The sequence below is a fragment of the Cnephaeus nilssonii genome (genome assembly GCF_951640355.1).
Source record: "Cnephaeus nilssonii genome assembly, chromosome: 10".
Classification (NCBI taxonomy): Eukaryota; Metazoa; Chordata; class Mammalia; order Chiroptera; family Vespertilionidae; genus Cnephaeus; species Cnephaeus nilssonii.
Window position 1 is genome coordinate 22,393,081 of NC_137081.1, and position 136,512 is coordinate 22,529,592.

General features: G+C 54.0%; 7 protein-coding genes and 1 long non-coding RNA gene across 19 annotated transcripts; 6 read left to right on the forward strand and 2 right to left on the reverse strand.

The window, feature by feature from the left end:
- Positions 1-1,050: 1,050 nt before the first annotated feature.
- On the forward strand, positions 1,051-22,535 carry ASIC4 (acid sensing ion channel subunit family member 4; the record flags this gene model as incomplete). 2 transcript variants are annotated; one of them, XM_079783276.1, is made up of 10 exons in its annotated part: positions 1,051-1,632; positions 16,454-16,598; positions 16,696-16,823; positions 17,012-17,174; positions 17,691-17,747; positions 19,654-19,807; positions 20,966-21,057; positions 21,134-21,213; positions 21,594-21,698; positions 21,883-22,535. In XM_079783276.1, the coding sequence occupies 10 exons, from the start codon at positions 1,051-1,053 to the stop codon at positions 21,994-21,996; spliced, it is 1,620 nt and encodes a 539-aa protein (XP_079639402.1). In that variant the 3' UTR covers positions 21,997-22,535. The 2 variants fall into 2 exon arrangements, with proteins under 2 accessions (XP_079639402.1, XP_079639403.1); XM_079783277.1 differs by lacking the exon at positions 17,691-17,747.
- Positions 22,536-22,897: 362 nt separating this feature from the next.
- CHPF (chondroitin polymerizing factor) lies at positions 22,898-28,216 on the reverse strand. The gene is made up of 4 exons (XM_079783010.1): positions 27,625-28,216; positions 25,564-26,137; positions 24,881-25,060; positions 22,898-24,567 (listed from the first exon to the last, which is right to left on the reverse strand). Exons 1-4 carry the CDS (start codon positions 27,930-27,932, stop codon positions 23,308-23,310), a joined length of 2,322 nt encoding a protein of 773 aa, XP_079639136.1. The 5' UTR covers positions 27,933-28,216; the 3' UTR covers positions 22,898-23,307.
- Positions 27,367-35,295, forward strand: TMEM198 (transmembrane protein 198). Of its 3 annotated transcripts, XM_079783013.1 has the most exons (6): positions 27,367-27,430; positions 28,534-28,762; positions 29,105-29,274; positions 32,242-32,817; positions 34,084-34,286; positions 34,664-35,295. In XM_079783013.1, the coding sequence occupies exons 3-6, from the start codon at positions 29,109-29,111 to the stop codon at positions 34,799-34,801; spliced, it is 1,083 nt and encodes a 360-aa protein (XP_079639139.1). In that variant the 5' UTR covers positions 27,367-27,430; positions 28,534-28,762; positions 29,105-29,108; the 3' UTR covers positions 34,802-35,295. The 3 variants fall into 3 exon arrangements, with proteins under 3 accessions (XP_079639139.1, XP_079639137.1, XP_079639138.1); XM_079783011.1 differs by lacking the exon at positions 27,367-27,430 and having other exon boundaries at positions 28,287-28,762; XM_079783012.1 differs by lacking the exon at positions 27,367-27,430 and having other exon boundaries at positions 28,634-28,762; positions 29,070-29,274.
- A 374-nt stretch (positions 35,296-35,669) lies between these two features.
- On the reverse strand, positions 35,670-54,870 carry OBSL1 (obscurin like cytoskeletal adaptor 1). 6 transcript variants are annotated; one of them, XR_013814131.1, is made up of 22 exons: positions 53,545-54,870; positions 51,870-52,139; positions 51,534-51,785; positions 51,081-51,383; positions 50,619-50,915; positions 49,229-49,501; positions 47,689-47,961; positions 46,860-47,132; positions 43,814-44,086; positions 42,778-43,053; positions 42,418-42,705; positions 41,992-42,267; positions 41,074-41,343; positions 40,638-40,910; positions 39,369-39,635; positions 38,520-38,632; positions 37,833-37,989; positions 37,511-37,672; positions 37,084-37,188; positions 36,698-36,771; positions 36,502-36,593; positions 35,779-35,801 (listed from the first exon to the last, which is right to left on the reverse strand). XR_013814131.1 is itself a non-coding variant. In XM_079783192.1 (21 exons), exons 1-21 carry the CDS (start codon positions 54,554-54,556, stop codon positions 35,794-35,796), a joined length of 5,691 nt encoding a protein of 1,896 aa, XP_079639318.1. In that variant the 5' UTR covers positions 54,557-54,870; the 3' UTR covers positions 35,670-35,793. The 6 variants fall into 6 exon arrangements, 3 of the variants coding, with proteins under 3 accessions (XP_079639318.1, XP_079639319.1, XP_079639320.1); XM_079783192.1 differs by having other exon boundaries at positions 35,670-35,801; positions 36,502-36,771; XM_079783193.1 differs by lacking the exon at positions 39,369-39,635 and having other exon boundaries at positions 35,670-35,801; positions 36,502-36,771.
- Positions 54,871-55,669: 799 nt separating this feature from the next.
- INHA (inhibin subunit alpha) lies at positions 55,670-58,370 on the forward strand (the record flags this gene model as incomplete). Its single annotated transcript, XM_079783120.1, has 2 exons — positions 55,670-55,940; positions 57,538-58,370. 2 exons carry the CDS (start codon positions 55,670-55,672, stop codon positions 58,368-58,370), a joined length of 1,104 nt encoding a protein of 367 aa, XP_079639246.1.
- Positions 58,371-71,825: 13,455 nt separating this feature from the next.
- Positions 71,826-88,379, forward strand: STK11IP (serine/threonine kinase 11 interacting protein). Its single transcript, XM_079782185.1, has 25 exons — positions 71,826-71,942; positions 72,109-72,194; positions 74,247-74,452; positions 74,626-74,700; positions 74,918-75,013; positions 75,402-75,509; positions 75,627-75,698; positions 77,286-77,412; positions 77,697-77,800; positions 77,931-78,026; positions 78,268-78,309; positions 78,503-78,637; positions 78,807-78,891; positions 79,442-79,756; positions 79,897-80,102; positions 80,400-80,516; positions 80,605-80,782; positions 82,610-82,843; positions 82,940-83,043; positions 84,055-84,152; positions 84,253-84,431; positions 84,658-84,739; positions 84,913-84,983; positions 85,449-85,696; positions 86,401-88,379. Exons 2-25 carry the CDS (start codon positions 72,134-72,136, stop codon positions 86,548-86,550), a joined length of 3,189 nt encoding a protein of 1,062 aa, XP_079638311.1. The 5' UTR covers positions 71,826-71,942; positions 72,109-72,133; the 3' UTR covers positions 86,551-88,379.
- Positions 88,380-96,600: 8,221 nt separating this feature from the next.
- Positions 96,601-110,059, forward strand: SLC4A3 (solute carrier family 4 member 3). 4 transcript variants are annotated; one of them, XR_013814134.1, is made up of 24 exons: positions 96,601-96,777; positions 96,927-97,069; positions 97,392-97,557; positions 98,155-98,429; positions 98,537-98,652; positions 99,066-99,265; positions 100,796-100,944; positions 101,083-101,263; positions 101,704-101,839; positions 102,115-102,298; positions 102,742-102,841; positions 103,255-103,439; positions 104,064-104,289; positions 104,475-104,693; positions 105,043-105,191; positions 105,388-105,582; positions 106,022-106,240; positions 106,558-106,647; positions 107,353-107,519; positions 107,949-108,202; positions 108,548-108,717; positions 108,890-109,063; positions 109,192-109,247; positions 109,732-110,059. XR_013814134.1 is itself a non-coding variant. In XM_079783195.1 (23 exons), the coding sequence occupies exons 2-23, from the start codon at positions 97,019-97,021 to the stop codon at positions 109,807-109,809; spliced, it is 3,684 nt and encodes a 1,227-aa protein (XP_079639321.1). In that variant the 5' UTR covers positions 96,604-96,777; positions 96,927-97,018; the 3' UTR covers positions 109,810-110,059. The 4 variants fall into 4 exon arrangements, 3 of the variants coding, with proteins under 3 accessions (XP_079639321.1, XP_079639322.1, XP_079639323.1); XM_079783195.1 differs by lacking the exon at positions 109,192-109,247 and having other exon boundaries at positions 96,604-96,777; XM_079783196.1 differs by lacking the exon at positions 109,192-109,247 and having other exon boundaries at positions 96,604-96,777; positions 105,157-105,191.
- A 15,008-nt stretch (positions 110,060-125,067) lies between these two features.
- Positions 125,068-128,795, forward strand: LOC307106023. Its single transcript, XR_013814085.1, has 3 exons — positions 125,068-127,106; positions 127,667-127,830; positions 128,630-128,795. It is a non-coding gene; the product is annotated as an uncharacterized lncRNA (long non-coding RNA).
- Positions 128,796-136,512: the final 7,717 nt, after the last annotated feature.

A 136,512-nucleotide genomic window follows, 5' to 3' on the forward strand; every position in this document is an offset into this window, starting at 1 on the left:
GTGGCTAGAAATTTGGGGAAGCAAAGTGGCCACAGATGTGCAAGTCAGCCAGGGTGCCCTCTGTCCCAGACATAGGAGTGACTGAGTCGGGGTGGGGTGGGAGAAAGTGGGGGAGGGGTGGCCGGCGTCCCAGAGGGGGCAGGGTATGGTTGGTGTGGAAGTCCGGAGCAAAGCTCTAAGGAAGCCAAGAATCTTGGTGGCCTCATGTTGTCCCCTTGTCTGTCTATCCTGCCCTCCTCTGCCTCTGCCCGCCCCCACCCCCCCTTCAAACAAGTGGCTCTCCCAAGGAGTTTCTAGAAGCCGCCGTGAGCGAGCGGGGTAGGGGGTTCAGGTGGTGGCTGGATGCTGGAGTCAGGAGTCAGGGAGGCCAGGAGCTGGGAGATGGAGTTGGCTGACCCCTCCTGGGGTGTGGCCCAGAAAAGTGGCAGAACGAGCTGAGGACTCCGGGTGCAGCACTCTTCCTTGGGTGGCCTGGGAGTGGGGCCATCAGAGGACCCCGCGAGTGGCTAGGGTGTAGCAAGAGTTGGTGGGGCAGCTCGAGGTCTCAGGCAGAGACCAGGGATCCCTGTCCTGGGCCGGGGGGCTGCCCCCTCCCCTGGCCTGGCTCCTGCCGCCCGTGCCGCCGGTGAAACGCTGTTGACATGTCCTGAATTATTAAGCACGGGGTGGGCTCCGGAGCACATGCTGAGCGGAGCGGCTGGGGCTGCGCGGCGTGGCGGAGCAGCTCACTCGCTTGCTCGCAGGGACACACGCAGGGGCTGACAGCTGTGCTGGTGCTGATAAGGGAAGCCACAAGGAGACGATCGAGGAGAGAGACAAGCGGCGGCAGAGGCAGCAGCGGCAGAGGCAGCACCCGGGCTGCGGAGCTGCTGGGAGTGGGAGTGACTCCCCCACCTCGGGCCCCCACCCTGTCCCCATCCTCCTCCAGCTTGCCCTGAGTTTAGAAGAACAGCCGCTGCCACCACCGGCACTCCGGAGGGCACCGGGGGCTGCTGGCCAGGGAGGGACCGGGGCAGGGAGGCTCTGGCCAGTTCCAGCAGCCGGGGACAGATGCCGATCGAGATTGTGTGCAAAATCAAATTTGCAGAGGAGGATGCGAAACCCAAGGAGAAGGAGGCCGGGGACGAGCAGAGCCTTTTGGGGGCTGCGCGGGGGGCAGCAGCACCCCGGGACCTGGCCACCTTTGCCAGCACAAGCACTCTGCATGGGCTGGGCCGGGCCTGTGGCCCAGGCCCCCACGGACTTCGTAGAACCCTGTGGGCACTGGCTCTGTGCACCTCGCTGACCGCCTTCCTGTACCAGGTGGCAGGCCTGGCCCGGGGCTACCTGAGCTGGCCTCACCTGGTGGCAATGGACCCCGCCGCCCCAGCCCCAGTGGCGGGCTTCCCGGCGGTCACCCTCTGCAACATCAACCGCTTCCGGCATTCGGCACTCAGCGACGCTGACATCTTCCACCTGGCCAATCTGACAGGGCTGCCCCCCAAAGACCGGGACGGGCACCGAGCCGCCGGCCTACGCTACCCGGAGCCCGACATGGTCGACATCCTCAACCGCACTGGCCACCAGCTTGCCGACATGCTCAAGAGCTGCAACTTCAGTGGGCATCACTGCTCCGCCAGCAACTTCTCCGTGGTGAGTCCTGCCAGCTGGCCCGCCTGGCCCGGGGCGGCTGGAGGGTGGTGGTGGTGCGTGGGGGCATCCTCAACGGGGTTTTCCTTCCTTCCGCCACCAGAGGCTGGCCTCGAGTCTCCCCCAAGCCTGGTGTTTCCCTCTGGCTCCCCAGCCATGGAGCTGGGGACACCCAGGGGCTTACCCTGGCGCTGCTGCTGCTCCTCCTCTTGGCTTTGCTGCCACCGCAGTGCCCAGGTCTGGGGCTGGGGGTCCTGGAGGGGCCCAGGGGCCCCAAAGCTGGTCAGCTTGCAGGGAAGGAATGCACCACGCCAAGGCTGGGCCAACTGACCCCACTTTTCTTCTGTGGCTGCTGGGTTCTTCTCCTCACCAAATGAGGGTGAAGGGGAGAGGTTGTGTGGGGGGTTCCAGCAAGGGAGGGCCTCCGACTGCCTCCCAGGGAGCTGGCCCGGCCGGCGGGCTGGATGGAGAGGATCTTCGTGTACACTGGGTGTCAGTGTCTCTTCTGTCTCTGTCTCTCACACACACCCCCTTTCACAGACTCCCTCACACATCCCTCTTTCATGCGGCCCCTCCGGCTTCTCCCGCGTTCCAGTCCCTCCCTCCGTTTCCTGGTTCCTGCTGCTCCCTTGCCCGGCTCTGGCTCTGACACTGAGAATCACTCATTCACTCTTGTGTGCATGGCTCACCCTCACTGCTGCCCAGCACACACACACACACACACACACACACACACACACACACACACACACACCTATGGCTCCAGGACACAGTTTCCTGCACACTCCCTGTCACACACACGCAGTGTCCCTGCCATTACACTCACGTGCACACCTGCACACCCACACAGCTAGAGAGCTACATATCTCTGTGCCCACATCCCAGCTCTTACTTAGCTGCCAAGGATCACGGGGTCATGCTGTGGATGCCATGCCCTCTTGTGATACCCCCCATCTCTCTCAACCCTGCTCCCCATGTGGGGACTGCTGTCACCATCTCTCACCATGTATGTGAGTGTGTGTGTGTGTGGGGGGGGGGCGTCTTGCATGCTGTCTGTATGTCAGTGCTCCATTCACCCAGTCAGGGCTTATCTATTATTCCTGGTGCCTGGGATGCCTGTCCCAGTTCAGTTTACTCCCAGCATTGTGTATGTGAGTGTTTTCATGCGTGTTACCACTGCCCAGATGCATATGCACATATGTGTTGTCGACATGGTACCCACTCCAGCCCAGCCTCCAGGGCCAGCCCAGGAGACGGGGGACTTTCCCTCCTTATGGCCAGGCCACCCCTACCCAGGTTCTCACTCACTCACTGCCTCAGTATCACCAGGAAACATGCTCCCACTGGGTGCCTGCCTCCCACCTGCAGCCTCGGGGTCCTCCTGCCATTGGGTAGGAAGGGGGGAAGGGGCAGAGGGAGAGGGGTGTGCTGGGACAGGAGTCAGGGCACTGACCTGTCATCCTGCTACAAACCCCCTCTTTTATGAAAAAGTCACTGCTCCCAAAGCCAGAGCTTGAGTGTCCCCCAAAAGAGGTGGGGAGTGCAGTGTGAATGTGGACTTTCAGATCCGTGGGTCCTTCTATATGGCATCCTCACCCGTCTGAGGTGGGGGGACAGAGCTCAGTCTTAGCAGGTGCTGTTGGGGCAGAAATCAATGGGCGCTTTGTGTCCCTGAGCTGGAGTTTGTGTCCCTGGCCCTGGCTGGGGTGGGAAGGGAAGGGAAGGGTGATGAAACCCCGGCGGGAGGGAAGGGGAGGCAGAGATAGAGGGATGGGGAAGCAAGGTGAGGGAGGCAGGGGGTTCCTGCCTGGCCTTCAGGAGAGGAGCAGGTGCCAGAGGATATGGGAAGAGGGAGTCCCCTGTGCAAGGCTGGCGAGTCTGAATCCTGGGGATGCCCCAGCGAGAGGAAGGTGGATCTCCCACAGGCCCTTGTGTGCGCTGGGGCTGGGGAGAGGAGGATAGTACAAGTGTGTGGGTCTCAGCTCTGGGGCTGCGGCAGGACGATGAGGGGCAGAGGGGCAAAGCAAGCATCGAGGGGAAGGAATTTCTCTTTGGATAGTGCTCCCCCTCTCCCCGACCCAGCCTAGACCCCATACCCTCTGCCTGCACCCCTTCCCCCATCTGCTGAGTGTAACTCTCTCCGTTGGACCTGGCATTCTAGGGCTGAGGCTGCGGCAAATTCACAGGGTCTGGGATTATGGCTTGTGATGGGGGTCCATGAACTATGGCATTGAGGAAGACGGGGTGTATTGTTGTGGTAGATGGGAGAAGTGGCATGGGGTCCCTGATGAGGGCATGAGGTCCATTATGAACTGTGGTGAGAACATGGAGCCCTGATAGAGATCTGGGATGGATGGTGGGGAGACGGGTACAGGGACCGGTTGGTGGAGAAACGGCCAGGGCGTGAGTGGGGAGATGGCCAGTGACAGAGACACGCTTTGGGTAAGGAAGGGGCTGTTGTGTGTTTTGTGTTGCTTTTCCTGTTTCCTTCTTTCCACTCCCCACTCTGCTGTGACCTTTCCTCCGGAATCCAAGTTAATAAATGTCACATTTTCCAGCCTATTTTTACTCTGGGTAATGCACCCTCCCCCAGTCCCCTAAGCTGCTGCTCTTGCTTCTGTTACCACTGCGATTGCTCCCCACCACTCCCACTCCCACGCTTCCTGATATCCCCTCGCTGACTCCCAATCAGCTACTTACTCAGTTAATCAACATGGTGTTCTGAGCACCACCCTGGGCCAGGCTTCCTGCCAGGTGCTGCAGGGACAACAAAGAAGGGAAGCCCTAGTGCCCAGTCCCTGTCCTCAAGCAACCTACAGTCTTGTGGTGGAATGGGGACAGGGCCACTCAAAAGCTTAACCAACCATGCAAGAGTTAACCAGCCATGCACACCAAGCGGTGTCATGAGGTGCCAGGATTAATTGCCAAACTAGGTACATGGATGGTAAGAGCCTGAGTTCAGAGAGGGAGGCTACTCTGGGCCGAAGAGAACTGGGAAGGTTTAAGGAATGAGCCACGCTGGGCTGGGCGAGGTTTGGAAAGGAGAAAGGGGAGGGGGGAGAGAGAGAGAGAAGATGGCTCCTGGATGGTGAGGGTACTCTGGCCTCTTCGCCCATGATGCCCTCCACCTAGCCTACCCGGCTCTTCTCCTCTTTCCCTTCCCTCTCCTTACTCAGTCTCATACCAAGCCGCTCCCACCTCCACCTCCTAATTTCACCGCCACCTATAGTCTCCCCTTCCTCCCTGATTCCTTCCGCCGTCTGGTACCCCACCCCAGTGCTCCAAGCCCCATCTACGCTTTCCCCTCTGCAGCTTGCTCTCAGCCTGCCCACTTACTTAGAAGGCAGACATCACTGCTTCTTCCTCCGAGGCGTCATCTCTTTAGCTGTAAAATGCAAGGATGACTCTAAGACTCAGCATCTCCTCTCAGCTGGGGATTGCACGGTGTGGCAGTCAAGTGTGTGGGTTCTGGAGCCAGACCATGTGGATTCGAACCTCAGCTCTACCCTTTAAGCTGGGTGCCCTTGGAGGAGTCAAAAAGCTTCCCTAAGCAACAGATTCCGTAGTCATTCAATAGAATATTCGAACCTAAAAAATGTGGGTGGCTGTGAGGATTAAAGAGGTGGCTTAGCCCACTGCCTGGCAGGCTCATAGTGTGCACTCGGGAAGTGTCAGCTGTTAAAATGCCACCACCCCAACTCCTGGCTCTCTTTAACCTGGCTGTTCCCGGCACTGCCTGCCGTGTTCCTACCCAGACACTGGCATCTTCCCTACTCCTTCACCTAACCTTCCCCCTTTCTCACCCTGAGGCCCGCACTCCCCTCTCCCCTATCATGGCATTCCCATGCTTAGCCAACCCTCCCAAATATTCATGCACACGGGCACAGGTGCAGGAGCGTGAGCACACACTTGAGATCACCGCTCTCCCACAGGACATTGTGTGATGACAGAAATGTGCTGCCCCACATGGTAGTCACTAGCCACCCCGGCTATTGAGCATCTGAAATGTGATTAGTGTGACAGAGAAAATGAATGTTCAATTCAAATAGCCTCATGTGGCTCGTGGCTGCCGTATTGGACAGAGTAGCTCTGGTCCTGGGAACGAGGTTCAGACTGCCTGATTGGGTGGGGCTGGGAGCTCCAACTGGTATCAAAGAACGTAAAATGACAGCTGCGGGCTGTGCCTGGCATCCGATCTCTGGGCTGAGGTCCCAGGTTGAGCTGAGGATAGCGCCTGTGTGGGTACATCGAGGCGTTTGGAAACACCACGAGAACAGTACACCTTTCTTCCCAGGTGCAGGATGTGACACCTTGGTCTTTTCTCTTCCATTCTGCTGTCTGGGAAATTGAGGCGCAGGGGAGACGGAGAATCCTCGAGGAGGCAGGGGTAGGACCCTGCCCCTCTCTGTGGGGTCCAGGCAGCCTCTAGAGCGGCAGGTGACCAGGGACCTGTGGGCGCTTCACTGTCTCCATTCCCTCTGGGCTCTGACTTCCCTCCCCCTTCCAACCCTCCTTCTGCACATGCTGGTGACTGCCGAGACTATTAATCACTCGCCCTGTTCTCTTCCTCTCTACTAATCAGGCACAATTAGACAAGGCCTCTTCCAGCTGGGCAGTCCCCCTCCCTGTCCTTCTCCCTCCTCTCCCGGCTCCACCCCAGCTGCCACCAGGACAGCTACGAGGCAAGGGGAGCAACATGCAAGCCCTCTATCATTCTCTGGCTTCCTGGCCCCCAATTCGAGGCCCCTTAGCAAACCCCTGCCTTCTGTCCAAGCTTCCTCCTGAGCCTGTTCCCTTCCCTGGTGTGGTGGGGCCCATATTGACCATCTCTGCCCCCTATCCTTGGTGTGAGAGGGGCCACTTCACACATATCCCACTCCATACTTTGCCACTGGCTCCAAGGGCCTGAAAGGGGAGGGGGGGGAGGTATCTACTGAGGTTGGTTCAGGGCTCTTACTACCTCTAATCCCCACCCCCTAGCCCTCTGTCCTCTCTGGTCTATTTTCTCCTGAGGCATGAAACTTGAGAACATTTAATTCAACATCTAAGTTCAGGGCTGGTCCTGCCTTCAGGAGCCAGGCAGGTCAGGTCGAGAAGGGCATGCAATTGGGAAGGGTGGGGTCTGAGGAGAACTGAAAATCTCTTCCAATTTGTCCAGAGAAGCCCTGAGCCTTGATTATTTTAATAACTTTTTTCCTGATTAAAAAATAAAATAATACTCTGAGGGCTACCTTGAACTCACAGATTGCAGAAACCCAGTGTACTAGCCCTCATCTTCCGCCCTGCTACTTGGCTGCTGCCCCCAGGCCCTCCTGGAGGGGGCGCTCTCAGACTGGCTGCTTCTCATTGGCCAGTGGAGATGGCAGAGAGGGATGTGAGTGGTGTTGGTGGAGCAGCCAAGGACAGGGGCTGTTACTGTTACAGAGGACTGGTCTGCAAGGGCAGCGGGAGGGCTATGAAGGACGCGCCCCACCCGGCCCCACTCAGCAGCCCTGTGGCCTCTTCATTAATCAGGAATCAGCCCCGAGCTGGGCTCATTATCAGCTCAGCGTCTCGCGGCACTGCCGGAAGATGCTGATTAGCATTTGAAGAAATGGCCCCCATGTCCCCCTCTTCTCCCCTACCCGTGCGCCTTTCTGGACTCCCACCACTGCCCTGCTGCTTCCCGGAGGAATCTGCTCCCTCTCGTGGCTGGCGGCGGGGTTGCCTCTGCTCAGCCCAGGCTGGGGCAGGAAGGATCAGGAATGGGGGGCAGGGAGGTGGGAGCACCCGAGGGAGCATCAGAACCTCAGGGTTGCTCAGGTTGAGACCCCTGGGCAGAGGGGAGGGAGTGAATGCCGGGTGCAGACATGGATGGTCAGGAGAGTTGGACAGCCACCCTGGAGGAGGAGGAGGAGGAGGAGAGGGCAGCCTCAGGCTGGTGAGTTATCAGTGTTTCCCTGCCCTGCCAGGCTCCCCCAGCAATGCCACCTCCTTAAAGCAGCTGGGGAGGGGACAGCCAGAACCATGGACAAGAAGCCCGAAGGCGGTGTTTTGGGTTATTATTTTTTTGCAAATCATGGTGCAGGCTTGGGGTCTTGGAACCATCTCAGATGAATGAGGGTGGGAAGGCAGGAGAACAGAGGGGGGTGGGGAGTGGAGGGGAGAAAGGAGGGTTCAGAGGGCTCTGTTTTCCAGAGGGGTAGAGGGTGTCTACACTTCTTACCGTGGCTCCCAGGCCAGAGGCTGGCAGCGCTGAACCCCCCCCCCCCGCACCCCTAAATGTTCACCATGCCCTTGGGACAGCGGTTTGGGTTGGAGGGGGAGCCGTTCCAGCGAGACAGGCTTGGGCTGCAGCAGCCCAGGCAGCAGCGAGAGTTCAGAGAGGAGCCACCGGATGATTAAGGGGAAATGGAGGATTGATTTAGGAGGAAAGATTAAAGGAGCTAAATCCGTGGCGCTTGGCTCAGCGGTGACTAAGCGTGGACAGGATAATAGCTTACAAATGTGTGAAAGGTGTAAATACCAAGCGGGGGGAGGGGCGGCGGCTCGGCGGGCCAGGGGGGCAGGGACGGGGGCTGGGCGGCCCCGCGAGGGCTGGGGACCCTTGGGCGACTGCCCTGTACGGCTGGCCCCTCTCCAGGGGGAGGGAAACGGAGTGTCGGGGAACCCCAGGTTCCAAGGAGGGGTTTCGTTTCTGGGGCGCAGCTTTGCTGGCCAGGCGCTGCCCTCCAAGTCCCATTCCCGCCCGCTGGGGACCCGAGGTGGAGGGTTCAAATCCCTCCCGAGTCCCTCCGCGCCCCTCCGCACCAGGCCTTTCCCGCCGCTCCCAGGCCCGCCAGCCGGACCCGACTCTGCAGCACCCTCTCCCCGGCCCCCGCCCCGCCCGGCCGTCCAGGCTCGCGCCCCTCGCCCCTCCCTGGGCGGGCGGGGGGCGGCGGCGGCTCCCTCCGCAGTGGAAGCCTCTGGCGCCGCTGTGTGCGGAGGTCACTTTGCCGAGGAGCCGGGAGCCGAGGGAATGCAAATGAGGCAAACCCAGGGAGGAGAGCTGAGGAGCCCGAAGGAGACGGGAGGGAGGGCGCTCGGCGCGGTGATGGATGCCTGCCCCGCGGGAGAGAGGAGGGGCGGAGAGGAGCGCGCGGCGCTGGGTGCGGCCCTCTGGGTGCGGCTCTCTGGGCCGGATGGGCCGGGCGGGCCGGGTCTGGACCCCAGGGTGTCTGTGCGGGGTGGGATTGGGGGGCGGTGGGGACAGTGGGGCCCTGAGTGGCGCACACCCTCCCACCCACCGCAGTCGCCACTGCCACTGCCACCTCTCAGTCTTGGCTCCTAAACTCCCGTCGGGCCGGGGGGTGGGGGTGGTGGGGTGGGGGGGACGGGGGCTGGGGGGCGTGTGCTCCACGGTGTAAGCAAAACTCTTAACGCTTAACTTTGCTTCGAGGGGCGGAAATGTCGGGGAAGGACCGTGTTACAAATTAAAAATACTCCCGCCTGGAAAGTTGACTTTTTAGGGTTTAAGGCCTAGGCAACTGTTACCTGGGAATAGGTTTGGCTGTTTACCTGCGCCTGGCGGTCCTGGGCGCTCCTCTCCGGTGGAAACGCGCGCTGGCCTGGGGTCAGGGCTTTCTTCCGCCCGGCCCCAAGCTCTCTGGGGCTCCCAGCTCCAGCTCAGCCGCAGCCTCAAGTCACAGGGCTTAGACCCGGCTCCTACTTTTCTTCCACCACCGCTCCCACGTTTAGATTTGAACAAACCCTGCGCCCATTTCCTCCTAGACCCACAGCACTTCCACCTCAGGGAGGAAGTCGCTGTGAAAAGCACTTGGGTGGCATTGGGGGTGAGGGCGGGGGGACTGTGTTGGCCGTGTGGTAAGGGAGGGGGCCAGGCCTGCTTGGGGAGTGGGTATTCTCCCTCTGACTGGCACGGTCTGATGCCCCTCCTGGGTGGGCAATTGGGCTTGCTCTGAGGAGCTTTACTCTCCCGCCCAGTTGAACCCTGATTCCACTGTCAGAGGACTGGTACCAGCCCCCCATCACAGCACCAGTCACTGCTACTAATGGTCTGTCTGTGCCTGTGCGCTTGGAGTTTTGTTGCCCACTGTTTGCACCTGGCTCAGAGTGTAAGTGCTCAATAAACACCTTCTGAATGAGTGAATGTCTCTGCAGCCCCACAGCAAGCTCCTTCAGGGCAGAGGCTGTCTGTTTTGTTCTCTGAATCATCCCCAGTACCAAGCACAGCACCTGACACACCGCACAGGCTCAAGTGTTGGGCTAATAAGTGTTGTTAGAATCCTCGCCGTTTCTTGAGCACCTACTGTTTGTTGGTGCAAGGCCAGGTGTATCTCATCGCACAGTGGCTGTGAGCACAGACCCAGCGCCAGACTGCTTGGTTGCCTCATTGCCTTGACCTGGCAGCCTCCTTGCCTTCTCTGGGCCTCCTTTCTTGTCTGTAAAGTGCATATGATTAGAGACCTCCAGTTTAGGGTTTTTTTTTGTGAGGATTGAGGAGTTAATAAAGCACTTAGGACTGTGCTTGGCACAGAGGGAGGCTAAATATATGTTAGCTGTGGCTCTTATTTATGTACGTTGTTTCTTTCCTCGCAATACCTCTGAAGGGTGTCTCTTATTACTTCCATTTTACCGGATGAAAAATGGAGGATGCAAGAGGTTAAATGACTAGTCACATCCCACAGACAATAAGGGCAGGGCCCACGTGTGAACCACATTGGGCCTCTGGCCTGTGCCCTGGGTGTTGCTTCCCATCTGGTGGGGGAGCCCGAGCTCAGAGCCTGGGGGGGTCTCGCTCTGGCAGAGCTCTGTCCTCTATGAAAGCGCCGTCTCTCCCCAAATGCAGAGAAAGCCTTTGCCAAGGTGCATGAGGCCCTGTGAGAGGGGGTCCGGTGGGAATCCAAGATCGAAGTGGCTGCACCATTTTGGCAGGAAGTGCGGTTGCCCCAAGGGCTCCCCCTTTTCTTGAGCACGTACTACGTGTTACTCTGAACTGAGCTCTAATCCTTGTGACTATCTTAGGAGGAGGAATCCTATTCCTCTTCTACAGATGAGAAATCCAAGGCTCAGAGAGGTGAAATCACAAGCTAGGCTGTTCGTTCAAGGTTGGTGGCAGTCAGGATTTGAGCCCTGCTTGTCAGGCTTCAAGATTTGTGCCCCTGCCCCTAGGTTATGAGCTTAGGTGGCTCCATTCCTGGCACCGTATCCAATGGTTGATCTCCGCCATAGCTTGGTTCTTATTGGTCTCTACAGCACTCTTATTGTACTGATATTGAGGCATCATGTATATGATTTCGCTTTGCAAATGGCTTTCATATATATCGTCTATTTTGAGACTTACAACCACCCTGTGAAATAAATCAAGCAGGAATTTCTGTCCTCACTTGACAGATGAGGAAACTGAGGTCCAAAGAAGTCAATAAATCACTTTACTAACCAAGCTTCCACAGGCTGTCAGTGGTGGAGCTGGAGCTGGGACCAGGGTCTCCTGATTCCCCGGGGGTGACTGCGGTTAGTGGAGAAAGCTGGGGCCACTGGGTGGGGGGACTGGGTTCTCATTCTGAACTTGCCCCCCTTTTCTCTGCGTGTCCTTAGATATGCACCTTGCGTCTCTGGGCTTCTGTTTTGGCCTTTGTATAGTGAGGATCTGGACTGAGTGACTTCCAAGTTCCCCCTTGCAGACACGCCAGGTTTTTTGAGTTGCTGCCATCTTTCTTCCTCTGCCCCTGGTGAGAATAGAGAAGGAGGCTTCGAACCTGGGCTGGGAGCTCTCGGACCTGGGGGTGCTAGTCACAATCCAGGGTATATGCAGGTGCATCCCCTTCCACTGGACCCCAGGGCACTGCAGGCTGAGGGGCAATGATCCCAGGGGCCTAAGTACTAGTAAGAGACTGGACTGCAGCAGCAAGAGGGCTGATGGAATTTGGGGGGAAATGAAGCTGCCATGGAAAAGTGGGGGGTGTTGTGCCAGGGCCTTGGCAGAGGCAGGGTGCCCAAAAGGCAGCAGAGATAAAGCCCAGGCTGCAGATTAGCTCCGGGATTAGCCCAGCCTCGGCTGCTCCTGGCTGCTTCTTATCTCCTGGAGGCTGGGCCCGCTCCCTCCAAGCTCTGAGCCCTGGACTTGCTAATTGCCTGTTAACCCCATGGTCTCTGTGACTGCAGGGAGGATGAGGGGATGGGGAGGGATGGGAGAAAACACAGCCAAGCCAGCCAGGGGAAATGGGAGCTGTGGATAGATGGAACTCAGGGGGCTGAGAAAAGCCGCCACTTAGATCTCTCCCAACCGTTGATCATGGACTGGGGCAGACCTGGAGAGAGGGCAAGGTGAAGAAGAGGAGCATACCTAGGGAGGGGTTCCTGGCTGGAGGGGGAGCAGCCTCAGGCCCAGGTAAAAGTCTAAGAGGAACACAAGAGGCAGTCACTGGACAGCTAGACTAAGCAACAGACAGAGAAGAAAGGAGGAAAGCAAATAAGGTAGAGATATAGACAGCAAAGGAACAGGGTGCGAGGTAGTGGGGGAGGGGTGGTGGTAGCCAGACCAATGGGAGGGAAAGACAGAGGCCAGGGGGATGGACAGGCCAACAAAAGGCCAGGGGCAGAAAAACAGAGACCAGATGGACTGGAGGCTGAGAACAGACAGGCCAGGAGGAGGGACTTGAGAGACAGACAGATCAGGGGACAGAGGCCAGGGAGACAGACCGACCCAGAGCTGGTTCAGGCTAACACTAAAGGGGGGTGATCCGGGAGTGACAGGTAGAGGCTGGCCAGAAGGAAGGTGGGGGAGGGCCCCAGGGTCTGCATGCAGTGCAGACAGAGTCTCATCAAGCAGCTGTCCAGCCTAGGGCCAGAGGGCTCTGGGAGGCCACGTGCTCAGGCTAGGGCCAGGAGGGTGGACCTGGGGACTAAGGCAGAGAGCAAGGAAGGGCAGAGAAGAGGAGGGCCTTTTGAAGGAGGAGGTGGGGTCTGAGATGGGGACAGGGTCCAGAGGCAGAGGGCTGGTGGTGGGCGATCTGGAGATAGCCCCTGACCCATCGCGTCACATCCTGGCCTGGAACCTGCCCCTTCCCCTGGCTGAGCCCTAGCCTCTCAGCACCTGTGCACATGCTCTCCTTTCAGGCCTGTCCAGGGGGAGAGAGCAGTGGACAGCAGTGGGACCTGAGTGGCCGTGCCGTCTCCATGGAAGAGGCGGTGGCTGTGCTGCCACAAATGTTCTGCCACTTAGGAGCTGGCGGCTCCACCTGCGCTGCCTGCCTGACCCAGGGGCCGTCTCCAGAGCAACGTTCTGCTCTGCGCAGCAGTCGGGCCTGACCCAGGCTGTGCAGGTGGCCTGGCCCTGCCTGTCTGGCCTGTCCATTTCCTGCAAAGTATACCCATCAGACTCAGATTCCTTCTACCCATCTCCCTTTGTCACACCCACTCTGCACAGCCAACTTGAGGCAGGGGTGACAGATAACCACTCCCCTCCAAAGCCATCAGAGCCAAAGCCTCCCCGATGGGCTTGGCCCTGCACAGGGCTGAGCTCAGGGTCATGCAATGTGTGTCTGTGTGTACACGTTGGAGGTACCTGAGTCATTCATTCGCTGAACATACCAGGTGTTTTATAAGCATTCTGTTTTGGCATCGGGCTCAGTTCTGTTTGAATCTCTGCTGTCATTTACTTGCTGTATGTCCTTAGCCAGGTCACTGCCCCTCTCTAAGATTCCTCATCATTAAATGGAGGTAATAATATTTACCTCATGGGGTTGTCTAGGCAGCTCAAAGGAGAAAATAGATCAAAGGCACGTAGCACAGGATCTGGTACTAAGTGGGGCCATTTGATAGTGTTCACTCTGCACTTCTTCCCTCCATCTCATGCCTCCTTCTGCAAATGGCACTGGGCTCCGGGGATGCCAGGATGGTAAAGTGGGGCTCCTGGCCTCAGACAGTCCATAGTCCCACGGATGAGGCTGAGATGTGGGAAGACCACGAGTAGCCAGCAGTCAGGGCTCTGCCGAGGTGGTGCAGCATGCTGGGAGACACGAGTGAGCAGTTTACTACGCTGGTCCCCACGCAGCTCATGCCTTGTTTAGCCTCTCAACTGGAGCGTATACTTAAAACTGGCTGCATCAGCAAAAGCTGATTCCAACATCTTGGCCCGGAATAGGAAGAGGGTGGGTGCTTTAAAATTTGGGGCGAATGTTTATGTATTCCCTTCTGCCTTTCCCACACCACTGGGGGCCCAGATAGCTGGCACCCAGCCCCCTTCAGGATGCCCCTCTCTCTGGGGAGAGTGCTAGTCTAGCAGGTGGTTAGGAATGCAGAATCTCAGTCCTGCCCCCTAACACATTCAACACAATCAGAATCTGCATTTACCGAGATCCCTGGGTACTCTGTGTACACATTGACACATTGACATTTGAGAAGCACTGATCTTGGAGCTTAGGCAGATCAGCTCCCCTCTCCAAGCCTCAGTCTCCTCACCTGTAGGACATAGGGTGGTTGTGAGGATGCAGTTGGAAAGCATATGCTACCCATTTGGCACGGTGCCTGGGCCAGAAAGAGGCTCTGGAGCTGCCAGCGATGTCCACTACTGCCCCACAGATGGACACATGGCAGGCAGTTGGCCGGGGTGACACAGACAGAGTCAACAACTGGAACCCAGAAGACAGTGAGGGTGCAGAAGGAGGAGGGGAGGGACAGGCGAGGGAGTGAAGAATTGAGAGGCAGCAGATCTGGAGAAGAAAGAGTGAGGAGGGTGTAGAGAGTGGAGAAAAGGGGATGGGTGTTGGGTCACATATCAGCGGAATGGGGCAGAAACAAGGGCTGAGAGTAGACTTGGTGGGGGGTCGGACACCCACATCTAGATGAATTACACTCCTCCCACTGATGAGCTGTGTGACCCTTGAGCAAATCCCATCACCTCTCTGAGCTGCGGTTTCCTGTCTGTAATAATCTGGCTAATTCAAGCGGCCTGATACCAGGGTTGCTGAGTGGGTCGAATGGGACAGCAGTGGGTGAGGCCCTGTTGTGTAAACTGCATGGCGCTTGTTTTGTTTTAGGAACCTGAGGCAGAGTATTAGGGTGATGGAAGACTGGTGTGAGAGGGGAGGATCAGGAGGGCGATTCACCTAGTGAGGGATGGGAGACCTAACCCTGTCCCACAACCAGATCCTCATTCCCACTGCTCTCAACCCAACCCCTCTGCCTTCTGCACCCTCCCTCTGAAGCTAGGCATTTAGTGTATCTTTTCCCTTACATGCCTCATGCCTTCTTCCCAGTTTTGCCAGTGTAGAAATGTTCCCAAGGAGAGGGGAGGCGGAGTGAGAGAGAGTGATTGAGTGCGCCGACCCCTGGCCCCCTGGGAAGGTGCTGCCTGTGATGGGTTTGACACGGGGGGGGGGGCGGGGGGGGGCTCTGTGCGGTGAGGCAGGCAGGGAGGGGCGGGGGACTTGCATCCACTGCTCCCTCAATCTCCTCCCCACCCCAGCTGCTGAATACATCTCCACCACAGCTATGTCCCAGCGGAGCCTCGACTTCCATCCCCAGGGCGCTAGTGCCATCTGGTGTCTATGCTGGAGAAGTCTCCGCAGAGTTAGAAGATGGGCTTTGTTCAGCGCTGCAGTAACTGCTTATTAAACAGCTCTTGCCCAGCCCGTGTGGCTAAATGGTTGCAGTGGACTCCAGGAGGTCACGGTTGGATTCCCAGTCAGGACACATGCCTGGGTTGCAGGCTCGGTCCCCAGTGTGGGGCATGCAGGAGGCAGCTGACCAATGATTCTCTCTTATCATTGATGTTTCTGTCTCTCTCCCTCTCCCCTCCTCTCTGAAATCGATAAAAAATATTTTAAAGAAAGAGTCCTTTGTGTGCCCCTCCACCCCCGCAATGGGGCAGGTGCAGTCTCTTGGTGGGGGAGAGATGGACATTGAACTAAGAGACAAACAGATAAACAAGATCATCTCAGGTCTTGATAAGTACTTTGAGCAAACCAACAAACACGTTGATTGACGGGTGGAGGTGGAACTGTGCACGTGTGTGTGTGTGTGTGGGGGGGGGTATATGAGTGTGTAGTGAGGAAAGACGCTTAAAGCTGAGGTTTAAGAGGTGAACAGCTAGCCCTGCCAAAATGGGAGGGGGAGGCATTCCAGGGGAGGGACCCAAGTGAGCAAAGGTCTGAGGAAGGAAGGCGTACCATGAGGTTGAATTTGTCAGAGATCTGGCGGGGAGTGGCAGGAGAGGCAGGCAAGGGTCACGTCACACGCAGACTTTCAGGCGAGGGAAGGAGTCGGGCTTTGTTCTGCAGGAAATGGAAAGCCATTGTTGGGCTTTAAGCTGACAGGCGACTTGGGTGGAAGGAGCACTCTGGCTACTGTGTGAACGGCCTGGAGGCAGAGGCAAGGATGGGCGAGGGGAAAGCAGTTAGAGGCCCACTGCTGTGGCCAGGTGGGCGATGAGGTGAGAGGGGGGACACAATGTGGAAGGAAAGTGGATGAATTCTAACTAGGTTTCAGACGTAGAATTGCCCAAAACAGTTGCTGGTGAGGGAAAGGGAGGTTTCAGGGATTCTGACTTGGGAAATTTGGTAGATAGTGGGGCCCTTCCCTCGGAGGAGGAGAATGGTGGGGCGGGGGCAGGATTTGGGAAGATGTCAAGAGTTCTGCTATTGTTTGTTAAGCTAGAGATGCCTTCAGTCATCTAAGGGTATGTCAGCTGAAAAGATGGAGCTCAGGTGAGAGGCTGGGCTGTAGATTGATTCCTGGAATATGGGATAGGGCTGCCCAGGCAGGGAAGGGGGTGCAGGGAAACCTAAGTCTAAGGAGTGTTAGCCCTCCTTCCATCTCCCCTTCTCTTCTCCTTCACCTGCAGGTCTATACTCGCTATGGGAAGTGTTACACTTTCAATGCAGACCCGCAGAGCTCCCTTCCCAGCCGGGCCGGGGGCATGGGCAGTGGCCTGGAGATCATGCTGGACATCCAGCAGGAGGAGTACCTGCCCATCTGGAGAGAGACAAGTATGCAGGCAGGAAAGGGACAGGGCCACCCTGGGGACTCTGGCCTGGGCCAGCTGCCAGGGATGGCTTTCCAAAGGTCCCCCTCTCCACTGTGCAGATGAGACATCATTTGAGGCTGGCATCCGCGTGCAGATCCATAGCCAGGAGGAGCCACCCTACATCCACCAGCTGGGCTTCGGCGTGTCCCCAGGCTTCCAGACCTTCGTGTCCTGCCAGGAACAGCGGGTGATCACCTCCAGCTGGGCACTGGGTTGGGCCCGGGGCTGGGCCTTTGGGCTTAGAGGGGATGCTGACCAGACCTGCCCTCCTAAGCTCGCAGCCCACCAGTCCACCCAGGGACTTTGCTGGGGCTGTGGGCACTGGAGGGCCAGATGGTACTCCTGGGCATGACCCCATCATGCCCACCTCTGCAGCTGACCTATCTGCCCCAGCCCTGGGGCAACTGCCGGGCGGAGAGCGGGCTCAGGGAGCCTGAGCTTCAGGGCTACTCGGCCTACAGTGTGTCTGCCTGCCGGCTGCGCTGTGAAAAGGAGGCCGTGCTTCAGCGCTGCCACTGCCGAATGGTGCACATGCCAGGTGGGCACCCACCACCCTGCCGACCCTCTGTGCCACCCTGCCAGGCTCCAGAACCTCCCGGGGCAGAGGACTGCTCATGTGCACGGGCAGGTGCATGTGTGCAACATGTGTGCATGTCTATACCCATGTGAGTGTGTGTGTTTAGGATTTTATGCATGTTTTCACACATGCACATAAGCATGATATGTATTTATATGCACACGTGACCATGTACGTCTATACCTGTGTACTTTTGGGGGTTGTGTGCACATGTTTCAACCCATGTATATAAATGTGTGTGCATATGTGTGCACACAGGTGCATATGTTTGTATGTCTATATGCATGTGTAGATTTTCATACTTATATGCTTGAGCATGTATACATTCATGCATGCATGTGTGTGTGCAAACGTGCACATCTTGGGGGCATGTGTGTGCACGTGTGTGTGCATGCACAAGTGTGCCCACATTTGGGAATGGGGTGGGACAGAGGGGATGGAACCGTAGACTCCAGGAATAATCTTCTCTCCTTTCAGGCAATGAGACCATCTGCCCACCAAATATCTACATTGAGTGTGCCGACCACACACTGGGTCCGTGCTGCCTGCTCCCTTTCCTGCCTCTCCATCACCCTCCTCTTCACCTCTCTGTCTGCCCTTCACCTAACAACCTTGGCTCTCCTCCTCCCAGTCTCTTCCTGGGGCTTCCTCCTGGGGGTTGAGCCTTATCCCATACCTCCAGGGGTCTGAAGACCTTTGCAGGTGTGAACATTTGGGTAAGTGGAGGCAGCCGGGTGAGGGGTTGCAGAGAACCCAGGCTTCTAGGTTTGGTTCAGCAAATGAGCTTGCCTCTCTGGGGAAGTGAAATGACTCCTTTCTTGGTGTAAGGAAAAATGCATTGCTGGCTCCCAGTGTGGGTAAGGCAGGCCCCATCTGTCCATAGGTCCTGTCTGATCTGCACTTCATTCATTCATTCATTCATTCATTCATTCATTCTACAGACATTTACAGCCTGTGCTGGTGGTGAGAGTGGGAACAAGAGCCCTGCTCTTGCAGAGCTCACTGCTGGGCAAGGCTGTGGATAGGCATCAAGACACAGTGTGTTAGTCCTTGGGTAGGGGAACCTCAGGGATCCGACAAGGCCCCAGGGAGGGGCATGCACCTGGGAAGGCAGGGAGGCTTCCTAGAGGAAGTGACAGAGACTGAGACTTGAAGGGTACGTCAGAGTCACCCAGGTGGAAAGGGGACATGTTCTAGACAGTAAGAAGAGCACATGCTAAAGACCTTGTAGCCAGAGAGAGCGTATGTCTGGGGCACAGAAAGATCAGTGTGGCTGGAGGGCAAAGCACAGAGGAGGGGGTGGGGAGAGTAGAGGAGGCTCTGGGAAGCCAACAATGGCTTAAGGCAAGGCAAGAATACTATCTGATTTTAGGAAGGTGACTCTGATTAGATGTAGGAAATGGATTGGTGGGGAGTGAGACTAGAAGCAGGGTGAGTCGGAAGAGCATGGCAATAATCCAGATGACGTGGCCAGGGGAGGAGAGAAGTGTTGGGCTTGAGATGCTGAGGCAGTAGAATCACATTGAGGCCTTCCCTATCGCACACACCAACTGTGGCAAGCAAAGAGGTGGGTGAAGCGTGTCTAGTGAGGAAACAGGTGTGTGAGCAGGGATAAGTAAACCACAAGGGATGGTGAGACTTCACAGAACTAGCAACACCAGGAGGCTTTCTTCCCCCAGGCCTGGATGGTGCAGGAGGGGAGACTCCTGGAACTCACAGAGAGAGCTGTGGTTGTCCGAGAGGGCTGATGGGCAGGAGCTGTGGGCACGAGAGGAGGAATGAAGGCTCTGCTAACTATGGCCTGGCAGTAAGGAAGCGGGGAAAGAAATACCCTGGTATCTCTCCCCTCCTGGCCTTCTGACCCTGCTGGGGCCTCCCATTGTCCAGAACCAACCCAAAGCCAGAGGATGAGGGAGTCAGGTGATGCATTTAGCAGAGCTCAGCCTCCTGGGCACAGCTAAAGACAGAGAATGGAGAGTGGATCTGAAGGTGTGAACAGAGAAAACCCAGCTTACTAAGCATACAAATCCTGTCCATCCACTTGTTCTTTTGTCTCTCCATCTGTCCTTCCATCCAACCACCCATTCATCCCAGCTTCCTCTCCAAGTCCTTTGTGTGTCTGAGGCCTCATGTGCTTGATTAGCTCTGACCCATGAGGACCTCCCTCCCTGCTGCCCAGGGGGCTGGGGACAGAGGGCCAAGCCTGTGGGAGGGTGCCGGGAGCATTGTCTTCATCTGCTTTGTTGGGTAGCCTGAAGTTGGTCCAGGAAGGGACCTTCCCCCGACCCCCATCCAGTGTCCTCTAGGCAGTGCCAGTGCTGGCCAGTAAAAGCCCTTAGTGTGGGCATGGCTGCCTCAGGACAGACTCTGCAGCTGGTGGGCCTTTGGGCTACCCACCCCCACCCCCACCCCCACTGCAGTTGGTGCCTCTGTGTTGCAGACTCCCTGGGTGGGGGCTCCGAGGGCCCGTGTTTCTGTCCTACTCCCTGCAACCTGACCCGCTACGGGAAAGAAATCTCCATGGTCAGGATCCCCAACAGGGGTTCAGCCCGGTACCTGGCCAGGAAGTACAACCGCAATGAGACCTACATACGGTATGTGTGTGCATGTGCGTGTGTGTGCGTGCGTGCGTGTGTGTGTGTGTGTGTGTGTGTGTGTGTGGTGGAAGCCACCTTCACAACCGGTGCATGATGGAGACGGGGAGTAGGCTGCATCTTTGTTAATAATGAGTCTTCTGCCAGGAATGCTTTCAATCCTTTTCTTCTAACTAACCCCCACCCATCCTCCAAGTCACATCCTTTGTCTCCACCTCCGGGGAAGTCCTTGTTGGTCCACATGCCTTTCATTTGAGCAGCCACAGCACCCTGTACCTATCTCTGTCATTGCATGCACCCATTGTTTTAGAACCCTCCGTTTATGTGTTTCCTTCCTCAGCAACCTGGGGCTGTTGAATGCATGTTGAGTGAATGCTGTGCTGAGGGAGCGGAATGAGGAGGGGCCACACTAAGCACTGGGTCTGGCACCCGGCAGCCAGTCTACAAATGCTGAGCATCCTCTGGCTGCCAAGCCCAGTGCTGGGTCCTGTGAAGACAGATGATTATGATACAAAACCCATGCCACAATTTGTGGATGAGCCCATGTGTGAGGGTGTGGTATGCTTCTCAGGCCCCAGGAGAGATTAATGTGCATGGGGTAGGGGAAGCAGGGTAGGCATGAGCTGGGCCTCTGAGGACCCTGGGTCTGTGAGAGGAAGAGAAAGGAGGAGAGAGGGGTGGCATCCCAGTTAGAGAACTGTGTGGTGGTGTGGAGATTGGCCTGAGTAGGAGGGGGATGAGAAGCAGGTAAGAAAGCAGATTAATAAGAAGGCACAGTGCAACAGATTGTGGGCAGTCTTGGAAGTCTGGAAGAGGAATTTTGGAGTGGACTGTTGGGCAATAGGGAGCCACTGAAGGTTCTAGAGAGGTATAGGGATGAGGCAACATAAACACTATTTGCTGCTTTGGAGGAGACAGGCGGGAATCTGCAGGCCCAGGCATTCTTGCTCTCCCAGGCCTTTTGATAGATAACCCTCAAAGTGTGAAGCTAACATGTACCTGGAACTGCCTCCCCTCACAGCCTTGGGGAGTCTGAGGGTAGTCACCAGCTTCTCTGCACAAGGGGTCTCAGAGCAGCATCTGCTGGACCTGGGATGTCTCTGCCAGCCACCTCCTTGGAAGGTGGTCCCACATGGACACTGCTTCCTGCCTCCGCAGGGAGAACTTCCTGGTCCTAGATGTCTTTTTTGAAGCACTGACCTCCGAGGCCATGGAACAGCGAGCAGCCTACGGCTTGTCAGCCCTGTTGGGTGAGACCTGGCTCAGATTCCATGGGCATGGGTCAGCTGGGCCTGCTCCCTCTGACCCTGCTTTCATAATCTCCAGGAGACCTCGGGGGACAGATGGGCCTATTCATCGGGGCCAGCATCCTCACTCTACTGGAGATCCTCGACTACATCTATGAGGCAAGGAAGGGGCCTGCCGGGGGCCACCACACAGCTGGTGGAGGATAGGAAGGGCCTGTGGGAAAAGCAGAGGGGCAGTGTGGGCTTCCTGGTGGAGCCGGCTGCCAGGAAGTCAAGCTCTGGGTTCTTTGCCAGGGTCCTCTGACTAGAAGGCCTGAGGGTGCTGAGAAGTCAGGAGAAGGGGGTGGGGGAAGAGGGTCGGGGTGTCCTAGTTGGGGTTTGCTGGGTAGCAAGTGCTATAAGGTGAACCTGGCTAGTCTGTCCTTCTCCTCTACCAATACCAGGGAGAGATGCCAGGATATTTCTTCCCCCGCTTCCTTACTGCCCTTCTCTACCAAGTTTCCCGAGCCCACAACTGTCCCCTCTCCCTGAACCCCAAGGTGTCCTGGGACCGACTGAAGAGGGTGTGGCGTCGTCCCAAGACCCCCCTGCGGACCTCCTCTGGGGGCATCTCCACCCTGGGGCTTCAGGAGCTGAAGGAGCAGGTGAGGATGAGCCCTGAGAGGATGCAGCCAGCGCCTTCTCCCAGGACTGAGCACCCTCATGGTTTCTGTACCAGCCTGAGAGGGGTTCCTGGGCTCCCTTGGAGCCTCTGCCACAGGAGACAGGGAAAGGTTGGCTGTGTGACACTTGGGGGCATGGTTTGAACTCTCCCTTTTCACCTTGCAGAGTCCCTGTCTGAGCCGGGGCCGGGCTGAAGGTGGGGGAGCCAGCAACCTGCTCCCCAACCACCACCACCCACACGGCCCTGCGGGAGGCCTCTTTGAAGACTTCGCTTGCTAGGATGATGCTGTGTCTAAAAGGACCAAGGCATCTGGGACTCCTCCCTGGATCCCCAAAATAGTCTCCTCCTGCTCCCGGGACAGAAGGCCTGTGGGCACCCAAGGCTGACAGGGAGAGGGTGGTGCTCACTGGGAAGACACTCAGTTCCTGTTCTCACCGAACCTGGCGCCAGCTGCTTCGCACAAAGGTCCTTCTTGTCCATACCCCCTCCCGAGGTTGGTGCCTGGGGAGAGCTGGAGAGCAGACCATGGCCCCCCGTGGAGGAGAGAAAGGGAGAAGAGAGGGAGGTGGAGGAAGTGGCCAACCCCAGAAGGGGTGGAACCCTCTGTACATTTGTATATATTTAGGGAGGACAGGGTGGGGGTGGGAGTACAGATATAGAAGGTGGGTGGGGCTATGGGGGTGGGTGATTCAGTGACAGCCAGGGTCCCAGCCCTAGAGTGTCAGCAGGAGAGGGCGGGCTCCCAGGAGTCGGGACTGCTGGGCTTCTCCTACTTCCTGCCCCTCTCCAGGCCCAGCTCCATGGAGGCAGGGGGAGCAGATGGCCCAGCAGGCCTGGCCCAGCTCCCAATTCCCCCTGTCCCATCCCCACCCCCAGAGTCCCCTCCACAAGGAGCAGGCAAACCTTTCAGACCCTGGCTGAGCTTGGGGGTGGGGAAGAAAGTTTTCTCAGGCCTGCGTCTCCAGTCTGGTTTTATAAGTGCTGACGAAATTAGGAATAAAGAGGCATAAAGAATTCTCTGTGTGTACGTGTGACCAGGCTGGGAGCTGGGGCGGGGCTGGGCATATGCATGACTTAGTCCCCAGGAAAAGGAAATCCAGGCCTAGCCAGGACAGCTTCCATCCTCACTGTCAGCTCTCCCTGCCCCCTACCTACCTTTCAAAAACCCAGAATCACCAGTCCACACTCAGCCAGTTTATTAAAGGCAGAGAGCTTCATCGGGGTCCAGAAGGGAGAAGCTGGGAGACACCCCACATTCCTCCTCTCAGCTCCCCCCTTTCCCAACAAGTCATCTACAGCCCAGCCCCTGGACTTAGAGGCAGGCCTGGCGTCAGGCGACTGCACTACATAAATATTGAGGCCACAGCTTGAGTCAGCAGTGTCAGGGGCAGGCAGGGGTGGCTCTGAGGGCACCTCCCGTGGGGCTTCTCCTGAGCCTGAGCACCCACAAAGCCAGAGAGAGGAGGCCAGTGGGCTGTCCTGGAGTCTGAGGCTGTGGCCAGCCAGCCCTGTCCAGGGAGGCTGACAGGTGGCTCCGGGTGGTCGGGGAGAAGCACCCCCAGGCCAGGGTTTTGGGGTACGGGGTGGGTTCAGGTGCTGTTGCCCTGCTCCTGCTCAAAGAGCAGCATGGCGAGCTGGGTGCGGGAGCCCAGGCCCTCCAGCACGCTCTGGCGACAGCGGTGGTAGAGGTCCTCGCTGAGCCGTGCGCTGCACGTCTGGGCCCGGTAGTGCTGCAGCAGCGCCGGCTCCACTGCCCGCAGCACATGCAGGCTGGAGAAGCGGAGGAACAGCTCGTACACGTCCATGCTCTCCAGGAGCTCCTCCTCCTGCTCCGAGGCCGCCGCCAGCCGCCCTCGGGCCGCCACATAGTCAGAGTTATAGAAGCAGGCCTCACTGGCCGCCTGGCGGTCAAAGCGGCCCGTGTCTCGGCCCAGCTCCGGGGGGCCCGGGCCCTGCGGTGGGGCCACAGCTGGGTGGAAGGCCTGGAAGTGCATGGGAAAGAAGGCCTGCCAGCCGGAGATGGCGTGCATGCGGCAACGGTTCAGGAAGTCAGGCGTGAGCACCGTGTCCGGCCCCGCCAGCAGGAACAGCGTGTCCAACGGGTGCTTCTTGGAGAGCAGATCCATGAGGCGCAGTGGTGAGGGGGCGGCGGTCTGCACACTGAGCCAGGGCACTCGGGCACCGGGGAAACGCTGCTCTAGCTCTGCCACATGGGCCTTGACAGGTGCGAAGACATCTGCATGGGCTGCCCGCTGGGCCTGTCGTGGCTCATAGAGCAGCAGCAGGGTCAAAGCTGCCGCAGCATCGCCAGGCTCCAGAGCTGCTGTGGCGAAGGCCTCCAGGAAGCCAGGGGCCAGGTCCCGCTCGGCCGCGGCCAGAGGCAGTAACACGGTGAGACGTGAGGCCTCGGTGACGTAGGGCACAGGCAAGATCTCCACGCGGCTCAGTGGCCGTAGCAGCTGCACCCGGTGAGTGAGGGGCCGGCGGCCACCCTGGGGGGTCAGTGCCTCCAGCTGCAAGTCCAGTGTGTACTCCATACCCCGAGCAGGATCAAAGCGACGGTAGCCATTAATCAGCTGCTGCTTCTGGAGCTGCAGGACTGGGTGGTAGCGGCGGTTGAGTTCCTCCAAGGCTGCCCCCAGAACATCGGCCACATCGGCCTGGTCAGCCCCACGCAGAGGGCAGCGGGGCGAGCCATCGGCACAGGAGAAAGCATGCTGCTCGGTGAAATAGTCCCAGCGCAGCACCTCAAAGCGGGAGGCTGGGCGGGATGGTGCTGGAATGCCCACGGGCCAAGCGGCTGCTCGCTCCCCATCAGCTGCCAGGCGGCTGGTGTTCTGGATCTCCCACTGGGTTGGAGAAACAGACTGTGAGCAAGGCAGAGACCCCAGGGGCCAGCTGGGGGACTGGGCAGACGGCAGGTGCCACGCGGGATGGGTCCTGTCCCCTGCCAACGTCTGCCTTCCCATGCCCCTACCTATCCCTTCCGCAGATGGAGGCAGCCTGAGAGTTAAAAGGGGGGTTTCTGGAGGGGCTTCTCAGAATGGATAGACAGAAACAGGGACAGGAGGTAGATGAGTTCTGATTCCAGTGCTCATAGTTTATTTCCCTGGGATCTAAGACCTCACAGGACCTGCCACCCCACCCCAGCCCAGACCATACCTGCAATTCCTGGATCTCCTGGTATGTGCGTTCCAGCTCAGCTCGGGCAAAAGCCTTGTGCAGCTGGTACATATGCACAGGGTCACGCACAGGGTAGGCGGTCAGGGCACTGCGGAAACGAGGGTCCCCCTCCTGCACGGACTCCCCAGGGCTCAGCTCCAGGTAGCTATAATGTACTCCCTGGGGAGAGAAAGAGTAGGGTTCCATAAAGGGAAGAACGATGGAACAGCCTCTACCCCTCACCTCCTAGTGTGTGTCTCATTTCCCCACCCTATGACCTGTTGTGGACCTGCAATCAGAATTGTGGTTTTAAGTACCTTGGCCATTTGTCAGCTTGTGTAACCTTGGTCAAGCCTCTGCTAGTTCATCTAGAAAATGGGCATGCATCCTATCTCAGAGCTGTCAAGGGGCTCAAATAAAATAATAATTGCCAATATTGAACACCTACTATGTGCAAAGCTCTCTTATTTTTTTCTAATCCTTATAACAACCCTGAGCAATAATTAGTATGGATGAGGATACTGCCACTCAGGAGATTCAGTAATTTACCCAAGGTCACAGGGATAGAAAAGGGCAAAACTGGCATGGAAATCCAGGCCTATATCTCCAACCGCCCCTTGGCCTCTCAGGGGAAGTACACAAGCTCAGATAGGAGGCCCCAGTGGGGCGACTTATCTCCTCACCTCGTGGTCACCAGTGCAGCCCACCCCCGTGGCATCCAGGATGCAGCGTCCCAGCCACTCATCTGGACGTGCACTGACGATGTCGTTGCGGCAGCTTTCCAGATGGGGGCGCAGCTGCTGCAGCAGGGTGCGGGACAACAGTACCCCAAAGCCTCCGTGGCAGTAGCGGCCAGGGGCAGGCTCTCCACCGATGAAGTCCTGGGGCCGGCCCAGATAGAGGTGGGCAGCAGCTGCCAGGCTGAGGTGGCCAGCTAGGCGCACCAGTCCGTGGGCCTCGGTGTAGGTGGTATCAGGTACTAGGAAGAACCAGTCAAAGTCGTTGCCGTGCTGCTCCAGCAGGTGGCGTAGTGCCAGGTGTAGGTGGCCAATAGGCCTCTCCTCGCCCAACGTCACCACAGCCATGCCTGGTGGTGCCCTACGGCCCCGAGAGCCTGTCAGGAACACCACCCGCTCTAGCCGGTGCCCCAGTGTGCGGTTCATGGCCACACCCATAGTGGACAACGTGGCCTGTGAGGTCAGCACTGCCACCAGCAGCCTCTGCCTGATGCCCAGCTCGGTGCTGATGTAGCGGGTCCTGGGGGAGGAGAAGGCACACGATTATCAAAAAAGACAATGGGGCCCTGGTCAGTGTGGCTCAGTGGATGGAGCGTCGGAATGCAGACTGAAGGGTACTGGGTTCGATTCCGGTCAATGGCACATGCCCGGGTTGTGGGCTTGATCCCCAGTAGAGGGCTTGCAGGAGGTAGCCAATCAAGGATTCTCTCTCATCATTGGTGTTTCTATCTCTCTTTCCCTCTCCCTTCCCCTATGAAATCAATAGAAGTATAAAAAAAAATAATAAAGACAATGGGGCCCTGGCCAATGTGGGTCAGTTGTTGGAGCATCGTCCCTACACCAAAAGGTGGTAAGTTCGATTCCCAAATTAGGGCACATAGTCAGGTGGTGGACTCCATCCCCAGTCAGGGCGCATGCAGAAGGTAAACTGATTGACGTTTCTCTCTCTCCCTCTCTTTTCCCTTCCCTCCCTCCCTTCCTCTCTCGAAGATCAATTTTTTAAAAACGTTTAAGGAAGACAGGAGGGAGCATACATAGGCTTCCGCAGGTCATGTCCTCTCTGGGCCTGTTTCCTCACCTATGAATAGGATGAGAATAACATGTCTCTCCCAGGTGTCATGTGGATTTAAGTGAAATGTTAGTCTTACCTACATAGTCCTTTTGGGAGATGGCAATATCCATGCAGATATGAGAGATATATTGTGGGTCTGAGTCCCTGTTTCACTACTTAGTAGTTGTGTCCTTGAGCAAGTTATTTATCGTATCTGAGCCTCAGTAGTCACATCTGAAAAATGGGGTTGACTGTATCTACTTAAAGCACTTAGGCAAATGCTTGACTCTTAGGTAATCTACACACCATGTACACAGTACTTATTTCTATATAAATATGCCATTATACCACAAACACATCACAGAAATGATGTAATGGAATATATGGCTTAGGGGTGTATTGAGTGAGTTTGGGGGAAGGGCAAGTTGGAGCTCAGGAGTTCCAGTAACTTACCTTCCATAACACAGAAGGTAAGTTGCAGAACTGGAATTTGAACTCCGTGTTACCTAGGAGAATTACTTCAACTCCTGGGCAGGGGCATTAGCGGGATGGCTACACCATTTCTCTCCCACAAACCTCAGCACGAGGTGCCCCACCCACGAACAAGAGATACAGGTAAATCCTAGTTTTATCTTTTTTCTTTTCCTCTCTATAAATCCATTTTCATACCAATCATTTCTCTAAACCCAACAGCCAGCCAGGGAGCTCAGAGGAGATTTGGGGGACCAGGGAGTGGAGCCGGTTTAGCACAGAGCCTACAGGGTAGGTTCAGCCCAGAGAGGGCCTCAGACGTGCTCCACGGCCGGGGCAAGCGGGGCCATCGGAAGTTATCCGGCCCAAAGACTTCCTGGCCGGCCAGGCTCTTCCTTCCGGAGCCTGACCCGGCCCCGGCGTCGTCCCGGGAGAGCCCGTCCCGGCCGGTGCCCAGGGGTGGAGCTGGCGGGGCTGCTCCCTACCTGACGGCCTTTTTGGCGGCCTGGCCAGGCTGTGCGGGGTGGTAGGGCAAGACGCGCGGCTCCCAGTCCTCCCCGGCGCCGGCGCCCGGCCTCTCGCGCTCCGCTCCGTGCTGCACTGAGTTGGGTCGGCGCGCCGCGTTGGTGTTGCCTCGCGGCGGCAGCTCAGAGTCCCCGGGTTGGGGCGGCCCTGGGCCGCACGGCTCCTCCACCCAGGTGACGCTGAGCAGGCTCAGCGTGAAGCCCAGGGAGATGCCCACGGCCACGGGCCCTGCGGGCCGCAGCACCGACAGCAGCAGCGATGCCCGCATGGCGCCCGGACCGCGGGCCCCAGCCCGGGAGCAGCCCCAGAGCAGCCGGAGGCTCCGAGGGGGCGGGACCGGGGAGGGGGCGGATCCGGAGGCCCCGGGCCAAGCGGCTGGCCCGCTCCCACCCCGCCGAGCAGAGCTGGCGGCCGAGCCGAACACCCCGGGGCCGCGCTCCAATCCCGCTCCGGCCGCCGTTCGGGATCGCGCAGGGTCTCCGCTTTCGGTACGGAAGCCTCCACCGCCGCCGCCGCTGTCCGACGTGTCACTGCGAGGGCTCCGCCCCCGGGGTGGGGTCTCGGGCTCCGGCTACCGGAGAGGGAGGAGAAGGGGGAGGTGAAAGGGGAAGGACCCCCGGAAGTGCCCCCTCCTCAGTGAGCGAGAGGGAGACGCCGGGGGCGGAGCCCCCTACCTCCCCCCGGCGTGGTTGGTGCGTCCACGATGACGTCAGAGGCAGCCCGCCCCGGCCTGAATGATGCGCCTGCGTGACGTCAGGAGCCGAGGCCGGAGCTGTCCATCAGCACCAAAGGCCGCGGGCGGGCTCGGGGCATGGGGCCGCGGCTCTGGGGCGGCCCGAGCCCTGCTCCTGCGCCTTTCCCTTCCCCAGGCCCAGCCCGAGGCCCCGGACGCCGCGGGACTGGAGTGCCAGGCGGTGCTGGAGGCGGAGCGGCGCCGCCGCGCAGAGACAGGTCCCTCCGGCCCAGCAGCTCCCTTCCCCGCACGACGGACTTTTCCTGGACCCCAGGCAGCTGGGGCCTCTGGCGCCCAGCACCCCTGGACCCTCTGGCCTCTGCACAGCCTCTTTCATTCAAAAGCTCAGGTCGCTTCCAGCCCAGGTAGATTTTGGACAATCCCAGATTTAGCCGCCCACAGAGTCTCCTGGCTGCCTCCTCACTGGCAGCACACTGCCCTCATCTCCCCCCAACCAGTTCCCCTTTTGACTTCTTCATTCTGGCCCCCTCCAGCCAGACACTTTTGTTCCCTTTGTCTTTTGTCCCCCAATTAGGGATGCTTCTGGAGCTGCCTGATGTGGGCACCACTCCTTTGTCCAGCGTGTCCTTGCCTAGGTCTCCCACTCCCATTCTTGCCCCATCCTGGTGGAGACCCAGGACTCCTCCTTGACTCCAGCTTCCTCTCTGTCAGGCTGACCTGGGAGGGTGACTCCCTTTCGTTCCTAGCACTATGCCAGGCACTGTGGCGACACTGCGGTTCCAGCTCCTGCCCCCTGAGCCAGATGATGCCTTCTGGGGTGCACCCTGTGAACAGCCCCTGGAGCGCAGGTACCAGGCACTGCCGGCCCTCGTCTGCATCATGTGCTGTCTGTTTGGAGTCGTCTACTGCTTCTTCGGTGAGACCCCCAATTCATCCCTCACCTGGGCTCCCCATTCTCTCCCTATTTCCCTGATGCACTCCAAATCTCCTCCAGAACTTCACCACCACCCCCACCAAAACTAGCATGGATAACTCCCTTTTCTTACTTTCTTTCATACCACATGTTCCTATATCATCTAGATCAGTGGTCGCCAACCTGTGGTCCACGGACCACTGGTGGTCCGTGAGATCCAAAAGGTTGGCGACCGCTGGTTTAAGGAAACATTTGGAGCAGTGGTTGCTAACCTGTGGTCTGCAGACCACTGGTGGTCTGGGAGGTCCGAAAGGTTGGCGACCACTGATCTAGACTCTAGATCCTAGAAAACACAGATTTTTTGAATTAAGCATGCTTCCATTTGAACCTGGCTTTGTACCTTTCTAATTGTGATGCTTTGGGCATATTAACTTGCCTTAGCTCAGTTTTCTCATCTGAACAGTGGGAACAATATGTTTTTATTGATTTTATGATATTTACCTCACATAGGGTTGTTGTGAGAATTAGTAGGGACTCAATAAATAATAGCTATTGTGGTGAGGATGTGTTTGGGTCACTGTTCTAGCTAGACACTGAAAACATTTAGCAGGGTGATTAAGCATGGTCCCTTCACACAGAATATAATGGGGGAGAGAGATACTTCTGGAGTATTCACACCTTGATACATATTATAGTTTACCCTTGAATAGCACGAGGGTTTGGGTACAGCCGAAAACCCACATATAACTTAAGTTGGCTCTCAGCATGCACAGATTCCCAACCATAGATCCAAAATACTGTTTTCAGTCTGCAATCAGTTGAATCTGTGCATGTAAAACCTGAGGATTTGGAGGACTGTCTGTATATTTACTGGAAATAATAATGTATAAGTGGACCTGTGAAGTTCAAACTTGTGTTGTTCAAAGGTCAACTGCAGAGTAGGCTAGATAGTAGTCATACACATGAAGATCACCTATAAGGTAGGCTCCAATAATCAGGGTGGCTGTGAACAGTTGTACAGGATGGCTACTATACAAGTGAGTTGAGTTAATAGGCAAGTGGGGCCTGAAATCCAGCTCATGCTCCATTTGCCAAACTCTAGGCCTTGGCACAAGGCTGCTGTGCCTAGAGGAAGGCGTATCTTTTTCTTTTTTTCTCTTTTTTTTTTGTTGTTGTTAATATGTTTTACTGACTTTAGAGAGAGAGGAAGGGAGAGGGGGAGAGAGAAAAACATTGATGTGAGAGAGAAATATTGATCAGTTGCCTCCCATATGCATCCCAAACAGGGATTGAACCCACCAGCTGGCATGTCCCCTTACTGGGAATCAAACCAGCAATCTTTTGATGCATGGGACACTCAACCAACTAAGCCACACTGGCCTGGGTGGCACCCCTTTTTCTAATGTGCACAAAGGTGCCTGATAGACTAGTGGAGTAAGTGCCCAGTGACTCTACAGCAAGAGTTGCAGAACTTCAGAGAGGGGAGCAATCTCTATTGGTTGGGGGCCCAAGGAAAGCCTCCAAGAGGAGCATGATCAGTGACTGAAAGAAGTGTAAAGGAAGACTGAAGGTCTGGGTTCCAGGCTTGGCAGAGGTGGGGTGAGACTTGTGTTCTGATGCCTCTACACCTCCCCCTAGCTTGGCTGGGTAGTGGGCAGGAATGGGAGCCAGATGGTCCTTTTCTTTCCACCCCCAAACTCTTGGCTGAACAATTGCAGAGTGGGCAGGAGGCAGTGCCCCTCTGTGGGTTCAGGATACATTCTGGGGCTCCAAGGAGTCTGTGTTACCTCACTCCCTCCCCTACCCATATCCACACCCATACCCAATCCCTCTGCAGTTGCTCAGTACACCCTGAAATTCCCTCTCCTGTGCTTTCCTGCCGCCTCACCCCTCTTGGATGCCCCCACTCCCAGGCTCTTGGACTCTGAACCTTGTGTATTCCCTGCTCTTCTCTCTGACTCCAGAACCTCCTGGATTCTAAGGCTTCCCTTCATTCTCAGAACTGAATCGTTTCTTTGACCTTTCTCGTTGGCTCTCCCTGACCCCTTCACCCCCATCTTCCCAACTGTTCAGGATCAGCAAGTCCCTCACTCTTCTGGTTACCTTAATGGACCCCATGGCCCTATAACCTCCATTTTCCTGGAACTCCACAACCACTATTTCACCCTATAATTCTCCTTGACTCCCTATGACCCCTTGTAAGCCCTAGTGACCGCCCCCTCCTCCAGCTATCTCATCACCTTTTATCCCTCTGACTCAATTTCCTTAGCTATTGCTAGGAACTCATTGCCTGATTGCTCCCCGCCCCCCAAGATCTCAATAACCCCATTTCTCTGGCTTCAATATTACCCTCTCTCTGAAACCCTTTAATACTCCCAATGATTCCATGTCTGTCAATCCCCCTGACCTGCAAAGGCCTCGTCTCCTGGAACCAGTCCCCAATAACCCTGCTTCCCTTTTCTCTACATAACCTTTTAATGATGCCATGTCTCTGAAGCCTTGTGACCCCTCCAAGACCTCATCTCTCAAATTCTTTCTGACTTCCAAATACCTCATCTCTGTGAACAATCCCTCCTCATAGACCCCAATGACTCTATTGCTGATCCCCTTGTGACCCCAGTGACCTATTTCTCTGATCCTCATGACTCCAATGACCCCAATGACCCTATCACTGATACACTCTTGAGTCCAATGACCTATCTCTGACTCCTCTAACCCTCAAAGACCAAATGTTTATCTCAATGTCTGTCTCTCTGTTTTCCAAGTGACTCCTAGTGACCTATCTCTCTGACCTCCCTTGACCCCAGTGGCCCCATCACTGGTGCCCTCAGGACCCTAATGACCCCCAATTTTCTTATCTTAGTATCCTGCCTCTGGTTCCCCTGTGATTTCACGTTCTGACCCCTCCACCCCTTGCCTCCAGCCGGGTGACCTCATGTTGGCCCCTCACTGGCGCCTGTTCCCCTCTAGGTTACCGCTGCTTCAAGGCAGTGCTCTTCCTCACTGGGTTGCTGTTTGGCTCGGTGGTCATCTTCCTGCTGTGCTACCGAGAGCGGGTGCTGGAGACACAGCTGAGTGCCGGGGCGAGTGCGGGCATCGCACTGGGCATCGGGCTGCTGTGCGGGCTGGTGGCCATGCTGGTGCGCAGCGTGGGCCTCTTCCTGGTGGGGCTGCTGCTCGGTCTGCTGCTCGCTGCTGCTGCCCTGCTGGGTTCCACCCCCTACTACCAGCCGGGCTCCGTGTGGAGCCCTTTGGGGCTGCTGCTGGGGGGCGGCCTGCTCTGCGCGCTGCTCACCCTGCGCTGGCCTCGCCCGCTCACCACTCTGGCCACCGCTGTGACTGGCGCTGCGCTCATCGCCACTGCCGCCGACTACTTTGCTGAGCTGCTGCTGCTGGGGCGCTACGCGGTGGAGCGGCTGCGTGCCGCCCCTGTGCCTCCCCTCTGCTGGCGGAGCTGGGCCCTGCTGGCGCTTTGGCCTCTGCTCAGCCTGATGGGCGTCCTGGTGCAGTGGCGGGTGACCGCCGAGGGGGACTCCCACACGGAAGGTGAGAGGGCACGGACCCGGGTGGTCATAAGAGAAGTGGGGGGCGGAGGGGGGCCGGTGGGCGGGTGAGCAATTGGGGAGTGGGGGGAGTAGCTGTGCACACCAGCAGTGGAAGGCCTCAATAGGGTTAGAGAGGTGACTCCATCATGGTCTAGGAAGGAAGATAGGACCTCAGTGGTACTATTCATTCCACAACAATGTACGGAGCAGCAGCTCTGTGCTAAGCCCACTCCAGAACTGGAGATACAACAGAGACAAAAATAGAAGAGGTCCCTCCCTAATAGACATGCAAACAAACAAGATAGTTCCGGTTGTGCAGAGTGATATGAAAGAGATATGCAGGGTAATATGAGTGACCTTCAGAGGCTATTATAGACAGGGTGCTCAAGGAAGGCCACTTGGAAGAGGTGACATTTAAGTAGAGTTCTGCAGAATAGGGGACCAGCCATGCAAAGAGCTAGAGAAAAGGGAATAGCAAGAGTGGGGGCCTGAGAAGGGATGGGCTTGGCTTGCTGAAGAAATGGGGCTGGATTGTAGAGACTGAGGGATGCTGATTATGTGGGCCCTCTGAGCCATGATGAGGACTCTGAATTTTATTTATTTTATTTTATGTTTTATATTTTTATTGATTTCAGAGATGAAGGGAGGGGGAGAGAGAGATAGAAACATCAGTGATGAGAGAGAATCATTGATTGGCTGCCTCCTGCATGCCCCACACTGGGGATTGAGCCCACAACCCGGGCATGTGCCCTGACTGGGAATCGAACCGTGATCTCCTGGTTCAAAGGTCGACGCTCAACCACTAAGCCACGCTGGCCAGGCTGGATTTTTTTTTTAGGAGGGCAATAAGATGCTGCTGGAGGCTTGAAGCAGGGAGGATATGATCTAATTTAGCACTTGGGATGCTCATTCTGGCTGCTGAATGTAGAAAACACTGGGGAAGGCAAGTGTAGAAGGGAAACCAGTGAGGAGGCAGCTGAGGTTGTCCAGTAGAGGGATGATGGCTGGTCTTGGTGAGTCACCTAGAGCTCAGGATTGGGAGAGGGATGACGGCTGGAGAGGGGGTACCTAGAGTCTAGGAATCTTCCATAAAGATCTTCAGAGATAAAGAGCAAGGGAAGTCCCATCTGGGAGGTGGGAGACCAGGAAAGGAAAGGGCAGGGGGGTTACAGATAAGGGGAATCTGGAAGCCCTAGGCCACCAGGTAGGAAGGGTGGAGAGGACACGTGTGGAGCCCTGAGACTCTTCTCTGCCCACCCCTTCACAGTGGTCATCAGCCGGCAGCGACGCCGTGTGCAGCTGATGCGGATACGGCAGCAGGAAGAGCGCAAGGAGAAGCGGCGCAAGAAGAGACCCCCAAGGGCTCCCTCCAGAGGTTCCCGGGCTCCTCCGAGGCCTGGGCCCCCTGACCCTGCTTATCGGCGCAGGCCAGTGCCCATTAAACGCTTCAATGGAGATGTCCTCTCCCCGGTGAGCACTCCGGGCCCCTCCAATCCGAATGGGGTCAAGGGAGTGTGTAAGCTCCGTCCAAGCAGGACTGGGCTTTCCCCAGGGGCTGGGCACTCTCTAGAAGGCCTAGTGTTTGTCCATCCATCATAACCCCTGCACCAGGAGCCTGATGGGCCCAGTGCCGGGATGGGGGGAAAGTGCCTGAGGAAGAATTTTAACTAAGTATGGTATGGGGTAGGGTCTCAGGGCTAGACTATGAGTGTGATGAGGTCCTGGGACTACAGCAGTCTGGGGTGAGTCTCAGGCTTGTGGGGGTGCAGGGAGAGGATGTCTGCCTGAGGTGGCTCTCAGGGCAGGGGTCTGTGGCTGCACTCACATGTGTGTTTATTCTCCCACAGAGCTATATCCAGAGCTTCCGGGACCGGCAGACAGGAAGCTCACTGAGCTCCTTCATGGCCTCACCCACAGACATGGACTATGAATACGGGTCCCGGGGACCACTGACAGCCTGCACAGGGCCCCCTGTGCGGGTATAGCAGTCTAGCTGCTCCCGCCCACCTGGACTCTGTGGTCACCGGCTCTGTTAGCTTGCGGAGGCCTGCTGGGCCACCACCCAGCCCACCTCGCCCTGTAGCCTATGGCTGTTTCTCTACCCTGGAGAGGACTGGCCTGGCTGCTAGAAGGGAGGGCCTGTCTCAGGCTATGCCTGGTCTGGGGGAAAGCCCTCTCCCAAGGAGCTCCTGAGGGATGGGGTGTGAGCCCCTTTGGGGTGTGCTCAGGGTTGTGAGTGTGTCACCTGTGTGTGCGTGTGCATGAAGGGGTGGGGTTGGAGGGAACACTGGGACCCTTGCCTTAGATTTCTGATTGGTAGGGCTGCTGCAAGGTTTGCCCACCTCCTCCCCCACTGCTGGGGTCCCCTGGGCCACTCTCCTGCATGTCTAAGTGGGGGAGGCCTGCCTTCTCCCCCCACTGCTCTGCCTCTCAGCCAGATTCATCCAAGGCTTCTTGTCCTTCTCCACTGCAGCACCCCTCACCCTGGTTCCTTGTCCTCTGCAAAGCCACCATCTGAGGGCAGTGGCAGAGGATGGGGGTGGGGGCTGCTGCTCTGGGCTGGGTTGGGAAGGGGACCTGGGGCTAAGGGGGCTTAAATGCACGATGCATGTCTGGTGTCTGTCATTGCCACCCTGGACACCTCATGCTTCTGTCTCCCTCCGTCCCACCCTGTTTTACATCTTTTATAAATGTGCCAAACTGTGGCTTCTGCCAAGAGTAGTGATCTTCGGTGGCTGGCACATCCACGGGCCAACTTAGAAGCACTGTAGTTCTTGGTCCCCTGTGTCACTCACTACACAGGGTCCTCCAGGCCAGTTCTGTCCTCCTTCATCGTACAGAGAGCCAAGGAAAGGGGCTACACCACTTTTATTGTTTTTCAACACCTCTGGTTCCCCTGCCTCCCATCCCTGCCCAGGGTAAGGGCATGCGCCTTCCAAGCTGTCCGAGGGCACCCGCCTGGCCCGGTTCGGTCCTTCTAGCTACCTGCAGAGGAATAACTCTGCGTGGGGCTGGGGAGAAAGTGGGTACCACCATCCTCCCTGGCAGAACCTGGGCACCCACACAGGAAGAGTGCCCCTCACCCTCTGCCCCACCCTTTCTTGGGCCTCTGTCAGGGCTGTCTGTGTTGCAGGAAAGTGGGGGCTGGATAGGGGTGGGGCAAGGCATCTGAAGGGAATGCAGGAATTTGGGTGGAGAGTGGGGCATCTCCTATGTGGGAGGAAAGAAATGGGACTAGCTCAGGAGCCCTCTGCCCAGGCTGATGTTGAACTCACTGAGATGGGCAGAAGCCAGCAGAGAGCAGGAGGGGGTGAGGGGCCTGTGGGGGCCACAAACCAGGAGCCGGTTATTGGGAGGATAAGAACTTGGGTACCAATGGGGTATTCAGGTGAGACAAACATGGTCCAGGGGCAGGAGGAAGTGAGGCGAGTACTGGACAGGAAGGGGTGTAGAAAGGTGGGAACAGCTGCCCTGAGCCCAGTGGTTTCCGTGGGGAACACAACTCCTTCCTCTTCTCCTCAGCCTAACAGATCCCTGCCTCCCCACTTCCTACCTTCAGTACATCCCAGGACCAACTGGCTACCCCAGGCCCTGAAAAATCTGCGGTGGGTGTGTCTCAGCCCACCAGCTCCCAGGTGACCACTTTTGCCTGGCCAGCCCTCCTGCCCAAGTCAGCTTCACTCACCCTCTACCAGCAGCCGCGTGTGGGCGCTGTCTTGGCCGGCCTGGCAGCAATAGGTGCCCTGGTCCTCAGGTCGCACGTCACGGATGACCAGGCTGTGGGTGGGGCCAAGGCTGCGCAGCTCGTACTTGTCTCCCGGGCACAGCGCGACCCCCTCCCGCAACCAGCACACGTGCCCCCCGGAGCGCGACACAGTCACCTCCAGTACCGCCCGGCGGCCCACCAGAACCGTCTTCTCGCGAGGCGGGCGGCGGCACATCTGGAGAGGCAGTGCTGGGGGTGGAGGACGAGGGCTTAAGTTAATAGGGACACGCAGGACCCCCAGGAAGAGAAATGCATCTTCCCTCCCCTCCACGGCCTCTGCTCCTGGTCTCAGATCTCAATGCCACGGGCCCATTCCCCTGTACCCTCAACCCGCAGTCTCCTCCTCCCCCGGAGACGGCGCGCTGCCCTCTGTGACCCGCCCCGGGAGAGCCCCTCGAGAAAGGGAGGTGGGGGAGGCAGCGTTCCTAGGACAAGCCGCCAGCCTGCCAGTCCCAGGGAAGGTGATGCCCACTCCAGGCCACCCCCGCGGCAGTGGCTTACCCTCCACCTCCAGCTCTGCTGCGGACTGGGCGGGTCCCGCCTGGAAGCGGACCTCACCGGCGTCCTCCGCGCGCAGCTCACTTAGCACCAGAATATGTTTCTTCCCTGAGGGTGAAGGGGGCGCTAGCGAGGCCGGAGCCACCTCTGGGAGGGGATCGGGGATGAGGGTGGTGGGGCGGGAGTAGGTCGCCGGGTCGATTCGGACGCGACAAACGTGCGCTAGGATGGGCGGAACAGGGATGCGGAGGGAGAGGAGGAGCGGGCCAGGACCGAGGTCTCCGACTCCGGGGCTCAGAGAGACAGGCAGACGGCTTAGGGATGTGGGGCGGGGCCCGTTCGAGATGGAGGCGGGGCTAATCCTAATGGGCGGGGTCTGTGCGGGCCGGGGGCGGGGCAGCGAGGAGCCAGGGTAGCAAGTCGGCCAGACCTTCCTGTCGGATGCGGATGCGGCCTCCGGGTCTCAGTGGGCGGCCTCCGAGCTTCCAGCTGCCGGTGGCCTCGACCTCTGATACGGTGCACTCGAACGTAGCGCCGTCGCCTTCGCGGGCGCTCACCGGCCGGAGCTCGGAGAGCACGGACACCACGCGCTCTGGGGCGGAGCCGGGGGCGTGAGGCGGGGCAGGGCGGAGGGTGGCACCCACCCTGCCCCGCCCCTCGTCGGGGAGCACCCGAGTCAGTCCCCGGGAAAGGCTCGTCTGCAGCCCCCGAGCCCACTTCAGTGCCCGGCCCCAGCAGCACCCCGTACCCACCGCGCACGGTCAGGCGGACGGGGCCGGCGCGGGCCGTTCCCGCCACGCAGCTGTAGGTCCCAGCATCCAAGGAGCCACAGCGCCGCAGCTGGAGAAGGCGGCGCGCGCCGAGGGCCTGGAGCCTGAGCCGGGGGCTGGGGATGACCGGGCGCCCGTCCTAGGGGGTGGCAGAGGGTCCGAATGAACTCAGCTGGGCACCGGCGACCGCGGCCCTTGGCGCCCTTTGTTGATGCCAAGCAGTTTCGAGGCGTGTTTATGTTAGTCCGCGTCCCCCCAGTCTGGGGTGGAGCCGTCCTGCGCTTGCGAGCCGCGCTAGGAGCCTCACTGGGAAGGTGTCGCCCTTTAGGGGACATTAGGTTGACAAGGGACTCCACAGGCGCGGGAAGCCCAGGGTCCTGTACCAGCCACATTGGCCATGAGCGTGGATTCTGGAATTAGACAAACCTGGATTCAAATATGGGCTCTGCCCCTTTTGTCCTCCCCTGGGCAATACTTTACCCCACAGAGCCCCAGTCTCCTTGGAGATAACATGGAGATAATAAGACCTACCTGAAAGAGTTGTAAAGATGAAAGGATTAAAGGTACAGCACATCTGAGCACAGTGGCGGGCACATCCACTCAGTATTAGTTTGGGGCATTATTACTATTGTGATGCCGAGGTGGGCTGGGCTGGGGCTGGGCTCTGACCTTCTCCCAGGTGACATCAGCCAAGGCCTGGGAAAGCTCGCACTCGAATGTAGCTGTGTCGCCCTCGGTCACCTCTTGGTCCTGTGGCACCTGCACAAAGGTCACTGGGGCCTCTGGGATGGGAAGAGGAGGACAGTGCAGAGGGAACAGGGTGAGGGCAGGATGGGGGCCCGGCTCCCGGGGACAAGGAGAACACACAAGGGCACAGAGGGTTAGTGGTGGACACATTGAGGCAAGGTGAGCAGTGGAGGTCACCAGTGGGGATGTGTTAGGACAAGCGGACGATGCTGGTTGGTGGAGGACACAGTGGAGTTACAGGGGTTAATGGGGCGGGAGTAGCCAGCTGGTGGTCACACTTTAAGGTGGTCAGTGCGGGACATGCTGGTGCTAGAGGGACATGGGGGGAACCAGAGAAGGGATGCGAGTGGAGTCACCCACAGACAGGCATGGTGTGTGATGAACAGGAGACACTGGACAATGGGGGGTACAATGTATTCAGAGTAGCAATGGGGAGACCCACAGGTGTGGTCAGTGGGGGAATACACTGGGCTAGAAGCAAACATGGGGGACACAGACAGAGGGTCACTGGGATTTGAGTGGTCAGAAGGGCACCCTCAGGTAGGCAGACAGGGACACAGCTGGCAGGTGTGGTCAGTGGGGCCACACTCAGGCAGGGCAGTCGCTGGGGCCACACAGGGCCACAGGGTCGGGGGAGCCACACTCTGGCAGAGAGGTCAGAGGTCAGTGAGGGGCACAGTGGGCCATGGTCAGTGGGGGCCACACAGGCAGTGGGATCAGCAGAGTCACACCCAGGCTGGGCAGCAGGCAGCAGTGTCCCCGAGGCCGCACCTCTCACAGTGAGTCTGGCTGCACAGCGCAGGGCGTCTGCCGTGAAGGAGATGCAGCCTGCGTCGGCCAGGCCCAAGCCACTGAGTGCCAGGTGGTAGGTGCGGCCCTCCGTGTGAATGCGGCACTGGGGCCCCGGGTGCAGCCGGACTCCGCCCCGGGCCCATTCCCCCGTCACACCCTCCTGGGACAGCTCCAGCTGGAAGGTGGCGCTGCCCCCCTCGATGACGGTCACATCCTCCAGAGGCCGCAGCACCCTTAGCTGCCTTGCTGGTGGGGGGAGGTGGGGAGAGAAGGAGGATGAGGGCTCCAGCTCTGGGCTTGGGTTTTGGGGGTCTCACACACCCTTTGGCCCTACCTGCACCACCCCTAACACCCAACCTACGAAGGGCCTATCAAATGAAGCTCAGACCCAGGGTGCAGGGAGAAGGGAGCACAGCCCACCAGACTTAGGGGGAGAGAGGAGCTTATTGGGGTTAGGAGAAGCGGGTGAGGTGTGGTTAGAAGGCTGAGGCGTTTGGGTGAGGGGTGCTGTGACCCTCACTCAGAAGAAGCACAGAATTCTGAGTCAGACATACCAAGATTGGACCCTAGCTCTGCCACATAGTTGTGTACTGTGTGACCTTTGACAAACTGCTTGACCTCTCTGGGCCTTAGTTTCTCCAATTATCCAAGGTGAATAGCATTGAGATATGTGTTTTTTTGTGATGAAATAAATTAGAAAAGAATATGTATCACCAACAAGAACCATTTACCCAGGTTTTTGTGGGCGTTTTTCATGTTATCTCATTGAATATTCCCAAAGACTCTTGAAGCAGGAATCAGCCTCATTTTTAAGACTTGGCTCAGAGTGATTAAGTACTTTGCATGAAGTCACACAATTCCTAGAGGGCTCCAGCTTGGGGGGTGGGAGGTGCTGTTTGCCGGCCACCCCTGCTTCTGAAATGGGCCTGCATATCCTGGGGCCTGTGACTAAAGGATAAACACCGCTAGTCTTTCTGGAGGATAATATTTATGTTTATAGCAAAGCCAACTTGGACATATGAAATGGAATGCAAAATCTGCATGGACTTCTAAAGTAAACAGAAAACTTTAGAAAAAAAAAGTCATGCTTCCAGCAGGCCACTTCAGGTCACGGTCCTGGAGGTCAGCCAGGGCTGACTGGCCTCAGAGGCAAGGGTCACTTTGGGGGGGGTCTGAGGGGCCCTGGGCCAGCCAGGAAAGGCCGTGCCATAGGGCAGGCAATTCGTTAGGAGAGGACAGGGCACTCACGCCTTACGCTGAGCCTGGCCAGGGTGCGATCGTGGTGGCTCTCGCAGCCGTAGGTGCCTTGGTCAGCCAGTACAACACCATGGATGAAGAGGCGGTAGATGTGGCCATCCTGGGCCACAGACAGGCGAGAGTCGTGGGGTAGGGGCTCCCCACCTCGAACCCAGCGCACGGCCCCTGCTGCACCCACTCGGCCCGTCTCCACTTCCAGGCACACATCCTGGCCTTCCTCCACCCGCAGGTCCTGCAGCCGCCGAAGGAACAGCAGCTCGGTTTCTGGGGAGGAAGCGGGAGGGGGCCATGGAGCCTGGGCGTGCCTGGACGTGGACCCCCTGTTCCATCTCACTGGTTTGTCCCTGGGCACAAGGGCAAGGCTGCTAGGTGGGGCAAGGAGGATAGGCAAGGGATAAGACCACTGCGTCCCCCATCGGGACCAAACCTCGAATGTGGAGCCGGGCACTTGTTGCTGTGCCCCCTGCTTGGGCAGTCACGGTCCCTGCGTCCTTCAGCTGGCACCCTCGCACGGTCAGCGTGCGGGTTGACCCGCTCTGGGCCATCTCTAGCCCAGGTCCTGGAGTGACAATGGCCCCATTGCGCAGCCAGGTGACGTCGGCGTCTGGAGGGGAGACTTCACACCGGAACGTGGCGTCGTCGCCCTCGTGGACAGTGAGTGGTGTCAGCTCTGAGACCAGCTTCACCGGTGGCGGTTCTGGTGGGGGGTGGTCAGGCAGTGAGGCGGGCTGGGTCTCTCTCCCTTTCCCCTTTTCATCTCCTCGAGAGGGTAGAGGCCTCACCCCCAGGTATTGAAGAGACCTTTCCTGAGACCTGCTGTGTGTCAGCCACAGGGATGTCCCAAAGGACTAGATAGATGCCTCTTTAGGCCAACTCCCCTCCATCCTGGCCTGGTACCCTGCCTCTCTGGCTCCCTAATAACAATAAATCACTTACCATGGACCCTATTTATTTCATTTAGCTGTCACAATAGCCCTATAAGACAAGCACCTCCCCCCCGTGACCACCCCCCCCCCCCACACACACACACACACTTCAGAGCTGGGACTCAGAGAAGTTATGCGACTTGCCAGGGTCATACAACTACTGAGAAGCAGAATCCAGATTGAATCCAGATGGGAACCTGGGTGGGTCACTCCAGAGCCCCTGCTTTTAACCACTGGGCTATGCCTCCTCCTATTTGAGAGTTTCTAGACAAGGGGGCCCTGAGCCCCTATCCAAGGAACTGTTGTGCATGCATTGGTTGGAGCCAGAGGCAGTGAGGTGGGGGGGGGGGGATCCCAGCATGGTGAGAGGTGTGGACCCTGGGCAGCCGGGGACCAAAGGGTGTGAGGGGTGCCGTTACCTTCCACACTGACGAGGAAGATGCGGCTGTCCTGGGGTGCGTCGCACAGGTACTCCCCCGCATCTCCGCTCTGTGTGCCCCGCACCCGCAGCGCCTGCCTGGTCCCGGCCTGCTCCAGCTGCACCCGCCCCTGGCTCGCCAGTCGCTCCCCGTCCTTGTACCAGCGCACAGTGCCCCCGGGCCCGGAGAGGTGTACCACCAGCTCTAGGTCCCTGCCTGGGGTGCTGCGAACTCTTGTCTGGGCCGCTTCTGGGGTCACCACCCGCACGGGGGGCTCTGTGGGGACAGAGCTTTGGATCACTGGGAGGAAGTGGCTCAAGGGCAATATGGAGAGCAGTGGAGGCAAGATGGGGAAAGGTACAGGAGGGGGCAAGGCGCGCTAGAGGAGCGGGGAAACGCATGGGTTCTTGCCCAGGCTGTACTCACCAGCCACTTGGACAGTGAAGCTGAGGCTGGGGGCGCCGGGGGCCTCCCCGGACTGGCAGGTGTAGAGGCCGGAGTGGGCTGGCTCTGCAGCCCGGATGCAGAGGACGCGGCGGGGGCCCTCGGCGTGGAGCTCCACGCCCTCCTCCGCCTGCACCGGCCTCCCGTTGTGGCTCCAGAAGACGAGGGCGCCAGCCCGGGAAAGCTCACAGCTCAGCACCACCGGCTCCCCGGGGGCCACACAGAGAGGGCCGGGGGCTGCCTCTGGGGCGAGGAACTGGACTGGGGGCTCTGGACAGAGAGAGGAGGGGTCAGCTTGGGCTGCTTCCACCTCCCCCACCCGAGCTGGCTGGGGGCACCCACCAGCCAGGCTGACGTTGAAGGTGACAGCTTCATCACGGGTCTCACACACATACTCCCCGGCGTCCTCGGGCTGGGCGTGGGGCAGGGTGAGGGTGCGGGCGGGCCCCTCAGCACCCAGCTGCAGGGTGTCTGATGCTTCCACTTCCAGCCCGTCCTTGTACCAGCGCACCTGGGACCCAGCAGGGGCCACCTCGCAGCGCAGCTCCACGCGCCCTGGAGCCCCAAACTGCAGGTCCAGGGAGCGGGCCGCGGGCCGCACAATCCTCTCTGGCGGGGCTGGTGGGTGAACAGAGAGAGGCACGTGTGGGCTCCGCCTCACCGGCTAGCTTCTCCCTTCACAGCGCAGCTCTTGGGAGTGGTACCAGCTATAATCATCGGCACCTACTGTGTGCCAGGCGCTGTGATAAGCACACGGCAGTTCCTTTCTCCGCTTCTCCTGACACTCTCCAGAGGGCCACCGCTGCTGCTTCACTTTACAGGTGAGGACCTGAGGCCTCTTTGGAGGATAGTGACTCCTCCAAGGTCTCATGGACAGAAAGAGGTAGCCCAGGTCTGCCTGACCCCCATGCACACCCTTCCGATGCCACACCCACTTTCTATCCACTTTTCCTGCTTTGCCTCTGCTGCACGTATACCATGTGAAAAAACATCTATTTTAGTTATTCGTTGTCTGTCCACCCTCATTGGAATGCGTGCTCCATGAAGACAGGAGGCTTTCTCTTACTGGTTCATTACTGTATCCATCAGCATCTAGAACAGTGCTGAGCACATAGTAGTTGCTCAATAAGTACTGGTTGAAAAAAATGAATGGATGAGTACTGATTGCTAGACTCTCTTGACCAGGCCCCTGGTCACTGTTCCGACCTGATTTGAGTCATCTAGGGCTCTCTGTTGGCTGAGAATAAGGAGGCTGGAGAAGGCAAAGGCTGCGTGGGGCCAGAGGGGAGCCCTAAGATACAGGAAGTCAGGGGTTTGGGTGTCTGTCCCTCAGCCTCCTGCTTTTCTAGCTCTCCAGTGTGCCCCAGAAACTTCCCACCTGTGACGGTGACAGTGAAGAAGGCCGAGTCGTCTCCAGCATCACACACGAACTCGCCGCCGTCCTCGGGCTGGGCAGCAGGCAGCACCAGGCGGCGGCAGGGCCCGTCACTCTCTAGCACCAGGGCCTCGCTCTCCTCCACCTCCAGCCCATCCTTGTACCAGCGCACCAGGGCGTCCTCCCGCGACAGCTCACACATTAGCACCACACACTCCAAGCTCACGGCGGTCAAGGTCACCTCATCCCGGGGGTGTATGATGCGTACGGGGGGCTCTGCAGAGTGAGGGCAACCACAGGCTATTACAAACTCTCTGCCAGCCTCCCCGGAGCCATCTGGCAGCGCGAAGTCCCTGTCACCCACAATAATGAGTAATGAGGATAATAACAAGGAATCGCAGGTCCACAATTTGTTCTCTGAAATCCCCTGGGGCCAGAGGTGTGACAGAATCCAGCAGGTTTCAGATTGCAGAAGTGGTGCATTTATCACGTCTCATCTACCCACCCCTCCAGCCCCCACGGGGCACCCCCATAATCAATCACATTAACGTTTCTTCGGTGTAACATATAGATGTATTCACTCTAAGCAGAATAATTAAGGAGTACAAATAGCTTCATAGCAATTAAGCGCAGGTTTCACTAAAATGACTTTGAATACCAAACTTACAAAAAGCCTTTGGGTCTTGAGAGATTTTTGGATTTCGAAACTGTGGATAAGGGATCATGGATCTGTAATAGCAAATACTTATATACTGCTTTCTAAGGGTCCTAAGCACTTTACACAGTTAACCTTCACCGCAGTCCTAGGAGGTAGGTATTGTTTTATCCCGGTTTTCCAGATGAGGAAACTGAGGCACGGATTGATTAAGCAACTTCCTTAAGGTCACAGCTGGCTACACCTACTCTAGGGCAGGAGGAAGAACTACCACCTGTTAAAGGAGCACCCAGACTCTGCAACCAGTGGTAGGGATTCTGAGCCAAGGCTTGCAGGAACACTAATGATTTTTGCATCTGTGCATGGGTTGCCAACACCTGTCTGAGAGTTCCCTGGGGATATTCAATGCCGATCCTGGGAGTTCATCTCCAACTGCTGAAAGGTTGTTGCTCCTCCATAGAGAGAAAAGTATGTCATTGAATAGGACAGTGGACTGAGCCAGGGCCTGCTCACATTCCCTGGGGGTCTCCCAGAATCTTGTCTACAGGACACTTTAGTGCTTCTTTAGCATTCGGCCCCCTTGTGGCTGGGCTGGGGAACTGCTAGCTTCCCGGTCTGTTTTTGCAGGGGTTGAGCATGGGCAGAGGTGCCCATCAGCACCCACTCAGCCCTCTCCCTCTGCAAACCACCTTCCTAACTGAGCTCCTCCTGAGTCTAGAGGCTGCAGGCGGGTTCTCTGGGCCCCACCAAGGCCAGCTGATTGCAGACTGTGGCTGCCTGAGGGGTGAGGGAGGGTATAGGAGCAGTGGTGTGAGGACTGGGTGGAGCGATGGGGCTGGGGTGCCTGCACCGCCGTGGGATCTCAGCTTCGTATCAGCCTTAATTCTCCCCCATCCACACCGAGGTGGTGGTGTGTGAATTTCCTTATTCAAATCTGGTGTTTCGTGGGGAGGCCAAATGTGGGCTGGCATATGTGCAGCTGTGGCCAGTACTGTATATATCTGGCCAGAGCTTAGGGCGGGTGAATTTGAAGGGACTCACTACAGGACAGATGTGCAAAGGCCTCTCTGACTTTGTGGGCTTGCATGTGTCAAGCTGCACTATTTGGGTGCAGGGAGTGGGGGGCCCTAAGCTGCTCAGCCTAGGTTGAGGCATTGTTCCCAGGGCCGAGCAGGGGAGAAGGCAAGACTGTGCCAGCAGCGGGATGGTCGCTCTAGTGTAGCCAGGGGGGGTTCTTCTGCACCACCCAGAGATGCCTAGGCCCTGCATCCCCCAACACCCCCACACGGCCACACCTCCACACCGGACTGGTGCCGGGCTGCACTTCCAAAGCTCCCAGCACCGAATGACTAGCACTTCCATAGTCGTCCTGTGCTCTTCTCACTTTGGATATTCTCCCCCCACCTTCAGCCCAAACCCAGACTCCCTCTCAGCTAACTCAGCCCCTGCCCCAAGTATCAGTTTCAAAGGCACTTCCTGCCGCCAACCTGGTTAATAGACCCAGGCCTTGGGCTCCCTCTGCTCCCTATCAGGACACCTGACAACCCCACACTCTAAGACCTTCCACGGTGAGCTCCTGGCCGGAAGTGGCATGTCGGCCTGGGAGCTGCTGAGCATCCAGAGCGCAGCCTAGGGAAGCGCGGTGACTCTCCTGACTCGCCTGCTCTGCTCTCTTGGGCCCTCTGCCCTCGTCCCTCACAGCACTGGTCACAAGGTGTCGCTGTACATTTATTTGCATGTTTATTGAAGTAGTCTGGGGAGAAGCGGGAGGGTGGGACAGGAAAGTGGGCCCCGAGTTATGGGGGCAGCTGCTACTCAGCGCCAGCTGTTCGTCGCCATGGGGGAAAGCGGGACCAGAGCCGCAGGGTCTTCGGCCTTTTCAAGAGGACGCATAGCTCCGGATTGTTATTTGAACTGTCCTGACTTTGGTAAGACTCTGCAGGCCAAACAAAAACACATCTGTGGGCTGCATGGGGTGCTAGGGACTGCCCATTTGCGTTCCCTGGTTAACAGGGACCGCCCCAGCTAGACTGGCAGCTCTGAGAATGGGAGGGGTCTGCACTGCATACAGTTACCCACAGCACTTAACCCAATCTGGCACATAGAAAGTGCTCAGTAAATTCGTCTGTGAACCACAGCTATTCCTTCCTGGCCTTGGGCATGGGACGGGAGGGCGTGTGTGTGTGTGTGTGTGTGTGTGTGTGTGTGGTGTGGGAGGGGCGGGACCTGATCACTCAAACACAGACCCTCGGTTCTTCCGAGCAGGGAGCTCTGGTACATGCACCCCAGGCCCCCCGCACCCTCCAGTGTGCTAGCTAGGGGCTATGTGGCCAGCTTCTCCAAGGGCTCGGGACTGTCCTCTGGTGACCCCGGGCAGCTGGGGTGGGTCCACACCTGTGACAGTGACGGTGAAGGAGGCTGACTCGTCATCGATTTCACACAAGTACTCGCCGGAGTCCTCGAGCTGCACCGCAGGCAGCACCAGGCGGCGGATGGTGTCCTCCTTCTGCAGGAGCCGCGCTGGACTCTCCACCACCTCCTCGCCATCCTTGGTCCAGCGCACCTCGGCCCAGGGCCGGCACAGCTCACAGGTCAGCACCACACGCTCCAGGCGCACGGCCGCCACATACACCTTGCCGCTGGGGTACACAATCCATGAGGAGACATCTGGGGGACAGGGGCCGTGTGGCCGGACCTCAGGGGCTGAAGTCGATGGGCCCCGCTGCCCTGCCTGATCCACGCCTGTTCCCTACCCCTGCCAAGTGTGCCACAAATGGAACAATCGGGCCCCCCCTCAGACAGGTTTCACAGCCGTTCACACTCGTAGCTGGAGACAGAACAGTCACCAGTCACATCAAGAGCTCGACGGCAGCCTCAGCCGTAGGACACTCCACATTCTCTGGGTTGGGACAGGGACAGTAGGAAGGGTGGGATGGGGAGAGGAGTTGGGGTCTCCTGAAGGCCTCAGATCTCCTGACCCCTCTAGTGCCCACCTGCCCTATGGTACCACTGTCTCCCCTCAAGTTCTCTTTAGAGGGGTCTTCAGGAGAATGGAGAAGGCAGGGCTTCCCTGTGATTCATGCACCTGTGACCAGTGTATTACGACAACGAATTTCCTGCCATGACTGAACCACAAGGTGCAGACCATGGGTAGGCGTGGGACCAGCTGGAGGAGGAAGGGGTGGGGAACACCCCTGTCCCGAGGCCCTGCCTGGACCCCCACCTGTGATGTTCACGGTGAAGTAGGCACGCTCATCTCCAGCGACGCACTGAAACTCGCCCCCGTCCGAGGGCTGGGCCGCGGGCAGCAACAGGCGGCGATGGGGTCCTTCGTTCTCCAGCACCATGATGTCGCTGTCCTCCACCTCCTGCCCGTCCTTGTACCAGAGCACAGGGGCGTCCTCTCGGTCCACCTCACAGGTCAGCATGACACACTCAGAGGTTATGGCGTGCACGAACACGTGCTCCCGAGGGTCCAGGATGTGCACTGGGGGGTCTGGAGAGAGACAGGGTCACACAGATACCCCCCCAACACAGATGCCCCCCCTCAGTTAGAGATGCGAATTCATACTGGCTGCTTGACCGCAAGTCTTCTCTCTGGAGGACACTGGGAAGGTTAAGGCCATGCTGTGCAGGGGGCTCAGGGTAATGACATGAGGCATGACAGATCATGTGACACCAGCATGCTATGTGAGTCCCCAGAAGTCACCACTGGGTGGGGACATGGAGGGAGGAGGCACGGAGAGCCTTTGTCTAGGCCAGTGATGGGCAACCTTTTGAGCTTGGTGTGTCAAACTTCTCCAAAAAACTGAGCATAACTCGGGTAGTGTGTCACTTTAAGGAAAAAACATTATTTCGCAAATGTTTCATCCCCAGGAACAGCAAATGTTTCATCCTCAGTGCTGACACGCGTGTCATAGGTTCGCCATCACTGGTCTAGGCTGAGAGGAGGCCACCATCACAGGCTGTGTCGGGCCCAGGCTTGCTTCTGCTTTGAAAAGAAGCCTCAGGGCACTGGCCCCGGTCGGGCAGGAGGTGGGAATGACCTAGGGGGCCCCAGTGGGATAGCTTCTCTCCACAGGTAGTGAGTTCCCTGTCATGGGGTGCATGCAGACATCCTTGGAGTTGAAACAGGATTTCCACGTAAAGTGAAGATGAGCTGGGTAAGTGGTTCGGCGGGCTCTGTCCTGCGTGTTCTGGCTCTGGCGGTCTGGGGGCCTGGCACAGGCACTGTAACAAGCTCCCAGGACAGTTCTGAAGCAGCCAGAACAGGGACTAGCTCTGAGAACCACTGGACCACTGCACTGAATACTTCCCTTTGACCCTGCTGCCTGGGACAGAGGGGTAAGCAGTCCTGTGTGTGAACCCAGCGGGGTGGTTGCTAGCTGTGTGATAATTGGCAAATAACCTCTCTGAGCTTCAATATCTTCATCTGCGAACCGGAGGTGTATTGCCTTTCACCTAGCTGTGAAGAGTACATGAGAGTGTGTACCTTGACTAGTACATGCCCAATAAATGTTAGCTCCCACTCTCCTTCCCTTAGCGGAACTTAGTTCCCCACACCCTACCCCCACAGAAGGGTATGTAGTGGGCAAGCGTGCTGGCGTATGTGATTTGAAAACACGTCCTCTGGCCCACCAGGACCACCCTGGAAGGAACCTCCCCCCCCCACCGCCCCCCAAAGCAGGCAGACAGGAGACAGGGTTTGCATGGCCCCCAGAATCAGCCTGAGCTAGAGGAACCCGGCTGCCATGGCTCCTGACCTCGGACGGTGATGCTGAAGAAGGCCGAGACCCCTTCCGTTCTGCACTCGAACTCGCCGCTGTCCCGGACCTCAGCAGCAGGCAGGATCAGACGGTGTTTGCGTCCATCCATCTTCACCACCAGCGACTCACTCTCCTCCACCTTCTGCCCATCCTTGTACCAGCTCGCTGGGAAGTCCACCCGGGAGAGCTCACATGTCAGCACCACCCGCTCCAAGGTCGTGAAGGTCAACGACACCTTGTCCTGGGGGCTCAGGATGTGCACCGGGCTTTCTGTATAGGGAGAAACTTGGTCACTTGCGGGCGCTGGTCGCATGCAGGCCCTCGTCGTGCTCTGCCTGGGATAAGCACTCCTTCCCTCGGGTGCATGCGCTCAGTGTCGGGGGCTGAGAACATCAGGCCAGACAACTGCTGTTCACACATTTGTTCAAGTCTTAAAAAACAGGTTTGGGCTTATTCACCAATTCTAAGAGCAGTGGGTTTAGTGTAAGGATTCCTAGGGATCCTGCTAAAATGCAGGTTCTTAGACGCCCCCACCCCAGTCATAGAAGGGCCAGGGGATCTGCATCATAACCCAGCCTCCAGATGACTCTGATGTTGGTGATCCTGGGTCACATTTGGAAATGCTGCTCCGGCTGCTAGTTATTTCTTACTTTGCCGTCTTCCCGGGATGCTGGAAGCCAACTACCTCAAGGCCTGTGTTGGGTATTGAGGAATTCCTTGATTGGCGTTACATCTCCAGCAATGGTGAGACGGCAAATGCCAGTGTGTTCCCTGAACTTTTAGACCCCCATCAACTGTCTTCCTCAGGGCACCTCATTCCCTCTTTTCCTCTGTCTCCACAAGTGACAGAGGGTGATTCTGGAGCCAGAATGCCTGGGTTCATAATCCAGCACCGCCACGCATTAGATCTGTGACTTTCCTTGGCCAAGTCACTTTACCACTCTTTGCCTCAGTTTCCTCATCTGTAAAATGGGATGACAGAAGAACCTATCTTCTAGGGCTGTTGAGAGCATTGTGTTAATATATGTAAAGTGATTAGGACTGTGCCTGGCACATAGGAAGAAGCCATGACAGTTAGCGATTACATGATAGGGCAGGAAGGTAGGGCTTAGGGGCCAGGGTCTGTCTCTGAGATGACAAACATGACAGAGCTCTGTAAACCATAAAGCGCTCCAAAGAATTTGGATGTGATGCTGATAAATTAACAAGGGGGCCCTGTACGTTGCGTGTGGGTTACAGCCGGCTTTCTGGACCAGAATCTTCCATCTGAGCCCACCATGGGTGCTCCTTACTCTCCTGGTCCAGATGTGAGAAGTGGGAACAGCATCTGCTTCATTCTGTCAACAGGACTTGTGTCCTGGCCACCCAGGTCCCCACCAGCACCAACCTTGGATGGTGAGGGCAGCCGAATCCTGCACACCCGGGCAGCTGAAGCCGACCAGCGCTCCGCTATCCCGGTGCTTGACGGCTTGCAGGGTGAGTCGGTGCTGCGGGCCATTGTGCTCCACACAGTACCGCAGGGCTCCAGGCTCCACCTGGCCCTCCGGCTCAGTGCTCTTGAGTTCTTCCCCATTAAGGAACCAGGTGCCCTGGATGATGGTGGAGAGAGTGAGGGAGAAAACAGCATCTTCCCCGTCGTATACCTGCACGTCCTTCAGACCTGCCACCAGGCGCGCTGTGGGTACTGAGATGGGGAGAGAGTGCAGCCATCAGAACCAGAGGGGTGACAGAGGGCTTGCAGCTGGAAGGCATTTAAGCAGACGGGACCGACTGCTGCAGAAGGAAGGAGAGGGTATAACGTGGGATAGCACTGCTGACAGGCCCGGTCTGGACTGGAGGACCGACTCACCGAGGTGAGCAGACCCGTGGAACACAACGTGGGGACTGCGGCCGTGCTCGCTGACGGAGCAGATGCGGAAGCGGTAGTCACCCTCGGAGGGCATGCAGTCTCCCGGCACCTCCACGGCCCCGGCTTTCTCAACGCTGAAGCACTGGACCCAGTCTTCCGAGCCCACCTTCTGCCGCTCCAGCCGGTAGATGAAGGGGGTCTCGGGAGCTGGCTCGGGAGGCTTCCAGGTCAGCAAGACCACGTTCTTGCGGCCCTTGAACATCTCTGCAAGCACCGGGGGTCCCGGGGGACTGTGCTTGACGCCTGAGACAAAGGCAGGGTTTGTACGGGAGCCCTGCCCCAGCCTCCCACCGCCCTTCCTCCTTAGGTCCACTGTCCAACCCGGTCACCCTCCTGCCCTGGCTCTCCTGTCCAGCCCTTGGGAAGTCTGACCCAGGGCTTTCACGCCCTCACATTTGACTCTCAGAAGAGTGGTGGTCCGGGAGTGGCCCAGGCTAAAGGTGACCTCGCCAGCATCTTCTCGAGTGACCCCCGGAAGGACCAGGGCATGCATGTGGCCGGAGCTGCTCTGGCAGGTGGTCGGCAGGTCCTCCCCATCGCGGCTCCAGCGCCCCTCGACCCCAGCCTCTCGCGTCTCCACCAGCAGCACGGCGTTCTCGCCCTCCAGTACGTCGAGCTTCCGGGGCAGCCGCTTCAGGATAGGCCCTGAGAGGCAGACGGGAGCCCATTAGCCCGGGGTCAGGGCACCTGTCTGTCTCAGCCTCGGCCTCCTCCCGCTGGCCAGCCGACCTTTGACTGTCACATTGGCCACGGTGCGCACCCGGCCCCGCATTTCGCACAGGTAGACACCGTCGTCATCCGCCTTCAGCCGGTGGATGATGAGGCGCCGGACGGTGCCCTCCTCAATCTGCTCGTATTTGCGGCAGGGCAGCAGCCGCTGGTCCTCACGGAACCAGGCCGTGGGAATGCGGGAGTTGGGCACTTTGCACTCCAGCACGGCAATCCCATGCTCCCGGCCCTCCACATCCTGCAAGGGCCTGGAGAAGCGGAGTCGGGGCTCTGTGGAGAGGAGAGAGACCAGAGAAGGCTCTAGAGAGGGACTCCTCTTGGCATCGTCAATGGCCTAAACCCACATTAGCTCACGCCATTTGCTTTTCTCCCAGAGCCAGCGGGCATTATGGACGCACAGGAAAACCTCCAGAGGGGAAGCCAGAGGCTTAAATCCTTGCCTCACCCTGCCACTAGCCACATCCCCTTGGGCAAGGCCATTGTAGTGACCTTGGGCCTCAGGTTTTTCACCTGTAAGTGGGAAAAGGGACGGAAGGGCTTGGACCACATCAGTGATTTTCAAACTGTTCCCTGGGGCCCTTCAAAGGCACCATACAAATTCTGAGTTGAATTTTCTTTTTAAAGTACTTGAAGCATTTTCAAAACTGCATTTTGCAAAAAGGAAGCAACCCCGGGGGTTCACCTGCTGCTGGAGCAGTGCGAAGCTCTGCCTGCCTGCTGGGCTTTCCTGTCCTAGCGTTTGGTTCCCCTGGCCAGTGTGGGGCGGCGTGCCCGAGAGGTCACCCCTGTGGCACAGGTGCCTCATGCTTGAATGTGTGCCAGGCTGGGCTCAGGAGATTTGCCGAGTTTTTTTTTCCTCTGAGGAAAAAAGTTGGACAATAGCTAGTAAAAGTATAATCCTGCAAGTTGTGATGGATTCCTATTATGGGGAGCTTTAACTTCCAGTATGAGTTTGGGGTGCTCCCCCCACCCCCGTTTTCTATTTATGAGTATTTATTAGATGTTGGTGACTCCACTTTGAAATATCAATTTCTTCTCCTTCACCTTCCTCTTGCAAACCTGGGCAGAGCCGTCTGGAGAAAGAAGGGCTAAAAATCGCAGGGCAGTTTTTCTCCCTCCAGTTTACCTTTAGTGTGAATCAGGAGTTGCTCAACGTGAGGCCTGCAGCTAGGCCTTCCCCACAGGGCTCGCAGACCAGACCCAGTAATGAGTACAACCTCCACTTTAACTGTGTGTATTCAATAAAGCAGCCCCCGTTCTCACTGATTGGCTCTATAAGTACGTTTTAAATCTGGACTTAGAAACTTACAGCCAGAAAATGATCCTTTCCTCTCTCTTATCATATATTGGGGCCCTAGATGGGATTTCCATTGGGGGAGGGGAAGTAAAATAACAGGCTGAAAAATCACCGGACCAGAAGAGTTCTGGGCCTCTCTCAGTTAATAAGTCAAAGGGAGGTTTCCCACTTCATGCCTCAGAATCACCTGGGGAGTGTGCTAAGCAGGTCCTGGATGCCTTGGAGACCTATTAAATCCAAATCCTTGGGGGTGGGAAGTGGGCAAACAATGGGATTTTAATACCCCGCCTCCTGTCTCCCAGTCCCCCCACCGTCGCCTGGGCACAGGGCACCGAGGGGGCTGGAGTTAGGGGGACCTGGAAGGGGGCGCCGCCACACCTTTGACGTGCAGCTGCACGGCGCTGAGCGTCTGGCCAGCCGAATTGCGCGCGGCGCACACGTAGAGCCCGCGGTCCCTGGCCTGGCAGTACAGCACCTTGAGCACGAAGCCGCCGTCGCGGTCGCGGTACATGAGGCGGCGGCGGTCGGGGAGCAGCGGGCGGCCCTCCCAGAGCCATTCGATCTCCGGCTCGGGCTTTCCCATCACGTAGCAGCGGAACTTGGCGTGCTTGCCCTCGTTCACCCAGAAGGTCTTGGGCGCGCACTTGAGCGGCTCCACCACGGGCTTGGGGGCCTCGTCGGGGTCCTCGGGCGGGCTCTCGGGGAGCTGGCTCACCTGGAGCAGCGCGCCGGCCTGCGCGTGGCCGTGCGCGTTGCGCGCGTGGCACACATAGACGCCCGAGTCGGGCAGCCGCACCGCCCGGATGCGCAGCGCCAGGCTCACGCCCCCGCTGCCCTCCGCGCGGCCCGGCTCGAGCGCGAAGTGGCTGCTGTCCCACACTTCGTCCAGGGCCATCCCGTCCTTCTCCCAGTACAGCGTGGGCGCGGGGAGGCCCCCCACCTGGCACGCCAGCACCACCTCCGTCCCCCGCAGCACCCACTGCGACCGGGGGCCCGTCAGGAACAACGGGGCGCCCTCTCCGGCCCCAGGCGGCGGCAGTGGGCGCTCGGCGGGCTGGGGCTCGGGCTCGGGGCCCGGGGGCTCCAGCACGGTGACCGCGGCCGCAGCGTAGGCCTCCCCCGCCGCGTTGCGGGCGCGGCACACGTAGACCCCCGCGTCGGTGGGCAGCGCGCCGGTCAGCAACAGGCCGTGCTCGGCGCCGTCGGCCGGGAAGCTCAGGCGCTCCGAGGCCGCCAGCTGCTGCCCGCCCTTCTCCCATACGACGGTGGGCGGCGGCTCCCCCAGGACCACGCACTTGAGCTCGGCCTCCGCGCCACTTACCACCCGCACGGGCCGCGGGAAGCGCAGGAAGCACGGGGGGCTGCCCTGATCGCCCGAGCCTGCCTTCATCGCGGCGGCCGCAGACGACCCGCAGCGGCTTGGGGGAGGGCGGGTGGTGGGTGGACGCGCGGAGGCCCGAAGTTGTGGAGGGAGCCCGGGAGGCGGGGGGCGTCCGGGAGCCCGGCGTGGGGATCCGTGGACCTCTCCCCGGACCGCCCGCCTCCGCTCGCCTCCTTACCCTCGCCCGGAGCTGCGGCTCGGCGGCGCAGAGATTCCGGGCCGGGAGCCCAGAGCTCAGGGGGCAGTCCTTCCTGTTTGCCTTCACAGTGAGGAGCCCTGCAGCCGCCTCGGCAGCGTCTGGGCCTCCTGCTCCCGGGAGCCTCTCTTCCCAGCCCCCTCCCACAGCCCGGGCCCCTTTCCCCTCCTCCCGCCCTCCTCCAGCCGCCAGGTCCCCAACCACCCGCTGGGCTGGGGCCGGAGTGTCAGAGGCGCCCGCCGCTGCCAATCCCAAAAATATTCTCTGATGACACAGCTGGAGGACTAAGCCCAGACTGGCTCCTCCCGGCTAAGTTTAGAGCAGGCGGGACCACCTGCCCGCACACTACCCCCGGTTCCAGCCCCAGCCCCAGCCCCAGTCCCAGCCCCAGCCTCGGCCTCAAGCCTTCCTCCAATGCCTGACCCGGCAGCTGCTGGTTTGAAGGGGGCCCCAGGAGGTCTGAGGGGCTGGCGCACCGTCTCCCTGACAAATAACACTTTTAGGAGCTGTTATTTGTTAGGCTCCTAGCCTCCTGTCCCACCTGATGTCACTTCTGTGCTGGGTCTGAGATGTGACCCACATAGTGGGGTGTGTGTGTGTGTGGGGGGGGGGGGGAGGAAGGGGTTGTATGTGTGGGTCAGGTCACTTGGGGTGAAAACCCTCCCCAGCACCTTCCCCCACATTCCTGGCGGGAGTGGGAGATAAGGCTCAGGGCCACAGACATCTGCGTCAGAGAGGAGGTCTCAATGCCACAGGCAGGGGCAACTCAGACTGCAGGGCGTGGGAAGGCCCGGGGAAGACTGGGGTGAGAAGGGTAGAAGGGGGCGGGGGTGGGGTGGGGAGGGGACAGTGGGAGGCTCTGGGCAGACCCTGACAAAGGGGCAGTGACAGGGTGTGGGTTCAGCATTGACAGGGACAGGTGAGCCATGTTGCTGCAGCTGCCACTGCTGCTCCTCTTACTGGTGGCCCCACAGTGGGGGCATGGCTGCCAAGGGTCAGAGCTGGACCGGGAACTTGTCCTGGCCAAAGTGAGGGCCCTGTTCCTGGATGCTTTGGGGCCCCCAGCAGTGAACGGTGAAGGTGGGGACCCTGGAGGCAGGCGTCTGCCCCGAAGACATGCTGTGGGGGGCATCGTGCGCAGGCGCTCTGAGCCTGAGGAGGAGGATGTCTCCCAGGCCATCCTTTTCCCAGCGGCAGGTAATGAGGATGGGGAACTGGGGACTCCGAGAAGCAGTGTGGTGTATAGCATGGGATTGGCAGGCAGGCAGATCTGGGTTAGAATCCCAGGCCTGCCACTCAACTGGCTTTGCAACGTGGGCCGATGACTAAACCTCCCTGAGCCTCTGCCTCCTCATCTATAAAATGGGTAATGATGCCCACCTCTCAGGATTCAGGGAGATGGTGTATTCCGAGTGCACCACTCAGAGGAGGGGTTGGGGAGATTTTCGCCTGGGAGGCCAAGGGTCTCTAGAGACAGAGATATCTGGTGTGGGACCCTTTCTGCCACCTTTTCTCTTATCTCCGTCTTTGCTCCCTGCTCCAAACCCTGTTTCTTTAGCCCCAAGTAGCTGTGTCTGAGAAGACATCAGGGAGGCAGGAGAAAGATTCGTTGGGAAACTTTTCTGGGACACTTAGTCCAGCTTCTCTTCAGTTCCCTTCTCACCTTTCCTTGTTCCACTAACTCAGTGGTCGGCAAACCGCGGCTTGTGAGCCACATGCGGCTCTTTGGCCCCTTGAGTGTGGCTCTTCCACAAAATACCACGTGCGGGCGCACACGTACAGTGTGATTGAAGGAGTACCCTAATTAAGTTAATAACAATGTACCTGCCTATATAGTTTAAGTTTAAAAAATTTGGCTCTCAAAAGAAATTTCAATTGTTGTACTGTTGATATTTGGCTCTGTTGACGAATGAGTTTGCCGACCACTGCACTAACTCAATGAGTAAGAGGCCTCCTTTGCGTGGACTTTCTTATGATCTGGCCCACCTTTCTTTTAGGGAGGACCCCTGCCTCCCTGCTCTTCAGTCCCCATGCAGCGCAGTGAGTAGAAGTGTGGCTTTCAGATTGGGCAGAATCCCAGCCTGGCCTCTTAGTAGTTAAATGGCACTTTACCTTTCTAATCCTCAGTTTCTTTATCTGCAAGATGGGTCAATTGTTGTGAGGTTTATAATGAGATAATCCATGTAACAGTATAGCCCCAGTTGCCACTTCCTCAGCTGGTGCTGGTTCATGCTTGTTTAGTATAGCCTGTGTACCTGTCAGAGTAAGGATGCCAACTGCACTTTCTTAGAAAGCACTTTCCTTTATTCTCAGCTATAGCCTTTCTCCTCTTCCTCCTCTTTATACAGCGGACTTATTTTAAAGAATTTATCATGCAATGTTTCTGACCTGTAAAAAGATATAAAGTGTACACACAAATGCCTGTGTACACACCATTCAAGTTGGCATTTCACACTATCAGATGAACAAAACGTTAAGTCTAACAATTCCAAGTGCCGGTGTAGTTAGTGGCAGGACCTCTTGCACATTGCTGATGGGAATATAAACTGGTAAAACCACTGTGGAGAGAAGTCGGCAATGTCTTGTATTTTTGAAATCCTTTTATGATGAAATAACAAATGGGGGAGCCTTTGTCAGTTCTCCCAAGACTGGGGAGAGTCCCTGAGTCTGGCAGACCTCTCAGTGGAGTGCTTGGCAGGCTCCTGAATGGCAGCCGCTTTCCTCCTGTCTGGGAGGAAGGCTCCCGGGTTCTGCCAGTCAGGTTTGCCCTCTCTCTACCCTCTGTCTCCTGCAGGTGCCCGCTGTGAGGACCAGCCAGCTGCAGGAGAGCTGGCCCAGGAGGCGGAGGAGGGCCTCTTCACATACATGTTCCGACCGTCCCAGCACACACGCAGCCGCCAGGTGACTTCGGCCCAGCTGTGGTTCCACACGGGACGGGACAGGCGGGGCACAGCAGCCTCCAATAGCTCCGGGCCCCTGCTAGACCTGCTGGCCCTGTCATCTGGGGGTCCCATGGCTGTGCCTATGTCATTGGGCCAGGCACCACCTCGCTGGGCTGTGCTACACCTGGCCGCCTCCGCCCTCCCTCTGCTGACCCATCCGATCCTGGTACTCCTACTGCGCTGTCCTCTCTGTTCTTGCTCAGCCCGGCCCGAGACCACGCCCTTTTTGGTGGCCCACACACGGGCCAAGCCACCCAGTGGAGGAGAAAGAGCCCGACGCTCCACTCCCCCGCTGCCCTGGCCTTGGTCGCCCGCTGCACTGCGCCTGCTGCAGAGGCCTCCGGAGGAGCCCGCCGCCCATGCCCACTGCCACAGAGCAGCCCTCAACATCTCCTTCCAGGAGCTGGGCTGGGATCACTGGATCGTACACCCTCCTAGCTTCATCTTCTACTACTGTCACGGTGGCTGTGGGCTGCCTACTCAGCCGGACCCGTCTCTGCCAGTCCCTGGAGCTCCCCCTACCCCTTTCCAGCCCCTCTCTCTGCTGCCAGGGGCCCAGCCCTGCTGTGCTGCTAACCCGGGGTCCATGAGGTCCCTACGTGTCCGCACCACCTCAGATGGGGGTTACTCTTTCAAGTATGAGACGGTGCCCAACCTTCTCACGCAGCACTGTGCTTGCGTCTAAGGGAGTCCTGCTGGTGATCAAGCCCTGCCATCACCCTTTCTACTTCTCTGCCTGAGGACTCCCCTCCTCCCCACCCCTATGACAATAAAGAACCCAGTGCATATTATGTATATGACTTGACATTGCATCGTAGGGCTTCTCTGATATGGTCAGGGTGGCGGGGAGATCTGGTCTCTGGGAGCACGGGATTGTGGGATCTCAGGTCGCTCAGCCCCACTTGACCCCGGAGATCTGGGGTTCAGGAGCTGGATTTGGATGCCTATCTGGTGGGAAGCTGTAATGCTTGGGGATGGCACAAAGGTGTTCCACGCTCCTGACAGCCACTCTGGAGACAGAACTGGCCCTCATGCCAGATGGACCTGATATGTCTGCTACTCGTAAAGGCAACTGAGGCACGCAGAGTGCCTTCCTCTAAGGCGGCCAGAAGCCCCTCCCCTGCCATTCTCTGACCCAGCGATGGAGACCTACCTGAAGGTCCGGTGATTCATAGAGTCAGAGATCATGGCTTGGGGCCCCATTAACACAGAGGTTCAGAGCTGGTCAGATCTTGGCTTTCTCAGGAACTTGGGTGGGACGTGAGGGAAAGATGTGTGTCTGAAAGTTGACAAGGGCAGAGAGGAGGTGCAAGAATGAAGACCTGAGGATTTTAATTTGCTGAGGGCTTGGAACTCCCTCAAATCTATCATTGGGTCTTGATGTAGCCCTTCATGAAGCCTGGTTCTTGAAATCTTTGGCTCCCTTGATGCACCCTATGTATCTTTTTTTAAAATCCCAAATTAAAATGTTTACAAATTTAGAGAGAGGGGAAGGGAGAGAAAGGGAGAAAGAAACATTGATGTGAGAAAGAAACATCGATTGGTTGCTTCCCACAGGTACCCCAACCTGGTACTGAACCTGCAATCTTGGTATGTGCTCTGACAGGGAATCGAACCTGCAACCTTTTTGGTGTATAGGATGACGCTCCAACCAACTGAGCCACATTGGGCCCATCCACCCTGTGTATCTTTATGTTACCCCTTAACTCAGAACTTAACGCTGGAAGTGTGGAAAGGCCCAGCCCACTACTGAAAAAATGTGTGATCTCGTGTGAATCTGTGTACACTCTTTGTGTACATGCTGAGTCCAGAGCAGGGTGCAAAGAGCCCCTTTCTTTTCCCATTGGGTCCATTCTGCCTGCCTTAATTGGCCATTGGGACCCCCACCCCCACCCCTTCTTCCCTGCTTTTTTTCACTCTTCTCCCCTGGGTCTTGTTATCCTCCTGCCCTACCCCCCCCCCCCCCCCCCCTCTTCATCTCACCCCTGACTCCCACTCTGACTCCAAAGTTTGGGAGTCACTGGTCTGGTTCCATCCAGTCTCCCTTTAATGGGGGTATGTGTGGGGGAGGGTTGGGGATGCTCAGGTCCCTCAAACTGAAATTCTAGAGCACTTTCTAATGCTGACTGCACAAGTGCATGTGTATTTCTCCTAACAGACGGACTCATCAAAGGCTCCCTCCTACTAACCCAGCTGAATGGACATATCAGGTCCAGCTGGCAGGAGGGCCAGTAATGCCCGGGAAGGGCATGTGGAGGGAGAGAACTCCATCTGGCACCCTTTGGCTACCAACTTCCCCCTCCTGAGCTGAGCTGAGTGAGATACTGTACTGGATGGGGAGAGAGTGAAGTCATCAGAACCAGAGGGGTGACAGAGAGGGAGAGAGAGAGAGTGAAACAAGAGCCCACGAGAGCAGCCTTCCCTCGGCCACACTCCTGCCCTAGCCCGTCTCTGTTGACACTGAATCCCAAAGGAAACTGCTGGAGAGGAGATCTGCCTGTCATAGCTCCCACTCCCAGCACCTTCATGTAGACCCGGCATTGCAGCCAGCCTGTGCTCAGAGCTCCTGGGTTGCTGCTCCGGCAGTGCACTGGGGAGGTGACTGGCTGGGCTCGGCCAGTGCGGGGAATGGGAGATGTGCCTTAAGCCTGCCTGAGCACCACTCTCCCTGTGGCTTCCCTTGCCAGATCCTCCCTGCCTGAGGGGGCCTTTCCCTGGGCTCTTCAATCCTCCTATTAGGCTCAGGATCCTCCTCCTTCTTGCTGGGAGGGGTGGGGGGCGGGGTGGCGCCACCTGCGACCCTGTGTTATCTAGACTGTCCTTGTCCCAGGAATGTGAATGAGATCCCAGGGCTGGGGACACCACTGAAGGGCACAGAGCTCAGCACTAGGTCACTTAGCAGGTTGGTGTTGCTGGTAAGAATGTTCACGCATCTGAGGCAAAGCGAGAAAAGTGAGTACAACATAGTGTCTTTCAACGAAGCCAAAGGTACTCATTTTATTGTTTAAAGTCTTTATTGTTGAGAGTATTACAGATGTTCCCCTTCCTCCCCCAAAAGGTATTCATTTTAAAGGGCTATCCTTTGTCCCAAAGTTATCATTTCTCTGTGAGTGTGTGTGCCCAAGTGTTATTTCTTTTATGATATTCAGGTGATGGTAGAAGGTAGTGGGTTTTTGTTTGTTTTAAAGTTTTTTAATGAGCAAAATTAAAACTTGGAAATTCTTATTTGGAGCCTAAGATTTTTCTTTGTAATTTTGCTGATGAAAATGATCCAATTCCCAAATCTGCGAAACCCTGAAATCTGGGAGTCAGTCACTGGTCTGGGCCACCCCTTCCAGGGTCTTAAGGCCTTAGATTCTGCTAACTTAGCAAATCAGGAAGCTACAGCCGCCCCTCCCCAAGAGCGCAGAGAGTGGCTAAAGACATCTTTTGCCCTCACTCTTTGCCACGAGACTAAGAGCAGTAGACTTCAGAGATCCTCTCTGTTCCCAGTGCTAATCAGTAGGCACACTTTGAATACTCTTCATTCAGAGTCAGTTTGAATAGAAAACCCACCCCAAACGAGCTTAGACCAAAAATAAAAAAATAAAAATACCACTGGTTCATATCAAGTCTGTGAGCACAGCTGGCTAAGCTATGACTCTGGGCTCCAAAGATGCTACGAGGATCCAGCCATAGTGTCTACACCCCCTGGGTCAGCTCTGTCCCAGGTCCATAGCGGCCTCCCATCATACCCTACTTGGTCTAGCAAGAGGGATTTCACATACAGAAGTCCCAGAAGGAGTCTTAGTGGCCTGATTGTCCTGATTAGGGTCATGTTCTCCTCCAGGAAGGGTGGCCAAGGGGACAGAATGAGTTAATGACTTAGATTATGTGTCCTACCCCTGCAGCCCAGAGCCTGAAGCACAAGGGCTAAATGTGAACAAGGTGATATCCCCAAAGAAGGGGACAGTTACTCCCCAAAAGGGATAGAGGCTAGAGAAAAGTACTGTTGGTTTCTCTTCCAAGTTATCTCTCACCTCCAGCCCTTTCTCTCTCCCTACATAGACACCAATTTGCCATGTAGGGGCAATTCTTGATTGGGCAATTTAGCAGTCTCTTTAACCAGTCATTCCCTACCCTTCCGTCCAGGGCATGCCCACCTGCCTGCCAGAGGATACTTCTTTTGTGATGATCATGTCCCTTATCTACACAAAGTTCAATCCACTTTGTGTGGTATTTGTGCCCCTTACCCATCCTTGCAACCTGATCTTACATCCATTTCTCCCTTCCTCTCCCCACCTAACCACACACGCAAACTCCAATACATCATGTTATTCTCAAGCTGCCATGTATCTTCAGCATGTCTCTTTCCCCAGGCAATGCCTCCTTTAAAATCCAATCCTGATGTCACCTCTTCTGTGACTTTCCTTGACCCCCAGGTGGTAGAGTCAGCCACTCATTCCTCACTGCTTCCTGGGCACATTGCTTTTTAATGCCGATTTTTAAAAAAATGTTACTTGGCCCTCAGCTGGTTTGGCTCAGTGGACAGAGTGTCGGCCTGCAGACTGAAGGGTCCCAGGTTCAATTCCAGTCAAGGGAATATGCCCGGGTTGTGGGCTCGATCCCCAGTAGGGGGCATGCAGAAGGCAGCCAATCAATGATTCTCTCTCATCATTGATGTTTCTATCTCTCTATCCCTCTCCCTTCCTCTCTGAAATCAATAAAATATATATTTTAAAAAACATAAAAATAATAAAAAGTGTTACTTATTTTTTTATTTCATAGTAGCACACAGATATAGTCTAATAGTAAAGATTCCAATATTGAATATATTTGAATTCAAATATAAAAAAATATATGAAGTTTCCTTGATTGTTTCTCCCAATTTCCGTCCCCTCCACAGAGGTGAGTATCCTGCCAGACCTATTTCTGAGTTTATATACATACATCTATCTTATAGAAATAGTCTTTTCTTCCCCACAACCATTACCATGCCTTATGAATGTGATGCAATTCTTTTACTTTATTTCTGAGAGCTTTCTATGACTTTATTTTCCAATCCTACTATTACCTCCCCCCCCCCACTTAGCAACCATACTTCTGCCCCCAAGAAATAAGCTTCTTTTGTTAATTGCATTAGTTATGTAACAAACATGTACACAGCACTTACTGTGCCAGGCATGTTACAACTAAAAGCTCATGCAATACTCATAGTAACTTACAAGGTAGGCACTGAGATTATTATGCCCATTGCACAAATGAAGAAACTGAGGCGCAGAATTTGAACATCAGAAGTCTTGTTCCAGAGTCTGTGCACCACAGCTCTACTCCATTACCACCGCACCTCTCCTCTCCGCTGTTCTTCAAATCTGCTTGCTGGAGAGACAAAAGTATTTGTGTCCATTGATAAGAGGGTGTCCCAGCTCCAGGACACTTGTGCAGACAGCAATCACTTTTTATTTTTGGCAATAAATTTTAATCTGAAATTTCTTATCCCCCTTTTTTTTTATTCTCAGTGAAAACATTCTTTACTGGTAAGCAGACACTTCAAACTTTTTTATTAGATATGTTGTGCAAAATGACTGACCTTATACACGGTTGTCTAACTGCTTGTTACATAATGTTTTTTGAGATGATTAAAAGTAACAGTGACTGCAGCAAAAAAAAGAAATTGAGGAAAACAACTCTAAATGAAGCAAAACACCATGTAGCATTTGTGAAAGTGTTGCTCATCCCTCCTGGATGTTTCGCGTCTCTCCTAATGTAAACCTCTATATTTTGGAAGACTATTATAGACCAAACGGCACTTGTCTTTGTTTGCGCATCTATAGGCACTCCACCTAACTGATTTTAAAAATCCTACAAGAGCTTGGCAGGTGTGGCTCAGTGTTTGAGTGTTGACCTTTGAACCAAGAGGTCCCTGGTTCGATTCCCAGTCAGGGCACATACCCGGGTTGTGGGCTCGACCCCCAGTGTGGGTTGTGCAGGAGGCAGTCAATCTATGATTTTCTCTCATCGTTGATGTTTCTATTTCCCTCTCCCTCTCCCTTCCTCTCTGAAATAAATTTAAAAAAAAAGATGGAAGAAGGAGGTCACAAGTCAAGGAATACATGCAGCTGTTGGAATTTGGAAAGACAAGGAACAAAAAACAAAAAAGGAAAATATTCACAGCACAATTTCCTGAGATGTTAACAACAGGAGGTTTATCGGTAAACTGACTCACACTCACACATACCCTCCTTTCTTTGTCCCTTGAGAGACAAGGGGCTGATCATACAGGTATGAGAATGAAATGGTTGAGAAGCGAATTGTTCAAGATGGCAGATGTTCAAGAACTGAGGTTTTACTGTATTCAATTTGCAATCTGGGGCTGGAACCATCTCCCATAGCACTACCTCTACCATAAAGTGCATTATGTTTGTGGTAGGCAGAATAATGGCCCCCTCTCCCTAAATATAATCCTCATCCTACTCCCCAGAACCTGTGAAAATGCTACCTTACCTGGTAAAGGAGATTTAAGATTAGATGGAATTAAGGTTGCTAACCTGATAACCTTAAAACAGGGAGATTCTCATGGCTTATCCAGGTGGGTCCAATGTGGTCACAAAGGTCCTTAAAAGTGAACTAGGGAGGCAGAAGAGTTAGTGTCAGAGCGATGTGATGTGAAAAAGACTTGTCAACTGGTGGTAGTTGGTGCCAGTTTAACACCAACAGGAATCCCCAATTTAGGGTGTGGTAAAAGAGGAAACTTTATTCAGTGCAAAACAGCTCAATTGTGATACAGCCTCTCTCACTAGACAGCTCTGCTCTGCTCCATGCTGGTCTGTTCTGGCTGCACCGTCCCTTCCAGCCCAGTGTTTCAGCTCAGCCAGGAGACAACAGGCTTAGTGGTAAGGAAAAGTGTGTTCTCATCTCCCATAGCACTACCTCTAGCTAGAGAGGAGCTGCCTTGCCTGGCCGTGTGGCTCAGTGGTGGAGCCTCAACCACAGGAGGCGGCCCATCAATGATTCTCTCATTATTGATGTTTCTATCTCTCTCTGAAATCAATTAAAAAAACATATATAAGAAAGAAAAAGAAAGAGCAACTGGCTTATATAGACAGAAGTCCCTACCCCTAAACCTTGATTGGTTTGTCCTCATGCAAATGAGGGCTCCAAATCCTTATAGTTTGGTCCAAAAGGCGGTGTCCTGATTGGATGGGAAAAGCCTCAGTCCTATTGGTTGAAAGTGAATTCCAGGAACTCCTTTTTAAGGGGTGGCTCAGATGGCACAAACACAGTGCAGGCAGGCAGGCAGTTCAGTGCGGGCTTCTCCCTGAAGTGCAGCTTGTGTGAGAAGCTCCCATGTAGAAATGACGGCTAGGCTTCGATTTTTTAAATATGAGCCCAGTTAGCCACCAGGAGCCCTTCCCAGTTGGTGTCTTTCTCCAGGTTCATGGACTAAATTGGCCATTGTTGGCTGGGAAGTGGCAGTCTCTCAAGCGGGCCAAGACAAGAAACAGATTCTCCCCTGGATCCTCCAGAAAGAAACATGACCCTGCTGACACCTTAATTTTAGCCTAGTGAGATACATTTTGGACTTCTGGCCTTGAGAACTATGAGGTAATAAATGTTCGTTGTTTTAAGCAGCTAAATTTGATGTAAATTCTTGCAATAGCAATAGAAAACAAATACAATGTTGAAATGTGATTGCTGGTGTCTGTCTCTTCCACCGCACTGCCAGCTTCTGCAGAACAAGAGCCACACTCTCGTCTCCTTTATTTACCCAGAATCCAGCACAGGATCTGGCCCATAGTCAGGGCTCAGTAAATATTTCTTGAACATATGAGTGAATGAAAGACTGCTCTAGCTTTGAGGTTCTACAGAGGCTCTGGAATTCCAAAGCAGCCTCTGCCTTCCCCTTCCTTCAGCCGTGGAGACCCTAAGCGCTTTGATCTCACTCTTCTCTTGTTTCCTTTTCCAATTGACCCATGTTTCACACTGCAAGTCTCTCTCTTGCTTTAGACCAGGCGTCCTCAAACTACGGCCCGCGGGCCACATGCGGGTGTTTTTGCCGTTTTGTTTTTTTACTTCAAAATAAGATATGTGCAGTGTGCATAGGAATTTGTTCATAGTTTTTTTTTAAACTATAGTCCGGCCCTCCAACGGTCTGAGGGACAGTGAACTGGCCCCCTGTTTAAAAAGTTTGAGGACCCCTGCTTTAGACCATTCTCCTCCTCTCTCCAGCACTGTAGGCAAGGAAAATTGAGATGGAAAGTACATGCCACATATGTACTTATCTTTGCCAACAGGCTTGCGGGTTATGCCTGAAACAGTGACTTTCTCTTCCTCTCCTGCTTTCCTTTCTCTCCATGGATGCCTCCACTCACATTTCCTATCAGGCGTTCGTTCACGCTTTTCCCGCGTGCTTGAATGGGGAATGCAGGCTTCACCTCATCTCTTCCTTTCTGGGTTCTGAATGAAGTACAGGGTCCTTATCTTTCTTATGGCCCTTCGCAACCCCCTTCTCAGATGACTCCATGGGCTTTTAGGATAGACAAAGAATTAAAGGCGCTCTCAGGTGACCCGTTTACTAGAAAGCCACTCAGAGAATGCCTCAGTGTATTTTGTGCAAAAGTGCAAAGTCCAGTCAGGCTGGGTGACCAGAGCTGCTGCTGGGTCACTGGAATATTATTTTCTTGCCTCCTCTCAGTCAGCCATTCTCAAGCCCTGGCTTCTCTGATTTCACATGAAGCTTGGCTTCTGCCTCTCTGGCATTCTCTCCGTGTGCCCATGTTTAGTCTCTCCTGGAACCAGGCTCTGATGGGCTTGCTTGGTAGTGGTCCCATGCAAAGTTCTCATGCTAGACTTCCTCCAATGCTGCTTATATGTCCCATATGTTTGATTTTTTGAGACTGAGTACATTCCTGGTGTCTTCGGTGGCTGAATGGGCCAAGGGACACAATGTGTGGTAACTTATGTAGAAAGAACTGCCTCTGACCACTCAATGCTGGGGCCATGGGCACCAGGCACAAGGACTCTATTGTAGGTAATAATCACACCTATTCATTCTTTTCCATTTACCCCGCTCCCCATTCCAACTCCATGAAGATACCTAGTTGATGAAACAAGTAGATCGTACAATTTCACCCTCTCACCCACAACACAATTTCAAGTGTAAAATGTTCATTTTGGAGGAATCCTCAGGTCTCAGGCATCTGATCTGCTACAGGAGGCTGTAGTCCCAGAGTGGTGAGGTCTAGATCCAGGACATGTCTAGCTCATATCTTAAAGATGAACTAGTACTTCTATTCCCCTCTGGGCAACAGTCCAGGGCATTTCATGCTCCAAGGTAACTGAAACAAGCAGGCTTTGGACCAGGACCCTGAGGTCTGTGTTCTCCGATCGCTGATTTTGCCATTCTTGTATGAAGATGCCCTCTCCTTCTTTCTTCCCGTCCATGCTGCCTAAGCTAGTGGCCAGCACACCTTTCCTTACCCCTTTAGTCACACACATTGTGCAGAGGCCACCGCAGCGAACTTAGGAGTGGCAGGGAAGCTACCAATGGCAGCTGCTTACAACTCACTTCTCTCCTCACGTATTATAACAGGGGGAGTGAAGCCTGAGGTGGGTGAGCTGGGCCTCGCTAGTACATCTGCTACTGTGCTGGGAGGTCTTGGTTATGTGCTTGGAAGGTCCAGCGGCACATTTATTTATTTATTAAACTATTTTTTAAAATATATTTTTTATTGATTTCAGAGAGGAAGGGAGAGGGAGAGAGAGATAGAAACATCAAAGATGAGAAAGAATCATTGATTGGCTGCTTCTTGCATGCCCCACACTGGGGATTGAGCCCACAACCCGGGCATGTGCCCTTAACCCGAATCGAACCCAGGACCAGGCCAACGCTTTATCCAAACCAGCTAGAGCCCAGTGGCACATTTAGGTGGAGTGTTATTCTTGGGGCATAAAACTCAGAAGAGTATATATATATATAAAATATATATATATATTTAAATTTTTATTGATTTCAGAGAGGAAGGGAGAGAGGTAGAAACATCAATGAGAGACAATCATTTATACATTGCCTCCTGCACACCCCCTACTGGGGATTGAGCCCAAAACCCAGGCATGTGCCCTGATTGGGAATCGAACCCTGACCTCATGGTTTACAGGTCGATGCTCAACCACTGAGCCACTCCGGCTGGGCCCCAGAAGAGGTTTATTAGAGTGTGCTATCATAGCATTTCTCTGAGAAACACATTTTCATTCATGGTAATATGAAATTATGCAGTAGCAGGCCATATATATAACATTGCTTTCTAAGGACAAAATTTTTTTAAAAAAATCACATTGCATGCCTTTTAAATAAAGAGCAGTCTTTAAGAAGTGAATTTGAACCTTAAACTTTGAAGAATCCTTAGATTTAATTTTAAAACAATGGTTAGCTCTTTAATCCTTCTGAAATGTAATGTGCATTGAATGAGGGACAGAATTTAGTTTTGTTTCCAGATGGAAAGTTAATTGTTCCCAAACTACTGAAGAACTCATTATTTATGCCATTAAAATAAATTTTATTGTATATAGTAAAAAAAATTTCCATGTAATCATGGTTGTTTCTGTATTTCTTTTTTAAAAATATATATTTTATTCATTTTTTACAGAGAGGAAGGGAGAGGGATAGAGAGTTAGAAACATTGATGAGAGAGAAACATTAATCAGCTGCCTCCTGCACACCCCCTACTGGGGATGTGCCCGCAACCAAGGTACATGCCCTTGACCAGAATCGAACTTGGGACCTTCAGTCTGCAGGCCAACACTCTACCCACTGAGCCAAACCGGTTAGGGCTGTTTCTGTATTTTTCTCAATATTTATCTATCTCTGTGTCAGTATCATGCTGCTTTGGTTACTGTGGCCTTATAGACGTTTTGCTATATGGCAGGGCAAGGCCCCTACTAGTGCTTCTTGGTATTTTTTTCTCTCTAACATTTCTTGGCCGTGCTCATGTGTTTAGTCTTCCAGAGGAATTTTAGAATCAACTTGTCAAGTTCCAAAATCTTCCTATTGGAATTTTGATGAAAATTGCATTAAATTGAGATCATTATAATATTGAATTAAATAGAATAATCTTCTCATCAGGAACATGTTATCTTTTCATTTACGTAGATCATTTCTAATGTCCTTAAAGTTCTCTGGTTGTCTTCACATAGATCTGGCATACATCTTAAAATGTTCTAGGTATATACTTTATTTTTTTCTGTTATGGTGAATGAGATAATTTTTTTCTTTTAGACTTTAATTTTTTGAAAAGACTTTGTGTTAGTAAAGGTTCATATGGCAGCAATTTAGAGCAATACACTCAAACTTAGGCAGAAAAAGTAAAGGGAGAATTCTTTGGAAGGTGGCCAAGCCCTGTAGGCCAAGGGCAGAAAGAGGAGTGGGCCTCAGAAGGGGGCTGGAAAAAAAACACACTGCTTAGTCTCCTGTTGCTGTTTCTCTCAGTAGATCTGTTTTTCTCTCCCTCTGTAGTTCAACTTTCCTTGCTGCTTTTTGTCCCAGTTCCACTTTTCTGGGAAGCAAGGGGGTGTAGAACAAATCTGGCTACAGGGGTTACCCTTATGAATGGAGCAATTCTCAGAAAACTCTGTGGGCTGGGGAAGCACCCCTGAAACAGATTTCAGAACACTGAAATGTCAGGAACTTCAAAAGGTTCTTTCTCTCTTTTCCTAAGGGGGTTAGAGTTGGCAGTTACGGTATGGGAAAACTCTTCCTCTCTACATCCAGGTGACTTGATAAACAGGCTGACAGTCATCACGGTTATAGGCTTAATAATGCAACAAAAATATACTTACTTTATATTTTACTGCTTTGCTGTTCACAACGTGCTTTCCCTTTAACCACTTTTTAGGCTTTTGGCTCAGATCACACATTGTATGCCATAAACATTAAATTGTGTGGTTTAGGAGCATAGATTACCATTTCAAATATTTTGTCTTTAGAAAATAGGGTGCTCCAAAATTTTGCAACTTGGTATAAAGATGATTATGAACCTACTAGGGGCCCCGTGCACAAATTCGTGCACCTTGCAAGGAACTGTGGGCCGTGAGGCTGCAGAGGGCACAGGGGCAGGTCTCGGCTCATCCTCCGCACCCCTACCGGGCCCCTTCCACCATGGTCCCCTGCTCCCCTGTCTGCTGGCAGCCCCACTTCTGCCACCACCGCTCCCATGCGCTGAGGGGCGCCCTGCTTGCACTTGCTGACAGCCATGGAGCGACTGGGGCCAGCGCCAGCAGTGGGTGTGAGCAGGGCTGGCGGCCTAATCAGCGGATGCAAGTGGCAGCTCTGGCACCGGCAGCAGGTGCAAGCGCCGGGTGGGACTGAGGCGTGCGGGAGCAAAGAATTTTCAGTAACCACCAGAGGATCACCCTGATGACAGCGATGGACCGGCACCCCACCTTGGTCTGGCGCCCCTGCTCACCTGCTCCACCATCCCACCATGGCGGACGCCTAGCATGTTCCGTGCGAGCCCCCTGGTGGTCAGTGCACATCATAGTGACCAGTTGTTCAGTTGTTCTGCTGTTCAGTCTATTTGCATATTTAGCCTTTTATTATATAGGATTCTTACTCTCAACTAGCTTACGATTCATTTTGAAAATGAATCAGAAAAGGGGCACATCATTAAAAAAGCACACACAACACACCAAACAACCCAAAACAAAAACCAAACAAATTCTCCCTGAAAACCAGAAATTCTCTAAAGACTTTTTTTTTTTTTTAAACTTAATTTAGTTAGGTGGTATTTGACTGGGAGCTACAATGGGCACAATCAGTTACTAATTGAATGACCTTCGCTATCAACCTAGCCTGTGTGAACCAGTTTTTCAAATCTGGTGAGGCATCTAGACTTCAGTTGTATTTCAGCTCCAGATCCAGAAAAGCAGCAAAACCAGGTGGGGGACCCCAGGTCCAACAGCAGCAACTAACGACCCCCTGCCCTGGCCCTGACCAATCCATAGAGATCATGACCCTGAAAGGACACACGTGATAAACTGATGAATATTCTGCTGAAACCTTCCCCTGAAACCTCTTCTAAGAGTCCTCCAAGCAAGAAAGAGATAAAAGCCTCAAGATAAAGGACCCAGGGTGCAGTCTCCCTCCTAGAAGCACGGCCGGGTCCTTTCCCTTTTCCCTTCTTCTTCCCCCCAAAGCATGCATCTCCTAAACCCCAAGGGACCCCAGGAGACTTGCAACCAGGGAGCAGTGGACAGTGTCAGCTTGTCCTGGCTAACTCCCTGAACCTGTCCCAAGGCCCCTTTTCTCTGACTTCTTAGTGAGCCAAGGCCGCCCAGCCTAGGCTCATTTTTCTGCCTTGTTCCTCTCCGGTTGCTTCTTCTATCCTAGGCTCTTCCTTGTTTCACTGTCCCCAACTTTAATAATTTAAAAATCACCAGGACTTGTACTGTGAGATCTTTCCTGCAGTAAATCAAGAACCCGCACACCACCTGCAACACTAGGCAGATGCGCTCAGGGCCAGGTCCCCTTTTCCCTAACACGTTCAAGCATGTCAACTCGCGCGGCCCGCGTGCCGCTACGCTAGTTTGTTATAATTTTCTGATGAGGGGAAGCACCGTAAAAACAAAGGACGAGATGCACGTAGAACGTTACCAATCACTAATGTGAGCCTGATATTGCTGAAGGAAAAAAAACAACCAAAAAACCCCCAGAGTTTGGAGGAGATTTAGGAAAAAGTGCCAAAGGAACCCCAGAAGCGGCACCTCCGCCAACCCCAGCTCTTTCCTTTTTCTGTTGTCTAAAGTTTTACATATGTCTCCTTTTAACCCCAGCTCTTTCACTTGCTGTGGAAGACACGCTCTCCTTTCATTGCAATTCGCTTTGGAGGAGTCTTTTCCTAACAGCAAATTCCATTTCTCGAAACTTTGCTTCCCCTCCCAGTTTGCAAACAGCCAGTCGGGTTTTCCTCACTGGCTCGGAGGGGCCGGGACGAGCCCAGCGGCCGCCCCAGGCTGTGAGGGGCCCACAGCGGGGCGGAGGCGGTGGGGGCCCAGCTCTGGGACGCGGTCTGGGCACAGGCAGCTCCGCCCCAAGGCCAGCCTCCGCCTGCAGCAGCGAGCACGCCCCCACCCGACACGTGTGCACGACTTAGGGCGTGCTTTCCGGCAGCGGAGGCGTGCTTTCCGGTTCTCCCTCCATCTGGCTTTTTTTCCGGGGTGGTACTTCCCGTCTCTCCACGCTGGGCGCCGGGCTGCAGAGCCGGTGAGCGGATCGCCCAGCGGGGTGAGTCTGTCTGACCAGGCCTCGTGCTCCAGAAAAGGGCACCATGGAGGACGCTCTTAGCCTCTTTCTTGCTTTATTTCTCCGCGAGAGGCCTCGGTTCGCTAGGACATCCTGGCCTTTGGGCAGTACCACCCACCTGAGGCTCTTTCGCTTCCTCTTTCTACAGGCTCCGCCCCCAGCGTCCCGTGGCCATGACAACGGCCCCGCGGGACTCCTTATTGTGGAAGCTCGCGGGGCTGCTGCGGGAATCAGGTGAGTGGACTTCCGGTTGAGCTGGAGCTGGGGCAAGGTCGGCTGCTTGCTGCCTTCCAGGGCCACTCCCCCTGAAGAGTCCGGGAGTTACAGCTGTTTAGGGTCACGAGGGTGTGTGTGTCACTTTCCTTACTCCTTCGGGTTTGTTCGCTGTTGCCTAGTGTCCTTTGTCTTTGACAGTTTAAACCTTAGCCATCCTTCCCGGCCAAGCGTCACTGCCACTTCCTCCGTGCGCCCTCCGATACTCTCACAGGAAGGTGATCCTTACTTGGCTGTAAGCCCCTCGAGACCAGAGACAGGGCCTAATCACTGTTGTGTGGCGAGGACCTGAGTATAGCAAAGTTAAAAGCACGAGATTTGAAGTCAGACCCACGTGATTTGGAATCCCAACTCTCTTTACTTGGCCTCATTGTTTTAAGTTTTTTTAGCCTGTTTTTCTCACCAGCAGAATGGCATAATGATTGTACTTAGCTCAAAGGTGGTTGTGGGGATTAATTCTAATTCAGATGAAGCCTTTAGTACAGTGTTTGCGTATATTGTAAGTGCTCAAAATTGGTAGCTGTTATTATAATAGCACTTCTCAGTGCCTGGGCACAGTGGAGCCATAATAGTTGTTCAGCACATGCTTGGCATTAGTTGTGGTTAGAAAAGTGTTGGCCTTGAGATCACACAGAAGTAGCAGCTTCCTACCAGCTATATGATATCAAATCTTAACTTCTCTGAGCCCCAATTTCTGTATTTGTAAGAGGGGGGTTAATAGTGTTCTTTAGGAGATTTTGATGAAGTTTAAGTGAAGTAACAGAGTTGTCTGGCACATATTACTCAGTTAATGGTAGGTGCCTTCCATCACTGCACTCCCATTGATGGTCTCTGTGAAATCTCTCTTTGTAGCAGTTAAAACTGGCTTGTGTAATTAACTGTGCACATATCTAATCTGCTCTTCTAGACTGGGAGGCTCTTTGAGGGTGGGAAGAGTCCTTGAACCATGTCTGTATCTAGTGTCTGGTACACAGAAAATCCTTCATGCAAGGTTATGGGATTTGTTAATTTATTCAGAAAAGTCTGACTTGGCTCCAGGTGTTAGGGATGATAGTGTGTGTGGGTAAAAAGGGATAGTAGGAGGGAGATCTTTGTGGTAATGGAATAGTTTGGTCTCTTGATTGTGGTGTTGGCTTTAGGAATCTACACATATGACATGACATAGGACTATAAGTATACCTTGTACCAATGCCAATTTTCTGGTTTTGATATTGTACTATATATGAATGTAACCATTGGGGAAACTGGGTGAAGGGTTTTAGGGGGACTTATTTGTACTATTGTTAGGACATCCTTTGACTGTATCCTTATATTTTTTAAAAAGGTAAAAAAAAATAATTCTCCATGCCTACCATATAGTTGCACCTTTTTAGGTACAGGGGTGAATACCAAAAGGTTCCCTGAAGGGTGACAGTCTCATTGGAGAGAGCAGTTTTACCAGAGAGAGCAATACCTTGGTGCTGTCATGAGTGGTTAGTCTTTCTGTGACATGCATTTTAGTACTGTTGGAGAGTTTCTGTAAGTGTGCATATTACTTTTGCAACCAGAAAATAAAATAAAAGATAAAACACCCAGTTGGTTTTTACATAAAAAGAGTGAGTATAGTGAAAAGTTTAACAGTATTGTGTATTGAGAAAACTGCCTGGGGGTGTCAAGCTGGGCAGAGTGGAAGGGTTGTGTCAGAAAATGAAGGAGCTGTGAACCAGGTTGACTCTGTCTCCAGCAGTGTGAGTAGAACAGGCTCTTTTGAGCAGAAGGGAAAAGGAAATTTAGAAAAGCCAGAGGCATGTAATGAAACAATCTCACATGTCAGGCTGAAGAGTTAGGGCCTTTTTTTTGAAGATAGAGGAGCCTTTGAGGACTTTTAAGTGAGAAGAAGATAAAAAGTTTGATCCTACAATATAGACTGGAGTGGGTGTGTCCTGGGGGGGGGGGCGGGGGTCACAAAGTCTCAGAATAAAGGCAAAGACCCTTTCCTTATGTCCCCCTTCCTGTCTGCCCCTCTCCCTGCAGGGGATGTGGTCCTGTCTGGCTGTAGCACACTGAGCCTGCTGACTGCCACGCTGCAGCAGCTGAACCACGTATTTGAGCTGTACCTGGGGCCATGGGGCCCTGGCCAGACAGGCTTTGTGGCTCTGCCCTCCCACCCCACCGACTCCCCTGTCATCCTCCAGCTTCAGTTCCTCTTCGATGTGCTGCAGAAAACGCTTTCACTCAAGGTTCTGGGATGGGAACGGGGCAGGATATACAAAAAGCCCAGGAGAATAGTGGAGGTGGGACTGGGGTGTAGCATGGGTGCAAGAAATCTGCAGGGCTCAGATCCAAAAGGTGTGAGAGCTATGGGTGGCTGGGCTAAGAAAGACATCACTGATCTGAATGTTTTTCCTTTTAGCTGGTCCATGTTCCTGGTCCTGGCCTCCCAGGACCCATCAAGATTTTTCCCTTCAAGTCCCTTCGGCAGCTGGAGGTATGGGGCATTGGGGGATATTGCAACACTAAACCCAGCTTGAGGCAGCCATTTGAGGATGGGAAAGAGAGGTGGCTTCTTTTGGTGGAGAAGGGGCAGGCCTGAGAGTGCCCATTGCTCTGCAGTAATGTGGCATCTACTCTCTTTACCACTTAATGCTTCCCTGAACCATAGTTGGCTTTGTCATCTTTTCCCTTCTTCCCTTCCTTTGCTATAGCTCCGAGGTGTCCCTGTCCACTGCCTTCATGGCCTCCGTGGCATCTATTCCCAGCTGGAGACCCTGATTTGCAGCCGGAGCATCCAGACATTAGAGGTAGGGAGGATGGGGGTGGGTCCAGATGCCTTGTTGTGAGAGACATAGAGGACCAAACTCTTACATTCCCCCTTCTCGGCAGCCTTCCCTGCTCCTGCCTCCCACTTCCCTCTGGACAGTGCACTTCCTCCCTCCACTGTGCTCCCACAACACTCTGTACCTGTCCATATATTCCTAGTCACACCTACCATATTGTGTTACATATTCTCCTCTCTGTCACCTCACTCTCCCCACAGTGGATGCCTGGAGGATAGGGCCCTGGGCTCTCTTTCAGTCTGTACTCAGACTGAACTCAGCATATAAAGAATGAATGAATGGCTGGGCCCTAAAGTGAGGCCTTGGTGTGGGGAGGAGAGGAGAATGGAGGTGACTGAGCACCTTGTCTCAGGAGCTCCTCTCAGCCTGCGGTGGCGACCTCTGCTCTGCCCTGCCCTGGCTGGCTCTGCTTTCTGCCGACTTCAGTTACAATGCACTGACTGCCTTAGACAGCTCCCTGGTGAGTGCCTCAGAGGAAAGGGGTTTGGGGAAGGACAGGGATGGGTGTTTAGGGAGAGGGGCCAGCTCGCTGCCTGGAGGTGTCCGATCCTCTGTTTCCTCTTCCCATCCTCCACAGCGTCTCTTGTCAGCTCTGCGCTTCTTGAACCTGAGCCACAATCAACTCCAGGGCTGCAAGGACTTCCTGATGGTGAGTGTGAGCAGTTTGCCTGGAGCCGATGCCACTGGGGCCTCTGATCATTCTGCTCTGACCTCTCCTGGACCCAGTTTTGCTCCCACGTGCTCTTGCCTTTAGGATGGAGCTGTATCCTGTGAGGCAGTGTTGTTTGGGGGCTCAGGCTCAGCATAAGACAAACCAGTATTCAAATCTCAGCTCCTAATCCCTGTGTGACTTGGGACAAATTAGTTAACATCTCTTTTTCTTCACCAGAAAAGTGGAAACAATAGGAATGGAAACATTTTTGTTTTGCTTTTTTTTGTTAATCCTCACCTGAGGATATTTTTTCCATTGGTTGATTTTTAGAGTGGAAGGGAGGGAATGAAGGGGAGAGAGACATCGATGTGAGAGAAACACATTGATTGGTTGCCTTCCACATTCTATTGGTTGCCTTCGGCTTGCGCTGCGACTGGGGAGGGTATCGAAACTGCAACCCAGGTAAATGCCCTTCGGTGTACAGGCTGATGCTCTAACCACCGAGCACACTGACCAGGGCAGGAGTATTCACTTTTATATTCGAATGATTATGAAGAGTATCTGATGCTACTTAGCTCAGTGCCTAGCCAGAAAAGGGTGGCTCTTGTGATGATAGTGAAGAACCCTTCTCTCGTGTCTCCCTGTGAAAGAGAAAGCCAGACACTAGTTAAAGTGGTAAGAACAGGTTTTAATAATAATAAACTATTGTAGTAGTTTATTAAGTAATAAACTATTATGGTATTTAATCAGTAGTAAAAATCCTAATCAGTAATAAACTCTTCAGCATGAACTGAACTCCAGTTCGGTTTGTGCAGAGGTAATTGGACATGTTGAAGTGGGAGTGAGGAGATGGGGAGGGGGGCAGCGGAGGCTTGAGCGTATTCTGTCCTTGGCCAGACTCTAGTCAGGTTCCTCTGAAGTCAGGGAAGTGGAAATTTACAAAAAGCAGGAAGGGGCCCTAGCTGGTTTTGCTCAGTGGATAGAGCATCGGCCTGGGGACTGAAGGGTCCCGGGTTTGATTTTGGTCAAGGGCAAGTGCCCATGTTGCAGGCTTGATCCCCAGTTGGGGGCATGCAGGAAGCAGCTGATCGATGATTCTCTCTCATCATTGATGTTTCTACTAGTATCTCTGTCTCTCTCCCTTCCTCTCTGAAATCAATAAAAATATCTTTAAAAAAAAAAAAAAGGCAGGAAGGGGACATTGGACTATGTGAAACCAACCTGTCTGGGTTTGTTAACTGGCACTTGCCAACGTTAGGCTTCTTACCCCACGGAAGCTGGGAGACGGGCCCTATCTTTAGGTGTTGGCTGGAACAAACTCAGTTCTCTTGGTAGCATTGAGTTTTTCCAGGCAGGAATGTAAGTGGCTGGAGTCGTCATCCTAGGGATGTGGGCTTGAGCTATCAGAAACTAAACTAGTACTTGTTCAAGTTTAATGTGGGGGAGAGGATGGGTAGATGAAATCGTTTGTGCTGAGAGTCTGCAGTTTTCACAGGCCAAGGGTAAGGCCTAGTGGAGAAGAGGGCTTAGAGGGGCCTAGAGTTTGGTCAAGGAGAGGATCTTTGTCACCCCGCTTCCTCCCAGGACTTGTCTGAGCTCTACCATCTGGACATCTCCTATAACCACCTGTGTTTGGTGCCGAGAATAGGACCCTCAGGAGCTACTCTGGGGACCCTGATACTGCGAGGCAATGAGCTCCAGGGCCTGCATGGTGAGTGGGGGAGTGCAGTGGTGGTAGGCAGGGAGGAGGAGAGGGTGGGGCAAACATGGAGGGGATCGGGGCAGTGTGAGACTCAGGATGGCCAGGCGGCCTGGGAACCGTGTGCCTTCAGAGCTGATGCACGCTCACCCGCAGGTCTGAGGTGCCCAGGGTTATCTTTTCCCTGCACCCTCCCCAGCCTACCCCCAGCATGCACTGCACCCCCAGCCCTAATCCCACCCCCTCCACACTTGCTCTCACTCACATGCCCTTCCTCTTTTCTCGCCTCCGCCCAGGCCTGGAGCAGCTGAGGAAGCTGCGGCACCTCGATGTGGCATACAACCTGTTGGAAGAACACAGGGCACTGTCACCACTGTGCCTGCTGGCTGAGCTCCGCAAGGTGAGGCTTGGGCGCTTCAAAGACCTGGAAGCCAGCCTTGCGCCCCTCCCTCCTCCCGGTGCTGATGTGCTCAGGGCCTTCCTCCCACAGGGAGGCTCACACCCACCTCTGTCTCCTTCCTGCCCCTCAGCTCTACCTGGAGGGAAACCCTTTGTGGTTCCACCCTGCACACCGAGCGGCCACCGCCCAGTACTTGTCACCCCGGGCCAGGGGTGCTGCTTCTGGTGTGAGTGATCTTCCCATATCCGCTCACTTTCCCTTTCCTGCCCTGGCCGCCCTCACCCCTGCACCTCTTGCCTCTTCTCACCCCCTCCCGGGACCCCTTGCTTATTCTTGCTTATTATGCTGGTACCACCTGCTCAGCCTGGTGGTCCTCACAGGCCCAGGAGGGCTCCCACCCTGGCTTGGAGCTCCCCCAGGGAATGAGCCCCCCACCAAGACTGCCCCCTCCTCTTCTCTTTGTTCAGTTCCTTCTTGATGGGAAGGTCTTATTACTGACTGATTTTCAGGTGAGTGTGCTGGGGAGTGGCGGGAGTGGGACAGCAAGGGCTGATTAGGGAGGACCCTCGCTGAAGGAAACAGGGTTTCGGGGTAAGGGGCTTCCCGGGCAGCTGGAGGTGGGTCCCGCCTCTCGGCCAGCTTGGATAGGACAGAGGTTCCTCTGGCTCTGACCTCTTTCTCTTTCCTGTTGTCACACGCCAGACCTCCACATCCTCAGAGGCCCCGACTCCGTCCTGGCCGGTGGGGAGTACCACTGAAACCTCAGGGGGTGTTGACTTGAGTGACAGCCTCTCCTCAGGGGGCATTGTGGCCCAGCCCCCGATTCGTAAGTTGAAGGTAACTGTCCTAGGCTGCCTTGTACTGGGGTTGGGTCCCTGGACGGGCTCTGGGTTGTTGATGGGCTAAGAATAGTAAGGCTTTGTCCTTGCGTGTGGGTGGGGTGGTTTGGGTAGGTTGGGTGGGCGGCCTGGCTTTCATAGAATTTCATCACTCTACCCAAACTCAGGGCCGAGTTCGCGTGAGGCGGGCAAGTATCTCAGAACCCAGTGACACGGACCCAGAGCCCCGGACTCCGGACCCCTCCCCGGCTGGTAAGTCAGCCCTCCCCCAGCCTCCCGTGTCCCAGCCCAGCGCTCCCCAGTGCTCTGGTCAGGAATTTTGTTTGGTGGAGTGCAGCACTGTAGAGGGCCTCTTAGTCTTCCCTCTTTTTGGGGAAAGGAGAAGAGACTGCTCCTGGACAGCACCTTCCGAAGTGTTTTACAAGGAGCATTAATTTTGTGGGATGTCACAAGGATTCGTGGCCAGATATGTTTGGGAGATGCTTGGTTAGACAAATAGGTGTCCTCCCTCTGGGCCATTGTAGGACCTTCAATGTGCTGCTCTGTATTGCGAATCTCCCGAAGTAGTGCATGAGGTGTGGCTGTGAACTGCATGTGACCAGGGTGTTTCGCAGATTATGCTTCAGGGCATGTTGCTGCGGGAAGCCTTTAGCCTCTCTGAACCCTTACCACCTCCACCTGTTACACTGACTCTTCCTTCACCCTGAGGAGCACTCACAGGGTGGTGGTAGGGACGGGGCTGGCTAAGCTGTGTACCTCCCTCCCCCACCACCCCCTGTCCTGCCCCAATACACCTGTCCAGGACGGTTTGTGCAGCAGCATCGGGAACTTGAACTCATGAACAGCTTCCGGGAACAGTTTGGCCGGGACTGGCTGCAGTACAGGAATCACCTGGAGACCTCGGGAATCCCCGCCCTGGCTTCCTCTAAGACTCCTGCCCTCAGCACACTGCCCCCGGACACACCGAGCCCAGAGCCTGTGCCCAGTCCTCCACTCCCAGAGGAGTCACCACAGAAAATGGCAGAGGAGGTCAGCGTGGGGCCGGAGCCACAGGCGGAAGAGGAGTTTGAGGAGCAGGGAAAGGAGGAGGAGGAGGAGGCGCAGAAGGAAGTGGAAGGTGAGCTCTTGGTGGCTGCAGGGTGGTGTGTCTGGGAGAGTGGGGTGGCTGACCCCTTGTGGATGGAGGGCCAGCTCACGGGAGGGCAGAGTCTTGGTACCTTCCTGTCCTTACAGGCCCCTCTCTTGATTTCTCCTCAGCGGAGCTCTGTCGCCCCATGTTGGTATGTCCCCTGGAGGGGCCTCAGGGCGTGCGGGGCAAGGAGCGCTTTCTCCGGGTCACGTCCGGGCACCTATTTGAGGTGGAACTCCAAGCAGCTCGGACCCTGGAACGGCTCGAGCTCCAGAGTCTGGAGGCAGCAGAAATAGAGCCTGAGACTGAAGCCCAGAGGGAACCGCTGCCCGAGGTGAGTGTGGGGGTGGGGGTTCTGGAGGAGGCGCTGGGCTTTGTTTGGGAGCCAGCTCTGACAACATGGCTCTGAGTGCTGGGCACCGGGCTGTGAGGAGGTAGCTGGGGGCCAGAGGTGGCTCCAGGCGGTTTGGGTGGCTGGCCAGGAGCAGAGCTTGTGGGCCAGAGCGCGATGGTAGCAAAAGCCTTTTAATGGAGTCCAGAGCTGTGGTTTCCCTCTGTGCTCTCAGTGTAACCCTAATCCCTCTGCTGTTTTTTTTTCTTCTTCTTTTTCTGGTCCCCTCTTTCCTCACAGGGCTCAGAGCTGCCCCCCTTGCCCCCTGTCCTCGCTCTTCGCTTCTCATACATTCGCCCGGACCGGCACTTGCGTCGCTATGTGGTGCTAGAGCCTGACGCCCAAGCCGCTGTCCAGGTGATGGGGCCCAGGAGGCTGGTGGGAGCTTGGAAGCCGAGGGCCGGGGTCCTCCTGCTCACAGCTGTGCCCGGCCGCCCTGTTTCAGGAGCTGCTTGCTGTGTTGACCCCAGCAGCCACCAAGGTTCAGCATCAGCTGGGGGAAGCAAGGGACCAGCTGGGAGGCAGACTCCAGTGTCTACGTTGTGGCCACGATTTCAAGCCAGGGGATACCAGTTTGGAACTGGACAGTGTGGAGGGCTGGAGGCCTCTGTTCCAAAATACAGGTATAAGCCCTGCCCTTGACCTCCTGCCCATGCACCTCCTGCCATTGTGGGGAAAATGGCTTGGAGGGAGTGAGTGTGGAGGGGTCCCCCAGGGAAGAAAGGAGTGGGGACCACTTTCTGCCTGGAGGAAAAATAAAACCGTCTGCCTGCTACATTTACAAAAGTAAGAAAAGGAGAAATTGTATCTCCTCCCCCCACTCTCCCTGAAATGTCAGGAAATACAATCTCTGTAACTATTTAAACATATTCATTATTTTTTCATAACCTGGAGGCTTTCCCCCTTTTTTGGCTAACATTTCAGAAACTACATAAAACCTAATGAGCCCTCAGTGCACTGCTGGGTTTTAGTGATGCCCTCCGAGCACGTCTGGCTGTTGAGTAAGATGCTTTGGGAGTTGGCTGAGATTGTCCTTCCTGACTGACCTTGGAAGCTGCTAGATACTGAGTTGTGCCTTGTGGCATCTCTTTGCATTCTGTTCTTTAAGATGAGAAAATTTTCCATTGTAGAACAGTCAGAAAGCCATGCCTTTGAAGACATTGAAGAAGAAAGATATTCTTGATAACTCCTATGTTGAAATGCATGCTTTTTATTACTTTCCTCCTGGCAGCAGCTGGAGCAGGAATTTAAATTTTACTCAGAAAATGGACCCTCTCCAACTTCACCCTGAGCCTACCCAGGGGGCGGCAGGCCCCAGAAGCTCAGCAGGGCAGCGTGTGTAGTGGAAATAGCCCTGCCTCCTCCTGGGCCCTGGCGGTCCTCTGTGGGGTCCTGTGGCCCCTGAGGTTTCTTCAGTGGAAGCATTATTAATGAACAGTCCTGTGTGCTCCATTCACTTTTTGCTTGAGTCTCTGGTATCTTGTCCGAACAGAGATGAGAATGAAATTGCCCCAAAGTGCTGGTGGGAGATTTAAGTGTGACAGAAAGGCACCAGGCACAGTGCTGGGCCCTAAACAAAGTCTTGGGAGGGGTGTGTCAGTTGTTTGAAGGTTCTAGCACATGCCAAGCACATTGTAGCTGCTCGAAGAATGCTTCTTGTTGCTGATCCCTGTCCTGGCTTCTCTACCTGATTACGTTCACTCATCCTGGTAACCTTATAAGATTGGCACTGTTGCCCGACCTGTGTGGCTAAGTGGTTGAGTGTCGACCCATGCACCAAGAGATCGCCCGTTTGATTCCTGTTCAGGGCACATGCTCGGGTTGTGGGCACGATACCTAGTAGGGGGTGTGCAGGAGGCAGCCGATCCATGTTTATCATCGATGTTTCTCTCTCTCTCCCTCTCCCTTCTCTAAAAAAAAACACATTGGCACTGTCATCATCCCCATCTTACAGATGAGAAACCAGGCACAGAGAGCTTAGGAGACTTGTCATATTGCATAGATGATAGCCTTTATGTGATGGAGCCTGGAATTGGACCTATCTCTGGTACCCTGCCCTCCTGGTCTGTTGATTTGGGGCTTCAGATATTGCTGGTAGAGCATTGAAGCACATGACCAGCTCAGGCTGTGGGAGGGAACCAGAATTTGGCTGTGGTTGAATTTGGCTCTTTCTGAGAAGGCCTGAAATGACAGGGTGTATTTTGAGGGGCTGTGGTCCATGGATCTGAGTTTGCTTGTCCCTCACTGGATGGGGAGGGATTGGTTAGCAGCCAGGCCTGCAGAGGGAGGCAGGTGTGCTGGGAGTGGTGGGTAGTGTATGGTGGTAGTGTATGAAGCTGGAGATGTGGGCCTAGGTGAGTCTGAGAGTGGGTGGGGAGCATTATGAGCGTGGTGGGGGGTTGTGGTGCTGTGTGGGAGTTCACGGGGACTATACCCATCCCTTCCTCCAGAGTCTCCTACTGTGTGTCCAAACTGTGGTAGTGACCATGTGGTTCTCCTGGCTCTGTCCGGGGGAGCCCCCAACGGGGAGGAGAGCCAGGAAGAGCAGCTGCCAGCCTCGTCGCAGTCCCCTAGCACAGTCCACGATGACCCTCCTGGTGAAAGTGACGACAGCACCAGGGCTGATAGTACCCCATCTCAGGCACTGGGCTCCCACGACCGCCACAGGTGGAGCCTCAGTCCCCGTGAGTATAGGCAAAACGAGACTGGGCTGGTGTTTGGGGGAGGGGAGATGGAGCCGCACAGCCGGGGCAGGCTGATGGCCCATTGCATGTTCCCAGCCCCCGAGCGCTGTGGCCTCCGCTCTGTGGACCACCGACTCCGGCTCTTCCTGGATGTTGAGGTGTTCACCGATGCCCAGGAGGAGTTCCAGTGCTGCATCAAGGTCTGTGCCAGCCTGGCACTGCCCCTGCCCCTAGCTGAGCAGGGCGCCTGCTCGTTCCATCACAGCCAACGGAATCTTAAGCTGTTGCTCTGGAACTGCTAGGTCTGGCTTCCGTTTGGCTTCAGCAGTTACTTGCTGTGTGTCTGTGGACACGATCCTTGGTGTTTGAGTCGCTGTTGTCACTCCTCTGTAAGGGGAATAATACTTAACCTTTCAGAGTGTGGTAGCAACAGGGAGAGTCAAGTCTGCAAACTGCCCAGCCCAGCACATGGCCTCAGTAAGTGGGACCTCCTGTCATTACTGTAAAAACAGGATGCTTTTGGACCCCCTGCTGAGCACCTAGCATGTGCTGGACTTGAAGGAGCTAGAGTAAATCAGTCTTGTCCTCTGTCTTACATTCCCATGTGAGAAACAGACAATGATCACGTGATGCAAAAGTGCTGGGATCAGGCGAAGGCCCTAGAAGGGCATCTGATCCAGCCTGAGGAGGTTAGGGAAGCTGCCCCTTCCTGGGGAGGTGATGGCTAGGCCAGTCCTGAAGGATGAGTTGCAGAGAAGGGAGGAAGGATGTTCTAGGAAAAGGAAGCAACACATGCATGGAGACTTGAGAGAGTAACTAGTGGGGAGAACTGCCCTGATGGGGGCAGCCAGAATGTGGGGGGTGGGGGGGTGGGGGACCATGACCAAGAGGAGTCTGGACAGGCAGGCAGGGGCCCGTTCAGGAGCAACCTCGTGTGTCTGCTAAGGAGTTTGGATTTGATCCCAAAGGCCATGGGAGCCCCTGAAGGATTGGAAGCAGGGCAGTGGCACCCAGTTTTATGTTTTAGAACAATTAGTCTGGCAGAGTGTGGAGGGCAGGGACTGTGGGATGGAGAGCGTGGCCAATGGAGAGTCCGGGATGGATGAGCAGGGAGGGGCAGGCTGAAGGTGCTGTCACAGGAGCTCGGCTCTCCATCTGGCAGCTGCCTTCCTAGTCCTCTCTGTTTCTCATCAACTTCCTTTGCTCTTTAGGTGCCGCTGGTATTGGCAGGCCACCCTGGGGAGTGTCTGTGTCTCGTGGTTGTGTCTGACCACAGGCTTTATGTGTTGAAAGTGACAGGGGAGATCTGGTGAGTGAACGGGGCCGTGGCCAGGGAAGGGTCAGGGTTCCTCTATGGGTCTCACTTCACTCTTCTCTTTCCTGCCACTCTGCCCCTCCTCTCTCCACAGCGGGCCTCCAGCTAGCTGGCTGCAGCCAACCCTGGCCATTCCCCTGCAGGATCTGAGCTGCATAGAGCTGGGCCTGGCAGGACAGAGCCTGCGGCTGGAGTGGGCAGCTGGAGCGGGCAGCTGTGTCCTGCTGCCCCGAGATGCCAAGCATTGCCGAGCCTTCCTGGAGGAACTCACTGGTGAGAGAGGGAAGGGAGAGGAAGGGAGAGGCAGGGAGGGCAGGCCGGGCAGGCCGAGGGTCATAGGTTTACCCACAGCTGAGACACATGGGTAATGAAACTCCCCTCTCAGAGAAGTTCCTGGAATCTAGAAATACGGAGAATGGGAAGGTGTTGAGAGGCAGTGAGGTTGGGATAGAAGAGGTGGAGTCATGAGGGCTCCCTGTCTCTGGCTGGCACCGTCCAGATGTCTTGCAGTCTCTGCCCCCAGCCTGGAGGAGCAGCGTCAGTGCCACAGAGGAGGAGGTGACCCCAGAGCACCGATTCTGGTGAGTCAGTGGGAGGGTGAGGCTGGGGTTGGTCTCTAGCGGCTGCTCTTAGAGCACAGGCCACCTGACTCAGGCCCCCAGGCCTGGCTCTTCCTCCCTGTCTGCCCCTCCTGTGACTCCCCCCCTCCCCTCCAGCTGACCACTCTCTCCTGGGGCTGCCACCTTCCCCGCAGGCCACTACTGGAAAGAGACTCTTCCTCGGAGCCTTCCCGGTTCTTCTACCTTCAAGTGTTCCTGGTGGAAGGTGAGACCTCTGTACCCCATCTTCTCCCAGCCCTCCGTGCCCTTGTAGCAATTCTCAGTTCCTGGCATCTGGACTTCCTGTCACTCCTGGGCATACCCAGATAACCCCCTCAGTGTCCCCAGTCTCTCTGGGTGGGGCCGAGAGGTGCCCAGAAACCTTTGCTCTCGGGCCCAGGCTCGCTGTGAGGTGGAGCAGGTTGGCTGGGTCTGCTCTGCCTCATCCTGTGGGAGGAGGCGAGAGTGGACCCTCCTTTCTGAGTCGGGTGGGTGGTGGGCAGGTTTCCTTTGTCTTAGGCCTCAGAGGTTTTGGAGGCTAGAGGTGCCTGACGTTTGTCCCAAAGGCTTAGTTGCTTTGTGGCCATCTCAGTGTGGCTCGCCCTCTTCTCCCACGCGCTGGGCCTTGGCCACAGGGTCTGGGCTTCCCTGCAGCCTTGCACTCATCCTCGCCCTGCCTCTTTTACTGCAGGCCCCGTGACCTGTCCTGTGTCCCTGTTGCTGACTCTGTCCACCTTGTACCTGTTAGATGAGGACCTTGTAGGGTCCCAGGCAGAAGCCCCTCTTCCAGCGGCATCTGGCCAAGCCTCTGAGAAGGCCCTGCCCTCGGGGCCTGGCCCTTCCTTGTGTGTCCGGGAGCAGCAGCCACTCAGCAGCTTGAGTTCGGTGCTGCTCTATCGCACGGCCCCGGAGGACCTGCGGCTGGTCTTCTACGATGAGGTGTGTGTGTGCACATGTGTATGTGAGTGTGTGAGAGAGAGTGGGGCGGGGGAGGTGTGCAGAGGTGGTTTGTGGTGTGGGAAATGGGTCTAGGAAGACTAGGAATTGGGGGCAGTATGGGGAGAACAGAGAAGTAGGGTACAAGGACCTGGGAGGCTCACTGGGTTTGGACAAGAGCAAGTGGGGGGAGGGTGGGCAGCTGTAGGCTGTGGAAACACCATGAACTTGGAGCCCAGCCTTGTCTTAGCTGGTGGCCTTGAGTGAAAGCACCCAGCGGCGGCTGCTCCCTGGGGTTTGCATTTGATTGGGCCCTTCTGCCAGCCAGTTAACCTTTACAACCTGCACGTGAGGAGGTCCTATCATTAGTCCTAGTACTGATGCGGAAACTGCAGTTTCGGGATGTTAACCAGCTTGCCCAGGTCACAGGTGGTAGAGCTAGGAACTGAACCCCAGGCAGTTCCTTGGAATTGACTCCAGAACTTCCATTCTGGAAAACAGGGAAGATTAAAGAAACAAGATAGTGGGGGCCTTCAGTAAGCATCGGTGGGGTTCTGTTTAAAAAGTCAGCATCGTTTATGGGGAGTGACACTGGCTTGGGGAAGGGAAGAGGCCAGGAGCAAGAGGGCAGTGGTCCTCCCTGAGACCTCCCCGCCCCTTCCCTGGTGTGGCCCTCTGAGTCTCACTTGCCACTCTTGGTCTGCCAGGTGTCCCGGCTTGAGAGTTTTTGGGCACTCCGTGTCGTGTGTCCAGAGCAGCTGACCCTCCTGCTGGCCTGGATCCGGGAGCCCTGGGAGCAGTTGTTTTCCATTGGCCTCCGAACTGTGACCCAAGAGGCTCTAGACCTTGACCGGTGAAGCCTCCATGCGGGCCCCACCCTGGCCGCAGGAGCCTGGCCACAGGTGTTCTCCAGGCTCTGGCTGTGGACTTCCCCAGGGTCTGGACCCCAGATGACCCACAGCTCCAGGGAAGGGGGAGAGAAATGGTCAGGCCTCTGGATGACCTGGCCCGAGGGGACAGGCTAAGTGGCCATAGGAATGTTCCTTCTGCACTTTTTCTCAGGTATCAGTAAAGCTATTTCCATTCTAGATGTCATGAGTGTATTTAGATGCGTCACTCGGGAGGCCTGTGGTTCTTCTACATTGTCTGACAGGAACTGCCGTGCCCAGTGAGGGGCCCAAGCTGCCTTGTTTTTCCTGTGAGACCCTGTCTCAGCCCTCCTCTGCCCTCATCATGGGATCAAGTGGGACTGCTGACCCATGGGCACCAGTCCTCAGCGCGCAGCGCCTGGTATGCGGCTCAGCCTGGAAATCACTGCCTAACAAATAGCTGGGCCAGTTAGATTCTCACTCCTGAAATGCATTTGGGAACTGGTGAGGACCTCAGGCCATTGGTGGTGGGGGCTGACATGAGAGGGTGACTGGAGAGAGGGTACGTGGAGTTGGGGTTGGCATCTGGTGATTTCTGCTCCTGCCTTCTGTCAGCACTGCCTCACTCCGCTGGGGGCCAGGTGAGGTTGACCCCACTCCTTGACCTCTGTCTACGTGGCCCCGCTGATTGGTTCAGGAATGCACATGTAGCCGGTTTGGCCTGCCAACACCCAGACCTTTTGGTGGAGCGATCTAGAAAGAAGCAAGTTTCCCCATGCGGGTTGCTGAGAGGATAAGCCTGCAGCCGCTGGCCTGAGGGGAGAGCTTTGCTGGAACTGGAACATGCAGAGAAGAGCGAGCTGAGGGGGAGTGAGCAGGGACAAGTCCTGGTAGTGTCCTTGGAGTCCCCTGGCCCAACCGTGCCTGGAGGCAAATAACCCTGGACTTTTAGATGATGTGAGCTAAGGCAGCGGCCGCCAGCCGGTGGGCCGTGGACCACTGGTGGTCTGTGAGGTCCAAAAGGTTGGTGACTGCTGAGCTAGGGAGACCTCTTCTTTTTTCTTTTTAGCTTAAGCTAATTGGAGCCAAATATGAGCCACTGAAAAGGTCCTAACTACATGAACCCCCATTCTGACTTGAGCTAGCCTAGCGGGATCTGCTTCTTGTCCCCAAGAATGAGCACTGCGGTAGTGGCACCCACATACTTGTGTAGACAGGCCCTGCCCTGGTAAGAGGGCTGGGGAAGGTATGTTGGGGACTCAAGTCAAGCTGCCCTTGAGCCCCAAAGCTGGGCTTGGGCTGAGTGTGTGTGTGGGGTTCTGAGTCATAACGGATGGATCTCATCTGTGGAGCATTTACATGCCAGGTGCTGAGCTAAGTGCTTGGCATTGTGCTCCTCACAGGGGTCCTGGGAAGTGGGTGGCATCTTGTTACAGGCGAGGAAACAGAAGCTTAGAGGAGTTCAATGACTTGCTCTAGATCACACCAGCAAATGGAGGAGACCTGGTAAGTCTAGGCTTGGATGACTTCAAAGCCTGGGCTGTCGGCAAACCACTGGGCAACACTCCCTTCTTTGCTGCAGGGGATCGGCCTGTGTGCCCAGCCCCATTCACAGACAGGGGTCATTGCCCACCTGCCCTGGGTTGGGGATCTCCTGAACAATCCTAGACTTGTCTGGGACAGGCAGACCCAGACGTATATTTGGTTTCTCTTTCCCCCAGAGTGGGGTGAGGTGTTAGGTGAAATATTAATTCATGGGTGGTTCTCACCCCTCCTAGCCGAACTGGAGAGAATAAAGATGTCAGGTTTTAAGTGAAAGGGCTAAGCTATCAGAAGAGATTGAAAAGGGACCATAAATAGATAAGAGCTCCAGAATGAGGAGGGGAGTGTTTTTGAGAAGAGCATTAGAAGCAGTGAAGGAACAAGTCCCTTAACATGGGGGTGGGGGGCTCTCAGGATGAAGGGCCCTGTGCCTCACTCCCTGCTTGGAATTAGGGGGATAGTGACCTGTCAGATGCTCCCCATGCACCAAGGTGGCAGGAGATGGCAGTTTGGAAGGACCTGACAGGATAGGGCTGGCGACAGTTGTCCAGATTTCTTTTGCCTGGAAAAGGGAGGTGTCCCAGAGAATCCTGTGGGCCCTGGAAGTCAGCTGACAGGGTGCTGGGGGATGGGATAGGCCCAGCCCCCAAAAGGGGATGTGACCCAATTAGACATGAAATGATTGAGTTTAAATCACTGGGTATAAGGATAAAGTTGAGTTGTGAAAAAGCTAACATTTTTTCCTACCTGGGGACTACTACATTCCTGGGATCCCATCTGTTGTTGGAAAAGTCAACACTGACAGGTTTAGAAGGTATGGACCTAGGGACTGGGCGGTGGGGGGTGCGGGCAGGGTGTGGTTCTTTTGTAGTGGTTTTGAAGGTACTCCCCCTCCACCCCCCCACCCCATGGGCCTTCAACTTAGGGTTCCTGGAGGAGGTGTGTGTTCTGATAACTTGGTCAGACCTCATTTAAAACTTTAGTTTGGCAAGTACAAGGTGGGGCCTCCTGGATGGGGTGGGGAAGGAGGGGGATGGTTGTAGTGGGCTGGAGCCTTAAATCCCCCTGGAGCCCAGTTCCACCCGTGACCCAGCCAGGCCTATACCAACCCTAGGGCCCTGAAGGTGGAATGCTGTGGGAAAGAAGCAATGCACTGCAGGCTGTCCCTCAGCCTCAGGGCTTTCTCATCAAGGGCAGGAAGTCCTTGGGTTCCCAGGGAAAGGGCTGCTGGGCCTCAAGGAGGCGGAGGCTGTGAGTGTGGTTAGGCCCACCCTTCCCAGCTCTGCCTTTCCTGACCCCCACTGCGCCAGCGTTGTTCCTGTTCTGAAATGTGTACATTACATATTCACTCACACACAATGAATGGGTGAATTTATTTATACTTTCACTTGACAGAGATTAGCAGGACACAGGCTCTACCGAAGAGCCCATTAAAGCAGATGTCAGGGCAGAAGGGGTTCCCCAGTGGCTCATTAACTGCCTCCCTGGAAGCAGCTACCTTCTCGGCCAGGGCTGCAGGCAGGGGCGGGGGGGGGGGGGGGGGTCAGTATTTAAAGCTCTCTTGAAGATTTATGGAGGAATGCCTATACACAGCGATGAGGGTAACAATCTAACAGATTAGATCAGTGAGCCCTTACTATGCTCCATACATTCTTTAAAGCAGCGTTTCTCATACTCCTTTGATCACAAGATACAGAGCCCATTTGCTCAAGAAAAGAGTCGTCAGTGTATAGACATGACCCAGACCTGGAGGCAGGTGCTGAGGCCCCAGACCCAGGTTTCTCCTGTCCACTGGAGCCCCGTGGTTTCTCCCTCAGCAAGGCCCCGGTCTGGTCTGGGGGGAGAGTGGGGAGGAGATGGTATGGATCTTGGAACTGGCCAGTGGGAAGTGCTGGCTGGGGTGGAGGTCCCTCAGTGACAGGCCTGCAGAAGGGTGGAGGGACCCAGAGAGGACTGTGCACAGTCCTCTGAAAAGAAGTTCACCTACTTCTGTTTTGCTCAGAGCTGGCCTGAATTTTTTAATTGAAGCAAATTAAAACTTCCCAAAAATATTAGTCCACTTTCCCGGCAGCATGCACACCCCCGCTTCCCCATCAGTGGTTTTGCACCATCTGTGAACACGAGCCAGTGCAGGACCCGAGGAAGCCTTGCCCAGTCTTTGACCCAGAGCTACCTTCTATGAAGGTCGGGTCCATTTACACTCACTTTCCCACAAGCCCCTTCAGGTCCTGGTCCAGCTGGGATAGAATGATCTCCAATCTTTTTTAGGGTGATTTGAAAAATGGTGTGAGGCTGGGGCAGGTGAAAGAAGAGCTGCTTCCATTTCTTTGTGTTTAAGATCTCTGAACATTTTTGTTTTCTTGAACGATTCACCAGCACCCTCTGCACCCTTTGTCCTGTGGGTGCTCTTTCGTTGGTGACCCAGAAGACAGGTGCTGGTGTTGCCTGTTGACTGTTACCACTCTTGAAAGTGGGCAACTTTAGCTCTGTGCCCCTCCAGGAGAAGATGCCTTCTCAGACCCTGCCGTGCTCTGAGCAGACGGGACTGCTTTGTCACTGACACTTGTCAACAGATGTCAATCAGCAGAACTTGCCTTCGTACCCTGGACTGTCCCTGGAAATGGATTCGTCTGTTCAGGCTGGCCTTGCCCTCCAACACGTGCTTATGGATTGCCTGCCTCTGCCTCGGGCTTGCTGGCAGTGGCAGTGGAGAAAAAGGATTCACGCCCTGAAACTCTACATAACTACACGATGCTGTATTTTCTGTGGGAAAAAAGGTGGGAGGGAAATACATATTCATGTTTGCTTCTGCTTATATAAATAAGTTCTAGAGGGATAGACAGGGAAAATGGGGGATGAAAGCGAGAACAAGGCAGAAAGGGGGAATAGGTGATTTTCAGTTGTTTTTACATTTAAAGTGTTTTAAAACTCTCAATGTATTATGATTCAAAATTAGATTTAAAAATGTATACGAGACCCTCAGGGGTCAGTGGTCAAACTGAGCAATATTAATGCTGATTCCTAAGATTTTGGAAGAGGGGAGTGGGTCAGCTTGAAGGATACATCTCTCTATCTCAATGGGAGAGGGGTCATCTTGGCTGATGAGTCATTTCACATAGAGTGAGGGGTGAGGTCCTTCCCACTCCTTTGTCATGCTGCTGGGGTAGCTTTGACAAGGCCCTGCCCGGATCGGTTACTGCGGCTGGAAGTTCAGCCAGGTTTCTGTGTGTGATGCCTTAATCATCTCTGGGCATGTGCAGTATTTTGTATCTACCCACTTCGGAGCCAGTGTGGTGTGGTGGTCATATGGAAGAGTCACAGTGAATTTAGACCCAAAAAGATTCAGGATTATGCCTTAGCTTTGCAGCTCACTATTTAACCACGAGCAAGTCACTTGCCCTTCCTGACTCATGGTGCCCTCATCTACAAAGAGGGCATGAAGTTAATCAATCACGTACCCAGTTCACACTGTATGTGGAAGTGCTGTGAGAACCATAAAGCATTAAGTAAGTGCTTATTTAAAAGCCTGCCTGATAGTTGTTACCACCTGCTTTGTTGCCCAGAAAGGCCCTTTGCCATCAGAAGAGGGAAAACCCGCATCTCACTGTCCGTGTGCCTATGAGTGGCTGTTTCTCCACTTGCTTCAGACACTGCTGGAATGTGAGCAAGCCACGGCATGTTTTTTCTTGGCTCATCCTTTGTCATTTGATCTTGGACTTGGTGACTTCTCTGTCCTCCACAAAAACATTCTTCAGTTTATTAGTCACTATAATTGTACACTGGTCCACAATTCCACAGATGCTTACTGAGCTCTTGAAGTGTGCCAGGCTCTGTGTGAGAGGAGTGGGGGTGGAGTACAAGGAGAAATCAGACATGCTCTTGCTTTCAAGAAGCTTACGGTCTAGCCCAGCTGGTGTGGCTCAGTGGGTGAGCTTCGGCCTATGAACCAAGGTTGGATTCCCAGTCAGGGCACATGCCTGGTTGTGGGCTCAATCCCCATTAGGGGGCATGCAGGAGGCAGCCAATTGATGATATTTCTCATCCAAGTTTCTTTTTTAAAAAAATTTTTTTATTGATTTCAGAGAGGAAGGAGAAAGATATAGAAACATCGATGATGAGAGAGAATCATTGATCAGCTGCCTCCTGCATGTCCCACACTGGGGATTGAGCCTACAACCCAGGCATGTGCCCTGACTAGGAATCGAACCGTGACCTCTTGGTTCATAGGTCAATGCTCAACCACTGAGCCACACCGGCTGGCTGGGCAGGGGTTGGGGGTGGGAATGTCCTGCTTTGCTGATGGGGAGGGCAAAGACTCGCTCCTCCACCCCTACTCCAGCTTCTGGCCAAGACACTGTATCTACTCTCGCTAACCCTTCCTTTTTCCTCCTCTGCAAACCTCCCTACCCATTCCCCAAAACAGCAGAATTCAAAACAGGCTACTTGCTCGGGTGGGGTTGGGGAAGGAGAGAGAAAGGACATAGTTTCATGTTAAAATGCCATCCTAGCCATAGATGCATCTGTACCTCTGGAGCTAAAAGGTGGGCTCTGCAGGGATGAGAGAATCTCCAGGGACAGGCGGTGCTGGCCTGAGGTTGGATTTGTTTCAAATCTAAGTCCAGATTTACTGAGGGACACAAGGATTATGATGGGATTAACCACTGTAGAGTAACAACCATAGTAAATAAGAATGGCATTTATTGAGCACTTGGTGTGTGCCAAGCATTGAACTGGCATTTTATATATAGCATCTCTATCTCCAGAGGCTGAGCTCTTTCTAAATGCCATGTTACCTCTTGTAAAAATAAGGTCTTACCATGAGGCCAGTTACAGCAAATGACATTGGTCCTCCTCTCTGGAGAGCAGGGAGGAGATATTCTTGATAAAGGAATTCCAGGTCAGTCTAAGAGACAACCTCGAGCTACCTGAACCCACATCCTACCATCTTCCAGAAACTCTTTGGCCTGCTAAGTTAGGATTACAAAGGCAAAGATAGGTCCACTGGCCAAGGGGTGTCAGAATCTACCTTGGTAGAGAGAAAAGTGGTTCCGATCTTTCTGTCTTATTTTAATCACTAGAGGTCCAGTGCATGAAATCATGCACCGGTGGGGTCCAGCCGGCCAGCTCCGCCTCCAATAGGGGTAGGGGGGTTGATTAGGGGTGGGGCTGGCCAGGGGGAGGGGCCATGGGTGGTTGGCTGGCCGGCCCCGCCCCCTGGTCGAATTCCCATTGAACTCCCGATCGAGGGGACAATTTGCATATTAGCCTTTTATTATATAGGATTAATGTACATGGGTGGTATCCGGAGGACTTGTCTTTGTAAGTATAAGCCAACTTCCACTTCCTTCCTGTGTGTATATTCATTTCTCATATTACCTGAGGGCTTCCCAGTACTTGTGTATCTTCAATTTGTAGTAGTGAAACTAGCTGACATTTATTGAACACTTACTATGTGCCAGGCACTGTTCTAGTGCTTTACATGGTTGAACTTATTTCATCCTCTCAGCCAGCCTGTTATGATGGTGGTTGTGCAGATGGGGAATCTGAAGCCCATAGAGGGTAAATTGCTTGCTCAAGGTCATGCAGTTGTCAAAATGTCATCCTAGCGACAGATGAACTGTGAACTCAGGTCGCTGGGCTCCAAGCGTCATGCTTAAATGGCTTCTCCTTAAAAAATTCATCTGGGAAGTTCGTGGTGGGGACATTCAAGTCAGACTGGGCTGTGCAGGAAGGGGGGGGGGTCTGTGCTTTTGACTTTGCTGTCACCTTTCCTGTCACCATTTAAGTAGCCACAGGCTCTGAGCTGGGAGCTGATAGGGCAGCCACACACACATATTCTCTCTCCCTCCCTCCCTCCCTCTGTCACACACACACACAGTGGCCATCCTCTGTGCATATAAGAAGTATTCTTTTTAAAAATATATTTTAATTGATTTCAGAGAGGAAGAGAGAGCAACATCAATGATGAGAGAGAATCATTGATCGGCTGCCTCCTGCATGCCACACACTGGGGATTGAGCCTGCAACCTGGGCATGTGTACTGACTGGGAATCAAACCGTGACCTCCTGGTTCATGGGTCAATGCTCAACCACAGGAGCATTCTTGTCACAGGAATGAAGATCCCATCAGGAACAGTCTATAGCGGACTGGAGGCAATAGGACACAATGGAAAAGCCTCCAGGATGCCAGGAGATCTGAGTAGGAACAATGGAAGCAAACACTGACAAACTAATTGGATGAGCTGGTACGGAAACAACTGGTGGCTGTGAGCATCTTGGCCTTGAAAGGAGAGATGAACTTGTATGTCTAAGTTCATAAGATCCTTTCACGGGAGATTGCACTCCATCATCGCATGGGCTAGGCTAGGGGATACAGGAAAGAGCTGGCAAGGCCTGAGACCAAAGCTGCTGACTGCGGGTGGGGTGGGGGAGTCCCCAGCTGGGAAGAGGAGAGGAGTCTGAGGGTTTCAGGGAGACCAGGACCTGTGCAGGACCTCAGAGGATGAGCCAAGTGGTGCCCATAAGGCATCCATGTCCAGGGCCCAGTTCACGAGGTCCCATGTTGGCAAGACCCACTTCAGACTGTCTGGTATTAAAGGTGCTACTGTCGGAATTTACTTGGTGGAAGTCAGGGACTGAGGTCAAGACCCAGATGTAGAAGGTAGGCTGAAGACCAGAGAGCCCTCCAACATGTCCCTGCTGGGAAAAGCTCCAAGACGCTTGCTTATCTCTGAGGAAGTGAAGGATCCACCCAAACAACACTCAAGGTGTAGACTTGGAACCAAATCACCTGGCTCAGCGGTAAAGGATTGGGTTGGAGCACTGGTGTGTGGGGCTGCCAGAACAAAGTTCCATAACCAGAGTGGCGTCAGTAACAAATCTATTATCTCACAATGCTGGAGGCTGGAAGTCTGATCTAGATGTGGGCAGGACCACGCTCCCTCTGAAGGAGTTGGGAAGGGTCTGTTCCGGCCTCTCCCCGAGGTCCAGGTAGTTCTTGGCTTGGGGCAGCACAACTGCAGTCTTCCCACGGCGGCTTTCTCCCCGAGTGCGATGCGTCCGCTTCCAAAATCTCCTTTTTGTAAGGACACCAGTCCTATTGGAAAAGGACCCACCCTACCCCAGTGTGACCTCATCTTAACATCTGTAACTGTGCTATGTCCAAATAAGGTCACATTCAGAGGTACTGGAGGTTAGGACTTCAACATATGAATTCTCGGGGAACACACTTCGACCCATCATGGAGAGGACTCACATCCTGAGACTTGGGTGCTGTTCACACGCGCTGCTCACACACAGCTGATTCCCACACCGGTTTGTTTTACCCTCTCAACACCGTGCGAGACACCCAGGGGCCCGGGCCCCGGCCTGCGCACACCGGTGAAACAGGCCTACAGCGGTTAAATGGCTGTGGCTCAGGCATTTACTTCCACACCAATGATGCTCTGTGGGCATCTGCTTCCCAGCTGTGACCACAGCAGGTTAAGCCTCCCTGAACCTCCGTCGTGGGTCTGAGGTGGGTTGGAGAGGACTGAGCACAAGCTATTGGCATAAAGCACAGTGGGTGTTGCCCCTCCCCCCTTGTGCGGCTCTGAAAGTAGAGAGATCTTCCTTTGGGTTGAGCTGAGACCCAGATGAGGACAGAGGTTGGAGAGGGTAAATTCCACGTCTAGGGTCTCAGGGTTAAACTTTCCCCCCTCTTTGGAGCACCATCCTGGCCAGCACCCTCCCCCTCCTCCTTCTAGGAGTTAGTTCCTCTTCTGGGCCTGGCCAGTTCCGTCTCCCCCTGACCACCACCCCCTTCTCAATTCTCCCCTCTACATCCTCTTATGTTTTTCTTAAGGATTCGGGGATGGCCTTATTGCGCATGGCCTCGTGCTAGGTGCCCCGTTTCAGAGAGACCTCAGAGGGTCAAACTGGGATCCAGTCGTTTCTTCCCAAGACCTCTGCCCTTGGGAAAGGAGGTGTGACCTCAGGGAGTGGGAGACCAGGGAGAGGAGCTATGGAAACAGCCACAGGATCTTAGAGCCCTTGGAACTTTGGAAACTCCTATTCCAGGCCTGCTGGCTACAGGTGGGAAACGGAGGCCCTGGGCGGGAGGTAATGTGCCAAGGTCAAATGTTGGGCGGTGCCTGCCGGCGGAAGCCAGGCTTTAGGGGCTATGTTGGAAGTGGTGGGTGCTTCCCCGTGCTGTGAACTCAGTTCCTAAGATTGCAGGGGTTTATGTCTGCGGAGGGGTCGCCCCCGGGGGCTCTTGAGGGGAGGGGAGGCTAAAAGGAAGGTGGGGGGAGGGAATGTGGGGATTGTGGGACTGGAGGGCCGTGCCCCCACCCCCAGCAATGGGTGGGACGCCCGGAGAAGGGGCTGGCAGGCTGCTGCGGGGGCGCGCGTGGGGGCCGGCCGGCCGGGGCGGGGTGAGTCACCGCCGCCCGCTCCCATTGTGCGGCCCGGCGGCGGCGGGGCGGCGGGGCGGCGGGGCTGCGGAGCCGAGCGCGGGAGGTGGAGCCGCGGGCTGCGGGCTCCGGCGCCTGCGTCCCCAGCTCGCCTGGCTCGCCTCCGCCGTGGGCGCTCCGCGGCTGCCTGGCCCTGCGCGGCGACAGGCCCCGGAGAGAAAGCGGGAGGGAGATGGGGCGCGCAGGCCGGCGCGGGTCCCGCAGGCTCCAGAGCCCCGAGGTACCGCAGGGCGGGGCGGGGCGGGGCGCGGCACACGGACCGGGGCGGGCCCCTGGGTGTCCCGGGCTTGGCAGGGCCTGGGCGCTCGGGCTCCTGGAGGGGGAGAGGACCGGGAGGGGGAGAGGACCTGACCCTGCTTTTCTCCCCAGGACTCTCCACTAGGTCCCCGCAGCGCCCCCTTCTTCTCACCCGGGTCGCGGGTCCCTCAGTGAGCGAGAGCCCCCCAAGCGCCTCCCCGGCCATGGCCAACGGAGTGATCCCGCCGCCCGGGGGCGCCTCCCCCCTCCCCCAGGTGACTGACGCGTCCGGATGGGGGATGAGGAGGGGAGAGACCCTAAGGAGGAAAGGGGCGCCCTCTGGCTGACCCTGGGACACCCCTGCTCCATCTTGGGCCGAATGGAGAAAGAGGGGGTCTTTTGCTATTTTTCGGATCTGTTGCCCCGCCTCTCCAAGCCTTGGGAGCTGGGGCGCTGGTCCCAGCTTGGGGGCCTGGAAGAGAAGGCCTTAGAAGATGGAGCCTGCTGGTCCCCGCCCCTCTTCCACCCAGGGTTGGAGTTGCGGGTGTGGGGCGCTCCTGGGTCCAGGGTCCTTAGGTGAACTGTCTGAGCCCGCAGGTCCGGGTGCCCTTGGAGGAGCCCCCTCTGAGTCCAGACGTGGAGGAGGAGGATGATGACTTGGGCAAGACCTTGGCTGTGAGCAGGTTTGGGGATCTCATCAGCAAGCCCCCCGCCTGGGACCCCGAGAAGCCCAGCCGCAGCTACAGCGAGCGGGACTTTGAGTGTGGGTAGCCTGGGGACCCCTAGTGTGGCCGCCCTCACCACCATCACCTCATTGCCACCATCACCGTGCTCACACTGGCTTGGTCACCCAGTGCCATCATGTGCTGGACTCTGTGCTGGACGCTGTGCTGGGCCACCATGCCATGTTAAGTCATCCTGCTCACTCACCATCGCCTGCTCGCCTGTCAGGGAAGCCGGTCCCAGTCGCAGGGGAGATGTAGGGACATGGGCCAGAGGCCTCCCTTAGTGACCCTTGTCTTCCCCAAGGCTCTGCCACACCCCTGGCCCTCCTCTCTCCGCCTCGTCATCTCCCGTCCTGAGTTCTCTGACTACTTCTCCTTCTTTGCTGCATCGTGTCCTCCCATTCCCACCACCCCCTCTTTCATGCCCCCCCCCCCCCGTTATTCCTGGCCCCCCACTCTACTAGGCCTCACCAATGACAGGACATGGACACAGGTGTTAGGGGGAGTCTGGCTCTGGAGGAAGGACTAAGGTGCCCTTGCTTGAGGCCTTGAGCTAGAATAAGGTGTGTGTCCCTAGGGTGGTGTGGGGTCCCCTTCTGCTGTGGGGGTCCCAACTGGCTCTCCTGCCCCCGCAGTTCACCGGCACACATCCCATCACACCCACCACCCGCTCTCCGTGCGCCTGCCTCCACCCCACAAGCTGCGGCGAGTGCCCCCCACCTCTGCCAGGCAAAGCAGGAGAAAGAAGAAGGAGAAAACCTCTGCTGCTCCCTCCGAGGGGACCCCTCCCATCCAGGAGGAGGGGGCAACCGGGGTGGAGGAGGAAGAGGAAGAGGAGGAGGAAGAGGAAGGGGAATATGAGGCCGAGCCTGTGGAGCCTCTACCCTCGGGGTCCCCACAGAAAGCGAAGGTAGGGGTCTGGCCCTGAGGGAGGGCTGGCTGCTTAGGGCGGAGTGAGAGAAGAGGCTGAGCGGCTGAGTTGGGGCAGGGCCCAGGACATGTCTGCTTCGTCCACAGTTCTCCATTGGAAGTGATGAGGACGACAGTCCCGGCCTCCCCGGGAGGGCTGTCTTCACCAAGCCCTTGTCCTCGGCGGACACTCACTCGGACAAGAGCCCCCAGCACTCGGTCAGGTACTGGCCTCCAGCCCAGCTCAGAGGAGATCCCAAGCTGCTTCCTGATCCTGGGGAGTGTGTCCACCTCTGACCCCAGAGAGGAGAGGAGGGGGGCAGAGGAGGCACGGAGGGGTGCCCCTGTCTGTCCGCATGATTGGCAAGGAGGAGAGAGTCAGAGGCTAAGAGGGAGAGTCCTCCAGGAGAGAGAGTGTCAGCGTGAAGAGGAGGGTGGGGATCGGGAGGAAGGGGGACCAGCATGATGGGGGCAGTAAGGTGGAGGTGAGCTTTCTTCTCTGCCCAGGAGGAGCCTGTGTCTAGTGCCCAGGGGGGCACTCCAGGCCCTGCCCCCAGTTGGAGGCCAAGGAACCCCCGATCCTGGTCTATCTCCACGGTGGTTCCCTGTCATCCAAGGCTGCCTGTTGCCTCCTCAGCTCCCCCAGTCCCCGGGCCCGGGCCCCCCGAGTCACAGGAGAGAAGAGCCGGCCCTGGAGCCCGTCGGCCAGCTATGACCTGCGGGAGCGGCTATGCCCAGGCAGTGCCCTGGGCAGCCTGGGTGGCCCAGAGCAGCAGGTGCCCACTGACGAGGCGGAGGCTCAGATGTTGGGCTCTGCAGACCTGGACGACATGAAGAGTGAGTGACACCCCGTGGCAGCCCCCATGGCCCCCTCCCATAAGCACTGGGCCTGTGAGGGACCTTGAAGAGGCTCTGTGTTCTCTCCACTCAGTGACGGCGAGCTCACTACCTCGGTTTCCAGAGCTGAGATTTCCCTTCATGACACCTCTGCCCTTCTGCCCCGATTCGGTCCTCTGAGTCACCCCTGGAATAGGGCCGCCCCCCTTCCACATGATGTCTGAAGATATCAGCATACCCCCCTCCTCTTCTCAGGGCAGACTCTTTTCACCCTTTCAAACCAGCCCCCTGGGTCTGAGCCACTCTGCCAGGCCCTGCTTCTCCCTCTATCAAGGGCTCACCTCCTCGCTCCTGACCCACCACCCTTGGCCTGGCCTGGCTGTGATCTCGGCACATTCTTTCCATCTTATCAGTCCTGGTTTCTGTGCCACCTGTCATCACCCACGGGGCTCTGTGCCCAGGCCAGAGGCATCACTGACCCCGCCTTCCTCCCCTTAGGACAGTGTGTGGGCGGGGGCGGGGAGGAGGGCTTTGAGCTCAATACGTCATGGAAAGTTGCCAGGACCTGAGGACAGGGACAGGAACAATCCGATGGCAGCAGCAGTGTTGCTGGCGGGTTGGGGAGGGTCAGAGGGAGGGCGTGTTTACAGATCCAGGGTGGGGGCTTAAAGCAGCCGGGAGCAGCCCTGGGGACCTGGGAGTTGGAGTTGAGAGGCCCGGCCATCTCGGGCTCTGGTTGGACAGAGACCACTCCTGTCCAGGCTCCCATCTCTCAGGAGAGCCGGGGCTTTGGGGGGACAGGGCTGAGGCCTCAGCCAATGTCGGGAATGACGAGCCAGCTGGAGCTCACAGAGCCCAACGGGGCACTGAGCTCCGGGCCCTGGGATGCCGAGGGCCTGGGCGCCTGGAGGGCTCCAGCTCAAAGCCCTCGAGACTCGCTGGCCTCAGAGGACTTAGAGATGTTTGTGCGGGACCTTGAGGACTGTGACCCGTGGGAGTCTACCAGGGACCAGCTGAGCCCCATGGCAGGGGGACCAGCTTGTGAGTAAACGGCTGCTGACCTTCCACCAGCTGCTGGCCTGGAAGGGGCAGGTGGGGAGGAAGGGAGAGAACATCTGTCTGAATCTGCCCGGCCGAGGACCTGCGGGGTTAGTTAGACCTGGGTGCCGGGAGAGGCTCAGGGACAGTGCTGGGGGCTTGGGGCCTGGCGGCGTCATGTGGGTCCTGGCACTCCGAGTGAGAGGCAGTGGCCATGGTGGGGCTGCGGCCTGAGTAGGGATCTGCCTTGTTACTGTGGCTTGGCTAGTGGTCCTCTGTGTGACTTTGGGCTAGTGCCTCCTCCGCTCTGGGCCTCAGTCTCCTATCTATGAAGTAGCCACATTGACAAGGTGGTCCTGTTGGCATGGCCCCTGGGTGACTGTGGTGCCCACCAGAGGACTGGCTGGGCAGAGCAGGAAGCTAGAGGGGCTGGCCATGACCCTGAGGCCCGGAGCTAGACCCTTGGGACTGCCGAGCCCACCTTCTCCGCAGGCCACCGCCTGGAAGACAACCCTGGCATGCGGCGGCACCTGGTGAAGAAGCCATCTCGAACACAGGGCGGGAGGGGCAGCCCCGGTGGCCTGGCCCCCATCCTGCGCAGGAAGAAGAAGAAGAAGAAGCTGGACCGGAGGCCTCATGAGGTACAGGACCCGGGCGTGGGCCATCAGCTTCCTCTTCCCTCTGCTCCCAGAGCCTCCCCCTCCCTTACTTCCCGCCGTGCCCTGGCACTGGGTCCCATCCGGTGGCCCCCAGGCCCTCATCCTTGGTGCCTACCCCAGGTGTTTGTGGAGCTGAACGAGCTGATGCTGGACCGCAGCCAGGAGCCCCACTGGCGGGAGACGGCGCGCTGGATCAAGTTTGAGGAGGACGTGGAGGAAGAGACAGAGCGCTGGGGGAAGCCCCACGTGGCCTCGCTCTCCTTCCGCAGCCTCCTGGAGCTCAGGAGGACCATCGCCCATGGTAGGGCCCTGCAGGCCTGGCCCTGGGCTGCATGCCCTCTTCACAGACTGCAGAGCCTGTGCCAGGCTGCCCACCTCCCGAGACTCCTCCCTGGAGTCCTGGGCCCAGGCACGATCTGGCTGCCACCCTGGGGATGTGGAGTCCAACTGCCTGCCCAGCTGTCAGCTGTGAGGGGTGGGGTGCTGCCCCTGGTACCTGGCACTGTACCTTGGCATAGTCGACTTCCCTCCCTGGGTGAAGAGGGGCCATGCCCTCATTCCGTGCTCCGTTTTCACGACCATCTCTCTGGCTGGGCTATGGCCACATGGAGTAGTGTATCTGCCTGGGGGCGGGGTGCTTGGCTCCCCCAGCGTGTTTGCCTGCCCTGGGGGAGCAAGGCCGCTGGGGCGGGTTGTCCCTATCTGATAGGACCGTGTCCCCTCCTCTGACTGTGCCCCCAGGTGCCACCCTCCTGGACCTGGAGCAGACCACTCTGCCGGGCATCGCGCATCTTGTGGTGGAGACCATGATTGTGTCTGACCAGATCCGGCCAGAGGACAGGGCCAGCGTCCTGCGCACCCTGCTACTAAAGCACAGGTGCGGGGGAAGGGGGTGCCCGGGAGGGGGCCTCCTGGTTCAGCTGTCTCTACAGGAGCAGACTCTTCCTGTGGGGCTTCCGGCCTCTGCTTGAGCACCCAAGTGAGGGGGAGCTGGTTCCTGACCCATCCTTGGACAGCACGACCCATTAGAAAGTTCTTTCTTACATTGAGGCAGAGGGATAGGGGCCCTGCCCCTCCGTTTCTCACTTCCTCATCACCTCAGTCGCCAAGATCCTCTCCTCCTCACTACCTCCCTCTTTGCTCTTTCCCCAGCCACCCCAATGATGACAAGGACAGTGGCTTCTTTCCCCGAAACACATCCAGCTCCAGTGTGAACTCGGTCATGGGGAATCACCACCCCACTCCCAGTCATGGCCCCGATGGGGCAGTGCCCACCATGGCCGATGACCTGGGGGAGCCAGCCCCACTCTGGCCTCACGACCCTGATGCCAAGGAGGTCAGTCGCCTTTCCTCTGCCCTGGGTTGGGGGACTGAGAGGGTTTCTAGTTTCCAAAGAGGCCCCTGAGTGGGTCAGGAAGGTGGCATGCCTGGCGTCATGCTGGGCATGTGGGCGGATCTTTAGGGAGAATCCACGAGGGACCCCTACTCTGGAGAAACAGGAGGTTTAAATGGGATGATGTGGCAGACCCAGGGGAGCCATTTAAACAAGAGAAGGCTGAGGTGGTTGTGGGGGGCTTGGAGGAGGGGTCCGGATTCTGGGCTGGTCCCCTCCTGATGTGAGGCACATCACCCGTAGTCCTTCCCCTGGCTGGGGTGGAAGGAAGCAGGGTGGGAGATCCAGGGGTTGGCGGGCAGAGTCCAGGGCTGGAGCAAGGGAAGGGAGGGCCTGCCACGGCCTCCGGTCTGGGTCCCAGCCCTATTCCAGTTCTGCGTCCTCAGAAGCCCCTCCATATGTCTGGGGGAGACAGTCACCGGGGGAAAAGCCTGAAGCTGCTGGAGAAGATCCCCGAAGATGCTGAGGCCACTGTGGTGCTTGTGGGTAAGGAGGGACGGGCGCTGGGGGCAGCGGCAGGGGCAGGGGCGTGGGCTCCGTGCCGGTCTTGAGCTCTGTGCCTCTTCCATCCCCACCTGGCCCCACCTGCCCCTCCCAGCTCATCCCCAGCCTTTTCTTCCCCAGTCCCCTGCCTGTGTCCCTGCCAATTTTCGGCTACCTTGGATGACTGCTAGGCCATCTAGCACCTTTGTGAGAATTAGAGAAAAGCACCCCTTAGTTTCCATCTGTTGATAAATTGTGGTAAATGTACAAACATATACATGAATAAGTCTCCTTTAGGATGGGGTTTCTCTCTTCAGTGCACACCTGCCCCATTGCACATGATGTTCCTGAGACACCCGCTCCGGGCTGCCTTGCCCGCGCCCCTGTGCCCAGCGCCCCGTGCCGTCTCTCCCCAGGCTGTGTGCCTTTCCTGGAGCAGCCAGCGGCAGCCTTTGTGCGGTTGAGTGAGGCGGTGCTCTTGGAGTCTGTGCTTGAGGTCCCCGTGCCGGTTCGCTTCCTTTTCGTGATGCTTGGGCCCCGCCACACCAGCACTGACTATCACGAGCTGGGGCGCTCCATCGCTACCCTCATGTCTGACAAGGTTGGTCCTCCGGCCCATGGGCTGGGCACTCCAGGCCTGCCCCCTGGGCCCTCCTGGTTCTGTCCCTCTCACTGCCCCCGGGTACCATGGGTGCAGGGGTGCTAGAGGCCCTCCTGGGTGGAGCAGCGCTTTGGAGAGTGGAGAGGCTGTTGGCCGAGGGGAGAAAGGGAGCCCTCTGAGCTGGGGCTGTGGGAGGGGAGGTGGGACAGGGAGAAGCAGCCCAGACCTCCGGGTTTGGGCTGTGACATGGACTTGAAGGGCCTGGCTATGTTGGTCTTTGCTGTGGCCTCTCCCGGGCTTGGATAGGAGAGTGATGTTCAAAATACTTCCCAACCTGCAGGACGCGGGCACAGTCCGGGCAGAATGGTCTTGGAGGCCTCTGCAGTGCCAGGTGTTACCCTGTAGTTGTTGGATTGTGGGAAAGTCTGGAGGCTCCCAGGGGAATAGAGGGCCCTGGGAGGGGGCAGTGCCGAGGGCTGTGGCTTGCCGGCCGGCCGGGCCTGTGAGTCAGAATTTTGACAACTGGACTGGACCTGTGTATGTGGCGGAACGTCCTAACCCCTCTCCCCGAAGCCCCGTGCCAGGGCCCCCCGGTCAGCTCAGCCCCTGCTTTCCTGTCCCCAGCTGTTTCACGAGGCCGCCTACCAGGCTGACGACCGGCAGGACCTCCTGAGCGCCATCAGCGAGTTCCTGGACGGCAGCATTGTGATCCCCCCGTCGGAGGTGGAGGGCCGCGACCTGCTGCGCTCCGTGGCCGCCTTCCAGCGGGAGCTGCTGAGGAAGCGGCGGGAGCGAGAGCAGAGCAAAGTGGAGATGACCACCCGGGGAGGCTACGTGGCCCCTGGGAAAGGTCAGACCCTTTGGGACCCAGAGCCCCCCATGCTCCCCCCCACAGCTAAGTCCATGACCTCAGCTCCGTCCTGACTCCCAGAATCCTGGATGCAGCTTCCAACCCCTGACCCAGGCCTCTGCCCATGGGCGAGGCCGGGAAGGATGGAGGGGTGGTCTGTGTTCCAGCAGCCCCTTGTTCCCCAGGACTGTCGCTGGAATTGGGGAGCTCTGAGGTGACCCCTGAAGATGACCCCCTGCGGCGGACCGGCTCGGTGTTCGGGGGACTTGTCCGGGACGTGAAGCGCCGCTACCCGCACTACCCCAGTGACCTGCGGGACGCTCTGCACTACCAGTGTGTGGCCGCCGTGCTCTTCATCTACTTCGCTGCCCTCAGCCCTGCCATCACCTTCGGGGGGCTGCTAGGTGAGGCGGAGGGGTGGGGGCTCAGTGCCATCTCCAAGGTTTCTGGGACAGGGTGCCCCAGTGATCACTTTAGGGGCTTATGGGTGAGAGGAGATAGTCATCAGTGTGACCATCCTGAGCTGCTGGGTCAGGGGATTCCAGAGTTCACTTTTGGGGGGGCTATAAAGATCACCTTGGGGAGCTGGTGGTGAAGGGGCAGGAGGTATGGGCTTAGTAAGGGGGCCCTATGTACTGTTCTGGGGGGGCTGCTCCATTCTTGTTGGGTCCCCAGGTTAGGTTAAGCTAGATAAGGAAGAGGGGCCAGGGAGGAGCCAGGCAGGGCCATCCCGCTGACCCTTGCCCTCCCCAGGGGAGAAGACCGAAGGGCTGATGGGAGTGTCTGAGCTGATCGTGTCCACGGCCGTGCTTGGAGTCCTCTTTTCTCTGCTGGGGGCCCAACCGCTGCTTGTGGTTGGCTTCTCAGGGCCACTGCTGGTCTTCGAAGAAGCCTTCTTCAAGGTGACAGCCCTCCCTGCTGCTCCCCAGGGATCACCTGCTCCTCCCCTGGCCCCTCAGCCCAGGTGACAGGTCCCTGCTGGGTCCCCCTCCTCCCCCTTGGAGTTACCCCCCCACCCCGCCTCACTCCCTACCTCATGGGGCCCTGATGCTCAGGGAAGACTGCTGTGGGTAACCACTCCTCCCTCCTGGCCACCAGTTCTGCCAATCCCATGACCTGGAGTACCTCACCGGCCGGGTGTGGGTTGGCCTCTGGCTGGTGGTCTTTGTTCTTGCTCTGGTGGCCGCTGAGGGCAGCTTCCTGGTCCGCTACATCTCGCCTTTCACCCAGGAGATCTTCGCTTTCCTCATTTCTTTCATTTTCATCTATGAGACCTTCTACAAGCTCTACAAGGTAGAGGTCCAGAGCGGGGTTGGGGGCAGGGCAGGTGTAGATGGGGGTGGGCAGCATCCTGGCAAGAAGAGCATGGGAGGCAGTGGCATGGAGATTGGGGGCAGAGGGCTCAAAGAGGGGGGCTCTGTTGTGTGTGGGCATGTGGGGTCGGGGACACCCGGGGGTAGGTCTGAGCTGAAGGGGGAGGAATCACACCCATAGGGTATTGGTCAGAACGCCAGGGTTCACCCGCACAGGCGTGTGAAGTGGTCACTAACCCTAAGGGCTGGGTGTCCTTGGGTCACCTTTGCAGAGTGCGTGTGTGTGTCTGATGTAGCTGGATGTTGTGTGTTACTGTTGCCTGGTCAGGAAGGTGAGGGAACAGCCTTCTCCCTCGCAGCTGATGGAATCAGGGTCACCTGCCCAGGTGAGCACTAGGGCCGCCTTGTAACCCACATAGGTGTTCACGGAGCACCCACTGCTGCCATTCTACCCCCCTGAGGGGGCACTGGAGCCTAGGCTGGACCTGAATGGGAGTGCTTTGCCCGCCACTGAGGGGCCACCAGGCCCGAGGAACCAGCCCAACACGGCCCTGCTGTCCCTCATCCTCATGCTTGGGACCTTCCTCATCGCCTTCTTCCTGCGCAAGTTCAGGAACAGCCGATTCCTGGGGGGCAAGGTACATGGCTTCCAGGTGGAGCCCCTGGGGGACTCTCTGTTCCTGCTGTCACTGCCAGGCCCCACTCCAGAGCGGGGCTGCCCCCTTATCCTGGTCAGCCCCTGGATCTAAGCTAAGTCTATGTGGCCCCAGCCCATCAGAGCCTCAGAGAAGTCTACTCAGAAGCGGAATGCCCTCCTGGGCTGGCTGGCACTCATGGGGTTTAAAGGGACAGGTTGGGGAACTTCCTGAACCAGCTCAGACCCAAGAGAGGTCAGGGGTAATAAGCCCTTGTGAGTCTCCAGCCCTCACCTCCACCTCTGCTCCCTTCTCCTAAGGCTCGCCGCATCATCGGGGATTTTGGCATCCCCATCTCCATTCTGGTGATGGTCCTGGTGGATTACTCCATTACAGACACCTACACACAGGCGAGTGAGCCCGACCTCTCTGGCAGCTGGTTCTCACCCCTGGCCTGAGCGGCAGTTAGATTAGGGCTGGAACCCAGCTTTCCTGGTGGAATGGCAGTGACCTGCTGGGGTCACACTAGATGGATGAGCTGGCGGTTCAGAAGCAGCCATGTGGTCCCACTGAGGAGGCCACCCAACAGCCTAAGGCTGTGTGTGACCCGTAGGCAAGACCTGGAGGAGCAGGTATGGGGCTGGGCAGAATGACAGGTGCCCCCCAGCAGGTTTCCTGGCAGCTCTGGGGATCTGGGAGAAGGTATGTCATGTCTCTGCCCTATACCAGACCCTTGTAAGGACAGCAACTTTGGAGGGTGCAAAACTACTGTATTTTCCAGCGTATAAGACAACTGGGCGTATAAGATTTTCCTGGGTTAAAAAGTCGTCTTATACGCCGGAAAATGCAGTAGTCCAATATATCTAATCCAATCAATATAGTCCAATATACTGTATTTTCCGGCATATAAAACGACTTTTTAACCCAGGAAAATCTTATACGCCCAGTCGTCTTATATGCCGGAAAGTATGGTAATTTCCTTCAAACCTGTTCACACCCCAATTCCCTGGAGCCCTGGTACTGGGGACACACGGCTTTGCGGGAGCAGCTGCTGCATGGGTTCCGAGCATGGGGAGGCAGTGTCCCTGAACCCTGTTTTCCTTCTGGCCTCGCAGAAGCTGACAGTGCCCACAGGGCTCTCGGTGACCTCCCCCCATAAGCGCACGTGGTTCATCCCGCCTCTGGGCAGTGCCCGTCCTTTCCCGCCTTGGATGATGGTGGCAGCTGCTGTCCCCGCCCTGCTGGTCCTCATCCTGATCTTCATGGAGACACAGATCACTGCGTGAGAGGGCGGGGGACCCTGGGCGCATGAGTGCGGATGGTGGGATTGGCAGCAAGGGGACAGTTTTTTGCCTATGGTGCTTGGCCGGGCCATCTGTCTGGTGCCACCGGCATTTGCAGGGTGGCACTTGACAGTTCCCAGAACGCTCTGGCAGTATGTTCTCTCACCCAGTGACGCTCACATGATCTCATTTTGGTTAAGTCACAATAACGTGGTGAGATCTGGCATCTGGCTTTTATGGTATTTTAAACATCCACAGTGTAAGGAATTTGGCTCAGATTTGCTTAAATGTGAGAACTTTAATTTGGGAACTTGAGAGGAAGCTGGCAGATCCTGGGAGAGCTCTTCTCTGCTCCCACGACTACCCTGCCCTGCTGTGCGCGCCTGGCCCGGCTGCTGGCCCACTCACCCCCACTTCGTTCTCTGTAGGCTCATTGTCAGCCAGAAGGCACGGAGGCTGCTCAAAGGCTCCGGCTTCCACCTGGACCTGCTTCTGATCGGCTCCCTGGGGGGTCTCTGTGGGCTGTTTGGTTTGCCCTGGCTCACGGCTGCCACCGTCCGCTCAGTCACCCACGTTAATGCACTGACTGTCATGCGCACCGCCATCGCGCCTGGAGACAAGCCCCAGATCCAGGAGGTGCGGGAGCAGCGGGTCACTGGCGTGCTCATCTCCAGCCTTGTGGGTGAGAGCGCCCACCTTGCAAGGCCTGGCCCCGCTCCCCAGACTTCCCTTCTTGGACCCCAACGCCTTAAATCAGCTCTCCCCTCTGGGCTTGGGCCAGGTCCCTTCTGACTCTCCAAATGTGGCCTGTCTAGCCCCTGCCCTGCCTGCCAGCCCTGCTTCCTGACCCCCATGAGCCCTTTTTCCTCATGCCCTTTCCTGGTTCTCTTTCCTGCTCCATCTTCTCTTGTTCGTGGTGATGAGGCCCAGCCGGTCAGTTAGATGGTCCGTGCCCCCTCCCCACCAGGTCTGTCTGTCCTCACAGCGCTGTCTGAGGGGTCAGGTAGGTCTCTGTCTCCTCCTCCAGGCCTGTCCATCGTCATGGGGGCTGTGCTGCGCCAGATCCCGTTGGCTGTGCTCTTTGGGATTTTCCTGTACATGGGAGTCACGTCACTGTCTGGCATCCAGCTGTCCCAGCGGCTGTTGCTCATCTTCATGCCAGCAAAACACCATCCCGAGCAGCCCTATGTGACCAAGGTACGGCCAGGAAGCATGGAGGTGGGGAGCTGGGTGATGGTGAGGGTGTCCAGGGGATCCCTGGGCTGGGCATGGACAGGACAGGATGACTATGAAGATATATTGGGACCTGGGGAGCCAACTCCCCAGAGATGTGGGTGGGAGTGTGGTGAGACCTGACGCCTGTTCCCAGGTGAAGACGTGGCGGATGCACCTGTTCACCTGCATCCAGCTGGGCTGCATCGCACTGCTCTGGGTGGTCAAGTCCACGGCGGCCTCGCTCGCCTTTCCCTTCCTGCTGTTGCTCACGGTGCCTCTGAGGCGTTGCCTTCTGCCCCGGATTTTCCAGGACAGAGAGCTGCAGGCGGTAAGGGACTGTGCTTGGGGCAGGGTCAGTGTGGATGGGGCCTGGGTTCCAATCTCTGCTGCACCGTCTGACAGCTGTGTGACTGACACAGGTAACCTAACCTGAACTCTTACTTTCATCTATATAAGGGCTAATAGAAGATCCTACCTTACACGGTTGCTGTGAGGCTTAAACACTAATCCAGGTGAAGTACTGAGTACGATGGTTTGGTGTGAAGTAAGCACAAGGCTGCTGCAGACAGCTGTGCAGGCTGTACATTGAACAGAGAAGCGCATAGCTGAGGGGCGGGTGGGGGCGGGGCAGTGCTGAAATCCATCTGAGCCCTATTTTTGTCATCTAGAGGAAGGGGCATCTTTTTGCAAATCATCCACCCAGACATGGTCTGCGGAGGTAGACCGCCAGAGCTAGCTAGGAGTGGCCCCAAGAAAGTGCTTCACATGTGGTAGCTGCTATCATTGGTATTGTTATTAGGAGCTGTCACCGGAGGGGGTGGTGACCTGAAGGTTTTGGCCCATGGGAAGTGCTTCAATCTGGGGCCACCGTCCCTGCAAACTGCGAGGCTTGGGAAGGCCTGGGAGCAGCGAGGGCTGCTGGCTGGGGAGGAGCTGGGGAACTGGGGGGCGCCACTTGGCTTCCTTGCCTCTTCTGACCTTCCGCTCCTTCTGCAGCTGGACTCGGAAGATGCGGAACCAAACTTCGACGAGGATGGCCAGGATGAGTACAACGAGCTGCACATGCCTGTGTGATCCTCCGACACGGTGACCCTGAGAGACCCCCGACGTCTTAGTGACTGATACCTGGGCCCCTGTCAGAGCCCAGCCCCAGGGTGGGCGGGCTCCTCCTGACCCAAAGATGTGCCTGGAACCACTACTGATGCCACGGCCAGAGGGGCCCTGACTGTGCCCGAGGCTCTGATCTTATCTCACCAGGCCCCTTCACAGACCGGCACAGGCTTTACCGGCACAGGCTTTGAGCTCATTATAACCACACCCCTTGTCTTGTGTCTGCTTCACTTTCTTGGTTCCATGTCTGGTTTCTCAGGTCATAGTTATCCATCTGGAATTGGAAGAATTGGGAGAATTCTATATTCAGGGTCATCAAAACCTGAGAAGAGGTTTGAGGCAAGGACAGAATTCTTGGTTGAAAGGGAGAGAATCAAGACCACAGAAGGTCAGAGCTGGGCTTTAGCATCACCCCCTTGAGGCCCCTCAGGTGCAGCCCAGGAGGAGCCGGGAGGCTCAAGGTCTGGCTCAAGGTCACATGCTTAAATCCTGCCCCTGTTTGGGAGGGGTGGGTGGGGGAAGGGAGAAGGTGGTGGTTGCTTTGCTTTAGCCGCTAGGGAAATCGGAGCTTGCCCAAGGGCTGTGGAGCTACAGAAGGGAATGTAAAAACGTTTATCTTCTTTTCTTGATTCCTGGCATTCAGAGGATCAGGGACAGTAGCCCAATCCCCCAGACGCCAGGATGGTGCTGGATTTGGGGTCCCTGGACCATTTTAGATTCTCTCGGCTTAAAAGAGAGGCAGTTCTGGGATTCCTGAGTCCACTCCTTGTGCCACAGCCTGTTAAACCAGAAATAACCTGGGGGCCTTGAGGAGGGTTCCGAACTGGGTGCCCTTGACGTCACAGTTGCTTGGCAACCGGCTGCCTGTCGGAGCTAGTTGTCTCTGTGTGGCCCTCTGGTGGCCGCTCTCTCACTCTGCAGGCTCTGCCCCATCTGGTAGGAGATGCCCAGCCTGCTGGAGGACCCGCTGTGGTCAAAGAACCGATTCAAGCACATTCTCCTTCTGAGAGAGGTTCGCTGGGGTCTCCCAGCCCTAGGAGGCTGTGAGCATCCAGAGCCAGGATCCCTCATCCCCATTAGTCGCTTCCGCTGGAGCCAGCCCTGCTTCTTCCTTATCCTTTGACCAGTTTTCCTCCCTTTCCGTTCAGGCAAAAAGCTAGAGCTGGGTAGCTGGTCAGGAGAGAAGGGACAGACTACTGTGAGGCTGTTTGTTGTGTTCCTAAGGAAGACTGCCCCCTTCCAGCTGTCTGGGATTGTCACCCAGGTTTAAGATTTCCATCCAGTCCCTTTGGCTCCCTTGGTCTCTGGCGCCACGATGTCTCCTAACAGCATCTGGCCTCTGACAAAATCTCCTTGCCTGAGGGCCTTTTCTCTGAGGTTGGCCAAGGCCAGGTGGAATTTCAGAGGAACTTTGCTAGCAAAGGCAAACGCAAAAACCTCGAACATAGATGTGTACAGAGCAGATTCCAAACACAGATACCAAAGGCCAGGCAGAGGAGCACGGCTGAGAGGTTTGGCATGCAGGACTCCATTCCTTTCCCGAGCCCTACATCAGGTTGCCTGGCTCCCCTGTGGGCCTCAGTGGGCTGGCCCGTTGCGGCTCTCTGAGTGGGGTTAAGGCCAGTGGGGGCGGGCTGACTGTAGGCGATGCCAAGACCCTCACAGGAAGGAACCACTTCTTCCCCAGCCTCTAAGAGAAAAAGGCAACCTGAACCAGGAAGGCTCGGCTCTTCATTGGACCCTGGTTGTGTCAGTCATCTCTGTTTGGCAAATAGCTGGGAACTGTGGATGTTCCTCAACTGGAAAATGAGAAATAAGGTGGAAGCTTTTGAAATAGAATGAACTCTGGTCCCAGGTGGTGTGTCAGGTGGTCTCTAGTATAACTAGGCCCGGAGGCCTCAGAAAAAGGTGAAAATTTTTCAGTGAAGGATAGAACCAGACATAACCTCTGGCCAGTGAACATGCCACCCAAATGAGAAGTACATGAATAAGGCCCAAGAGCCAGGAGCCTTGAAGACCATGCAATTCCCACCTGCCCTTACCCCCAGCCCCTGAGGGCAAGCACCTGCAGCTTGGTTAAGTACCTGAGGCCAGAGTTGGCCCAAACACATGCTGAGCTGGGCCTGTTCAGGGGGGATGCTTCCGCGCTCGGGGTAGGGGCCTGTGGAGGCCCTGAGAGGACTTAAGAAGCCATAGCAACCCAGAAGCTTACTGAGGGATGGGAGAGGAGCGCGTCAGTGGGGCCAGGTTGGGCATCAAAGAGAGAAAGACAAGAGGTAATGGGGCCATGGCAAACCCCTAGCTAGGCAACCGGGGTGGGGGTAGGGAGGCTGGGCAATTAGAAATCTTTTCATTTGAGGACATTAGGGGTTTGTCCTAAAGCCATTGTAGCCCCTAACTTTCTCTTCACTTACTTTCCAACCTTCTCCTCCTGGATAAGCTTGATGGAGGCCTACTTCTTTCAGGTGTAGAGGGGAATCAACAGAGAGAAGCCCCATCCGGTCCTGGTGGACTAAGGGGTGGGTTGGAGGCCATGGTATTTTTGAGTGACAGGTCCCACACCATCTCCTTTAGACTGGAAGCAACCTGACAAGTGGGCATGTGCAAGGTGGCCCAGCACCCTTCCAGCAAAGGAGGATGGCAGTCTCATTGCTATCTTACCCCCTGCGGCTCTCTGGGGTTAAGGCCACATCTTGGACAGCTGCTGATAAAGTTTTCATTATCCTTGCACAGGTTCAAGCCCACTTTAGGCCCAAAGAAGTGCTAACTCATTCTTCTACTTTGAGCAAAGAGGGCAGCTGACATTTCCTCGTTCCATGCTGAGGAGTCAGCTCACTCACGACGTCTGATACCCTCATGAAAGCTCCTGGCTGTCAGAGCTCAAACGCCATCTGCCTGGATTGCCTTGGGCCCCTCCTTTAGGGCACAGAACCTGGCAATAATGTGTCCCCTTTGGCAGCCTGTGTGACATCTCTTCTTGTATTGTATCAGGTGACTCCAATAATGATCATGCCTGTTGACACCTAGAGCTCTCAGAGGGGATTCTGAGCAGCATTAGAAGGGCAAAACAGAACTCAAGGGCACTTGCACACAACGCTGCCCATACAGCTGGTGCTTAAGCCATTCTGAAAACAACAATAAGACAGGTTCTGGGCAAGCACCGAATGGGATTGAATCCAATGTGGCAAGTAGGAAACCCAAAGTGAGGAGTTTGGTTTCCAGATAAATACATTATATAATTGAGAGGGAACCTGACTGCTCGCATGACTCACCACTGTACAAAGTACAAACTCTAATATTTACAGGGTTTCTGTTCCAGAGGGAAGATTTAATATTGGAGATCTCTGCTGGGATTATTTTTACTTTAGTTGGAACTGTTTCTTTTTATTGAACAATTCTATATCAAATGCTGAGTAAACACACAGCTGTTGGGATGTTCTCTGGGTGGTGGGTGAGTCCCACTTGGATCTGGGAGCCTGATGGAGAAGCAGGGAGCTCCTGGGACAGGGCTTCCAGGACCCTGGGAGGTGAAGGGCAGAGAGGAGGTGGGGTAGGGACTGGGAGCAGCTGGGATGATGCGGGTGGGTGGGAGGGAGCACTGAGGAGACACAAGATAAAACTTTGATTGGAGGATCCCTCAGTATGCTTGCCACGGCACCTCTCACCACACTTTTGTGACTTGTATTTGTCTGTCTCCCTTCTAGGCCATAAGATGGGCAGAGACCTGGCCTGAGCTTTTTTTGTATCCCTCACAAAAAGCACTAGTGCCTGGTCATAGGGGTGTGTGGAGGGCATAGGGGTGAGCAGGTGGCAGAGAAGAAAGGGCCAGTAGGTCAAGGACGCTGCCCCATTTAGGATCTAGTGAAAGCCAAGGGTGACACCAGTAGAACTTATAAATAATTCTGGAAATGTTTTGGTTAGCATGTTTGGTAGTTTCAATTACAGCTGTCACTTCTCTGTGTCTGTTAGTAGTGATACCCTCAACACCCAAAGAGGCATTGTGGGTTTCTTTCTGAGCCAGCTGGAGGGAGAGGTGTTGGCGACCCTGCATACGAGGCTGATGAGTAGACAGTGGCAGGTGGGAAAGACAAAGTGCATCAGAGGCCCCAGGAGCCCAGGAGGTAAGGTGGGGAGCCTGAGAGGTGGCGCTGGGACTGACGCCAGCAGGAAGCCTTGTGTTCCATTTAGCTGTCCATTCCTAGTCCATCAGTGGTTCTTCACAATGCTAATGGTGGCCCTAGCCCGTTTACTCAGTCGTTAGGTCCCCGGCCCCAGGTCAGGGCTCCTGTGGAAGACAACCAATGGATATGTCTCTCTCACATCAATGTTTCTCTCCCCTCCTCCCTTTTTTCCACTCTCTCTAAAAATCAATGAAAAAATATCCTCAGGTGAGGATTTTTTAAAAAAATGCTAAGGATGGGGACCAGAGCATCTTCTTTATTCTGGCTTTTGGAGGGCCTGTTGTGTACAGGGCTTTTTTTTGTAAGAACTTTCCCTGAGGACAGGGCTCCTGAGGCCTCCCTTCTTCCCCATTTTCTCTCCTCCAGCTCTGCTTTCTGGGGTCCACATTCCCACGATAGCTGAAAGCTATTTTTAAAATTATTTTTTAAATCTTTCTTGTTGAGATCATTACAGATGTCCCTCTTTTTTTCCCCATAGCCCCCCTCCACCCAGTTCCCGCCCCACCCCAGGTCTTCGTCATCCTATTGTCTGTGTCCATGGGTAATGCATATCCTATCTAATAAAAGAGCAATATGCAAATTGACCATCACTCCAAGACACAAGATGGCCACCCCCATGTGGTCAAAGATGGCTGCCCCCAAGTGGACACAAGATGGCCACCACAAGATGGCTGGCAGGGGAGGGCAGTTGGGGGGGACCAGGCCTGCAGGAGAGGGCAGTTGGGGGGGACCATCCCTACAGGGAAGGGCAATTGGGGGGACCAGGACTGCAGGGGAGGGCAGCTGGGGGGGACCAGGTTGCAGGGGAGGGCAGTTGTGGGCAATCAGGCTAGCAGGGAGGACAGTTAGGTGTGACCGGGCCAGCATAGGAAGGCAGTTAGGGGTGACCGGGCCAGCAGAGGAGGGCAGTTGGGGGCGACCAGGCCAACAGGGGAGGGCAGTTGGGGGGGACCTAGGGCTGCAGGGGAGGGCAGTTGGGGGGGACCCAGGCCTGCAGGGAAGGGCTGTTTGGGGAAATCAAGTCTGCAGGGGAGGGCAGTTGGGGGGGACCCAGGCCTGCAGGGGAGGACAGTTGGGGGGGACCCAGGCCTGCAGGGGAGGACAGTGGGGGGGGGGGCAGGCCTGCAAGGGAGGGCAGTTGTGGGCAATCAGGCCAGCAGGGAGGGCAGTTAGGGGTGATCAGGCCAGCAGGGGAGGGCAGTTAGGGGCAATCGGGCTGGCCGGGGAGCAGTTAGGCTGGCAAGCAGGCTGGCAGTGGAGTGGTTAGGGGGTGATCAGGCTGGCAGAAGTGGTTAGGGGCAATCAGGCAGAGGCAGGTGAGGAGTTGGGAGCCAGCAGTCCTGGATTGTGAGAGGGATGTCCAACTGCCCGTTTAGGCCCGATCCCGGTGGGATCGGGCCTAAACAGGTGGTCAGACATCCCTCAAGGGGTCCCAGATTGGAGAGGGTGCATGCTGGGCTGAGGGACAACCCCCCCCCCCCCCCGTGCACGAATTTCATGCACCAGCCCTCTAGTATACATATAAGATCTTTGTTTAATCTCTTTACCACCCCCACCCCCCTTCCCTCTGAGAATTGTCAGTCTGTTCCATTTCCATGTTTCTGGTTCTATTTTATTCACCAGTTTATTCTGTTCACTAGATTTCTTATTCATTTATTTTGATTTTTAGATTCAATTGTTGATAGGTATATATTTGTTGCCATTTTGTTGTTCATATTTTTGAACTATTTCTTTTTCTTCTTCCTCTTCTTAATGAATACCCTTCAACATTTCATATAATACTGGTTTGGTGGTGATGAACTCCTTTAGCTTTTTCTTGTCTATGAAGCTCCTTATCTGACCTTCAATTCTAAATGATAGCTTTGCTGGGTAGAGTAATCTTGGTTGTAGGTCCTTGCTATTCATCACTTTGAATATTTCTTGCCATTCCCTTCTGGCCTGCGTAGTTTCTGTTGAGATATCAGCTGATAGTCGTGTGGGCATTCCCTTGAAGGTAACAAACTGCTTTTTTCTTGCTGCTTTTAAGATTCTCTCTTTGTCTTTAGCCCTTGGCATGTTAGATGATGTACCTTGGTGTGGTCCTCTTTGGGTTCCTCTTGTTTGGGACTCTCTATATTTCCTGGACTTGTAAGTCTATTTCTTTCACCAGGTAGGGGAAGTTTTCTGTCATATCTTCAAATAGGTTTTCAATACCTTGCTCTCTCTCTTTTTCTGGCACCCCCATAATGCGAATGTTGGTACACTTGAAGTTGTCCCAGAGACTCCTTAAATTATCTTCATATTTTTTTATTCTTTTTTCTTTTTGCTCTTCTGATTGAGTGTTTTTTGCTTCCTCATATTTCAAATTGTTGATTTGATTCTCAGAATTCTCTACTCTACTGTTGAATCCCTGTATATTATTCTTTATTTCAACCAGTGTATGCTTAATTTCTGACTGGTCCTTTTCCATTATTTTTTTTGAGGTTTCTAGAAGATTCTTGAGTAAACTTATAACTGTGGTTTTGAACTCTATCCAGTAGTTTGCTTTCTTTCATTTCTTTTATTTGTGACACATTTCTTTGTCTCTGCATTTTGTCTGCTTCCCTGTGTTTGTTTCTATGTCTTGGGTAGAGCTGCTATGCCTCCTTGAGTTGGTAGAGTGGCCTTGTGTAGTAGGTGTCCTATAGGGCCCAGTGGCTCAGCTTCCCCAGTCGCCTGAGCTGGGAGCTCTAGGTTCACCCCTTTGTGGGCTGTGATCACAGTCTTGTTGTAGTTGAGACTTAATTGCTGTTAGTGTCACTGGGAGGAATTGACCCCCATGCCAATTGGCTGTGAGGACTAGCTGTGACTACCATGGGAGAGCTGCTGTGCAGGAGACACACCTATGGAGCAGGACTTGCTTCAGTGGGGCTTTGGTGCTTACTAAGTCTGCCCCTGGAGTTTGTCACTTATTGATGTGTAGAGTTGTGATATGGTATGGTCTGACACTAACCACTGGGTATACTGGCTCTTGGGTCTCCAGGGAGGTGCAAAGTCAGCCACTGCCTGGGGCCACCCAGCAGATTCCTCCTCTTTGTATCAGGTTTGGAAGTGCCCAGATGAGGCCCAGCTATGAAGCAAGGCAGGCTGGTACTGGTGCCAGGTCTTGGCCCTTTTATTGATAGGTTTGGGGCTCCCTGACCCACCTGCAGCTTGTTTGAGAGGTTTTATCCTGAGCAAGGACAGACCATTCATAAGCAAAAGCAGCTGCATGCAGCTCAGGTGGGGGTGGAGGTGGGGATGGAGCAAACAGAAATGGCTGCCAGTCAGCCCTGTGACCCAGGGAGGTCCCAGCATAAGAACAATGATCCCTGCGAGCACCTACCTCTCAGAGAAAGCCATCCCTAAGTTCCTGCCCTGATGCCAGACAATCCAGTTCCTCCACGTATGTGTCTGTGTCCCCCAAAGCCTCGCCCTGGTGCTAGAGCTCAGAGAAAGCAGGATCTTGTAAGTTCAGTTCGTGGTGCCGGCCTTTTAAGAGGAACAGCTGGGTCTCCAGCAGCCTCTGTTTCACTGAGCCTCAATCCACACTGGTTTTTACAGCCCGTAGTTCTTACTGCCCATAGGGACTTCTTTTCTCAGCTCTGAGAGCCTGGGCTGGGAGTCTGGTGTGGGGCTGGGACCCCTTGCTTCTCCAGGTGGCCTCTGCAGAGACAATCTCCCTCCTGATTAAAAAAGCGGCCCACGTGGGTGCTGGACTAGCCCGTTCCGTGCCTCTGCACCTCCTACCAGTCTCAGTGTGCTTTCTTCTTTACTTCTCTAGTTGTAGGACTTCCATTCAGTCAGCTTTCCAGTGGTTCTTGATGATGGTTGTTCTGTATTTTAGTTGTAATTTTAATGTGGCTGTGGGAGGTGGGGGGGGCGGGCATTTACCTACGGCGCTATCTTCAAATAGTCAGAAAGCCATTTCTTTAAAAAAATTTTTTTTAAAATTGATTTCAGAGAGGAAGGGAGAGCTATAGAAACATCAATGATGAGAGAGAATCGTCTATTGGCTGCCTCCTGCACACCACATTGGGCATCGAGCCTGCAACCCAGGCTTGCACCCTGACCAGGAAGTGAACCGTGACCTCCTGGTTCATAGGTTGACATTCAACCACTGAGTCATGCCAGCCAGGCTGAAAGTTATTTCTTATATTTACCTCTCCTCAGTATGGAAATACAAACACATGGTATGCATATTTATTATAGAAAGGGTAGGAACTGTGCCTATTTCTATTCTGTTTACCAAGCAACCTAAGGGCTGTACATAACATACTCTAACGTTTGGGCTGGTTGATTGGGGCTGTGATCTGTGAGCTCCTTTCTGGCTCTGATGACTTGATCCTCATTGAGGGTCTTGTGGTTGAGTGGCCAGAGCACAGGCTGGGAGTTGGGAGTCCTGGGTTTTACCACAGCTGGTAACCTTTGCTAAGGCCCCTCATCCTTTTGGGAGATTGGGGGTTTGGCTCTAGTGCCTCCTATGTGGACCTTGTTCATCCAACAGACCTTGACCACTGCATTGTCTGCTCCTGGAAGGGTGGAAAGCAGGAGGCTGTAGTGTCAATTTCTGGGTGAAGATATTAGGCTTTAGAACTTTTTCCTTAGCCTTCTAGCTGGAAGGGCGCATAGATCTTGGGGGAGCCCACTTTTCCTTTCCCAGGGGAATTAGGAACTCAAGTACCACAGGGGGTAAAGTAGGGTGAAGGATGGAGCTGAGCAATGACCTTGGAGAATGATTTTGGGAGCCATGACTAAATACTCAGCCAAAGCTCTAAGAGAGAACCAGAATTCAATTAGATAAAAGTTAATATCCATAAAGACTGAGCAGTCCCAAGAAATAAGAAGCATATGAAAGGAATGCAGGATTCTTTACAGTTAGAAAAATATTTAGTTATATACCTTAAGGGTCAAATAAATGCAAAATCAGAGGAGGGCTGTGAATGGGGGTTATGGACTGGACTCTGGTTTGAAAAGTAGTAATTAATAGTAATCAGTCTCCTTGGCCACCTCCACCTTTAAATTAGGATGTTGGAGACAGGAGATAGGCCCTGACGGTCCATAGAATCACCAATGAGGATCCAGTCAACCCCACACAAAATCTCTCATTGATTAGCAGCCTCAGTCAGAGAGAAGGAAATTAACTCCCTAATGGGCAGACATTTTAGTAACCCAGGGAAAATTTAAACTTGAGCATACAAACGTTTAAGGGAATCATAACTGTAGTTTTTTTTTCCATTAAAATATTTTATTATGAACAGACTAGTGGCCCGGTGCACGAATTTGTGCACATTGAAAGGAAATTATTTAGAAGAAATACTTTAATATCACTATTCGTTCTTTCTGTATAATAGAAGTGTCAACCAAATTCATGATTGATAATGACAGATCAAAACACACGCGTGCAATTGGCGTCAGTGAGAGCTTTATATGTATCATGCATGCGTGAGTCAACTTAGCCTTTTATATATATAGAATAAACTTGCTTAATTAGACATGCTTTCTGATTTAGCTAAAGTTTTTCCAGCCCAGTGAAGCACCCCAACTTCTCTTTCAGGTAATTGTCAGCAACACAGCAGTAAATATCAACATGAAGCAGATTATTATTGTAGATCATGCAGGGAAAACAAAGGGTAAAATATTTAACTGCAGCTGTGTTTGACTATATTCTGTGCAGTGAGAAAACCTGAAATCATTTTCAAGGTCCACCATTTCTTGCTTCTTTTCAGTAGGGTCAAGTTTCTAAGCTTTCTTGATCTAAATTTTCCAGTTAATGAAAAGAAAATAACATTCGACTGAGTCTCCTATCTACCTACTCCAGGACTTCTGTGAAGATCAAATGAACTGAGGCACAGGAAAATGCTTCACAGACATTTGGTTAAAGTGTGAAATGTTTCCACCTGGCTATAAAGCAAGTCATGTTCCTGGGCTGAAGAAACTGCAAGGAGGCTAGTTGCTAGGGAGAGGAAGCCAGTCATTGCTACGTGATGTCATTACCCAGTGTCCACAGCCACTGTTTTTGGGCTGGGCTGGGCTGTGGGCCACATTTTGCGCCATGGGGTCTTGGCAGTATTGGCTGTGATTTGGTGGGCTTTCGCTCCGGGGTGGTGGTGGGGCCTGTGTCCCACTTGGGGGAAGCTGGGTGTTGTTTTGTGGGTGCCAGATCCATGGTGCCATTTCTCTGTAAATGGCCAGTGTGCGTCACGGCAGCTCCTGCATTGAGCGTCTGCCCCCTGGTGGTCAGTGTGTGTCATAGCGACCGGTCAGATGGTCAGACACTTAGCATATTAGCCTTTTATATATATATATAGACTAGAGGCCTGGTGCATGAAATTCGTGCACGGGGGGGGGGGTGTCCCCTCAGCCCAGCCTGCACCCTCTCCAATCCAGGACCCCTCGGGGGTTGCCCCATGCAGCCTGCTGCTTGGTCGTTTGGTCGTCCCTCACTAACCCCCCTGCTGGCCTGGTCGCCCCACACAGCCTGTTTGGTCGTCCGTTCGGTTGTTTCAGTTGTGACGGTCGCTTAGGCTTTTATATATATAGACTAGTGACTTGGTGCACAAAATTCATGCACATTAAAAGGGAATTAATTAGAAGAAATATTGCATATTAGCCTTTTATATATATATAGATGGCCCTCAGCTTATGATAGTTCAACTTACAATTTATTGACTTTACGATGGTGCAAAAGTGATATGCATTCAGTAAATATCATTCTTTGAATTTTAATCTTTTCCTGGGCTAGTGATACTCTTGTGATGCTGGGCAGTAGCAGGGAGCCACAGCTCCCCGTCAGGCATGCAATTACAAGGGTAAACAACTGATACTCTATAAAGTAGTATAAAATGCATTTTGACTTAATGATATTCAACTTACAATGGGTTTATAGGGAATTAACCCCACTGTAAGTCAAGGAGCATCTATATTTTCAAATTAAAAGAATTTGTGCATATATTATTGTCTTAGCCAGTTCAGGCTGCTGTGACAAAATGCCATAGACTAGGTGGCTTATAAACAACAGGATTTGTTTCTCATAGTTCTTGAAGTTTGGAAGTTCAAGATCAAAGTGCTGCAGATTGGGTGTCTAGAGAGGACCTGCTTCCTAGTTCAAAGACTGCTGTCTGTCTTCTCACTGTGTCCTCATGGTGGGAGGGACTTGGGAGCTCTCTGGGGTCTCTTTCATAAGGGCATTGATTCCCATTTATGGGGGCTCCACCCTCATGACCTAATTATCTTGTAAAGGCCCCATCTCCTAAACACCATCACATTGGGGATTAGGATTTCAATATATAACTTTTTTTTTTTTTTTGCGGGGCGGGGGGGGGGGGGGGGGGGGAGAAAGACAAATATTCAGTACATGCCAATGATACATTATAAACATGCAATTTTAAAGAGAATTTGGCTATTAGAATAATAGACCACTCCTAACATTCTACTTTTGTTTGTACTTAAATAATTGATTAAGATTTGTGATTTTTAAATTGAAATATTTCTAAGTTTGCATATAGATTTGAAATTTAAGAGAATTTAAGCTTTACTCTGTGTGTGTGTGTGTGTGTGTGTGTGTGTGTGTGTGCTTACTTTTTTAAATCTATAAGAGTCACTTTAGTACTTGGGAAGGTTTCTCAGTCAGATGAAGTACTTCCAAAGGAATTGAATATATTAAATTTACAAATGCTGCTTAAAATGTTAAGGAGGTTTAATTAACTGAGTGTTTAAATGGGACTGAACATTAATCAAAAGCCCTCTCAAAGTGATTGTTAATATTTGCTAGACTTATAAATAGGATAATAAGATTCCTAAGCTGATTTTAAAAGCTTTAGGAAGAGCCATAAATTTCTGATACTATACATTTAATAAATCAAATACTAATTTTCAAGACCCAAGTAAAGCTATGAGTAAGTAGTCTTTTCTGCACATAAAAGCCACCCTGAGGACATAAAAACCTTTCCTCTAACCAGTGAGTGGGTCTTCAGTGGTGCAGGAGGGTGAGTGGGAGTGGAGAAGGGAAAATAAGAGTTTAGTGTCATCGGGATTGTCTGATCCCCAAGGTCAGGCTAGTTAGTGTATTTTGCCCAATGCCAAATTGCTTATCTCATGGGGAGAAACTATAATTAAGTCTATGCTCCCACGTGGGGGATCAGAATAGCGGATGAGGGTGTTTGGCAACTAAGATAGCAGGTTGAGTCGTGATGGCTTTGGTTTCCTGGCAGCCCCTCTCAGCAAGCCCTTCTAGGTGGAATTCCATGGTTCTGTTTGCTGTAAGTTATTGCTTAAATCATTTCCCCTGAGCAAAAATAAGGATGTTCTGTGTTAGAGCCTGAGGTTTTTTTTTCTCCCAGCGGGGTTTGAGAGTCAGACTTCTTATTTGCATCCAACAGAAGCCAGCTGTAGCCAATTTAAGCAGAAACAGCACTATTGAAGGGCTTCTCCCAGAACCAACAGGAAAATCCAGCTGAGAGGCAATATTGGCCAGAGAACCACAGTTAAAGGCATGGCGTAGAAAAAGTTTGGAGACCACGCTGCTCTCACCATTGAGCATGAGATGGCACAGTTCGAGCCCCTGGTGGTGGGTGCCAACATGAGTATTGCTGCCATGCTGCCCTGAAATGGCCACCAGAATGATTCTCCGCGATCCTGCTTCTCTGCATTGCTAGGTTGTTCAAATCTCAGGTGCACGTGTCTGATTGGGTAACTAATGCACCTGTGCCCAAGGTGCAGGGAGGGCTGGGAAAGAGTATGTGGCATTTAAGCTTCTGTGGCAGGAGCTGGGCTTGGACTATCAGAGATTCCTAGCAGTGGGCTATTGGAGCCAGCTTATAAGAGCCCATTGTTAAAATTTCAGGGACTTGAGCCAATTATTAAACACAACCATTATTGAAATGTAAGTTATAGTATGTATACTTTCCCTCATTCCTCCTACAAAGTACAACTAAAACCCCTGGACATTGTATATAAGAGAAACATAAGAAGACTCCAAAGGGACAGGAGAAGAACAGTACATCGGTGAGTTCCCCGAGACTCATGATTCATTCAGTCTCTCTCTCTCTCTTTCTCTCTCTCTCTTAAAAATAATGTTTTATTTTTCAGTTGCAGTTGACATACAATATTATATTCATTTCAGGTGTACAACCCAGTGATTAGACATTTATATAGCTTATGTATGAAGTGATCCATTAAATCTAGTACCCATCTGACACCAAACATAGTTATTACAATATTATTAACTATACTAGGAGCCCAGTGCACAAATTTGTGCACCTTGAAAGGAACTCTGGGCAGTGGGGCTGCGGTGTGCACAGGGGCGGGTCTCAGCCCATCCTCCACGTCCCTGCCTGGCCCCTCCTGCCATGGCCCCTAGTCCCCTGTCTGCCTGCAGCCCCACTCCTGCCACCACTGGGCACCAGCAGCGGGTGTGAGCACCCAGTGGGACTGCAGCATGCAGGAGCAAAGAATTTTCAGTAACTACCAGAGGCTTGCCCCAGTGACAGAGACTGGCACCCCGCCTTGGTTAGGCACTCCCGCTCACCTACTCCACCATCCCACCACAGCCGATGCCTTCCATATTCCCCGCTCTGCCGTCTACTGTTGATGCCCACAATGTACTGCGTGCGCCCCCTGGTGGTCAGCGCACGTCATAGCGACCACTTGTTCAGTTGTTCTGCCGTTCGGTCTATTTACATATTAGCCTTTTATTATATAGGACTAGTGGCCCGGTGCATGAAATTTGTGCATGGGGGGCGGGTGTCCTTCAGCTTGGCCTACACCCTCTCCAATCTGAGACCCCTCGGGGGATGTCCCACTGCCGGTTTAGGCCCGAACCCTGTGGGTTCGGGCCTAAACCGGCAGTCGGACATCCCTCTTGCAATCTGGGACTGCTGGTTCCTAACTGCTCACCTGCCTGCCTGCCTGATCACCCCTAACCACTCTGCCTGCTGGCCTGCTTGCCCCCAACTGTCCCCCTGCTGGCCTTCTCGCCCCCAACTCCCCCCCCCCTTGCTGGCCTGCTTGCCCTCAACTGCTCCCCCCCCCCCACCGGCCTGCTCACCCCCAACAGCCCTCCCCTCCTGGCCTCATTGCCCCTAACTGCCTCTGCCTTGGCCCCGCCACCATGGCTTTGTCCAGAAGGTCTCCCAGTCTAATTAGCATATTACCCTTTTATTAGTATAGATTCCCTATGTTGTACTTTACATCTCCATGACTATTCTATAACTATCAATTTGTACTTCTTAATCCCTTCATTTGTTCACCTCCACCACTGACCCCATCCCATCTGGCAACTGCCAAAATGTTCCCTGTATTTATGAGTCTGTTTCTATTCTGCTTGTTCATTTTTAAATTTTAGATTCCACATATAAGTGAAATCATATGGCATTTGTCTTTCTTTGTCTGACTTCTTTCACTCAGCACAATACCCTTTAGGTCCATCCATGTTGTTTCAGATGGCAAGATTTCTTTTTTTCTTTTTTCTTTTTTTTAATGGCTGAGTCATATTCCACTGTATATATGCACCACTTCTTTATCCTTTCATCTACTGATGGACACTTGAGTTGCTTCCATATCTTGATTGTTGTAAATAATGCTGAAATGACCATATTGATGCATATGTCTTTTCAAATCAGTGTTTTGGGTTTCTTCAGATAAATACCCAGAAGTGGAATTGCTGGGTCCTTCTTTGTCTCTTGTTATATAGCCTTTGTTTTAAAGTCTATTTTGTGTGGTATAAGTATAGCTATCCCAGCTTTTTCTTCTGTTTCTATTTTCCTGAAATTTCTTTTTCCATCACTTTACTTTCAGTCTTTTTGTCTTTCGATCTGAAGTGAGTCTCTTGCAAACAGCATATGTAAGGGCCTTGTTTTCTTATCCATTCACCCACCCTATGTCTTTTGATTGGAACATTTAATCCATTTGGTTTTAAAGCAATTGTAATAGATATGTAGTTATTGTCATTTTATTAGTCATATTTTTTTTCTTCTCAAAGAAGATTATTTAATACTTAATACTTGGTTAGTGGTAATAAAATCCTTTGGCTTTTTCTTGTCTGGGAAGCTCTTTATCTTCCCTTTGATTTTAAATGATAGCTTTACTGGATAGAGTAATCTTGGTTGTAGTTCTTCGCTTTTCATCACTAAATATTTTGTGCCAATCCCTTGTGGCCTGCAAAGTTTCTGTCAAAAAATCAGCTGACAGTCTATTGGGAATGCTTTTTTAGGTAACTAACTGCTTTTCTATTGCTACTTTTGAGATTATATCTTTGTCTTAACCTTTGCCATTTTAATTATGATATGTCTTGATGTGGGCTTCTTTAGGCTTATCTTGTTTTGGACTCTCTATGCTTCCTGAACTGTATGTCTTTTTCCTTCACCAGATTAGGGAAGTTTTCAGTCATGATTACTTCAAATAGCTTCTCAATTCCTTGCTCTCTCTTGTCCTTCTGGTACCTCAGTGATGCAAATGTTGTTACACTTGAAGTCCCAGAGGTCCCTTAAACTATCTTCATTTAAAAAATTATTTTTATTCTTGCAGCTCTGTTTGGGTATTTTCTGCTATCTTGTTTTACAGATCGCTAATTTAACTTTCAGCTTCATCTAATCTGTTGTTGATTCCTTCTAATGCAGCAGTTGCCAACCTTTCAGACCTCATGGACCACTGGTTGGCGACCATTGCTCCAAAGGTTTCCTTAAACCAGCTGTCACAAACCCTTTGGACCTCATGAACCACCAGTTGGCGACTGCTGTTCTAGTGTATTCTTCATTTCAGTTATTGTATTATTTATTTCTGACTGGCTCTTTTCTGTCCTTTCTATGTAATTTTTTATGCTGTTGAAGTTCTCACTAAGTTCCTTGAGTATCCTTATAACCATTGTTCTGAACTCTGTATCTGGTAGTTTGCTTGCCTCCATTTCATTTAGTTCTTTTTCTGGAGATTTCTTCTGTTATTTCATTTGGGACATGTTTTGTTGTCTCTCCATTTTGGTTGCCTCTCTGTGTTTGTTTATATGTATTAGGTAGATCTGCTATGTCTCCTAGTCTTCATAAGTCAGCCACTTATGTAATAGGTGTCCTGTATGGCCCAGTGGTACAGTCTCCATGGTCAATCAAGCTGGGTGCTTCAGGCACATTATCCCCATGTGGGCTGTGTGCACCCTCCTTTTGTAGTTGGGCCTTGATTGCTATTGGTACATCAGTGGGAGGAATTGACCCAAGGCCAATTGGCTACAAGGACTGGCTGTGATAACAGAGGAGATGTTGCTGTGCAGGGAGCTGAACTTGCCTCTGGTGCTTGATGAGTTCATCCCTTCAGTGTGTCACTTGTGGAGGTGGTTGTGTGGTGCTTTAGCATGGTCTGAACTGGCCACCAGGTGTGCTGGCTCTGGGGCCTCCTAGGAGGTTTAGGCCAACGTCAGCCACCACCTCTGCCCTTCCAGGGGCCACCCAGCATGAGCTACAAAGTGATATACAGATGGCTGCTACTTGTGTTGGGCCTGAAGGTATGCAGAAGAGGTCAAGTGTGGACTGAATCAGGCTGTTACTAGCACTGGGCCTGGGGTCACTTAGCAAAAGGTGCAGGCACATCAAGGCCAGGTGGTGCTTGTTTGAGGTTTGTGAACCTTTGAGAGATTTTAGGAAAGTTCTAAGCATGAGCCAAGACAAGTCATTTGTATGGAAAGGCCACTGCAAATGGCTTGGGTGGGCCCTTGAGTTGTGATGGCAATGTTCTGTATCTTGGCTGGGTCAAGGTCAACATCCTTGTTGTGATATTGATATCAGAATAAAAAGCTTAATTTAAAACCAATTATATAAACTCAAATACATTATATTAAAAACAATAGACTTCAATACTCTAAATTTATCACTTTCTATTATTGTATTAGTTTTACTATTATCTGTGCTCTTGAAGTTACTTATGCCTGTTTTATCTGTATGGAGGAGTTATTCTCGAATAATGTGCTGCTGTGCCTCTCTTCCCAATAATGCATTTAGTGACATCACGTTGATAGCTGGAAATCAGCCACAGTGGGAGTATCTACATCACAGAAATGAGCAAACACTGCAAATTAGGTCTCGTCTCTCTTCATAGCAGGTTGTTAAACTTTTACCAGGACACTGCTGCTTATAAGATGAGAAATTGCCTAAATATAAGAAGTAGGTTTAGATATTGCATGGCCACCCCTACACTTAACCAAGTAATAAATGTCCATCAAAAAATAGATAATGACTCAGATCAGTTATGAGAAGAGGAAAAAGCTGGGCTCTTCTTCAGGCCATTTCCTCTCTATTTCTACTCCAATTTTACACATGGCAATTGTGGATTGTGGGTAATGTGGATACTGGGAAAAGGAATCCTGATAATCTCCTTTTTTGAAAATTCAGCAGATAATTGGCAGAATTGTGGAACTATAAAAAATAGAGCCATATGAATGCTCAGATTTTTTATTTTCCCCAGGCAGTGTCTTCTCTACTCTGCCGCCATCAAATTCTGATCCTTTCTTTAGCACCCTGATGTAGGAACCATTGGTTTTGCTATTCCAGCAAACTTTTCCTCCGATGCTTCTCTATTTGGCTATAGATGGCATGGGAATGGGGAGAGGTGGGCCTTTGGATAGGGGTCTGGTCAATTAATTATCCTATCTTATATTGCAGCTATGGAGACTGGTCTATTGGCATGCACAGACATGGACATTGGGTATAGGAGTACTCTTCATCTACTAGGGTTGCTAAATTGGCACTGGCAGCGTCCATGCTCCCTACCACAAAGGAAGGGCCTCTCTGCAGCCAGAGTGAGGTCAACACAGAGCTGGGCAGAGGTGAGAGAGACAGACGGATATGAGTCTTATTTGGGCTAAGTCCCTGGGAGCCCCTGAGGCCCTGTTCCCCACCGCTTGTCCTTCCTAGCTAAATTCCATTTTTGGCTTAAGCAAATTCTAGCTGAGTTTTTTGGGCACATGCAGCCAAAACAAATCCCAGATAAACACACATTCCTTATAGAGCCTCCTGTGGCCTCCACGGCTTCTCTTCCTCCGCTTGGCTCTCCATCCTTTGCCCTTCTACTTGGAATTTATATATGTGATCTGAAACTGCCAGCCACAACCTACACCCACGGGAAACCCCTTTTCGTCTACAGATCTGGTTAACTTACAGACGATCCTCAGAGGTCCCCTGAGCAGGCATCTTCTCTCCGTTGGATGCTGTGGGCAGCTGGGGAGTTGAGTCAGAGGCAGGAGAACGGCATGATTCTGCCGTTTTACAGCCTGAAAGAAACATTTGGTCAGGAATATACTTTTTTTTTTTTCAATATAGAAGACACATCCCCAAATCAAGCCAAATGTTTTGAGAAACATTTTATGATGGAAACTGATTGGGTGCCAAGACACCTCTGTCTTCGGCCCCCATGTTCCCTGATTTGTTTTGGCACCGGACCATCTGCAGCGCCACCATCGAGCCACATGTTAATTTTTTTGTCTATGCACGGGTGTAAACTGCATATGGTTTACTTCAATGAGCTTAATTGTTTTTGCTATTTAATAGCTAATTGTCTTAATTAGCTTCCGAAGCACAACAATGCCGACAACACTAAATGACTACATCTTATCCATATGGTTACAGAAGACGGATGACTCAATTTCCCGTCCTCAGGCCAAGGAGTCTCTGGAGGAGGATCGGGCAGATGCGAGAGGAGGAAGATGGAAGTCCTCCAGAGACCTGACCTGGCCTTGAATGCAAAACCTGAATATTAAGAATAAATGAGGAGGTGATGGACAGGGGAATAAAACAGGAGAATAAAGGATTTATGTAGGGCTTGAGTCATCTATTTTCCTAATGTACATACCATGGAGTGATGCTGGGTGAATAATCACAACACATTTCACGGTGCCAGCAGGCTCTATCGGCTCTGATCCGAAGAGGCGATGTTCGAAGATCGAATTGTGGGCCACTGAAAGTGAGAAATGCCCCGCAGTGCTATCTGTCTTAGGGAAAGCTGGTACCAGTCAAAGCCTGGGTGACATTTCTTTGTCAAATCAGGCTTAGATGAAGTTCATAGCTAGTGCCTGGCATCTATTAGGAGTTTAATATATGTTTTAATCAGCCCCTGTCAGAAAATCCTTTGTGCTCCATCTTCAAAATATATCTAGACCCTGACATTTAGCACCTTCTTTCCCGCCACTATCCTGCTCTGATCCGCCTCCATCTCTGACCTGCCTGCCTCCAGCGGCCTCCCCACTTGTCTCCTCACTGTTTATTCTCAACACAGCAGCAAGAGGAATCTTTTAAAACATAAGTTATATCAGATCACTGCTCTTCTTGGAACCCTCTCATTGCTCCCCTCTCACTCAGAATAAAAGCTGGAGTCCCAGCGCTGACCGGCAAGGTCCTATCCTACATGATCTCGCCTCACTTTTCTGAGCTCACCTACTTGCTCCCACCCGCTCCACTGCACCTGCACTCCACATGTTCACGCTTTAGGGCTGTGCTGCCAGTTCTGTTCCCACCGGTCACACATGGTTAGTGACTATCGCATTGGCAGTGCACACATAGAACATGTCCATCCCATGGAAAGTTCTACTGTACAGCTCTGCTTTTGGGACTTGCACTGGCTGGAAAGCTCTTTCCAAAGATACTCACATGGTAAACTCCCTCCAACCCCTCAAATCCTAAAGTCTCAGCTTACAACCCACTCCCCCCTCTGATTGTTCCTGCTAAACCCCTAGTCTGCTCTATTTTCTATAGCACTTAACACCTTATTGCTTATTAACAGTTAGTTATTATGCTCATTGATTATTGACAGTCTCCCTGCATGAAGTGAATACCCCAAGAATAGGGGTTTTAGCTAATTTTGTCCACTGTTGTATCCTCAACACTTAGAACAGTGCTTGGTGCAGAGTTAGTGCTCATGAAATATTTGTCAAAGGAATGAGTTAGTGGATCAACATATTTGCAGAGCATCTATTGTGTTTCAGGCTCTATGCTAGGTACTGGGGATTAAAATAGATATTGTTCCTGCTGTCGTGGAGTTTCTATTCTGGTGGGAGAGACAATAAACAAATGCCAATACAAATTCTGAACGTTCGATGAAAGAGACAAATAGGAGGCAGAAATAGAGACTATCATGTGTGTATATGTGTGTTGGGGTGGGGAGACTTTTTCATGAGGACAAGCCAGCTATGAAAGGAGGGATGGAGGGAGGGAGGGGCTGAAGGGAAGGGTTGAAGAGTATTGCAGAGGAAAGAGCATGTGCAGAGGCTCGAAGGCAGGGATGCATGCATGTGTGAGTGAATAGTGCTTGGGAGATGCCTGAGTTATGAACCATCACAGACCAGTCACTGAGTGAGGGCTGCCTTCTGCGGCATGCTACTCAACGTGCTGTCTTGTACCAACAGCATCTGCATCATCTGGGATCTTGTCAGAGGTGCAAATTCACGGGGCCAACCCCAGACCTGGGGATTTGTGTTTTAACAAGTTCTCCAGGTGGTACTGATGCTCACTGTTCTATAACATTGGGCCCTCTTTAGAATGTGAGCATGTGGCAGGCACCCAATAAGTACTATTTGAGTGAATAAATGGATATGTGCAACCACCACCACAGTGCCTGTTCCTTTTTATGTTCTCATTCCTTGACAGAAGCTCAGATGATAATTAGCATGGAATATATAGTGATGTTTTCTTTATTTACTGAGCCAGAGGGCAATCATTATGAGGAAGAATGAAAGAGAAGAAAATACCTAAGTGTCATAGGAATTCAGAGATTTAGATTTAGAGAGTTGGGTGAAAGGCATTCCTGCGGGAGGCAGGTGTAGGGGGGAAGACAAAGGTTTGAGGCTGGCTGAGAGGAGCATGGCTTAATCATGGCAGAGAGTAGGGGACCCCCATGCAAAGGGGCAGATTGTGTTAGAGGAAGTGGAGATGATGATGTAAGATGGATAGGTCTCTACTGCTGGTGTAGAAGGGGAGCTGGTCTCTGGATGTTTTTAAGATGGCAATGTCATTTGAAGGTGATGGAAGTGCCAAAATGTACAGTGGCCTTACTTGCAGAATTCCTTAGCTATCCTTTCTGTTTAAAAGAGCAGGAAGGTATATGTCAGTCAGGTAGGATAATCCTTACCTATTCCTCCTTTTGGAGGGAAGATTGGAACATGATGATGGGAGTTCACAGGACTCAGGGATTAGCATCTCTGCATAATCAAGACTTGCAACACCCTGATTGTAAAATAAAAGCGCAGGGAAGTTACTGTCGCCATCTAGCATTTTTTATATGCCACACACTATTCATTTTACATGCATATGCTTCTTCAATCTTCACAATTCAATGAGGTAGCTACTCTTATTACTTGACCAACGAGGAGACTGTGACACAGAGAAGTCAAGTAACTTGGTCAAGATCACCCAGCCAGTAAGAGGTTGAGCCCGAATTGAGGGGCACCCAAGGCACTCTGGTTCTATTACACTGTGTTGCTTTGACTACACTTTGAGTCCAAAGAAACTTGGGAACCTGTTCTCTGCCTTCCTGCTCACCAGTCCTTTGTTGTCCCTCTTCGGGGGGTGACGGAGGGGGCGAAGGGTGAGCTCTTCAGGATATTCTTCCTTCCTGGCTCCTTTCTCCTCCGCCCTGGCTCTGTCCTCTAGGTCCCACTCTTCCCTCCTCTACCCTCTGGTTTCTGTGGCCAGTATGCCACTCACTCAGCTTCATGTTCTGCCAGAGGAGGCAGAGGCAGTGGACATGTTTCCAGATCTGGGTAGGGGTGGAATAGGATTTTATAGGGCTTGAAGTTTATATGATCTTGGGAGCCTTCTTTAAGGAAAAGAATACAAAAATGTTTTACTTTTGCAAATTTTACAAAGCCATTGATCTTGTTTGTCCATTGAACAAATTTTACAAAGCCATTGACCCCTGCCTCCCACTTAGCCTCTGAGGGGGCAGAATTAGATTCTCAGAAGACTTGCCTCTGGGCCCAGGACTGGCTTTTCGGGCCACCCCAGAGTGGAAGGTCTACAAGATGAGCATCTCTCTTACTAATACCAACCTACTTTTAGAGCAAAAGGTGAGTGCATGAATACAGTTCTGGAATCTTTCTTTCTCACCTCCCCAAAGTCTTTATCATTCTAGCTTAGGAGAGAGCCAGAAAACTCGACTCTGCCTTGGCTAGGAGAATAGGAGTTTATTAAAGGACCAGTGACCTGGTGCACAAATTCGTGAACATTGATAGGAAATAAGTTAGAAGGTGGCTGGCGGGGCAGGACTGGGTGAGATGGGCTGCACAGTCCCGCCCCAGAGCCAACCTCCTGTGGTCACTCCCTGGCCGGCTGCACCTGGGGTGGCACCGAGGCTCGAAGGGCATCTGTAGAATGAGCGGGGTCCCTCTGGCGGGGGGGGGGGGGTGTCTCTCAGCCTGGCCTGTGGGGATTAGGCCGAAACCGGTTCTCTGACATCCCCGGAGGGGTCCTGGAGTGTGAGTGGGCACTCTGCAAAGTTGCTGTCATACAGGGTGTGGAACGCAAACGCAAGTGTGCAGTAAACCAGATTCGGGGCTGACAGTGCCCCAGCAACAACATAACCTACAGCTCAAGGTGGAATCTTGTGGCCCCGCAAGGAATCAGGCTCCCTCCTCTCTGGTTTCAGGGTGCATCAACCGAGAACCGCTGCTGCCAAGTCACTGCAGCTCAGCAGCTCCTGTGTTGAGCATCTACTTCCTGATGGTCAGTGCGTGTTATAGCTACCTGTCGGACGGACACTTAGCATATTAGCCATATATATATATATATATATATATTGATAAGGCAGAAGGTAGAAGACTCTGCAGTGTTTCCATCCAAACTTAGGACCCCACTGCTATAAACTGGGACCTGTGTTCTGCTTCCAAACAGGGAGCTGACATTTTCCTGGCTAGGCTCTGAGGGACAGGCTGCCATCAGTGCAGTAAATGACCCCACATCCTCCCTTTCTGATGGCTTTGTTCTTATTTTAGCCCATTTTTGCACACATTTTGTAATCACAGTCCAGGTAGCGAGTGTTCTGTCTGTAGCCTCATCAAAGACCTGGCTCCGTGTATAAGTAGTTAAGCAGGTAGCCAAGCTAGATATGAAGCATCTATATAAACAAGTCTTTCTCGGGGCCCCATTTGCACAGGCAGGGCTATGCCAGAAACTGGTTCTTGCCTGTCCTTAAAACAGGGATAAGATCATGGTGGCTTTAGGAACGTGAATTGAGAGGGTCAAACAAGTTTCAAGTCAGGAGAGGCAGAAACAAGCAGAGGGTGGGGCAGGGACTCGAGAGGTGAAGCAGGGAGTTGCATTGGGAGGGGGGATCAGCTCATACGTTTCCCATCATCATGACCCACTAGATTCTAAAGAACAAATGTGCCACTCAAAGGGAGAGACGTGTGGTCTCAGCCTGTGTACCTTCAACTTCACTGTGATTCTCTTGGGGCTAATCTAGGCCATTAAAAGCACCCACTTGACATTCAAATATTCTCTTTTCATTTTCTTCTTTCTTGCTCTCTCTCTGAGGAAATTGACTGTAAATGGCAACCTCACAGATAGTCATGAGCTGCAAATTAGAGCCAAGCCGGCAGTCCTGGGATTTACAATCATAACCTCTCGGAATTGAACTATTAACTAATTCAAACACGAGTTTATTAGGTCTCCAACCCCAGCTTTAGCAATTACTGAAGGCACCTTGTCAGTCAGTCAATAATTCTAAAATCATTGGAATTGCTGCCACCCCTTTAATAAGGTTTCAAACTGATGGGGGGTGGGAGGGCTAAGTGTCTGTTTTTTTCTTCTTCTGCCTCCCTCATGATTTTCCTGGGTGGGATTTCCTTTTTGTTTTTTCCTCTCCTTCCCTCCAAAAATCATGTGTTAAAGGCCAAAGCCCGAAGATGGTAAAACTGAGAATCAAGTGCTAGATGTTCACGTATCTGAAAGGTGCCCATTCCTTTTAAGGACTCTGTTATTTGAACAAGAATCAGGGCAACCAGCAGAGTTCACCTGGAAAGTGAAAGGTTGAGTGAGTTGTAAAAGAGATACTTGTTGAAGGCAACGATTAGTAAGACAGATTGACCTTGAGAGCAGGATGCGTTTTTATCGAGGTCACCATATAGTGAATACAACGAACTACAGCTATTACCAATGAGGGAGGAAGCCAGGCAAAATTGGGTGAAGGCAGAAAGACCTGAAGAACACGTGCTTTTAGATACAAATAGATTAAAAAAAGATGGAAACATAAAATTCAGGAAACGACATAATCTAACTGAGTTATTACAGAGAGGCAGATTTGGGGACCATATAAAGAAAATCTGGCTAACAAAACTCATAAATTAAATTAAATCATATGGGTGGTTGAAATAAAGGCCTTTAATGAAACCCCCACTGTGAGAATTTTTGTGAGGATTCCAGAATCCTCCCCTTGGGGCTGCCTTGGGGATCAGTCTTAGGGCAGTTTGTGCCAGCTCTGGACTAGTGCTGCATGAGGAGAGGTAGGGTACTTATCTGCGCTATTACTGTAAACTAAATTGTGCTTGACTTCTTTCCTCCAAATCTCCTATTTGGATCCATGGTATTTGTGTTATCTAGGCCCCAAGGTTTGAAACCTTTGGGGTCATAGTTCAATTTCCATTCTCTTTAGTTTCTCCATCTAGCTAGTCATTAGCTCTTCTAAAGTTTCCCTGAGCAATTTCTCTGAGCTCAGTGTCTTTCTGTTAATTCATCATGTTCACACTGCCATCTTCTTCAGCGAATTCTTCATTCAATAAATACCAAGTGCTTAATGTGTGCTGGAGCAGGACCTGTGTCATCTTATGCCTGAATCCTTGGCCACAGTGCTGGGCATATAATTGGTGCTCAAGAGGTATTTTGAGTTGATATGAGGATGTCTCAGTCTTTTCTCTCTGGCTAGAGATGTTTCTGTTGCATTGGTGGGGAGAGAAAACATCTCATGAGACCCTGGTCCAGTCTGAATCTTTAAAACGTTTATGAAATTGACATCCTCCTAGGAATCTGGTTTGGGGATCCACACCAGCACTTCTTTGTACTCCTAAAAAAGCTTAACTTGAGAGTATGAGAGGACAGTTGGACACCAGGGAGTTTAATTCACTGGGTGCCTAGATGGTCAAATAAATAAAGGTATGACTCTGCAGGCAGCTGAGGGCCATTGGAGTTGTAGGGGGATGTCACCAGAGATACTCTGCTTTTCGTCCTTGATCTATAAGTTAAGCCATCTCCTGCTTTCATTCTTTAATCAGTTTTCAGAGAATCCTCTTTCATTGGGAGAACCTAAGTTGCTATTTTTATTACTAAGGGTAATTGACAAACGGTAAGGAAAAATTATATACGCAAACCCAATCCCTGTGTGGAGAAACAGCTTGTGGATGTAAGGGAGGGGCGTGCTTCATTATAAACAGGTAAATTTGTCCCTTGCTCATTGAAGAAATAATCAGCCTTTAATGCTGGAGGTGCACATTGGAGTTTAGAGGAAGACAGCCCTTAACTTTCCATGACATGTTTTTCAATAGAATTCCCTCATGGTAAATATTTTTTTTATTCCAGAATAATAATATGCCATAGTGTTTACAGAAAGATTTCTTATTCAACAGTAAAATGGTTGTGTTGTTTTGATTACATTGATAATTGTCTCATTTTCCTTTTGTAAAAGGAATTCAGACACGTAACACAATTGTATCTAGACATCAATTCAGATCATCATGAAGAATTTTGCCAAGAGAATTCAGTGAGTGGTGAATAGCTTCTTTGCCCACACTTGGTTTCCTCAAATCACTTGTGATTCATAGGTAGCACAGATGTTCCCAGCTGCTGGAAAATGAAGCTTAAAGTTCATGCTGATAAGGAGAAAAATATCTAATTCAAATTCCAAGAATTGTTCCACCTAAATCAATTTCAACTTGAGAAAATGGGGTCAACTCTCTGTCCCCTAGAAGAACCACCCTGGCGATTTAAAAGTAAATCTTGAAGAATTAAATTATGTTGCTGTTCAGCTTTCACATGCACACTTAGGAAAAAAACCTAGCGCATCAAAGGCTGTCGGAATAACTCAATTTAGTGATAGTGGCAAAGCATTATGAAGAAAAGGCTTCCTAGGCAGCGAGCTTTGCTCGAGGGGACTGCTACACACTTCAATTGGTATCTGAGAGAAAAGGAGAAGTCTTCCAAATGAATAATTTTATGACTTTCAACCACACACATACTGCTTGAATATCAAATTATTTTAAATGAGAACTTCAAAAAGATCTACCTATTAAAAGAGTAAAACACCCTACACAGCTGCCTAACAGAACAAAGAGATTTGGATTAAAATGACAAACAGAGATGGATCTGGGTCGGGACACTGTCAGGCCAGGATTCCCAGGACCTGTACAGGCTAGAGTTGACCTTCTGATGGAAATGGAGCACTGACCTCAGGATTTTGTAATCAAATCCAGCCCACCCATTTTTCAGGTGAAAACACTGAAGTCAGAACACAGGTGTCCTGCCAGATGCTG

Excerpts from the sequence above, each read along its gene's own strand:
- CHPF (XM_079783010.1), bottom strand. The coding sequence starts at position 27,932 with ATGCGGGCATCGCTGCTGCTGTCGGTGCTGCGGCCCGCAGGGCCCGTG. Across the intron at positions 26,138-27,624 it reads GCCGCCAAAAAGGCCGTCAG|GACCCGCTACATCAGCACCG; the intron begins GTAGGGAGCAGC and ends CTCCTCCCCCAG. Across the intron at positions 25,061-25,563 it reads GCTGCACTGGTGACCACGAG|GGAGTACATTATAGCTACCT; the intron begins GTGAGGAGATAA and ends TTCTCTCCCCAG.
- TMEM198 (XM_079783011.1), top strand. The coding sequence starts at position 28,476 with ATGGGGCCGCGGCTCTGGGGCGGCCCGAGCCCTGCTCCTGCGCCTTTC. Across the intron at positions 28,763-29,104 it reads TCAGGTCGCTTCCAGCCCAG|CACTATGCCAGGCACTGTGG; the intron begins GTAGATTTTGGA and ends TTTCGTTCCTAG. Across the intron at positions 32,818-34,083 it reads GGGGGACTCCCACACGGAAG|TGGTCATCAGCCGGCAGCGA; the intron begins GTGAGAGGGCAC and ends ACCCCTTCACAG.
- OBSL1 (XM_079783192.1), bottom strand. The coding sequence starts at position 54,556 with ATGAAGGCAGGCTCGGGCGATCAGGGCAGCCCCCCGTGCTTCCTGCGC. Across the intron at positions 42,268-42,417 it reads CTTCACTGTCCAAGTGGCTG|AGCCCCCCGTGCGGGTGGTG; the intron begins GTGAGTACAGCC and ends CTGTCCCCACAG. Across the intron at positions 40,911-41,073 it reads TGCCCGGCTCCACATTCGAG|AAACCGAGCTGCTGTTCCTT; the intron begins GTTTGGTCCCGA and ends CTTCCTCCCCAG.
- STK11IP (XM_079782185.1), top strand. The coding sequence starts at position 72,134 with ATGACAACGGCCCCGCGGGACTCCTTATTGTGGAAGCTCGCGGGGCTG. Across the intron at positions 77,801-77,930 it reads TGCTGGCTGAGCTCCGCAAG|CTCTACCTGGAGGGAAACCC; the intron begins GTGAGGCTTGGG and ends CCTGCCCCTCAG. Across the intron at positions 78,027-78,267 it reads CCAGGGGTGCTGCTTCTGGT|TTCCTTCTTGATGGGAAGGT; the intron begins GTGAGTGATCTT and ends CTCTTTGTTCAG.
- SLC4A3 (XM_079783195.1), top strand. The coding sequence starts at position 97,019 with ATGGCCAACGGAGTGATCCCGCCGCCCGGGGGCGCCTCCCCCCTCCCC. Across the intron at positions 108,203-108,547 it reads GCTCATCTCCAGCCTTGTGG|GCCTGTCCATCGTCATGGGG; the intron begins GTGAGAGCGCCC and ends CTCCTCCTCCAG. Across the intron at positions 108,718-108,889 it reads AGCAGCCCTATGTGACCAAG|GTGAAGACGTGGCGGATGCA; the intron begins GTACGGCCAGGA and ends GCCTGTTCCCAG.